Source organism: Budorcas taxicolor, chromosome 4 (assembly GCF_023091745.1).
Source record: "Budorcas taxicolor isolate Tak-1 chromosome 4, Takin1.1, whole genome shotgun sequence".
Lineage (NCBI taxonomy): Eukaryota > Metazoa > Chordata > Mammalia > Artiodactyla > Bovidae > Budorcas > Budorcas taxicolor.
The window spans coordinates 30,362,644-30,506,822 of NC_068913.1; the positions used below are offsets into that span (position 1 = coordinate 30,362,644).

The 144,179-nt window shown below is 39.3% G+C and overlaps 2 protein-coding genes across 2 annotated transcripts; both read right to left on the reverse strand.

Moving 5' to 3' along the window:
• Positions 1–18,970: 18,970 nt before the first annotated feature.
• Positions 18,971–30,631, reverse strand: POLR1F (RNA polymerase I subunit F). Its single transcript, XM_052638829.1, has 4 exons — positions 30,383–30,631; positions 24,758–24,899; positions 22,293–22,501; positions 18,971–20,847 (listed from the first exon to the last, which is right to left on the reverse strand). The coding sequence occupies exons 1-4, from the start codon at positions 30,622–30,624 to the stop codon at positions 20,436–20,438; spliced, it is 1,005 nt and encodes a 334-aa protein (XP_052494789.1). The 5' UTR covers positions 30,625–30,631; the 3' UTR covers positions 18,971–20,435.
• Positions 30,632–47,328: 16,697 nt separating this feature from the next.
• TMEM196 (transmembrane protein 196) lies at positions 47,329–112,895 on the reverse strand. The gene is made up of 4 exons (XM_052639168.1): positions 112,749–112,895; positions 55,708–55,764; positions 51,576–51,830; positions 47,329–47,388 (listed from the first exon to the last, which is right to left on the reverse strand). The coding sequence occupies exons 1-4, from the start codon at positions 112,893–112,895 to the stop codon at positions 47,329–47,331; spliced, it is 519 nt and encodes a 172-aa protein (XP_052495128.1).
• Between the last annotated feature and the right edge of the window lie 31,284 nt (positions 112,896–144,179).

Below are 144,179 nucleotides of genomic sequence, written 5' to 3' on the forward strand. Positions count from 1 at the left end.
GGGTCGCAAAGAGTCAGACACGACTGAGCGACTTCACTCACTTTTCACACTGATGCTCTAGGTTTCTGATAAAGAGTGTATATGTTAATCTCAGCTTCCTCATCTAACTCTTCCTCATGATGTGACCCCTTCTGTAGCCCTAAGTGACTTTTCAAAGTCTGTGAATCTATTTCCTTTTTGGAAATGAGTTCCTTTCTGGCACTTTTTAGATTCCACCCACAGTGACACTATACGGTATATGTCCTCCTCTGTCTGACTTAATTCACCTGCTATGATCATGGCTAGGTCCGTCTTTGTTGCTGCAGATGGCTTTGCTCCCTTCTGTTTGGTGGCTGAGGAACATTCCTTTGCTTATGTGTACCGAACCCACTTTTCCCTTTCATCTCTCCAAGAACTTTCTTGTTGCCTACAAGTTTGGCTTTAAAATGGTGCTGCAGTGAAGGTTGGGGTTCACGTGCCTTCTCCAACTACAGTTTGATCCGGATGTAGCCCTAGTGTGGGACTGCTGGGTCACAGGATAGCTGCATCTTCAGGATTTTAAGGAACCTCCATTCTGTGCTCCTCGGTGTCTGTAGCAATTTCCATTCCCCGCACTGGCAGAGGAGGGTTTCCTTTTCTGAGGCCCTCTCCAGCGTCGACTGTAGACTTTTTGATGATGGTCACTGTGGTGGGTAGAAGGGAATACATCTCATAGATTTCTTTTTCCTGTCTGTAATAATGTATGATATGAGGAAACATGTATGTGCGGTTTTTGTTTTTGAAGAGTGTGAGTAAAATGTACCTGCTAAAAATGTCTTGTTGAAAGCCTGACCTTTTCCAACTCTTATGCAATTACTGCCCCCTCCCCCAGGACATTTCCTGAGGGCAGGAGATTTTACAGTCCACAGGCCTTGTGAGTTTTAAGCGTCCCTGAACCCTCCTAGTTTTATAGTTGTTACACAACATGGCCACAAGGCGGCAGCATTTCTTTGAGCGTCACTGTTTCTTCAGGAACCACAGCGGAGTTTAAGTGCTGTTCCTGGGCTGTAACTGGACATGGGACGTGAGTTTGTTTGCTTTTAGGAAATGAGTTACTTTCTGGCACATTTTAGATTCCACCTATCAGTGCTACTATAAATTTATCTTCCTCTATCTGACTTAATTCAAATGGCATTATTTCATGGTTTTGATGGCTGACTAACCTTCCATTGCATATGTGCGCCACATCTACTTTTTCCTTTCAACTCTCCAAACCATTCTGGTTGCTTCCAAGTCTTGGATCTTGGAAACTGTGCTACAGAAGGTTTGGGTACATGTGTCGTCTCCAGCAGTAGTCTGATCTGGATGTGGCCCTAGTGTGGGAATCCTGGGTCATAGGATATCTGCGTCTTCAGGGTTTTAAGGACCCTCCATGCTGTGCTCCGCAGTGTCTGCAGTAACTTCCGTTCCCAGCACTGCTGGGGGAGGATTCCCTTTTCTGAAGGCCCTCTCCATCCCTGACTGTTTGCAGACTTTTTGATGATGGCCATTGTGATGGGTGGAAGGGCATATGTCTCATTGTAGATTTCATTTTCCTTTCTCTGATAATGTGCGATATGAAGAATTTTCCATGTGCATTATTTGTTTTTAAACAGTGTGTGAAAAATGTACCTGATGAAACGGCTTTCTGAAGGCCTGCTTGTTTTCATATTCTTATTCGATTTTCACCCCAAAATTGTTTCTTGAGGGCAGGAGTCATTTACAGTCCCTAGGGCGTTGTGAAGGCGATGGCACCCACTCTAGTACTCTTGCCTGGAAAATCCCATGGATGGAGGAGCCTGGTGGGCTGCAGTCCATGGGGTCGCTAAGAGTCGGGCACGACTGAGCGACTTCACTTTGACTTTTCACTTTTATGCATTGGAGAAGGAAATGGCAACCCACTCCAGTGTTCTTGCCTAGAGAATCCCAGGGACGAGGGAGCCTGGTGGGCTGCCGTCTATGGGGTCGCACAGGGTCGGACACGACTGAAGCTACTTAGCAGCAGCAGCGTGTTGTGAGTGTAAAGTTCCTTTGAGCCCTAGTTTTAGAGTTGTTACACAAAATGGCCACAAGGCGGCAGCATTTCTGTGTGCCCCACTCTGGCTCTTGGGGCAACAAAACTGAGTGCAAGTCCTGTTCTTGGGTTGTAAATGGTTGTGGAATGTGCCGGAACAGACTCCTGGGGCTTGTGCCTCATTACTTCTTCATCATTCTTCACTTCCCCACCTCAAACAAATCCCAAGCCCTCCAAGTCCTTCCTGGGATGCTGTTATCTGCAAGTGGGGTGACTCTAAGGAAGGAGGGTGAAGGTAAGCGCCCTAGCACCGCGAGATGCGCAAGCCCTATGACTATTCAAAGGCCTTCCAGCCCAGAGTGTCCACCCTCCTTTGTGCACTAGGCCTGCAGTAGCTGGACGGGGACAGCCAGGTTCTCAAGAATGTGGTTTCATCCAGAGGGGACAAACCCTTCAGGTCCAGTGGGGAACCATAAGCTGGCACATCGTTCGCAGCTCACTCATCCCAGGAGACTTCAGCCATGGGCTGGGAGACTGCTCAGGCTCGTTTGCAACAGGAGCTTGGGTCACTGAGAGCAGAGGGTGATATAGCTGTTCTTTCATTTCATTTCAAAAATTAATGTTTATTTTCTCGTGGCATATAGTTGATTTCCAATGTTGAGTTTGTTGCAGGGATCCAGCAACTTGGTTCAGGTATATATAGATGAATAGCCAATCTTTCTCGGGAGCTTTGACCCTGTAAGATTTTACAGTGTTGAGTAGGGTCCCCTGTGCTATACACTGGGTCCTTATTGATGGTGTAGGTTCATATACCAAACAGTGCATATGTTAATCCCAGTGTCCTTACTGAAGCCTTCCTCCTGATATGACCTCTTTTGTAATACAAAGTGGCTTTTCATTGTCTGAGATTGTTTTTGTTTTGGAAATGAGTTCCCTTGTGTCACTACCTGGATTCAGGTTATCAGTGATCCTATATTATTTCTCTTCTTCTGTCTGACTTACTTCCCTTAGTATGATAGTGGCTAGATCCTTTTGTCTAGCTGCAAATGACATCATTTTATGCTTTTTGATGGCTGAGTAACATTCCCTCCAATACGTGTGCCTCGTTTTCCTTTCATCTGTCTGTGGACATCCTGGTTGTTTCCATATCTTGGCTCTTAGAAACAGTGGTTCAGTGAAGGTTGGGGTGCACATGTCTTTATCACTATTGTTTGATCTGGACGTGTGCCCATGAGTGGGATTTCTGGATCACAGGGTAATGCATCTTCAGGTTTTTAAGGAACCTCCATGCTCAACTCCAGCTGGCTGTTAGCAATTCCTTGACCAGCACCTACACGGGACGGTTTCCTTCTCTGTAGCATTGACTGTTTCTATACTTTTTGATTATGACCACTGTGATGGGTGGAGGATGCTATATCTCGTAGATTTCATTCTCCATTCTATAAAATGTACGATAAGAGTATCTTTATAGGAAGGTTCTTGTTTTTAAAGAGTGTGAGTAAAAGGTACCTTCTGAAATGATTTTGTGAACGTCTGTCTGTTTTCAATCTCTTATTCCATTCCCCAGCCCAGGGCTATTTCCTGAGGGCAGAGGTCATTTACAGCTCCCCGGGCCCTGTGAGTGTTAATTTCTTCTGAGCCTGTGTTACAGTTGTTTTTACATGAAACAGCCAGAAAGCAGCAGCATTTCTGTATGCCCCACTCTGGTTCTTTGGGCAACAAAGCTAGGTGCAATTCCTGTTCCTGGGTTGTAGATGGGCATGGTATGTGTCAGAATAGGCCCATAGACTTGTGTCTCAATACTTCTTCCCCATCATCCTTCCCTTTCCCACTGGAAAAAAATCTCAAGCCCTCCATATCTGCCCTAACTAGGGTGCTCTCATCTGCAAGTGTAGTTCAGCCTCTAAGTCATATCCCACTCAATGTGACCTAATGAACTACAGCACACCAGGCTTGCCTGCCCTTCTTTTCTCTCCCAGAGTTTGCTCAAGCTTATGTCCGTTGAGTCAGTGTTGCCATCCAACCGTCTTATCCTCTGTTACCTGCTTCTCCTCCCACCTTCAATCTTTCCCCAGCATCAGGGTCTTTTCCAGTGAGTCAGCTCCTCACATCAGGTGGCCAAACTATCGGACCTTCAGCTTCAGCATCAGTCCTTCCAGTGAACATCCATGGTTGGTTTTCTTTAGGATGAACTGGTTTGATCTCCTTGCAGTCCAAAGGACTCTCAAGAGTCTTCTCCAGCACCACAGTTCAAAGGCATCAGTTCTTCAGCACTCAGCCTTCTTTATGGTCCAAATCTCACAACTATACATGACTACTGGGAAAACCATAGATTTGACTACATGGACATTTGTCTGCAATGTGATGTCTCTGCTTTCTAATATGCCACCTAGGTTAGCCATAGCTTTCCTTCCAAGAAACAAGCATCTTTTAATTTGATGACTGCAGTCACTATAGAGATTTTGGAGCAAAGGAAAGTAAAATCTGTCCCTGCTTCCACTTTTTCCCCTTCTATTTGCCACGAGGTGATGGGATGGATGCCATGATCTTAGTTTTCTGAATGTTGAGTTTTAGGCCAGCTATTTCACTCTCCTCTATCACCCTCATAAAGAGGCTCTTTGCCTTCTGCCATTAGTGTTGCATCAGCTGCATACCTGAGGTTGTTATTTCTCCCAGCAGCCTTGATTATAGCTGGTGAGTCATCCAGCCTGGCATTTTGCATGCTGTTCTCTGCATATAAGTTAAATTAGCAGAGTGACAATATACAGCCTTGATATACTGCTTTCTGAATTTTGAACCAGTACATGTTCTATGTTCGATTCTAACTGTTGCTTCTTATCCTGTATTCAGGTTTCTCAGGAGACAGGTAAGGTGATCTGGTATTGTAATCTCTTTAAGAATTTTCCATAGTTTGTTGCGATCCAAACAGAGGCTTTAGCATAGTCAGTGAAGCAGAAATAGATATATTTTTGGAATTCTCTTGCTTTTCTATGATCCAGCAGATGTTGGCTCTTTGATCTCTGGTTCCTCTGCCTTTTATAAATCAAGCTTAGCTTATATATTTGCAAGTTCTGGGTTCAGTCTTGAGGCTAGCCTGAAATATTTTGAACATTACCTTGTTGGCATGTGAGATGAATGCAATTGTGCAGCAATTTGAGCATTCTTTGGCATTGCCTTTCTTTGGGATTGTAATGAAAACTGACCTTTTCCAGTCTTGTGCCACTGCTGAGTTTTCCAAATTTGCTGGCATATTGAGTGCGACATTTTAACAGCATCATCTTTTAGGATTTTAAATAGATCACCTGGAATTCCATTTCCTGAACTAGCTTTATTCATAGTGATGCTTCCTAAGGCCCAGTTGACTTCGCACTCCAGGATGTCTGGCTCTAGGTGACTGACCACACCGTTGTGGTTATCTGGGATATTAAGACCTTTTTTGTACAGATCTTCTGTGTATTCTTGCCACCTCTTCTTAGTCTCTTCTGCTTCTGTTGGGTTCTTGAACCCTGTTTATCCTTTCTTGTGCATATCTTTATATGGAATGTTCCCTTGGTATCTCTACTTTTCTTGCAGAGGTCTCTAGTCTTTCCAGTTCTATTCTTTTCCTCTCTTTCTCTGCATTGCTCACTTAAGGCTCTCTTGCCTCTCCTTGCTATTCTCAGAAACTCTGCATTAGTTGGGTGTATCCTTCCCTTTCTCCTTTGGCCTTTTGCTTCTCCTCTCTTCTCAACTATTTGTGAGGCCCTCCTCAGACAACCACTTTGCCTTGCATTTGTTTTTCTTGAGGTTTTGGTCACCGCCTCCTGTACAATGTTATGAATGTCTGTCCATTGTTCTTCAAGCACTCTGTCTACCAGATCTAATCCCTTGAGTCTCTTCATCACCTCCACTATATGATCATAAGGGGTTTGATCTAGGTCATATCTGAATGGTCTCATGGTTTTCCCTACTTTCTTCAATTTAAGCCTGAATTTTGCAATAAGGAGATCATGTTTGAGCCACAGTCAGCTCCAAGTCTTATTTTTGTGACTGTATAGAGCTTCTTCACTCTCCTCTTTCACTTTCATCAAGAGGCTTTTGAGTTCCTCTTCACTTTCTGCCATAAGGGTGGTGTCATCTGCATATCTGAGGCTATTCATATTTCTCCCAGCAATCTTGATTCCAGCTTATGCTTTCTCCAGCCCAGCATTTCTCATGATACAGTCTGCATATAAATTAAATAAGCAGGGTGACAATATGCAGCCTTGACGTACTCCTCTTCCTATTTGGAACCAGTCTGTTGTTCCATGTTCAGTTCTAATTGTTGCTTCCTGACCTGCATATAGGTTTCTCAAGAGGCAGGTCAAGTGGTCTGGTATTCCTATCTCCTTCAGAATTTTCCACAGTTTATTGTGATCCACACAGTCAAAGGCTTTGGCATAGTCAACAAGGCAGAAATAGATGTTTTTCTGGAACTCTCTGGGTTGTTTGATCATCTTACGGATGTTGGCAATTTGATCTCTGGTTCTTCTGCCTTTTCTAAAACCAGCTTGAACATCTGGAAGTTCATGGTTCACGTACTGCTGAAGCCTGGCTTGGAGAATTTTGAGCATTACTTTACTAGCATGTGAGACTAAAAAGTTTCTTGATGAAAGTGAAAGAGGAGACTGAAAAAGTTGGCTTAAAGCTCAACATTCATAAAGTGAAGATCATGGCATCCAGCCCCATTACTTCATGGGAAATAGATGGGGAAACAGTGGAAACAGTGTCAGACTTTTGGGCTCCAAAATCACTGTAGATGGTGATTGTAGCCATGAAATTAAAAGATGCTTGCTCCTTGGAAGGAAAGTTACAACCAACCTAGACAGCATATTCAAAAGCAGAGACATTGCTTTGCCAACAAAGGTCCATCTAGTCAAGGCGATGGTTTTTCCAGTGGTCATGTATGGATGTGAGAGTTGAACTGTGAAGAAAGCTAAGTGCCAAAGAATTGATGCTTTTGAATTGTGGTGTTGGAGAAGACTCCTGAGAGTCCCTTGGACTGCAAGGAGATCCAACCAGTCCATTCTAAAGGAGATCAGTCCTGGGTGTTCTTTGGAAGGAATGATGCTAAAGCTGAAACTCCAGTACTTTGGCCACCTCATGCGAAGAGTTGACTCACTGGAAAAGACTCTGATGCTGGGAGGGATTGGGGGCAAGAGGAGAAGGGGACAACAGAGGATGAGATGGCTGGATGGCATTACTGACTTGATGGACATGAGTTTGAGTGAACTCCGGGAGTTGGTGATGGACAGGGAGGCCTGGCGTGCTGCAATTCATGGGGTCGCAAAGAGTCGGACATGACTGAGCAACTGAACTGAACTGAACTGAACTGAGAGGTTCTCCATCTTTGGCTGTAAAGAATATAATCGATCTAATTTTGGTATTGACCATCTGGTTATGTCCATGTGTAGAGTCATCTCTTGTGTTGCTGGAAGAGGGTTTGACTGCTATGACCATTGCGTACACTTGGCAACACTTTGTTAGCCTTTGCCCTGCTTCATTTTGTACTCCAAGGCCAAAGTTGCCTATTACTCCAGGTATTTCTTGACTTCCTACTTTTGCATCCAATCCAAGATGATGAAAAGGACATCTTTTTTTGATGTTAGTTCTAGAAGGTCTTGTAGGTCTTCATAGGATCATTCAACTTCAGCTTCTTCAGCATTCATGGTTGGGGCATTGATCTGGATTACTGTGATACTGAATGATTTGCCCTGGAAACCAATGGAGATCATTCTGTTCTTTTTGAGATTGTACCCAAGTACTGCATAGCAACCCACTCCAATATTCTTGCCTGGAAAATCCCTTGGACAGAGGTGCCTGGCAGGCTATAGTCCATGGGGTTGCAAGAGTTGGACACGACTTAGAGAGTAAACCACCACTGCATTTTAGAGTCTTTTGTTGACCATGAGGGCTATTCCATGTCTTCTAAGGGATTTTTGCCCACAGTAGTAGATATAATGGTCATCTGAATTAAATTCACCCACAGCCACACATTTAAGTTCATTGATTCGTAAAATGTCAATGTTCCCTCTTGCCATCTCTTGCTTGACCACTTCCAATTTACCTTGATTCATGGACCTAACATTCCAGGTTCCTATGCAGTATTGTCCTTTATAACATCGGAGTTTACTTTTACCACCAGATACATCCACAACTGGGCTCCATTTTCGTTTTGGCTCAACCTCTTCACTCCGTCTAGAGCTATTTCTCTGCTCTTCCCCAGTAGCATTTGGACACATGCTGACCTGGGGGGGGGGGTCATCTTTCAGTGTCATATCTTTTTGCCTTTTAATACTGTGCATGGGCTTTTTGAGGCAAGAATACTGAAATGGTTTGTCATTCCCTTCTCCAGTGGATGTTTTGTCAGGTGGGGCAACTCTAAAAATCAGGTCTAGAGGTAAGCACCCCAGCCCTGGGAGACATGCCGATATGATGACTTTTCACAGGTCCTCCAGCCCAAAAGGAACCCCTTTTTGTGAGCACTAGGCTTGCTGGAGCTCTGCAGGGATGCCAGGGTCTAGAGAATGCAGTTGGTCCATAGGGGACAAACACTCCAGGTCCTGTGGGGGCCCACCTGCTGGCACATCTTCTTAGCTCCCTCATCCCCATGACAATCCAGCTATGGGACCCAAGGCTCCAGTTTGCAAGAGGAGTCCCAGTCACTGAGCACGGAAGGGAATAGAGCAGTTATTTCATTTGAAAAATTAATGTTTGTTTTCTGTTAGTGTATAGCAGACTTCCAGTGTTGAGTTTGTTACAGGTGTCCAGCTACTTGATTCAGGCATGTGTAGATGAATATCCAGTCTTTATGGGAGCTTTACCTCTATAGGGTTTTACAGAGTGTTTAGTAGGTTTCCTATGCTATACAGAAGGTCCATTTTGATGCTCTAGTTTTCTGTATTGAAGAATGTATATGTAAATTGCAGCATCCTGAGTTAACCATTTCTCCTGATGTTACCCCTTCTGTAACACTAAGTGGCCCTTCTAAATCTGAGTCTGTTACCATTCGGGAGATGAGTTCCTTTGTGTCCCTTTTATTTTCCACCTAAAATCTGTGTTACTTTTTAGATTCTACTTATCAATGATATTGCATATTTGTCTTCTTCTTTCTGACTTACTTCACCTAATACAATCATGGCTAAGTCCTTCTATGTTCCTGCAAATGGAATCATTTGCTTCTTTTTGATGGCTGAGTTACATTCCCTTCAATATTCCCTTCAGAAAGTGTACCTCGTTTCCTCTCGTCTTTCCCTGGACATTCTGGTTTCTTCCATGTCTTGGCTCTTGGAAACGGTGACACAGGTTTGTGTATGTGTGTCTTCTCCAACAACAGTCTGACTTGGATGTGGCCCTAGTGTGGGACTGCTGGGTCATAGGCTATCTGCATCTTCAGGGCTTTAAGGACCCTCCAGCTGTGCTCCACAGTGTCTGCAGTAACTTCTATTCTCAGTACTGCTGGTGGAGGATTCCCTTTTCTGAATTTCATTGACTGTTTGTTCACCTTTTCATGATGGCCATCGTGATGTGTGAGGGTGATACGCTGTAAATTTTCATTTCTCTAATAACGTGATATGAGGCTCTTTGTATATGTGGTTGTTGTTGTTGTTGTATTTTAAAGACTGTGTATACAATATACCTGCTGAAACTGATGACTGGAAAGCTTGCCTGATTTCAAATCCGTATTAAGTCACCCACTCCAAGGTTATTTCTTGAAGGCAGGAGTCCTTTGCAGGCTGCTGGGCCTTGTGAGTTTGAAGCGCACCTGAACACCAGTCTCACAGCTGCTGTTACATGAACGGCCACAAAACAGTAGCATTTCTGTACGTCCCACTCTGGTTTTGAGGGCAAAAGGCCGACTGAAAGTTGTTTTCTTGGGTTGTAAGTGGGCATGGAATGTGCCAGAACAGACACCTGTAGGCTTGTCTCGATATTTCTTTCCCATCTTTCTTCACTCCTCCGCCCTAGACAAGTCCCAGGCAGCCCTCCACCTCAGTCGTGCCTGGGTTGCTGTCATCTGCAGGTAGGGCAACTCTGAGGAAGGAGACTGGAAGTAAGCACCCCAGCGTTGGGCGGTCTGCAGGATCCCGTGACTTTTCAAGGATCTTCCAGCCGAAAGGGAACGCCCCCTCCTCATGTGCACGACACTTGCAGGAGCTGTGCAGGGGCAGCCAGGCTCTCAAGACTGTGGTTTGATCTAGGGGGGGGACAGATGCTTCAGGTCCAGTGGGGACCATCTGCTGGCGCATCCTTCTCAGCTCATCCCCCAGACGATCCAGACGTGGTCCCTAAGGCTGCTCAGTCTCCAGCTTTGCAACAGGAGCCCTGGCCACCAGGAGCATAGGGAATATAGCAGTTATTTCATTTTAGTTGGAAAATTAATGTTTATTTTCTATTGGTGTATAGTTGAATTTCAGTGCTGAATTTGTTGCAGGTGTTCAGCAACTTGATTCAGGTATATATAGATGAATATCCAGTCTTTTCAAGAGCTTTGCCCCTATAAGCGTTTACAGAGTGTTGAGTAGCTTTCCTTGTGCTTAATGATGCTCTAGGTTTATGTATTAAAGAATGTGTATGTTAATCCCAGCATCCTGATCTAACTTCTCTTGATGTGACCCAGTCTGTAGCCCTAAGTGACTTTTCAAAGTTTGTGAATCTGTTTCCTCTTTGGAAATGAGTTCCTTTCTGGCACTTTTTAGATTCCACCTATCAGTGATACTATACGATATGTGTCTTCCTCTGTCTGACTTAATTCACCTTCTATGAACATGGCTAGGTCCTTCTGCTGCTGCTGCTGCTAAGTTGCTTCAGTCGTGTCCGACTCTGTGTGACCCCATCAACAGCAGCCCACCAGGCTCCTCCATCCCTGGGATTCTCCAGGCAAGAACACTAGAGTGGGGTGCCATTGCCTTCTCCAATGCATGAAAGTGAAAAATGAAAGGGAAGTCGCTCAGTCGTGTCCAACCCTTAGCATGGACTGCGGCCCGCCAGGCTCCCCCGTCCCTGGGATTCTCCAGGTGAGAGTGCTGGAGTGGGGTGCCATCACCTTCTCTGCTAGGTCCTTCTATGCTGCTGCAAAGGGCAATTCCCTTCTGTTTGGCGGCTGAGGAACATTCCCTTCCTTATGTGCGCCTCATCTACTTTTCCCTTTCATCTCTCCAAGAACTTTCTGGTTGCTTCCATGTCTTGACTTGGAAATAGTGCTGCAGTGAAGGTTGGGGTTCACGTGCCTTCTCCAACTACAGTTTGATCCGGATGTAGCCCTAGTGTGGGATCACTGGGTCACAGGATAGCTGCATCTTCAGGATTTTAAGGAACCTCCATTCTGTGCTCCTCAGTGTCTGTAGCAATTTCCATTCCCCGCACTGGCAGAGGAGGGTTCCCTTTTCTCCAGGCCCTCTCCAGCACTGTTTAGACTTTTTGATGATCACTGTGGTGGGTGGAAGGGGATCCATCTCACTGCAGATTTCATTTTCCTTTTTCTAATAATGTGCAATTGAGGAAATGTGTATCCGCACTATTTGTTTTTAGAGTGTGTGTACAATGTACCTGGGAGAAGGCAATGGCCCCCACTCCAGTACTCTTGCCTAGAAAATCCCATGGATGGAGGAGCCTGGTAGGCTGCAGTCCATGGGGTCCCTAAGAGTCAGAGACGACTGAGCAACTTCCCTTTCACTTTTCACTTTCATGCACTGGAGAAGGAAATGGCAACCCACTCCAGTGTTCTTGCCTGGAGAATCCCAGGGACGGGGGAGTCTGGTAGGGTGCCATCTATGGGGTCGCACAGAGTTGGACACGACCGAAGTGACTTAGCAGCAAAATGTACCTGCTGAAATGGCTTCTGGTAGGCCTGCCTGTTTTCAAATTCTTTTTCGATTACTCACCCCAAAGCTATTTCTTGAAGGCAGCAGTGGTTTACATTCCCTAGGGCCTTGTGTATGTAAAATTCCTCTGAAAGTGAAAGTCTCTCAGTTCAGTTCAGTCGCTCAGTCATGTCCGACTCTTTGCGACCCCATGAACCACAACAGGCCAGGCCTCCCTTTCCATCACCAACTCCAGGTGTTTACCCAAACTCATGTCCATTGAGTCAGTGATGCCATCCAACCATCTCATCCTCTGTCATCCCCTTCTCCTCCTGCCCTCAATCTTTCCCAGCATCAAGGTCTTTTCAAATGAGTCAGCTCTTCACATCAGGTGGCCAGAGGATTGGAGTTTCAGCTTCAGCATCAGTCCTTCCAATGAACACCCAGGATTGATCTCCTTTAGAATGGACTGGTTGGATCTCCTTGCAGTCCAAGGCACTCTCAAGAGTCTTCTCCAACACCACAGTTCAAAAGCATCAATTCTTCCACGCTCAGCTTTCTTCACAGTCCAACTCTCACACTCATACATGACTACTGGAAAAACCATAGCCTTGACTAGATGGACTTTGTTGGCAAAGTAATGTTTCTGTTTTTCAATCTGCTATCTAGGTTGGTCATAACTTTCCTTCCAAGGAGTAAGCATCTTTTAATTTCATGGCTGCAGTCACCATCTGCAGTGATTTTGGAGACCAAAGTCAGCCACTCTTTCCCCATGTATTTGCCATGAAGAGGTGGGACCGGATGCCATGATCTTCGTTTTCTGAATGTTGAGCTTTAAGCCAACTTTTTCACTCTCCTTTTTAACTTTCATCAAGAGGCTTCTGAGTTCCTCTTCACTTTCTGCCATAAGGGTGGTGTCATCTGTGTATCTGAGCTTATTGATATCTCTCCCAGCAATCTTGATTCCAGCTTGTGCTTCTTCCAGCCCAGCGTTTCTCATGATGTACTCTGCATATAACTTAAATAAGCAGGGTGACAATATACAGCCTTGACGTACTCCTTTCCCTATTTGGAACCAGTCTGTTGTTCCATGTCCAGTTCTAACTGTTGCTTCCTGACCTGCATATAGGTTTCTCAAGAGGCAGGTTAGGTGGTCTGGTATTCCCATCTCTTTCAGAATTTTCCACAGTTGATTGTAATCCACACAGTCAAAGGCTTTGACATAGTCCATAAAGCAGAAATAGATGTTTTTCTGGAACTCTCTTGCTTTTTTTTGATGATCCGGCAGATGTTGGCAATTTGATCTCTGGTTCTTCTGCCTTTTCAGAAACCAGCTTGAACATCTGGAAGTTCACGGTTCACATATTACTGAAGCCTGGCTTGGAGAATTTTGAGCATTACTTTACTAACATGTGAGATGACTGCAATTGTGCAGTAGTTTGAGTATTCTTTGGCATGGCCTTTCTTTGGGATTGGAATGAAAACTGACCTTTTCCAGTCCTCTCAGCTATGTTCAACTGTTTGTGACCCCACAGACTATACAGTCCATGGAATTCTCCAGGCCAGAATACTGGAGTGGGTAGCCTTTCCCTTCTCCAGGGGATCTTCCCAACCCAGGAATCAAACCCAGGTATCCTGCATTGCAGGAGGATTATTTACCAGCTGAGCCACAAGGAAAGCCCAAGAATACTGGAGTGGGCAATCTATCCCTTCTCTGACCCAGGAATCAAACCAGGGTCTCCTGCATTGCAGGCGGATTCTTGATTCCCTGAGCTATCAGGGAAGCCCGAAGTTCCTCTGAACCCCAGTTGAAGAGTTGTTGTTACACAGAATGACCACCAGGCAGCAGCATTTCTGTATGCCCCACTCTGATTCTTGGGGCGCAAAGCTGAGTGCAAGTCCTGTGCCTGGATTGTAGATGGATATGGAATCTGCCAGAACAGATACCCAGGGCTTGTGTCTCATTATTTCTTCATCATTCTTCACTTCCCCAGCCCAAACAAATCCCAGGTCCTCCAGATCAGCCCTCCCTTGGGAGCGGTCATCTGCACGTGGGTCGAATCTGAGGCAGGCGGCTGGAGGTAAGCACTGCAGCCCTGGGAGGCCTGCAGGATCCCGTGACCCTTCACATGTCTTCCAGCCCGTAGTGTCCACCCTCCTTGTGTGCACTAGACTTGCTGTAGCTGTGCGGGAATGGCCAGGGTCTCGAGAATGCAATTTGACCCAGAGGGGACAAACGCTTCAGGTCCTGTGGGGGCCCATCTGCTGGCACATCCTTCTCAATTCCCTCAAACTCAGGACAATCCAGCTGCAGGCTCCAAGGCTGCTTAGGCTCAGGATTTGCGACAGTAGCCCAGGTCACCAAATGCAAAGGGGAATATAGCAGTTATTTCATTTCATTTGGAAAATTAATGTTTATTTTCTATTGGCGTTTAGTTGACGTCCAGTGTGGAGTTTGTTGCAGGGGTCCAGCAACTTGTTTCAGACATATTTAGGTGAATATCCCGTCTTTTGGGGAGCTTTGCAGCTATAGGATTTTACAGAGTGTTGAGTAGGCTTCCCTGTGCTATACAGTAGGTCCTTGTTGATGCTATAGGTTCGTATATTCAAGACTGCATATGCTCACTTCAGCAGCACATATACTAGGTAAGTGTGCTTATATCAATCTTGGAAAAAGCGTGTGAAAGTGTCAGTTGCTCAGTCATGTCCCATTTTTTGCAACTCCAAGGAAGACAGCCCACGAGGCTGCTCTGTCCATGGAATTCTCCAGGCAAGAATACTGGAGTGGGTTGCCATTTCCTCCTCCAGGGGATCTTCCCTACCCAGGGATTGAACCCAGGTCTCCTGCATTGCAGTTGGATTCTTTACTGTCTGCCCACCAGGGATGTCCATGTTAATCCCAGCATCCTGATTTAATCCTTCTTTACAGTGTGACCCCTTTTGTAAAACCAAGTACCTTTTCAAAGTCTGAGATTCTGTGTCTGTTTTAGAAATGAGTTCCTTTGTATCACTTTTTAGAATTAACTTGTCAGTGATCTCACATATTTGTCTTCCTCTGTCTGACTTACTTTCCCTATCATAATCATGGTTAGTCACTTCTATGTTGCTGTAAATGGCATTATTTCCTAATTTTTGATGGCTGAGTAACAGTCCCTTCAATATGTGTACCATACCTTTTTCATCTCTCAATGAATATTCTGTTTTTTCCATAGTTTGGCTCTTGGAAACAATGCTGCAGTGAAGGCTGGGCTGCGTATGTCTTTCCCAACCACAGTTTAGTCCGGATGCACGCCCAAGTGTGGCATTTCAGATCACGGATCTGCAGCTTCAAGTTTTTAAGGAAACTCCATACTCAAGTTCAGCTGGCTCTCAGCAGTTTCCACTCCCAGCATCAGGGCAGGAGGATTCCCTTTTCTGCAGACCCTCTGCAGCACTGACTGTAGACTTTTTGATGATGGCCATTATGATGGGTGGAGATGATACCCCTCATAGATTTCATTTTCCATATTCTCTAATGTTTGATACCAGGATCTTTGTAGGTATGATTGTCTTTAAAGAGTGTGTATAAAATATACCTGTCCCTTTTTGAATTCTTATTCGATTACCCACTCCAAGGCTATTTCTTGAGGGCAGGAGTCATTTACAGGCCCTGGCATCTTGAGAGCATGAAGTTCTCAGACCGTTTTACAGTTGTTGTTACACAGAATGGCCACTAGGCAGCAGCATTTCTGTGTGCCCGACTCTGGTTCTTAGGGCAACAAAGCTGAGTGCAAGTTCTGTTCCTGGGTTATAAATGGACGTGGAACGTAGCTGTGCACCGGTGGGAATGTGTCTGGGTTTGCGACTGGAGCCCAGATCATAGAGGGCAGAGGGGAATATAGCTGTTAGTTTCACTTATTTGACAATTAACATTTATTTTCTATTGGGATATAGTCGATATCCAGTGTTGAGTTTGTTACAACTGTCCAGCAACTTGATTCAGGTATTCATAGGTGAATATCCAGTCTGTATTAGCTTTGCCCCTATAAGGTGTTATGCAATGTTGAATTAGGGTCCCTGGTGCTATATACTAAGTACTTTTTGATGCTCTAGGTTCATATACTAAAGAGTTAATCTCAGGGTCCTCGTCGACCCCCTCCTCCTGATGTGACCTCTTTTGTAACACAAAGTGGCTTTTTAAAGTCTGAGATTCTGTTGCTTTGGAAATGAGTGCCTTTGTGTCACATTTTAGACTCCACCTAACAGTGATCCCATATATTTCTCTTCCTCTCTTACTTCCCCTAGTATCACCACGGCTAGGTCCTTCTGGGTTGCTGCAAATGGCATTCTTTTTTTTTGGATGGCTGAGTAACATTCCTTTGAATACATGGACCATATCTTCTTTTTCATCTCTCCATGGACATTCTGATTGCTTCCCTGTCTTGGTTCTTGAAAACAGTACTGTAGTGTAGGTTGGGGCGGATGTCTTTTCCAACTATAGTTTGATCTGGATGTACGGCCAAGAGTAAGATTTCTGGATCACACAATATCTGCATCTTCAGATTTTTAGGGAACCTCCATGCGCAATTCCATATGGCTGTTGGCCATTTCCATCCCCACTCTGGCAGAGGATTCCCTTCGCTGCAGGCCCTCTGCAGCACTGACTGTTCGTAGACTTTTTGATGACCATCTGAGGGGTAGAGGGGGATATATCTCCTTGTAGGCTTCCTTTCCCTTTCTCTAATAATGTGTGACAAGGGGATCTTTGGATCTTTTTGGTTAAAGTGTTGTGAGTAAATTCACCTGCTGCAATTGGCTTCTTGAAAGGCTATCCATTTTCCGATTCTTACTCAATTACCCATCCCAAGGCTGTTTCTTAAGGGCAAGAGTCATTTACATTCTCACTTTCACTTTTCACTTACCTGCATTGGAGAAGGAAATGGCAACCCACTCCAGTGTTCTTGCCTGGAGAATCCCAGGGACGGGGGAGCCTGGTGGGCTGCCGTCTATGGAGTCGCACAGAGTCAGACACGACTGAAGCGACTCAGCAGCAGCAGCAGCAGCAGCAGCAGCAGCAGCAGCAGCAGCAGCAGCAGCAGGGCCTTCTGAGTGCAAAGCCCTAGTTTTAGAGTTGTTACACACAATGGCCACAAGGCGGCAGCATTTCTAAATGCCCCCACTCTGCTTCTTGGTGCAGCAAAGTGAAGTGCAAGTCCTGTTCCTGCATTGTAAATAGGTGTGGAATATGTCAGGACACACACCCAGGGCTTGTGTCTCATTACTTCATCATTCTTCACTTCCTCACCCAAGGCAAATCCCAAGCCTGCCACACGTGTTCTGCCTGGAGTGATATCATCTACGAATGAGTGACTAAGATGCTGGGGGTAAGAACCCCAGCACCAGGAGGCATGGCTATCAGATGACTTTCCAAGCTATTCAGCACAATTGCTCTCCCGAGTCCCTGTGTGCTGATTGTTTTAGTCATGGATAACCAGCCCTGGTCTGGAGAGGGCTGTTTCTTCTAGAACGGACAAACACTAGAGGACCTTAGGGGGCCTCATTTCTTCGTCATCGCCCTCAGCTCCCTCAGTCCCAGGAGGGTCCAGCCTTGGCAGGCAAGGCTGTTCAAACTCCAGGAATGTGTCACCATCCCGGGTCACCGAGGCCCGAGGGGACTATTGTAGGCATTTCCTCCAGTTGTCAAATTTATGTGTATTTCGTGTTGGAGTACAGGTGATGTACCATGTTTGTTGGAGGTGCACAACATCTTGATTTAGGTATATGCAGAGGTACATATCCACTCTGATCCTGATGCTTTGGCCATACAGGTTACTACAGTGTGTTGACGAGTAGAGCTCCCTGGGCTGTACAGGAGCTCCTTGCTGGTGACCTAGTTTTATATATGTAAGTGTGTATACGTTAAAGCCAACCTCCTGACATATTCCCTCCCCTGATGCTGTCCCTTCTGTAACACTCAGTGGGTTTCTGAAGTGAGTCTGTTCTTCGTGAGTCCCTGCATCTCAACTGCTGATTCCACCTATCAGTGATACCGTGCGGTCTGTCTTTCTCTGCCTTACTTCACTTAGTTTGATCACTCATAACATTCCCTTGTATATAGGTATAGCAGCTCCTTTACCCACTCACAGAAGTGGATGGACATCTAGGACGCTTCCCCATCTTGGGTATTGTGTATAAGACTGCCCTGAGCATGTTGCCTTTTCGATTTATGGTTTTCTCTGGGTATATGCCCGGTAGCGGGATTCCTGGGTCATACGGTAGTTTCGGTTTTTTAAGGAATCTCCACTGTTCTCCACAGCAGCTGCACCAACTTAAATCCTTACCCACAGTGCAGGGGTTTTCTCTTTTCTCCACACTTTCTCAGCATTTATCATTTCTAGACTTCTTAATGATGACCTCTGTAAAGTGACACCTCACTGTCGTTCTGATTTGTACTTCATCTGTATGCTTTGTTTGGAGAAATGTCTACCAGGTTTTCTGCCCATATTTTGATTGTGTTGTTTGGCTTTTTTTCATATTGAGTTGTATGAAGTGTTTGTATGATGGGGGGTGTGACTGGGGTTGTGGGAAGCATAGCTCTAAATACATTTCAAACTTCTATTTCCAGTGATTATAAGGAACTGAAGTGAGGGTAAGAGGTTTAGGCTAGGCTAGAGGATTTTAATGAGCAAATTCCAAGACAGAAAAGGAAAAACCTAGATTAGTGTAGCATGTAAGAAATGTTTTGAAGGATATGTGGATGATACCATAATCAGAGGTTTCCGTATCAGGTAAAATCTGTCACTGTTAGAGGCAAAAGCAAATGACTGGTTCTGCTCCTATCATTGTGAAAAACCATGGATAAATTTAGTTCCAAGTTCAGCATACTTTTTTCTTAAAAAATGTAAAAATAATATGTGAGAATTTATTTTGGTAAGCCAGGATGTATTTTGCTATGAATAGCATTAATTTAACAGCTTGCTTGGCCATTACCATCAGGAATTTAGAATTGTTTCACTAAACGTTAACTTTTAATATTAAGTCAGACATCATTATAAATCTTTTTCAAATCATCCTTCAAACCAGTGCTCTACAAAACAAAGATAATACAGGCCTCAGATACAATTTTTAAATTAAAAAGGAAAAACAAAACCCAAAAAAGCCAATTGAATATTTTATTTACTCCATCTATACCAAAATATTATAGTCTCACCAATATACAAAACAGAGGTATTCTGCACTCTTTCTTTGTACACCCCCACAGTCTGCTGTGTGTTTTATACTGGCACCTCATCTCAAACCTCATCTCAGTTTGGACTGGCTTCACTGTGAGGACTAAATATCCACATGAGCTTACTGGTAAGGAAGGACACCGGCGCACCCCCTCCCACCGTCTGGCACATGTGTTTGCAGACAAGCGCCATGGGCGACTCTCCCACTCCATCTTCTGTTGGCGCAGGCAGTAAACAGTAAGGGCCGTACTGCGTCTGGCACGAGATAAATGGCAACTGAAAGGGGCCGCCATGCGTCACAGCAGTGGGAAAAGAGAACCTTCTTTCCTTTTAGAGCTTTCCAGAATGAGTCATTCTCTTACTTGAGTTGCATGTGCGCGTCTGCTCCTCCTGTGACACTCCACGAGGGAAGGAGCCACTCCTGCCTTGTGTGCCATCATACCCCCGACCTTAGGGGAACGACGGCCTACTGCGTGTAACACGAGGACACTGGATTTTGCTGAATGAATGGACACAACCTTGCACTGAGCATCAGGCCGAACTCGCCTGTCAGTTCCTTCTTCAGTGTTTTCCAATAGTGAAGACATATTCCACACTTTCTCAGTGAAAGCAGTGTGTAACTGTTCTCCTAATAGTTTCTAGGAGCTTAACTCAGTTATGAAAAATAGGGAAATTCCCCACTAGTCAGAATCACCTTTATCCTGTCTTCATCAGACTCTTCCGCCAACACACAACAAGAGCAGAATGGTTGAGACAGGGAGAAAAGAGAACGCCACACATGCACAGAGAAGGAAAGAACAGTCAGCACTGTTTCCCAACTCATGATCCACAGGGAGGGCTACGGTTCAGAGAGGGCAGTTTCTAAAGAGCTCTGAAAACTGCAGAAATACCTCTGACACACCATCCCAAGGTAAACAACAAAACTACTGCAGTAGCCACGATTAAAGCAAACAAACAAAAAACCTAAAACTGGTAAATGACTTAAATTTTAAACAAAGCCTAAAGACATGGCATGTAACATTATGACTAAATTCAAAACTTGTAACAACCATCCCCCCAAGCTCAAAACTCATTCTTTATGATATACACGCTATCACTGCATTACACAAGTCCTTTTGTTAGTCTCAGGACTGTAGAAACCATTTTACTTAGAATGTATCCACTGGAGGCATGAGAGAATGAAGGCAGTTCTTACCTTTCTATTCTGCATACAAGTGGCACTTTAATAACACTGGTGTTTTCCAAATCAATTTTAGTACCAAAAACTCAACTAATCAAAATGTTCCCGTTATGCAAAATACTGCAATACAAAACATTTCTTAATTTAAACTTTCGGCATCTACTGTGTATAAATCTTTAACAAACCAAATCATATTTAAAACGCACAAAAGAAAATTACTTCTCCCTTTTCTTTTTAGGTGCACGTTCCACAAGTGGCGTAGACTCAGCCTCCTCGCGCTTTCTTTTCTTTCTCTTCTTCGTGTGGTCACTCTGATAACCACTGGAGTCACTGCCTTGGTAGACAGGCTCTTGGTCCTGATCTTCCTGGTGCTGCTGCTGCTTCTTCTTCTTCTTCTTCTTCGGCTCTTCCTCCCAGAGGCCATTCACACTGTTACTAACGTGCAGGTCTGTCTCGTCCTTCATGGCAGCGTCTGCAAGTCCTGCTGGCTCTGTGCTACCGCCCTGCACTTCACATGGCTCTAGGTCTTTCTTCTTTTTCTTTTTCTTCTTTGGAGGTTTTTCGACAGGCTCATCCACGCCAGTTTCTGGTGCTTCTTCAGGAACTGCAGAGCACTTGGTTTGTAAACTGTAAGAATTTAAAAAATTCATAGAGCATCAAGCAAAAATAAAAGAACTAAGTAAGATCAAGAATATTCCAACATGGTAAGGTCTTTCTAAATTATGACAGCAGTACAAAATAACATGACTGTCATAGAACATTGGTAGTCTTAGAAAGGATAAATTTTTTGTTTCCCGAGTATTTTTCCCAGACTGTTTCACACATAAAAATGACATAAAAAGTTTTGTCAAAACAGGGTTTCTGAATTTTAATATGGTTCAGAAAATGCTGAACCCTAAACATCACCACCCAGCCTTTTTAGCCAAACCAGTAACATCTGATAGGGAGAAAACATACTTCTGGTATTTATCAAAATGTTGGAGTTCCCCATCTACTATCCCAATCCTTGTTCCATTGTTTTTCTTAAACTACACTGAAGCAGTATTAGATTCCCAGGTGGCGCTAGTTGTAAAGAATCTGCCTGCCAATGCGGGAGACTGGAAGAGACATAGGTTTGACCCTGGGTCGGGAAGCTCCCCTGGAGGAGGGCATGGCAACCCACTCCAGGATTCTTGCCTGGAGAACCCCATGGACAGAGGAGTTTCGTGGGCCACAGTCTGTGGGGTTGCAAAGAGTCGACATGACTGAGTGAGCACGCACGAAGCAGTATTATGCTACAAAGCTCTGAGTATTTTATATAAGTAAATAAATATCAGTGAAGTAGGTCTCTATAGAACTGCTGTCCCTTGAATTAGCAACAGCCACATAGAACTATTTAAATTTAAGTAACTTCAATAAGGTAACGTTAAAAACCCACTTCCTCAGTGACATACTAGTCACACATTCAATTCCTCAAGAGTGAGGCTACTATACTGCAGGCATACAGCACACTTCTGTCATTACAGAAAGTTCTGTTGGTCAGCTGCTCTAAAGCTTTAGTCCACATTCTCACTTCTTAGCAACTTTTTCTAGATTCTGCCTTGATAACAGAGGAAGTATGACCCCTCAACGAGGCCCTGCCATAAAACCAGGGTCAGGATCAGAGTATTTCCTAAAAGAACTCCAAACAAGAAAAATACAGAAATTAAATGATCTACCTGGTATAATGACAATAATCAAATAATTTTTGTTTTCAACTGTGTAAAAACAAAACACTAATAGTTATGTTACTATAATTAAGCTTCTAGTAGTCTCAAGTTCAAGGATTAACATTTTTTTTTAAAAAAGATTAAGAACATGACAATACTTTGAAAAACTGAATCATTACAATGTAGACCACTTGGATGCAAAGCTTTAGAATATTCAATGCACTGTCATAACACTTAAGATTCGTATTTACATTGACTCTGTGGTTTGGAAGTACAAATAGTCTAATAAATTAACTTTTAAAAGAGGGACTTATGTTTCCTAAATTCAGAATTAAGTAGAAATGATTAAGTATCAAAATGGTAATAATGTGCTTAGGAACTGACCTAGTGATACTTAGTTTTCCCCGAATGCAGAATACTCCAGCAGCATCTGAGTCTAAACGAAATACTTCAAATTCTAGTTCATCACCCACGTTTATCTGCAGCGTCTGCCACTGGTCAGCTGGCATCTGCTCGGGTTTAGGGATGGAGGCATTGAAGCACCTATGGACCAAGCAGCCAATGTGGCTCGAGGACACTTTATTAACTGTTCCCTGAGAAGAGGGAAAAAATGAGTATTACAGCAAGAAGAGCGCCAGGAAGATGAAATGAACCTTATAATCTTTAAACTGATCCTCAGAGAAAATACCAAAATAATGGTATGATGTGATATCAAAAAAGCTGATCTTCATTTAAAGCTTACCACATGTCACACTAAAATATCAATTTAGGAACACGAGAATTTTTTAGAAACCTCACCTTGAGCATGGCTATTTTAACTAAAGCTTAACGTTATTAGAAGCTTTAAAAGTAAAATAACAATACATTCTATATGATTTTAAGGTTAAAATTTCCAAGTTTCCTATTCCCTTAAGAATCAACAAATATAAACTAGATGAATGAAAACCTGAAGCTTTTTTAAAAATCACCTTTTGAATTACAGAACTGTAAATAACATATATATACACACAATGTGGTTTAGTCTCATCAGCACCTCCTTCCACATGTGACAGAGTAAAACCTGTCTGTCATCATAAGGAGTCTGGAGTTCAGAATGGTACCTTCCAGGTGGTCCATACAAACTGGTACATCTATACAAGGGAATATTATTCTGCAACAAAAATAAGCTATCAAGGAAAAGACATGGAAGAACCTTAAACATATAGTGCCAAGTGAAAGAAACCAATCTGGAAAAGTTACATACGCTATGATTCCACTATATGCTATTCTGGAAAAGGCAAAACTATGGAGACAATAAAAAAAAAAAAAAAGTAGTTGCCATGGTTTCCAGGGGAGAGAGGGAGCAATGAATAGGCAGACCACACAAGATTTTTAGAGCAGTGACCAATTATTCCACAGGAATACTATAATGTTGGATACATGTCATTCTACCTTTGTCAAAACCCACAGAAGGTACAATAGAAACAGGGAACTCTACTATAAACCATGGACTGTACTTAATGTATCAATACTGGCTCAACAATTAAAATGCACCACATCTTATCAATAAGAGAAACATTATGTGTGGTTTTTTGGGGGTGGGTAGAGATGTATATGAGAACACTATACTTTCCATTCAATTTTTCTCTAAAACTGCTGTAAAAGACAAAGTTTATCAATTAAATACTCAATGAGGAAATGAAAACCTATCAACATTTTAGAATCGTATAGAATATCTTCACAACCAAGAGGGAGCCAAGCTTCTTTTGTGGGATCTAGAAAGCAGTAAGTATGAGAGTATAATATGATAAATTAGAGAAAAGTACCAATTCAAGATAGCAGCAATGCCTCTGAAATGAAAAGACCAGTAACCTGAAACAGTGTTGCACATACATGGACATACAGATGCCAAAAGGCCCACGAAGACGCTCAACATGGCTGATTCCTAGAAAAATGCACAGACGCCAATGCGACTGTCACTGCACAGATACCAGAAGAGCCTCACCAACAAGTCCACAAACAATAAATGCCGGAGAGGACATGGAGGAAAGGGGGCCCTCCTCCACTGTCGCTGGGAATATAAACTGGTGCAACCACTATGGAGAACAGGAGGGAGGTTCCTTAAAAAATTAAAAACAGAGTCCCATATGATCCAGCAATTCCACTCCTGGGCATATATCTAGAAAGACAAAACTCTACTTGAAAAAGAGACATGCTTCCAATGTTTACAGTAGCACAGTCACCAAGACATGGAAGCAACTGAAGTGCCCATCCACAGACGAATGGATAAGGATGTGTTATACATGCTGAATACACTCAGCCATGAAATGCCATTGACAGCCACATGCCTGGACCTAGAGATGATCATCCTAAGTGAAGTTAGGTGAGACAGAGAAGAGCAGAGAAACTCATGATATCACTTATATGTGGAATTTAAAAACACGACACAAATAAACTTATTTATAGAACAGAAATAGATTCACAAAGGACAAACTTATGGTTACCAAAGGGGAAGGGGAGAGGGGATAAATTAGGAGGTTAGGATTAACAGAATAACAACAGGGATCTACTGTGTGGCACAGGAACTATACTCAGTATCTTCTAATAATCTATAACAGAAAAGAATTTGAAATACATATATACACACACGTACCTAAACTGAATCACTTTCCACTTGAAACAGAACAATGCAAACCAGCTATATTTCAATAAAAATTAAAAGCCTAAACTGAAAAGTTTTCTTTAAAAATGATTCTTAGTTACCTGAAATAACAATCCTTGCAAAATCCCAAAGTGTACAGCCTCTTAAATTTTTCCAAATTACATAATTTAATAATTGTACAAAGAACAATAAGAAAAAAGATACATACCATAAGTTTTTGCCCTGGTTCAGGGCAGAAAATAACAAAATCTGCTTCAATGTTAAGATGAATGTGTCCTTGATCATCATAAATATCTCCTAATTCACCCACTACTTTGATGTTATCATAAGCAATGGGTACACCTAAAAGGCTATTTAAAAAAAAGGAAAGGAAAATGTTATTTATTTACCTTTTTAAACTAGGCCATTATACAGATTCCAAGTCCAGAAAGTATACATCTCCTAATATAATCACACCCATGGTGAAAATATATACATATACAATAATATATGATTAGCCTGTAACAACTTTAGTGGTTCAATTTCACCCAAGGGTTCCAAAATAATGGCTAACTTAAAAATAATTATTCAAAGTAAAAACCCAGAAACAAAATGTCCATTATACAAGAGCAATAAGTTGATCCTTCTTCCCTATTTGCTATCCATTTGAATTCTAGTTATGCTAGAATGGGAGGTAAAAAATGAGACTTAGTAAGAAAAATGTTGTTATGTGACTATTACTGAACCAGGGCAACTTTGGTATTACCCACCATTACTGAATATCTGTGCTAGAGGGCATGCAGCAGGAGTGTTAGGATTCAAATCAAAGCCCTGAACTGTTAAAGCCAATAACTTGATGGAGAAAAATCCCCGAACTGCAACTGTTGCTAGTGTAAAGTGAAGTCCTGTCCGACTCTTTGCGACCCTATGGACTGGAGCCTACCAGGCTCCTCTGTCCATGGGATTTTCCAGGCAAGAGTACTGGAGTGGATTGTCATTTCCTTCTCCAGGGGATCTTCCCGACCCAGGGATCGAACCCAGGTCTCCCGCATTGTAGACAGACGCTTTACCGTCTAAGCCGAGGAAGTAAGAAATAACAATTAGATTAGCTTTCGAGAACTGACTCTGACACTGTAACCCGGAGCTTGACAGTCAGGATTGGGGGCACTACTATTTCCAAAGACAGGGAGGCCTGCTGTGCTGCAGTCCACGGGCTCGCAGGGAGTCTGACACGACTGCGGGACTGGACAACGACTATTTCCAAATGCCATTTCCAAGTTATTTAAAAATTATAACTAGTTAAGGAGGCTGAGCTGGTGGCTTCACTGCCACAGCCATTACCTGTTTCAGCAAGCTTCCCTGGCTCCCCAGGCAAGGCTGAAGCCACGCTGCCTCTACTCCTACAGGACTCTGAGGAAAGCGTGCACACTAAATCACTTCAGTCATGTCGGACTCTGCGGCCCCATGGACAGTAGCCTCCCAGGCCTACAACAGTCTGTCCCTGGGATTCTCCAGGCAAGAATACCGGAGGGGGTTGCCATACACTCCTCCAGGGCATCTGTCCTGACCCAGGGGTCACACCTGCATCTCTGTCTACTGCACTGGCAGGTGGGTTCTTTACCACTAGCGCCACATGGGAACCCTGAGAAAGCTTATCGCTGTTCTTATTTATCTTTGCTGATATGTTTGGATTCTAGAGAGGACTCTTAGGTCTTTGAGAGCAGAAAACATTTTTGGTGAACTCAAACTTCTAGAATGGTTCACACAGAATAAAAGAAAGACTTTATACCTAGGAGCAGTTGTTTTAAAACAGCCAGGAGTCACTAGAATGCAACTTAATTACCCAATTAGGAAATCCATGCTGCTGCTGCTGCTGCTGCTAAGTCGCTTCAGTCGTGTCTGACTCTGTGCGACCCCATAGATGGCAGCCCACCAGGCTCCTCTGTCCCTGAGATTCTCCAGGCAAGAACACTGGAGTGGGTTGCCATTTCCTTCTCCAATGCATGAAAGTGAAAAGTGAAAGTGAAGTCACTCAGTCGTGTCCGACTCTCAGCGACCCCATGGACTGCAGCCTACCAGGCTCCTCCGTCCATGGGATTTCCCAGGCAAGAGTACTGGAGTGGGGTGCCATCGCCTTCTCTGAGGAAATCCGTAAACACTGAAATTTAGTCCAGAAAGGCTTTCTTTGAATTACTAATTTCTGCATGTAGCTTTCCTAAACAGGAACTATACATCACTAAGACAATATTAGAGGCCCAGAAAACAGAGAGCAAGGAGGGGTTAAAAATAACTGCCATATCAGACAAAAAACAAAAACAAGACTTTGTTTCCCCAAATCAGTTTCCAGTGGGGGAATACTGCTGTCCCATTGGTGGCATTTGGGAGTTTGTGGGATAAATCATAGTTGTCACACCTGTGAAGGCCAGGGATGGGAGACATTCTGCCATATAAAAACAGCCCTACACAATGAAAAACTGTCCCTGGGTCTGCATGATTTAAATGAGTGGAGAAGCCTCATTTTATAAATATTTATAAATAATTGATTATAGTACCTAACTTAATGTGTATATGTATGAACATAAAATGATCTTTGCATGGTTTCAATGTCAATTAAAATTTTCAGGAATATAACTAATATATAAATTCAAGAGTAGATTGTTTTGTGTGGCACTTTACTGAGAATTGCACATGATTTCAGAGGAGCATTTTACCACCATAGACACTGTATGTGATGTGAGTTGTCAGCTTAAAACCCCTGCATCACTCTACATTTGCAACTAATACTTTCACATGGATTCAAGGTATTGCTTCAGGAGGCATCTAATTACTTTATTCCTTCTGAGTAGCCATGCTTGAGCGTTATCACACTGAAATACATTTTATTGTATTCGAGTTCTAAATGAAATTTTTTTTTTTCCCAATTGTGTTGGTAGATCATATTGGGTTGACCAGAAGGTCCATTTGGGTTTTTCTGTAATATTTTACATACAGAAAAACCCAAATGAATCTCGTGGCCAATCCAATATTATCTTTAAGTTTAATCTCAGTACAGTAAAGCATGTTTCAAGAGAGTGAATGGAGTTCGGCAGGGTTCAGAACTGCTACCTACGGCTTGTGTGAATTTTGGGCAGCAACTCATTGCATAAAATATAGTAAAAATTATCAGAGAGACAGATGCCTCAACATTACATCTTTTCCTCTTTTGCTTTTCTGAAACCATCCTAAGTGTGTTTCCAGGCAGAGTGGTAGCCTCACGTGAGATATTGAGAGAGCAATCATACCAAGTTTAAGGGATCAGCAGATTGCACGCACACTTAAGACTTTTATATATTATACATGAGAATAAAGGGCCTCTGTACTGAAGATGGAGAAGGAAATGGCAACCCACTCCAGTATTCTTGCCTGGAGAATCCCATGGACAGAGGATCCTGGCAGGCTACAGTCCATGGGGTCACAAGAGTCGGACACAACTTAGCAACTAAACTACCACCTATACTGAAAAAGTTGAGTCAACACTGACTCTTCATGGAAACTGGTAGTTCATTTGTTCTTTGAGACATTTTGAATTAATAAACTGGAACTACTGGGAGGGAACATATTTGCCATTTTCAAATAACTCAAGAGCTGTCATTAATGACCTCTTAAAGATAGAAATTTTAATGTGATTTTTAGAAACTACTTTCTCTAAGCAGATTTTTCAAAACTGAAATGCGATCATCTTTTAAAAAACTGTCACTGGGGAAAAGAAGGTGGACAATCTGTCAAATAGGGCTGCTGCTGAGATGACTAATGTAAGAGCCATTCTCAACTCTTTCCTTTCCTCATTTCTTAAACTGAGAAGCAGGTCCTCTCTGATGGTACAGGATGGCCCCAAAGTCTGGAAACAAACTATATATGATAAATGGTTGATCAGTATTACAATTATTGACATGTTCAAATGTTTTGTCCCTCATTATGAATCTATGGTACCCCTTTGGCATAGGATAAACTGGAGTTTTCAGCACACCCCAAAAATAATGGGGTAAGGTGGGGAGTTCAGATTTGTTCAGAGTGCAATTGAGGCCACAGGGCCACACTATCCCAATTCTGTTACAGAAATTATCATTATCCAATCAGCTCTTCATCTTTCTGGGGGTAATGGCTCCTATTCCCCTAGCCTGTCAAGTGGAACCATTAACTGGTTACAGATCAAAGATTTGTTTATGTTTCCAGATTTTATGACTACTTTCCATATCCTTAAATCTCCCAAATGCAAACTCTCATCAATTTTCTCTACACTTTGTAATAGTCTCTTAATTATAAACATGTTCTCCATGCTTACTGCCTCACCCTCCTTAAACCACCACCAAACTCTATCAAGTGGTTTCTTAAACTACAAATCTGATTATATCCCAGAGATACCACTGTCTCAAGAGTATGTCTAGTGTTTTCTGAATTGGAGGCTACCTAGAGGTAGCGACTGAGCGACTTCCCTTTCACTTTTCACTTTCATGCATTGGAGAAGGAGATGGCAACCCATTCTGGTGTTCCTGCCTGGAGAATCCCAAGGACGGTGGAGCCTGGTGGGCTTCGGTCTCTGGGGTCGCACAGAGTCGGAAAAGACTGAGGCAACTTAGCAGCAGAGGATGAAGCGGTAACCCAGTTTCCGGCTTAAGCAAACAGAAAAACAAGCAAAAAACCCAAAACACCTGGCAAAGGCAGGAAAGAAAGAGCAAAATACATCCTCTGAATTATCCTCCACCCCATCTCTGATCCACTCGACCCCTAACTGCCCAGCTTTTCAGCTGTACCCAATGTTTTTCTCCTGACATATAAACTTTAGTTATAAAGTGCTCACAATTATCTGGTCAAAGTATTCTATTTCACAACCAGTATCCATTTGTTTATGCCACTCTTTTTGCCCAGAATGCTACTATCTCAGAAGTACCCTCCTCCTATCAAGTTGTTCTCAAAGGTCCTAAGATCCAATTCACCACTCTTGACTATAACTTAGATTTGTCAGATTTTAACATTTCATTGGATTTATCTGGACTACATCTCTTTTACTAGCGCTTATAGCTCCTGAAATAAGGGTCTTGTTTGTTTCTTTGGTTTTATTCCCCAATTCTCTAGTATTCAAAATAGACCCACAAGTGAAAGTGTGTGCAGGTGCTTGGAGGAAGCTGTAAATTCTAAATCCTTAATCTGTGTAGGGTTCAGGATCCCTTGAGAAACTGCCCAAGTCATTTCCCAATATCTTACTTTAAATGTACTAGGTTTTTTTTTCAACTTCAAAAGCATCAGGCTTTCCTATTCTTAAAAAGGAAACACGGTTAATAGTATTTCTTCATCCCTGATCAGGTCCAAGAGAAAAAAAACCATGGGAAAGAACCAGGGTCAAAACAAAACCAACCTTCGTGGTTTATAAATAATTAAACGAAGTATTAACGCTTCGCGTATAATTTTCTATATAGTGAGAATGTTTTTAACTACTGCATTCCAAACTTTCATCTTAAAATGAGAAAACATAGAACTAGCCGGTCTCCAGACCCCTGGTCTATTTTTATCTTTACCTGTCTTGCAGCGAGCTTCTTTACCCACTCCGCTGACACAATTCCTGTCACCGTAACGTTTTCTTTCCTGTCTACGAAACGGACTCGGCACAGATCTTGACCAGGGAGGCACAAGTCTCCCGAGGTGGACTGCGACTCCAGAAAGCCCCGCGGCTAAACTCGCGGTAGCTGGTGCGACCTCGTTCTGTTGCCACTAAACGTCCCCCTGCTGCCCCGTCCCGTGCCCCAAAGGAGCGACAGGCAACGTTAAGATTATTAACGTTATGTCCGCTCTGGGAACAAAAAATGTAAGAGACCAGTACCTCTCGGAATAGCGCAGGAGCTCTGCATTGAGCTGTTCTCGAATACCGGTGCGTTTCTTGTTAAGATAGCGCGGCGATAAGGCGATGTGTCTTCGGTGCGGCCCCGCCACCAGGCAGGAGTAGCGGCTATTCACGAGCGCACAAGCAGCCGCGTAGGTAGGCAATTCTAGGCAAGGCAAGACGCCGGCCGGCCCTTCCGGGGCCGCCTTCGGCCGCGGAGCCACTGAGCAACCCTCAGCCATGCGGCTAGCTAGGTTTCCCACGGCGCGCACTAATGACGCAGTCAATAACCGCCTATCCGGACGCCGCCTTTTACGTCATCCACCAGCTACCACGCCCCTAGGAAGTTTCCTCTCCCGGGGCTGCAGTATTCAGTTCTTACCAGCAGGGAGCAACCGTTCCCCCACAACTTGAACCACCGTGAAGCTAGGAACCTGTGGTTAAGGATTGAGCCTTCTTTAACCATCACCTCATCTCCTCAGGGAGCACAGCCTATGTTTTAGCTAACGCCCTCAATAGATTTAGAATGTAGATTTAATAAGGGCTCACACTGATCATATCCAGTAGTGAGGTGGTTTGGTAGATTTACAAGGTTAGACTGTGCAATTATAAATTTAAAAATATTTATGGAATGTATTTCCTGCAGAGAATCCAATCCTAAAAACCAATCCAGATGTCTCAAATGCAACCCTTCTGAAAACGAACCCTCCGTCTCTCTCCAGATCAGTTTCTCTCCTCATTCTGTAATCACTAATTCGGGAAATAATACATACCCCTCTTTCCAAAGGGCTCTGTCCAGCTGTCATCCTTGGGGCCTCTCTGGTACCTTCAAACATCACACAAGCCCAAACACCTGTGGGACCCAAAGCTGAAACGTCCCTCTGTTCGGACATTTCTCTCAGTCCGTGCTTCCAAAACTACAGAGTTGCGTGCGGAAGCTTAGTTTCATGGCCAAGAAGTGCAACCAGATCTCTGAAACACGAATATGACCATGACTTGCCTTGTTTAAAGCCCCACACAGGCGCCTCATTTTCCAGCGGATAACCCAAACTCCTTAATCTGGCTATTAAATTACCAAGCCATTTTATGATTTGCACCCAGCATTTTCATTACCCACTCCTCACTTTACACACTCAGCTAGCCACACCCATGTTCAGTGACCCACTTTCAACCCACCTCTGCCCCTTCCCACACCTCTCTCATCCTTTCCCCTCCTCCCCCTCTTCCTCTCCTGCTCTTCAGTTCTGACGCTGCTCCTTCCATCTGGGAATAGGGTAGCTTCTCTCACTGGGGAAATTTCAGCTTAGATTTTACATTCATTTCCCCTGCATAGTTTGATGTGTTGCTAACCACATGGACTGTAGCCCTTCAGGCTCCTCTGTCCATGGGATTTCCCAGGCAAGAATACTGGAGTGGGGTGCCATTCCCTTCTCCAGGGAATCTTCCCAACTTTCGAACCAGGGATCCAACTGGAGTCGCCAGCATTGGCAGGAGATTCCTTCACCACTGAGCCACCAGGGAAACAGCAACACCCCACCCCACTCCACCCCCGCCCCCCTGCATAGTTTGCTACCACAGTTCTCTTCCCCACCTAAAGATAAGGTAGCTCTACATCTTTGTAAATTACCACCTTCAAGCTCTTGTTTTATGTTAATTTTATGTTAATTGCCTGGCCTTCTTCCCATGCCTTCCATAGACCCCAGCTCACTAAGATTGGGACCCTGATAGTCTAGTTCACCACTGCAGCCCCCTTATGACTCAAAAAAAAAAAAAAAAAAAAAAAAGGAAAGAAAATTCATACTTTATGGCAAGACAAGAAAAATTTAAACATAAGAATTTTCTCTGCTGGTTTGGGCTCCCTCCCTCCCCTTTAGTGTGTATTGCGCATGCCCAGTAACCAGACCTCCTTAAGAGATAACCTTCCACTGTAATCCTGTAAGGGGCCACGATGACTCCTTACTCACTTTGAAAGTGCGTATCTGGACTGTATAAACTGTCAGTGCATCATTTGATGTATAACCCTTTGTCTCAAAAACGTATAGTATATAATTGTGCTTTGCCCTCAACAGGGAGACCACTCCTCATGTTGTGGGATCCAGAGTCGCAAAACACAATGGAGTACAGCTTATTACGCCAGTGAGTCCAAGGGGAATCAGTTCCCAACAAGGACCCTGATGTTTCTGATGGGCCCAGCTTTATACACCCCCCACCCTGCCCACGTGACTGGTTACTTGTTAGCAACCTCTTTGTTGTATATGACTGAGTTTTACAAGTAGGTGCTAGGAGAACACACAATTAAGGTTAAAGAGGGAGGAACAATGACTATACATCAAAGGGGGATGTCTCCATGGTGAATCTAACGAGGGGCAGCCTGACCTCAACTACAATCTCCGTTTGCCATCTGTAGGGAAGGAAGTCTCGAGGAGACCTGGTTTTCACTAGCAACAGTTTCCTCACTCCTGGGCAGGGTTCAGGCCCAGCTCACATCCTGTCTGTAAGATGCATGACAGGCTTCAAGATGGAGTCTCTCCTGCTTTCCTCACACTGGCCCCAACACTCAGAGCTTTCTGAAAGGTGTCTCCCAGGTTTATAAACCTCAAATTGGCCTGAAAAAAAATTTCCATTTCTTCCTTAGATTGACTATTAATTTCTTGTCTACACCATGCATGAATGAATGTATAAATGCATAAACAAATGAATAAAATAACAGGTAATGAAGAGCTTACAGACTAAGTGATGAAACATGCATCTAATACATGTTTATGCCTAGATCCTAAGTGCCAAGAGAAATGTATATCAGTTAGTGATATAACACCCTCCCATGTGCCCTAGGTACTGTGAAAATGTCTAATCTCTCGATACCTGTTTTCCACTTGTAAAATCAGTATACTATAGACATTATATAAGGTTTAAATAAGGTAAATAAAAAGCATTTTCTTTAGTACTTTTTAACTGACTCCAAATTTAGCATGAGATGAGAATGGGATAAAACTGCTCCCAAAGCCTAATGGTAAATATGTTACATTTGCAAATGATTACCTTGCCTTTACCTTGATTTTGTTGCAAAGCCCTGTAGCCTCCCTGCATTAGACTCTGTAGTCCAGTATTCTCCACCTGGCAGAACCTTAAAATCCCCTGATGCCTAGGGGGCATTCCAGAGCAATTTGGTCAAAACCTCTCTTGGAAGTGAAGATGTATCTAGATTGTCTGCTGCTGCTGCTAAGTCACTTCAGTCGTGTCCGACTCTGTGCAACCCCATAGATGGCAGCCCACTAGGCTCCGCCGGCCCTGGGATTCTCCAGGCAAGAACACTGGAGTGGGTTGCCATTTCCTTCTCCATCTGCAGATGATAAAACATGAATAAAAACAATTTTTCCAAACACAATTTACTGAAACAACAATAACAACAACCAAAAAACCCCCCAAAAAACAAACAAAAATAAAACCAGTTGGACATCAGAACAATTAAGTCAAAACAAAACTTACCTGAAATCAACTACTCCGGTAATGATTTTACACAAATGTAAAATATGAAGTAATTTTGTAACTCTTTGGATGTTTAAAGGCAATTTTCTTGTTTGACTTTGAAAATTTTTTTAGTTTTTAGTCTCTTAACTCTGCTTTGACTGTTTATCCACATGTGTCATGATTTCAAGGGATAAAAGCATGTAAATGTTGACCACCATGGAGTGACTTTCCCAAATTAACCTGTTCTACCCACCACCCCAGGAAAGAAAAAAAACAAGTACCATGAGATCCCTCCTGTCGTTGAAGATTTTGGTTATTACACTTCAGTTCAGTCGCTCAGTCCTGTCCGACTCTTTGCGACCCCATGAATCGCAGCACGCCAGGCCTCCCTGTCCATCACCAACCCCCGGAGTTCACTAAGACTCACGTCCATTGAGTCGGTGATGCCATCCAGCCATCTCAACCTCTGTCGTCCCCTTTCCCTCCTGCCTCCAATCCCTCCCAGCATCAGAGTCTTTTCCAATGAGTCAATTCTTCGCATGAGGTGGCCAAAGTTTTGTACTGTAAAGGTACAGAAAGTTGTACGGATTAAAGGAGATAATGACAGTGCCGTACTAAGCACAAAAAGTGTTTATACTAAGTGATTCTTGAGTCCTTGACTGACGCTTCAGTTTAATATGTTTGATTCAGTTTCATTAAGATTGTAAAGTTGAACATGGGAGCAGAAGCTTATATTTTTGAATGAATAGCAATGCAAAGCCCAGCACTAAAGGGGAACTAAAAACTGGAAAATGCCTTGGCTCCACTGCTAGGAATATATACATATATATATAGGTGTTAGCACGATTAATTTCAGCTCCTCTTCAATATACTGCCATTGTAACCAATCTAATTACGTAAACATTTGATTCAAGGTTAGCAATTAAAGATTTAAATATATCCTCATAAAATAAAAAAATCTATTGATAAAATTCACTCTAGATATGAACTATGTATACTGAGATGACAAATTTATAATTTCACTTTGTTAATAGGAAAAATTAAAATAGTTTCAGTATAGACTAGCTATTTGAAATAAATGTGTTCAACTTGGTAAACAGTTTTATTTTAGTTGTTAAATAAGTTGTGAAATACATTACTTAGGGAAAATACATGCATAAAGTCACATATAAAATTTACCTAATGGTTTTTGGAAAGGAAGATACAAAACCCCCAAATCTGAACACAGTGTATACCAACCATGCAGACTACTTGTAATTCACAAATGTGTCAGCAGATGGCAATCATGAGCTTTAAGTTTATAAAGTTTTGCTTTAGCCCAAAGTACTGTCAGTTCAGTTCAGTCGCTCAGTCGTGTCCGACTCTTTGCGACTCCGTGAATCGCAGCACGCCAGGCCTCCCTGTTCATCACCATCTCCCGGAGTTCACTCAGACTCACGTCCATCGAGTCCGTGATGCCATCCAGCCATCTCATCCTCCGTCGTCCCCTTCTCCTCCTGCCCCCAATCCCTCCCAGCATCAGAGTCTTTTCCAATGAGGCAACTCTTCACATGAGGTGGCCAAAGTACTGGAGTTTCAGCTTCAGCATCAGTCCTTCCCATGAATATTCAGGACTGATTTCCTTTAGGATGGACTGGTTGGATCTCCTTGCAGTCCAAGGGACTTTCAAGAGTCTTCTCCAACACCACAGTTCAAAAGCATCAATTCTTCGGCACTCAGCCTTCTTCACAGTCCAACTCTCACATCCATACATGACCACAGGAAAAACCATAGCCTTGACTAGACGGACCTTAGTTGGCAAAGTAATGTCTCTGCTTTTGAATGTGCTATCTAGGTTGGTCATAACTTTTCTTCCAAGGGGTAAGCGTCTTTTAATTTCATGGCTGCAGTCACCATCTGCAGTGATTCTGGAGCCCCAAAAAATAAAGTCTGACACTGTTTCCACTGTTTCCCCATCTATTTCCCATGAAGTGATGGGACTGGATGCCATGATCTTCGTTTTCTGAATGTTGAGCTTTAAGTCAACTTTTCCCTCTCCTCTTTCACTTTCATCAAGAGGCTTCTGAGTTCCTCTTCACTTTCTGCCATAAGGGTGGTGTCATTTGCATATCTGAGGTTATTGATATTTCTCCCGGCAATCTTGATTCCAGCTTGTGTTTCTTCCAGTCCAGTGTTTCTCATGATGTACTCTGCATAGAAGTTAAATAAACAGGGTGACAGTATACAGCCTTGACGTACTCCTTTTCCTATTTGGAACCAGTCTGTTGTTCCCTGTCCAGTTCTAACTGTTGCTTCCTGACCTGCATACAGATTTCTTAAGAGGCAGGTCAGGTGGTCTGGTATTCCCATCTCTTTAAGAATTTTCCACAGTTTATTGTGATCCACACAGTCAAAGGCTTTGGCATAGTCAATAAAGCAGGAATAGATGTTTTTCAGGAACTCTCTTGCTTTTTCCATGATCCAGCGGATGTTGGCAATTTGATCTCTGGTTCCTCTGCCTTTTCTAAAACCAGCTTGAACATCCGGAAGTCCACGGTTCACGTATTGCTGAAGCCTGGCTTGGAGAATTTTGAGCATTACTTTACTAGCATGTGAGATGAGTGCCATTGTGCGGTAGTTTGAGCATTCTTTGGCATTGCCTTTCTTTGGGATTGGAATGAAAACTGACCTTTTCCAGTCCTGTGGCCACTACTGAGTTTTCCAAATTCGCTGGCATATTGAGTGCAGCACTTTCACAGCATCATCTTTCAGGATTTGAAAGAGCTCAATTGGAATTCCATCACCTCCACTAGCTTTGTTCATAGTGATGCTTTCTAAGCCCCACTTGACTTCACATTCCAAGATGTCTGGTTCTAGATTAGTGATCATATCATCATGACTATCTGGGTCGTGAATATCTTTTTTGTACAGTTTTTCCGTGTATTCTTGCCACCTCTTCTTAATATCTTCTGCTTCTGTTAGGTCCAGACCATTTCTGTCCTTTATCGAGCCCATCTTTGCATGAAATGTTCCCTTGGTATCTCTAATTTTCTGGAAGAGATCTCTAGTCTTTCCCAATCTGTGGTTTTCCTCTATTTCTTTGCATTGATCGCTGAAGAAGGCTTTCTTATCTCTTCTTGCTATTCTTTGGAACTCTGCATTTAGATGCCTATATCTTTCCTTTTTTCCTTTGCTTTTCTCCTCTCTTCTCTTCACAGCTATTTGTAAGGCCTCCCCAGACAGCCATTTTGCTTTTTTGCATTTCTTTTCCATGGGGATGATCTTGATCCCTGTCTCCTGCACAATGTCATGAACTTCATTCCATAGTTCATCAGGCACTCTAAGGAGATACCCCTCATCCAAGGTAAGGAGCAGCAGCTGTGCTTTGCTGGAGCAGCTGTGAAGAGATACCCCCACGTCCAAGGTAAGAGAAACCCAAGTAAGATGGTAGGTGTTACAAGACACACTGAAACCATACACACAGAAAACTAGTCAATCTAATCACACTAGAACCACAGCCTTGTCTAACTCAATGAAACCAAGCCATGCCTGCGGGGCAACCCAAGACGGGCAGGTCATGGTGGAGAGGTCTGACAGAACATGGTCCACTGGAGAAGGGAATGGCAAGCCACTTTAGTATTCTTGCCTTGAGAACCCCATGAACAGTATGAAAAGGCAATATGATAGGATACCAAAAGAGGAACTCCCCAGGTCATTAGGTGCCCAATATGCTACTGGAGATCAGAGGAGAAATAACTCCAGAAAGAACGAAGGGATGGAGCCAAAGCAAAAACAATACCCAGTTGCGGATGTGACTGGTGATAGAAGCAAGATCTGATGCTGTAAAGAGCAATATTGCATAGGAACCTGGAATGTCAGGTCCATGAATCAAGGCAAATGGGAAGTGGTCAAACAAGAGATGGCAAGCGTGAATGTTGACATTCTAGGAATCAGTGAACTAAAATGGACTGGAACGGGTGCATTTAACTCAGATGACCATTATAGCTACTACTGCGGGCAGGAATCCCTCAGAAGAAATGGAGTAGCCATCATGGTCAACAAAAGAGTCCGAAATGCAGTACTTGGATGCAGTCTCAAAAACGACAGAATGATCTCTGTTCGTCTCCAAGGCAAACCATTCAGTATCACAGTTATACAAGTCTATGCCCCAACCAGTAATGCTGAAGAAGCTGAAGTTGAACGGTTCTATGAAGACCTACAAGACCTCTTAGAACTAACACCCAAAAAAGATGTCCTTTTTCATTATAGGGGGCTGGAATGCAAAAGTAGGAAGTCAAGAAACACCTGGAGTAACAGGCAAATTTGGCCTTGGAATGTGGAATGAAGCAGGGCAAAGACTAATAGAGTTTTGCCAAGAAAAGGCACTGGTCATAGCAAACACCCTCTTCCAACAACACAAGAGAAGACTCTACACATGGACATCACCAGATGGTCAACACCGAAATCAGATTGATTATATTCTATGCAGCCGAAGTTGGAGAAGCTCTATACAGTCAACAAAAACAAGACCAGGAGCTTACTGTGGCTCAGATCATGAACTCCTTATTACCAAATTCAGACTCAAATTGAAGAAAGTAGGGAAAACCTCTAGACCATTCAGGTATGACCTAAATCAAAGTACTGTAGGAATGGCAAAAAACCAAGGCAACTATTTATTGACAGCTGGTATTTACGTGTAATCCTTCAATAAAGGATGTAAGGTCAAGTTTTGACTCTGAAAGTGCTTCCTACTGGCTTCTTAGATTGTTGAACTAACAAATGTACACTGTGCTTGCAGTGAAGAAAAAGAAATAAAGCACATTTCATTACTTTTTATTGAATATAATAGATTTTATATGTTGCAAGCTATAGCTATTACTGGAATACATAGAAATGCAATGACTCAAATACATCTGCCTAAAAGGTAAGACCTGACTGTTTTAATGAGGTTACATTTTATTGGTGGCCCTCAAAGTCTGGTCCCTGGCCCAGCAACAGCTCCATCCCCTGAGAGGTAAATGTGCAGGTTCTTAGGCCACACCCAGGCCTAAGTAAAATCACAATTCTGGGATGAAGCCCAGGTGATCAAATACCTGCTGGAGTATGAGAACCAAAGCCTCTAAAGCAGCTTGAAATACAGAAGAGAGGCTCTGAATTTATGACTTCTGTTCAGGTGTAACTGATGTAAATAAAGTAATAATCAACCATGTAGTTGATTATTTCCTTCTTATTATTTAGTGCTCAAACACAGTTCTTTCAAATAAAGAACATAACTCAGAAGGTTAGAAGCCATGACTTAATTTCCAAGCACTTCTTACACCAAAAGAATTGCGGTTTATGTTCCCCTTTGCCTTATACTGAAAGGGATAACATTATGGTACATTTTGCATTACACCCTAATGAAACAAATACAAACTAAGTCAAGACAGGATTATTTCCCAGGAGTAGAGAACAATCTTCATGAAGGAAAATAATTTTCTACAAAACATGTATTATTCTTATTTGCATCAATACATGTGTATGTTCTATTTTCTCTAAGGCAAAGCCAAATTTTCCTGCAATTTTGTCCCTGAGATAAGAGTCATTTTAAATTAACAACAAATATACCCAGGCCCAATTTTTTTTTAAAAAGAGAAGATATACAAAATTTTTTATCGATGTGATAATTTTATCCTAAACACTACTATCACTGCTATGTTTCAATTCTCTTACTATTTGAATTATTAATTCAAAATTTATCAAAGAATACATAAACTACCCTTCCATGAAAAATCAGCATTTACTCAACTACTTCAGTACAGAGACAACTTTTTTCTCATCTGTAATATATAAACAGTTTTAATAAATAGACTATTTATAAATCATATTAGGTGCTTATGAGGGTAATAACAAGAGCAAAAATCATAAGGATTCATTGTATTTTCACTGTCTAGAAAATGTAATTATTTGTGTCTGACTTTTGTGGTAACAGATATAATAGTGTTGAAACATCCTGATCTTTATGCTTAGTCTCCTGGCCATAGTTCAGACATTCTGACTATTATCTAGGGACATGTGTGTGAGAATTCCCTCTCTATATACATATGTGTAATATGTATGTGTGTATTTGTTTAAATGTGAACTTTAAAATATGGACTTGTGTAAAATGATAAAATCATATCAATCTTCTAGCTTCACCTACCTGAGGTTGCAAGTATCTATCTAGGTATCTATCAGTCATTACCACGAAGCTAGATGAAACATTCTAGCTGAAAAGGATTGGCTTAATTAATTCGGGGCATGCATTTGTGCATGTGGGTGTACATGTGTAGCTGTGTGCGCTGGTGACCATTAGGAAGAGGTCAAGAAGGTATCAGAAAGGCTGGGTTACCTACTGAGGATTTGGTGCCTTCTTTATATAACTTACTATCCTTTGATGAAAAGGAAAATCAGTATTTCTCTTAAGGCTCTATTTCCTTCTTAATTAAATGTTACTGTGACAGTTTCAACACCCCTCTTTCAAAGTTTTCAAATCTGAGGAATCTGGCCAATAAAATTAATCATGGTGATTGCAAGGGTGTCCATGGAAATTATCTATTTCCATCTGTCTTTAGCTTCCTGCAGAACATAAAGAAAACAGTTTCCCTCTCTGTTTTTCGAGTGGTACCTTAAAGCTGTAGTTTAATAAACCACTTGCTGGCTGCAGAGTCTGTGTAGGTGAGAACTTGCAGATCTTAGACATTAAATATATTCCAAAGAACATAGTGTGGAAGTTTGAGAGTAGAATGTAGATAAAATGAAATTTAAACATGGTGGATTTTAACATAGAATATACCCTCAAGTCATTACACAAAGTGCATACTAACATCATATTCTCCACTTCCTCTTATGACTACAAGATGCTCTTGATACTTTTGTGCTCTGTGCAAATTATTAAAGTAGTAAATTTATCTTTATCCAGTGACAAAGTGGACTTTCCCACTTGTGAAAAAATGCAACAGTGTGCAGAATTTACAAGGGAAGATAGTACATAAAAGCCACATTTGTCACTAAAATAAAACTCTGGAACTCCAAAATTCACGCTGAAATGGGTATTTTTGGGTAAGGAGGATAAAGGACTTACTGAAAGCAACTCTCTCCCCTTGTGTCTCACTTTCCCTTGACATTGCTTGTTGTGATTCCCATTGTCATGCACCATATTGGCTTTAGAATGAAACCTACTGATAGTGTTAGCTCTGCTTGAATAAAACTTCTTTGATATTTTTTGGTACAGATGAGTAGGCCAAACTAGACACTGAAAAAGAAAAAGAAAGTACAAGAAATGAACAGAACTAACATATAAAAGCAGACTTTTGTTTAGTTTCAAATTAGTTTTCTTTATAGACTACTGGTCCAATGCCCTTATGAAGCTTGGGGATGGTGGGGTGGAGCAGAAATGATCTCACCTTGGTTTCTCACTTACAGCTAGCTCCCAGCCTGTCTCCGATGACCACCTAGATTTTTCAACCTTTTTACATTCAAAGTATAGAGAACTCAAGCTTTCCTTTTATTTACGTGAGATCCTTCCTCTGAATTCCTGTCTTCAGTTTGAGCACATGCTTGTTTGCCAGGAACCTAGTTTGTTGAAGTCCTGTTTGCTGAGAGTGAAGTCAAAGCTTGCAACCAGAGAGATAGTCTCAGGGCCTAGTGCAGGAGCCAGAAACTGAAATCACCACAGAGCAGATACTTGGATCGAAATCAGAAGCAGCAGAACAGGTCAAGGGGAGTGGTTCATATGGGGTGGACTTGTGGTTTGGATTTTAGACCTAAGTGTATGTAAGTTGCATGATTTGGTTGAATGACTAAGATTCATGGGTATAGCTAGATATGATCTCACCTTTCACGTGAAATATTGATGCCTTCCCACCTTTTCCTTATTTTAAATAGAATAAATACTACTAGTACGATAGAGGAATATTCACATTTATAGCCAGTGGACAGTATAACAGCCCTTCAGAAATGCTGCGCCACCACAGGTTTTACTCACAGATAGCAAGATGCTAACATCGCCTATTAGGACTTGAAAACTTTCCTGCAATTTGTTGTACTACAAAGGACACAGTGCCTTTCTTTCATTCTTTTCTATTTTTCTCAGATATTTATGTGAAAGTATTAATATACTTAGGACAGAAAAAAGATATGTCCCAATCATAAAATCTTTGGGGATGGTGATGGGGGCAGCGGACCTCTAGCAGCCTGGAGGGAGCACTTCGAGTCTATTGAAGGGAATAAGATTCAGTGTTACCTCTTTCTTTGGCTGACTGACCATTACGGACAGACTGAGGGACAGCGTTGGCTGATCCAGCCACCCATGGAAGAAACTGTGCCTCTTCTTTCCTGGGCAGTAAGCTTGGAGGGCCCAAGGGATTTCTTCCAGCCCCAGCTCCAGATGTTGTTGAAGGACGATTGAGGTCCTGTGTCTTAGTGAGTAGGTGGGGACCAATATCCTAAGAATAAAGTAATCAACAAGAGACAATGCAAATTTGCAAGATTTAGAGTTTTTCTGTGAAGCTCCCAGAGTCTCTCTAGCAATTTTTAGTACCACAATACATTTTGGCTGGGGCGGGGTGGGGGGTGTGCGCCGCAGGGTTTGCTATACCTTGTGTGGGAACAGAAGCAGAGTCTTTGGATGTTAAGGTAGGAAAACCTTTGAAATCACTAAGTCTTCAGCTCATGAAAAGGAAAGTGAAAAATGTTCCTAGTTTTAAAGATTCCTAATTAAATGAATGTGACCTACCTATAATTAGTTGATGCAGATAATTCTAAACTATTAAATAGTGCAACACATTTTTTTAGATCTAGAATTTGACTTTTCACAATATATTTCTTGGGAAATACATCCCTAATAAGAGATTATGTATTCAGTAGATAATTTTCCTGGCAAAAAGAGTTTTAAAAAATACTTTACTAGGTATCCACATTCCCAGCAATTTCTGAATTAGTTTCCTCTGCTATGAGTAACTGACAACCTGTGACTTATGGACTTGGAATAATTGAATTTCTTGGCTGTCAGATACTTTGAGTAAGAAATACTACATATGTTTCCAGAAAAATGATTTAAGGGAGAAAAGAGTGAAGTGATGCCAAGTTCTGAAACTGTATTTGGAAACTGTGTTCTAACCAAATGGTACTTAAGATGCTCTCTCTAAGTTTCTGAAATGTGTTTGCTAAATAATGCTTGAAAATGCAGTTCTAATCATGCTGCTTTCCAGCTAAGTCAATGAAACCAGTGGAGAGCAACTTATTGTTCTCACCTTCTCAAGCCCATGAAATGCAGAATTTGTCAGTGACACATGGTGAGGAGCTGAGTCAATTTCTTCAAGAACAGGAGTTACACAATATCTTATTTTATCTGTCAAATATAAAATATTGACTGATTTAGTGGAATCATTGCAGGAACAGATTTTTTTAAAACGTTACATCTCTACCACAACTTCTCAACTTTACTGTGTGTTTGACGTACACTGGATTTTGGCTAGTTTCGTCCAGTCTTTGACTTTAACCAGTTCATCAACTTCAAATTTCATGGAGTGTTTACCAACCCTTGTCACATTCTATTATAATGATAATTGGCTGACTAGGGAAGAAATTTTTAGGTACTGAGGGTGAGGACCAGTTCTCTGAGTGCTTTTGACTAACTCAGTCCAATAGGAATTTCTGAGATGATGGAAATATTCTGTAACTGTGGTCCATATGTAGCTGTTCAGCACTTGGACCATGACTAGCTCAACTGAGAAACTGAGTATTTGATTTTGTTTTAACTAATTTATATTTATATTTAAATACTCATGTGGACAGGATTGTGGCTACTGTATCAGATAATACAGTAGACCTTAGAACAGTGCATTTATGACGCTGGGCAATTCAAGTCTACACTTGTGGGTAGCACTAACATTGGTTGCTTGGGATCATATTCATGGGTGTTCCTCAGTGGTTCTAAATTAGGGGGTAATACTTCCCTAATTTGGGGCTTCCCTGGTGGCTCAGAGGGTAAAGCGTCTGCCCGCAATGCAGGAGACCCGGGTTCGATCCCTGGGCCGGGAAGACCCCCTGGAGAAGGAAATGGCAACCCTCTCCAGTATTCTTGCCTGGAGAATCCCATGGACGGAGGAGCCTGGTAGGTTACAGACCATTGGGTCACAAAGAGTGGAACACGACTGAGCGACTTCACTTTCATTTCCCTAATTTAGAGAGGTGTAAATTTGTTAGGATATTTGTTATTGTTACAACTGAAGTGTCCTCCTGGCGTTTAGTGGGTGGTGGTCCGAGATGCTTAATGCCTTGAAATGTATAATACAGTCTGCACCATGAATTACTGCTGCTGCTGCTGCTAATTCGCTTCAGTCATGTCCAACTCTGTGCAACTCCATAGACGGCAGCCCACCACGCTCCCCCATCCCTGGGATTTTCCATGCAAGAACACTGGAGTGGGTTGCCATTGCCTTCTCCAACAATGAATTACTGTCCACCCCAAATGCCAGTAGGAACCAATGTGACAAATCCAAATAGGTCAGCCAAGCTCTCTAAATATTTCAGCTGAAGGATTCATTTGTGAGATCTACAATCTCAGTGCTGCTGCTGCTGCTAAGTCACTTCAGTTGTGTCCGACTCTGTGCGACCCCATGGACGGCAGCCCACCAGGCTCCTCCGTCCATGGGATTTTCCAGGCAAGAGTACTGGAGTGGGGTGCCACTGCCTTCTCCAAATCTCAGTGCTATCTATAGTTAATTCTATCTCCTATGATCTGTATCATATTTCCTCCTGCCTCCTCAAGGTTCTTTTATCATGCTAATTTTGTTCTGTATCCTCAACCACTTCCTGTCTATATTTGAACATGCTTTAATCTTTCCAAATTATGTCAACTAGGAAAAACTAAATAAATACCATTTCTTAATTTCACGTCCTCTAGCTGCGACTGTCTCTGCCTCATTCACAGCATCCTGTCTCCTGCCAGTCTGAGAACTATACATTTACTCATCTAGCTGTAGGGAGAGGAGAAGGCAATGGCACCCCACTCCAGTACTCTTGCCTGGAAAATCCCATGGATGGAGGAGCCTGGTGGGCTGCTGTCTGTGGGGTCGCACAGAGTTGGATATGACTGAGCGACGTAGCAGCAGCAGCAGCATCAGCAGCTATAGGGAGAAGGGACTATTTCTTGTATTGTGATGGAAAGAATGTTCACACCATATGTAAGTTTCAAAACACACCATTTATTACACAGACAAATCAATAGAGTTATCATACCATGTTCCACTTCTAAACAACTGTATATATGTATGTGTAGGGACACACACACATATGTTGAAAATTTTTAAACAGAGTTCACTTCTTTTATGCTTATAATTACTGGACCTTTTAGTATCTAGTCTCTATGGCACACTACCATATTAGTGTCATATTTTATTTTTCTAATTTAGTATCACATTACTTTTTCCCAAGGGCAGGCTCATACTAAAACTGTAGTCACTTAAAATATTCTAGTTCAAAGTTTTTTGAAAATTTAATTTTCAAATACTTGACAAATGTCTTCCTAACTTCCCCTACTTACCTCAAAAAGAATCACTGCACATCCCAAATAAATGATTCTAAATAACTGAGTCCTGAAAATGTTGGACTAAATATTAAAATAATTAAAGATCTATCTATACTTGGCTAAATACATTGTAGACTACTTGGATAACTGTGATGATGGCATCTCTTCTTAACTCTATGTCAAAGCAGTCATGTGCCTGCTTTTGTCCTTTATGGGTGATTTCTTTATTATTTCAAAAGGCATTAAAACATCTTACTGATATATTATAACTCTGTACTGTGCAAACATGTCTACAAAGAAATGCCACCTAAAATGAAAGTTGGTAGTTATTCAGTACAAAACCACATCCTTGCATAAATTCAGTAGAACCGTATTTACACAAATACCTGTATTATATAATTCAGATTTTCAGTGTTTAAAAATCATTCATAATTATGGCATCAAATAAACAGAAGTGAATTGCCACAAGTTATAGTCTCATAAATATTTTCAAAGACCATGCTGTTTTCTCTCCAATATATAGTATCATAGGTTAATATTTTAACATTCCTTTATGGAAGTGAAGGACTGAGTCTAGCTATTTAAACATAAGCCTATCTTTTAGCTTTCTTCTACAGAGATATCTTTCAGGTTCTTTGGGTATAGGCATTCTTAAGAATGATCTGTCTGTATTTTTCCATGTGAATTGTAAAACAAAACAAAAATCCTAAATTAAATTCTAACAAAGCTAACTGTAACTTCATCTTTTGGGCATACATCATTTGTCCTTTTATATAATTTTAACTGGGCTATAATGTATTTGAAATATAAGTGTCATGAATAATTGCAAGTAATTCTATCTATATTTATAAACATGGAAGTATCTGAATTAAAGCTGTTATGTTTATAAATCAATAATAATTGTTCTTACATAAATACCAAAATAATAGATTGCCAAATAATTAAGCAGTTTGTCTTGATACTATTCAGACCACTTCACCCCATAAATTTCAGCCACAGTGGTATTTACACATAACAGACATAATAAAAGAAATAAAACTAAGAAAATTTAGTTGAAATTAAATGTGACTCTGTGGGCACAGAAAAGTCTAAAAAACCACTTTTCCATTTCTATGGGAATAGAATCTTGATAATACTCCCACAGCATCACAATTTCTTTTCCACTACATATTTACATCCATGAATGTTATAAATATGCGCTATATATATTTTCTATATTTACAAATATACACATACACACAAACATACTTTATTCTTAGGCTCATTCACAAACATGCATGTCAATCTGCACAGTATAATCAAAAGATACTTCTTTCCTTAAGTGATATTCATTTATAACTCTTTGCTCTTTTGTGCAAAAATATCATACAGATTAATATTTTCTCTCTCTAAAAAAACCCTCTTTTTTATGTTTTATGTTTTGTTAATTTACAAGAAAATTATGAAACATAGTTCATTCACAAATTGAAAATAATTACAATGTTTTTACAACAAGGCATTGCTGAGGTTTTAAATTGTGGCATTCTTTGAAGCCATCGTCTTTCAGAACAAAGACATTGGTAAGTTATTGTTATTTCTTGATATTTGCACTTTTTAATTACTTATATGAAATATGTCATTACAAGTCTAACATTCATGCTAGTCAAATAGTGTTTGTGTAGAATATGAATCTTTCTATTTTATCTATTTTTTTTTTCCTGGAAAGTCTTTTATAGAATGGTTGGGAAAGTTGATTGAAATTACTGTTTTAGAATATTTCTGGAAAGTTTTTCACCAGTAAGAAAAAAAAAAAAAGCTGAAGAAATAAAGTGAGGCAAAATTGAAGAAGAAGAATTTCAGCAAGTACTCAGGAGAGATAACAGCAAATGCAAGAGCTATTTTAACTTATCTCCTAGTCCTTTGGTATTTCTTTGCCTCATGAAAAATGTTCAATCCTTTAAAATATTGATTATACTCTTCCATTAAATATCAGCTGTGGTCCTCCATTGCTCATGTTGTCTGTCATTTCCTGTTAGGAAAATAAAATTAATTAAAATTCACTTTCAGAATAAGACATTAATTTGGTTAATTTGTTTACAAAACAGAAATTTCAAGCCGTTGAAAAACTTTCTGAGTTTGGGGGAAGGACAAGGATTAATATTGCTGATTTTGAGAAAATGAAATTTCAAGCCATCTTGGAACCCACGAAAATGCTGAAGTGACAGTCTCTTAGACCAAAATCTTCTACCCACCAGAGTTTACTCTCTCCTCAGTCCCCTCAGTTTCCCCTACCATTCCTCATCTCTGTTTTGGAAAGACCTCGCTAGATAAAAGATGCTTAAATACCCAAGTTTTTCCACTGTATAGGTTTGTCTGTTGAGCATATCAACAAAATGCCAACAGATGCTAAGGGGTTACCTTTACTGTGTAGAAAACTCTGTGGCCTTTTCTGAAGAACTGAAAAAGGCAACAGAAGGACTGCCTGTCTGTAACTGAGCAACACTAATAATTCACAGTGGGACATACTGCTTTTCACGGCATTGTCACTCATACACTGAAACAACAAACTGTAAAAGCTCTTACACATGTTTTTTAAGAGATCAATTACTCAATAGTTAAAAAGGAAAGCTACATGAGAAGGCAACAGGAATTTTAGTAAAAACGATGAACTTACTCAAGTTTCATTTGTAATTTTAGAAAATATATTAATTTAAGAAAAATTCAGATGCTTTGAATTCATATGTTTTGTTGAACATTAAACTCTTCCCTATACAATGAAAGGTAATAAGGAGCTGCGAGGCCCAGTCACACTTATAATGGTTAGTGGATCATATTATAAATAGTATTTAGGCAGAACTATCTAAAAATAGATGAAAATATTCCACGCTTGAACAAGCCTATTTGCAAAAGTGCTGTAACAAAGACTCCAGTAGAAAGAGGTTTTCTCAATGATCTCAAGCCTATCAGGTATGTCTAATGTCTGTGTCTGGGTTAAAAAAAAAAAAAGAAAGTAATGTGTTTGCTTTTGTAAACTTTAGAAATTCTTCCAAATCTTTATTTCAAAAATGAAAAGATATCTATGCCTCATTTTTATTCTCTTTTTAAAAATTCAGTACAGGAGAGAGAAAGTAAAATAAAGATGTTTACTTCTTACGTCTTTGGTGGTTCTGGAAGTAGCTCAGGAGAGTCAGGGAGGGACTGGAAGGTAGGAATGGGTTTGGTTTTGGAACTATGCTTTTGAAAACTTTGGTGTCTTTTAGAACATCAGGTAGAGTATCATCCAAAAAAATTCTGAGAAAGAAGACAATATACAAAGAAGACCCTTCCTCTTCTCACATCAAGACCCATCCCCGTGTAAAGTGCCCGGCCCCTTACAGGCCATAGGGGTTGTCTTATAAGTGGGTATCCATTATATGTACCCTGATTAAGTGCTGAGGAATTGCCTGAAGCCTAAAAACTTAAACCAGTTTAGGGTTAAGTCTCCGATAGAAAGTGAAGTTCTTTAGGTGCCAACAGTCTGCCTTTATGTCTGGCAGGGGCTCAGTCTCACTGAGAGGCCGGCTTTTGCTAGAGCTATGCTCACAGAAGTAGGTCTACAAAAACACTGGGGTTACTGGGATGAGGTTTAGTTTATTGATGAGATACATGATTTGAAGTTCATTTTAGAACTCGCTATTGGTGGCAAGAAAAATGGAACTGTCTCTCCAAAATGATCTTTAACAAATCTACTCATCCACCTGTAGCTCTTCCTTCTAGTAGGACAAAAACTATTTTCTAAGGAATTTATAGAAGTAGGATTCTTAGATGCCTTTTCCTCTCCTAAAATAGGTTTGCATTCAGAAAGTGTCTTAAAAATAATAAAAACTTAATCTAAGGTATAATCATTTATTGCAGGATTAAGGGAAAAAAATCAGTTTTTAAAAATCTTACAGAAAGAATTTTCTTAACTAAATTCACCCTAATATGGACACAGTGAAATCACTGATAGGAAAAACAGTTAAAATTGGTTTTTAAATGGACGAGTATCTTCCGTTTATTTGCAAATAGGCATGTCCACTTTGGCAAAAGATTATATTTTAAATCTGGCAGGATTAAATGACGGTTGGCAAATGGATATACTTTCTGCAGTTGGGCCATATTATCTGTGTAACTTCTTATATTTCTTATTATAGTATTTAACCAAAGTAAGAATGGTAACTATTTTAAGAAATCTGAAATATATGAAATAAATATGAGCTGTCTTATACCAAGTAAGTTCACAGGAAGAAAGCTTCTACACATAAGGTTAATTGTGTTAGTGTCAAACTTAGGTTATCTACCCATGCGGCTTTGGCATGAGAGCGATACAAAGTTTGCCTTTATCAGACACATCTATCATTAAAAGCAAAACTCTAGTCTGTGAACGATGATACGGAGTCAGTCATGACGTGGCAGAGAATAAAGAAGTCATGAATCATCCAAGCAGAAATGTGTTTGGATGCTTACAGGCAGGCTGAATATTTTAAATACTCAGCCAACTTGCACGTTGCAAGACTCTGCCATGTTGGTTTATGTCAGGCCCTCAAAGTAGCTCTCACAGAAGCAGTACTTTGAGGAGCAATATCACAGCATCAGTTCAGACTGATCTGCTGGCATCATGGCTTCCTTGAAGAGGCAGTGCTTCCTGCAGTGACATTACAACATGGTAACTCCCTAGAAATCAGCGTACCTTGTAGGTAACTCTGGTGTCGGGGGCACCACCGGGCAGCTGGGCAAGTCGGTTATTTCAATAGCCCTCAATCTCTAATGTAAATATAACAATCATACAATAAATATTGCACAAACATACATACAAAAACCGAAATCACACTAGTATAAAAATAGACACACAAAAGAACCATTATCCAAATATATAATGATCACCTCTTTTCAACAATCCATTAAATTACCAGTCCTGCTCTTTGGACTATGAACTCTTTTTGATGGACACGTGTAGAGCTGTTGAAAACTGCCTTCTTGGAACATTTCAAGAGCATCTACCCTCCTTATTTGAGTGTATAGATTGTATATGAAAGGGAAACACATAAACTACAGGGTATTTTTCTCCTCTAAAATCACACTATAATTGTATAGTGTGTAATATACAAGCAGTAGTAGCATGCAAGCAGTTGTATACTACCTGTAACTCTTGCTACTCTTCCTTCTAGTCTGTTGTTATGCAGTTTTATTTCCATGATATCCAGTGAAATACGACGTGGCCATTAGCTTAGTGAGTTTATTCTACAGTTGTTCTATCCTTTCTTTAACAGATCCCATAAGCAGGAACTGAATTAAGAAATATGGGCCAAATGTAGAAGAAATACAGCGTGTGTGCATACTCAGTCGTGTCGGACTCTCTGTGACCTCATGGGCTGTAGCCCACCAGGCTCCTTTTTCCATGTGATTTCCCAGGCAAGAATACTGGAGTGGGCTGTCATTTCCTACTCCAGGGAATCTCCCTGATGCAGGGATCAAACCTGTGTCTCCTGCATTGGCAGGTGGGTTCTTTACCACTGAGCCCCCTGGAAAGCCTCAGAAGAAACACACACAGCTCATCGTATCATTTGTCCTTTGATGCAATAATTATAACTCCTTGTTTGAATGAGTTTCATGAAACAGTTATGCGGGGGATACAACAGTTATAAAACAGTTATTTAAATGTTCATATACAGGCAAAGCTACCCAAATATGCATGAAATTTAGACGAGAATTAAATGAAGCTTTATGTGTGTTATAATATCTGCACTGATAGGCAGGGCTTTTTGTTGCCTTATTACAAGATCCCTTTATGCTTGCAAACCTAATTTACATAATCAAATGCATCTACTTACAGGCACAAGGGGTAAGTTAGAAAGGGAAACTCATTGGATTTCGAAATCTGGCATTATTCAGAGTGGTTTTAGTTTATGTTTTTCCTCAGTATAATACATAAAAATCCATATCTATAAGACATTCAATACTTCATGAGTTCTATTTCAGGAGCTTGTTTTTACCTAGAGGCTACAAAATTATGTTGAAAACAGGTGTACCCAGAATTACAGGGAAAAAATAATAAACTCCTATTCTTGATCCAACAGGGCCAAACTTTTACAAAATCCAATACCTCAAGTTCTCATCTAAAGCTGCAAGTTGATCACCTAGATGTGACTGCAGTCTTCATCACGTGCTAGCAGTGAGAGGAAAAAGTACAAAACTCACTTTCTCAGCCATTTCATGAGAGTGATGCAGAGAATGCTCCCTTTCTGAGAACATCCTCCTCTGTTCATAGCTGGCTAGTCGACACGTGAGCCACGAAGAGAGGGTGCAGCCTCCGATCCCAATGCACGCGAGAGACATGGAGGCGAGATGCAGGGGGTAGAGGGAAGAGGTCTTCTTCGTCACTGCCCGGAGGAACTGAAAATTCAGGATGCCCCCAATGAGCCCGCAGATGCAGCAGGCGGAAAAGAGGATCATCTGGTGAGAAAAAGAGGGGCCGGGGGGTTAAAGTGGAGGAGGTGAAGCTGATGAGCACACACTGCACATCAGGGATGGCTGAGCTACGAGGAAGAGAAGGCGCTCTCGATGCTTCTTGGAGCACAGAGGCCATCTTTTTGCCCGGCTTCTCTGCACTCTGACTCAGTGGAGAGGGCCTGCCCTGCAGTGTCTCAGGAATTCAGAGCCAACTATATAAAGGCCAGGGATACAGCTTATGAACATTCTGAAGTAAGTGAAGTTTATCTGATAGTAGATTCAGATTAAAAGAATATTTGATATCTATAGTGTGCCGCTATGCCAGGAGTGTGAATAGGTAGAATCTCAATTAACCTACCCACTAATCCTGAGAGGTAACGTACATTTGGAAAACGAGTGGTAAGCAGTTAACACTGTAGTTCAGGGACTGAAAATCCATATTTTCAGACTCAAAATCCAAACGTCTTCTCACTGAATTGTTATTAGTTCCACTTAGCTTCAAAACTTTGTACTCCTCTAACTGTGTGAGCTTAGGGAAGTTAGTTAACTCCTTTTTTTTTTTTTTTCATTTATAAGAATTTGATTGGTTTAGTATCTGTTTTCTCAACAGGCAATTAGGGAGCCCCCACCTCTGAACTGGCTCTTTATTTTTCAAATCTTGTTACTCTGTGACACCACCCAGAAGATATAACAAAATACTGTTTGGTGGATTGCTATGGAGAAACGCAGGATGTGGCTTTGCTTTTGATCCTACTCTCGGTTTGCTCTGGGTCTCTATTAATAGAGCTTGGGGGATTTTATTCAACTTAAATATCGCAGGATCCCTGGCAGAATCAAGCAAAATGCCTTCTGTGTAGTAAATGTTCTGGGCATATTTAATAAATTCAATTGAATATTTTAATAGCTTTAATGGCTTTATTATGTAATTTTTATCTGGGTTCAATCCTCCTATGGGCTTTCATGATACTTTTCAGTGTGATGCTAATTTAACAACCAACCTTATTTCCATCTTTCTCTGGGATACAGTCTCTATTCTGGTCACCTCCCTGGTCCCTCAATAGAGCTTGTTCATTCCTGACTCAGTGATATTTTCATTTCCTGGAAACTATTTTGCTTCTTGCTTGGCTCCTTAAATGGAAGACTAACTCTTACTTCCTCAGAAAACATTCCTGGACATCTCCTCTGGCATAAGTCCACAGGGCAAACAGCTATATAACTTTAGTATTTAATTTGAGATCATTATAGATTATTTTCTGTCGATAGTTAGTTGAATTTAGCAGTTACTGAGCACCTAGCGTCTATTAGGCCATGAGTGAGGCAGCAGCTGTCATTACAAGAAAGAACAGCTCATAGTTGTTCCTCTTGAGTACGCTGCCGTCCAGGCTAAGAGAAGATCCAACATTACAACATGGTATGTCAAATAGTAAGAAAGAAGGATGAAAGGCTGCCCTTGGAGCAGGGAGGAGGGGAATTCAGCCCAGTCGGGGGTTTCAGACAAAGCTTCCTTGACAACTTATCATCTAGGCTAAGTGCATGTAGTTCCCAGCAAAGGGTAAGTAAGACTGGATGTGTGATATAGCACGGTGGGCAGAAAGAACTACTAGTTTGTTTTGTTTCTCTAACTTAATTCAGCATTTCTGATTGTGTCAGTCTTATATTACTTATCACCAAAACTGAAAACCTAGTGATGGATGAGTATAATCTTTTAATAATTGATTAAATACAACACTAAACGTCAATTACCAAACAAACGAATCATCCTCAGTGGGAAACTGTAGCTCACAATTTCAAATAGAATCAATCAGTTCTATTTCCTTTTAAAGTATATTCAAATGGCATGCTGTTACCTGGGAATATATTTTGGTGTTTACTCATTCTCCGAAAATATGGAAAGATATTACATCCTAGCCTTTTAATAATTACTGTTAATTAATAAAACAAACAACAAACGTAAAGGATTATTACAGGAAAACACTATCTCTCCTGTTATTGCCATTAATTCCTTAAGGACATGATACTTCATTAACAAATACAGATAAAACATTTTTACTCAAGAATTAAAATGTTAAAATCTGTACCAAGTTTTTAACCATCTACTATTTTCAATCTGAGATATGTCAAGTGAAGAAAGTCTCACATAATTTGATTAAAGTGTGGGGAATCTTTGACAGTTAATGTCTTCTATGGAAACCCCAGATGGTACAGGAAGATAAAGTAGATGGTAATTTCTAAAAAACTCAGATCTTATAATTTTTTTTATAACTTAGAATTAGAAAAACAGAAGATCTGTTTAAAAAAAAAGACACACCTGTTTTTCAAAAAACAAACAAACAAAATAAAACAATTTCCGTTTTCTTCTACTATGAATTGAGTGCTTGTGTCCCTCCAGAATTTACTATGCTGAAGCCCAATCCCTAGTATTAAACAGTATTTGGAGGCAGGACCTTTGGGAGATAATTAAGTCAAGACAGTGGAGCTTCAGGAACCAGGTCCATGTTTTTCTAAGAGATTCTAGAGAGCTCTATTCCAGGAGAACACAGCCAGAAATGTGTAGCACAGAAGAGAGTCTTATTAGAACCCAACTGTGCTGGCACCTTTACCTGAGACTTCCAGCCTCCAGAACTGTGAGAAATGAATTTCTGTTCTTGGTGAGCCTCCCAATCCATGGTGCTTTGTCCGAGCAGGCCAGGCTGACCTCCATGTCTCTCCCCCGTGCTTCCCACCCCTACCACTTTAAAGGGCTTCCCTTTCCTTCCCCCACTTTCTTTCCTTCTTTCTTTTGTACCTTCTCTCCTTCCTTCCTTTCTTTCATTTTGTTTTATCCATGTTCCAAGAAATCGTTAGTATACAGCCATAGAGAGACTTGATAGAGAAAAAATGTAGAAAGTAAGAAAACCATGGGAAAGAGTGATGGGGGAATCACAAATGCAAATTACAAGCCTCCAAAAAATGTCTATCTAAACATTTCCTTAAAATAATTTTTAAAAATCACACCTCACATTTTTGAAGCAATGGGGGCTTCATCCTTTTTGTTGCAATAGGTACCCTCACTAAGAGAACTATGATTAGAAAAAGGAGTTAAATAAAGGACTGCATAGTCCCCCTTCCCTGGCCTTCTCCTTTTTTTAGTCTCAAAGACCACTTTCTAGGGTCCATGTACAATAGTAATGTTGCCAACTTATAAAGGCCTATGTTATTTCCTATTGTCCTCAGTAAAATAAACATGACTTTTTTTCTACTTTCTAATTCTAAAAAAAATGTCAAGAAAGACAGGGGGATCCATACTTCAGCATGCTGGAATCCTTCTCTAGTCTACATCAGAGTTAACTGGGAGCACCCCTCAAGACACAAGACAGTACCATAAAACTTCTGAGAATGCTGACATTCACATTCATAGTCATAAGATAAAATTAAATTTAAAAAATCTTTGGGAATTAACTGCAACTATAACAACACAGCTGTTTTGCTGCTTTGCACAATGAACTTCACAGTCAAAGCCAGCAATCTTTAGGCTCACTTCCATATCTAAACAGTTAAATTTCCCATGAATTCAAGCTCTGTCTTTTTTAGCTCGATGAAGGATTCCTGTGTCTGGAAGTCTACAAATGAAAAGTGGAGACTTCCATCCACAGAGGTCATTAAGGGTTGCAGATTCATGTATTTAAGTGTATCAAAGCTTTTCTTTCTCTTTTGTCACAGTCTGTAATAATCTTAATGGTTTTCTTTGAAAAGAAAAAAAGTCAGAATTTATTTGTCAGTCTTCTTTTTATCTTAAGTGAGTAACATTCAGGATATGAAAGTTGGCTAGCCATCATTTCCCTTTCTGAGTTCTTACATTTCAAACAGTTCAGTGCACAATACAAACATGGCAAAAACTTACGACAAGTCCAGATTTTTTTTTGGCGCACAATATTCCACATATGCCACAAAGAAGAAACTGAAAAGGAAAAGAAGAACAATTATTTCACATCCCAAGACAAGAGGACTTCCAGTTTTCAGCTTATAGTTCTCTCATTCACTTGTTTCAAGGAAGCTTGAAAATTTTACATTCCCATCAAAAGCTGAAAGGAAAAATACCTCATTCTAGAATAGTAATGGATAAAAATGCAAACGCTAATGGAAGTTTTGTGCAAAGTTGATATAGGTGATTGTGGAATTTAAGAAAAACCAGAATCTGCTTTACCCCCAGGCAAAATGATGAAGTAGGTGAGTTTAGAGTTTCATTCCTCTTGTCTGCTTTCACTGTCTTCTTATCCCTTTCTGTTTTCTCAGGGAAAAGGTGAGATGGTACATTCATTCATACTAAGTTATGAGAAATCAGTGGGCTGTGCTATAGGAAGCAAATGTATCACACATAAAAGGACAAGGCCCCGGACAGGAGATATTTTTCTATAGAAATATTCTTTGTACATCTTAAACTATGTCCGGTAAAATAGCTGCCTCCTCATTCTAACAGAAATACTGTCCTTGTGGATATGTCAGAAGAACACAGGGGATGAAGCTGTCAGTGGGATGTAATTTCTTGTAAATAAGCACATTGATGACATAATTGCTTTGCAAAAGCAGCTGCATCAAATAGTCTGCCAGTGACACACTAGTATACATTTGGGTTATCAGAAAGTGGTAAACTGCCTAGTTTGTAGAGGAACGTTTAGGGCCATTTGTGCATACTTTTGCTGGAAGTCAACCATAGAAGTAAAACAATACATTCATTAATAAACAATAAGGGCTTTCAGATTAGCAAAGGGAACAATGAATATGGTTACACTTGTCTTCATTTGATTTTTCTTTTAAATGTTATTATTTCAAGTCGGAACTAATAATATAAGTGGTTTTAACTGAGTTTAAACGGTTAAACTCTGAGCATATTTTAAAATATATACATCAAAATACTCTAAGGATTATCTGAAATATGTAATATGTTAAACACCAACAAAATTTGATGAAAAATAATTGGTAAGAAAAATTTACCTTTGCAGAGAAATTTCCATGCAAGAGAACAAAATGATTATAAAGCAGGCAAAGATGCAGCAAAATAGTTAGATCAGGTAACACAAGGATATATAAGAATTTGGTATATAACTAAACACAGCAGCAAAGTCACAGACCAAAATAGAAAATACAAATACTAGTACATAAAATTATAATTTTGATAGTAAAAGATACTTTATTCTGTGCCTTTGCTCTCAAAGGCACAAAATAAACTGGGATTATATTCAGAAAGCATATAATAGGCAAAGGGTCATCATACTATATAAATAAAGCTAATAAAATAATTTTAATTCCATTAAACCATGAACCGAAAGAAACTCACAACTTTATAAACACTGCATACTTGCAGAATTTTCAGAAGCCTTATAAAGCAAATTCTGAGTAACAATTTCTAACCTCCTCTACGTTCTAGGTCTTGATGATCTTGTCCTCACATGGACCCTTTCTTACTGATCTCATCTCTGACCTTTAAAGGTTATGCTCAAGTCATTCCAGTTTGGACCAATTCTGTTCCTCTTAGTGGTTCCAAGCTTCCAGTCAGAGCTTCAGATGTCCTACGTCTGCTCCCCTGACTAACCCATTATTACCCTGAAAGTCCATCAAGGAGAACTCATTCTTGAAATAATTTGAAAGCAGTGCAGTTTTGTGTTCCTTTGATCTTTTTGAAATCTATAAACATTGCCATGATTTATCCACAGCAAAGCCCAAGGGGACCTCGGGACCCTAAGCAGAGCTCAACCTAACTCTCCATTCACTGGGTTGGGACAATTTAAGTGCAATAAAATTGCTTCTTCCTAGTGTACCTCTAAGAAACAGAAGGTCAGATTTGGGAGGGAGAAGATAGAGAAGGAAGGGAATCCAGAAACGTTTCTCCACTCTCTTGCAGGCCTGCAGCATAAATACTGCTGGTAGAGAATCCAAAATCCACTCTCTTTAGAGGAAACTGTAACCTGAGCTGAAACTCCAGTACTTTGGCCACCTCATGCGAAGAGTTGACTCATTGGAAAAGACTCTGATGCTGGGAGGGACTGGGGGCAGGAGAAGAAGGGGACAACAGAGGATGAGATGGCTGGATGGCATCACTGACTCGATGGACTTGAGTCTGAGTGAACTCCGGGAGTTGGTGATGGACAGGGAGGCCTGGCGTGCTGCGATTCATGGGGTCGCAAAGAGTTGGACACGACTGAGTGGCTAAACTGAACTGAATGGGAAGGAAAATAGATCATGCAATTCTGAGGCGGGTTTAAGGGACCCTGGCTTAGGTTTAGCCATCACAGGTTATAGAAAAGAGTTAAAGAACAAAAAGCAGTGAATAATCTTTTCTTTTATTGGCTAGCTTTATTCCAAGTCATAGCACCAGAAAGGATCTTAAAAGATGACTTAATTGAGCCCTTGCAGTCTGCACATAAGAAATGAGAGGTCCAGACAGGTTTAGTCATTTACTTAGGGTCATACATCAAGGTCACAAATCGCACATAAAATCAAAGGCTTAAGTGCCTGAAGTGAAGTGACGTGAAGTGAAGTGACGTGAAGTGAAGTGACGTGAAGTGAAGTCGCTCAGTCGTGTCAGCTCTTTGCGACCCCATGGACTGTAGCCTACTATGGTCCTCCATCCATGGGATGTTGAGGCAAGAGTACTGGAGTGGGTTGCCATTTCCTTCTCCAGAGGATCTTCATGACCCAGGGATCGAACCCAGGTCTCCTGCACTGTAGGCAGACGGTTTACCATCTGAGCCACCAGGGAAGTCCTGATTAAGTGTCTAAGTTAACTTATTTCTAATAATGCAACGGGAAGTGAAAGTGAGTCACTCAGTCATGTCCGACTCTTTGCAACACCATGGACTATAGCCCACCAGGCTTCTCTGTCCATGGAATTCTCCAGGCAAGAATACTGGAGTGGGTAGTCAGTTCCTTCTCCAAGGGATCTTCTTGATCCAGGACATAACCCAGGTCTCCTGCATTGCAGACGGATTCTTTGCATCTGAGCCACCAGGGAAGCCATGTAATGTAAAGGGAATGCTTTTCAAAAGGACTTTTCAGTGTTAGTGAGACTACATTACACTAGAAGATCTAACCAGAAGCATTCAATGACACCTCACCGTCTATAACTGCACTCTTTACCCTTGCCGTTTGTTAATTTTTATTGTAATAAAAATAATTATAAGATTAGCTGATTGTACTACAGTCTAAAATTAAGTCTACCTTACTATATAAAGAGTCTAATATTTTAAGGTACTATTTTTAGTCCACATAACTTTATCCAGGATGCAAAACATTGACCTATATTGTAGAAATTATAAAACAAGTGAAAAACTGATTAGTTTTTTAAAAAAGAAAAACTGATGGTTGGATATTTATGCCTATATCATATCTACATCCTGAATTAGATATATAATTTTACATGAGAATATATAATTTTATTTCTGAGAAGTTAGGCTATTTAAATCCAGGGAGAATTATTTGCTTCGTTCTTACTAGGAAGTTATGTAAATGAAGCAATCTAATTGTAGGACATCAAGGGCAACTATGTAATAAAACTTGTTGTCCTCCAAGTGAAATTTGTTTGATTTCAATTAAGATTAAATTCAGTAGATAACTAAGGCTGTGAATCATTGTAGGATGAAATGGAGCTGTTATGCAATAACATTCTATATTTTGAGTGATTTTCTTAATGAAGGTCCATGGAGCCTTCTGCTATTGCTTAGGATGTAGAAACGCTAAAGAAATACTGGTTTAACAGTAAGAAAAAGTGAATAAACTGCAGACTGAGAACTTTTCGGTAAGTGAGCAGGAATGATGGAAAGCTGAGGGTGAGGCACTGACAAGGGTGAGAAGTTCAGGTGACCACACCCCTCTATTAATGGAATCTGAAAACATGCACCAAAGACAATCATTGTAACAGTGAAATCAGTTCCTCATCAGAATGGCTCCACTTTTCACAGTAACATCCTAAAAGAAGATATTAAGATAAAATACAAGATTTTGAAAGAGTATCTTTTGAAATTGTACTGAACATTCAGCCAATCTCTCATTTACAAAAGAGATAACAAAAAAGATATGCTCATTAGGGCAAAAGAACACCAGGATCCGTACATCCTAATCTCCACCATCCATAATGTTTCCTTATAGGCACAAAAGCCTTGTGCAGATGTGATTAAACTAAAAGAATCTAAAGATGAGAGGATTATTGTGGATTATTCAAGTAGGTGTTAGATATAATCACAAGGTCCCTTAAGAGGAACACAAGAAGGTCCAAAGAAAATTATCTGAAGATGCAGAGACACAGATACTTGAAGAGGCTACACTGCTGCCTTTGAAGGTGATGGAAGAGAGCCATGAGGCAAAGGATGTGGATGGACTCGGTGATGGAAAGGGTAAGGAAATGGGATTCTCTCCTGGAACCTATAGAAAGAGTGTAGCTCTGTAGGCCCATTTTAGACTTCTACCCTCCAGCATTGTGAGAAAGTAAAGTTCTGTTATTTTAAGTCACTAAGTTTATGGTAATTTGTTCTAGCAGCAAGAGAAAACTAATATAGGCTCCAAAGCATTATTTCAGAACACATGTAAGAATTAAAGATTTTAAAATTAAAAAAATAAATAAAATAAAAATAAAACTTAAAAAAAAAAAAAGAAAGAACTAGAAGCTGTTCTTAGGGAAAACAAACAGAGAAAGACATGAGTTAAGAGAGAAATACAGAGCAAGAGCACAAAATAAAGCAAAACAGTAAAATTTTAAAATAGAAACTATTGATTAGAAATGGAAACAGTGAGAAACTTCATTTGTGGGGGCTCCAAAATCACTGCAGATGGTGACTGCAGCCATGAATTTAAAAGACGCTTCCTCCTTGGAAGAAAAACTATGACCAACCTAGACAGTATATTAAAAAGCAGAGACATTACTTTGCTGACAAAGGTCCATCTAGTCAAGCTATGGTTTTTCCAGTAGTCATATATGGATGTGAGAATTGGACCATAAGGAAAGCTGAGCACCAAAGAATTTATCCTTCTGAATTGTGGTGTTGGAGAAGACTCTTGCGAGTCCCTTGGACTGCAAGGAGATTAAACCAGTCCATCCTAAAGGAAATCAGTCCTGAATATTCATTGGAAGGATTGATGCTGAAGCTGAACCTCCAATACTTTGGCCATCTGATGCAAAGAACTGATTCATTGAAAAAGACCCTGATGCTGGGAAAGATTGAAGGCAGGAGGAAAGGGGACGACAGAGGATAAGATGGTTGGATGGCGTCACCGACTTGATGGGTATGAGTTTGAGTAAACTCCGGGAGTTGGTGATGGACAGGGAAGCCTGGTATGTTGCAAGTCCATGGGGTCGCAAAGAGTTGGACATGACTGAGTGACTGACCTGAACTAATTGATTAGAAAAATTAATATCTCTTTAGAATGAATATGCCAGATGATGCTGGCATGAGAGATGGCAGGTTGGAGACAAAGAGGATGTATGTAAAATATTCTAAGATTCTTGTATCATTTAGCAGAATAATAGAAGAGCTAATGTGCTAGATATTAATGAAAAAGTTCAAGTTTAAATGTGTGCATTAAAAAATCAAAGACTAGAAAATAAAAATAAACAGAAAAAATACAGCAACAACAATAAAGATTGAACCAACAGATGTCAGGGAAGTTTGAAAAAGGCAAGGAAATAAAGTGAAGCTAGGTAAAGAAGAGATATGTTAAAACTTCACTAAAATGAATGAAAACCTCTTTCCTTACTGGTTTTCTCTCTCTCTCTCAGCCTTGACCTAGATACTGGTTAATGACTTCCTTATTACTATTTCTTTTTGTCCAAGAAAGATTATTTTGATGAAGGACTAAGAGTTAAAAAGGCTACTGTCGAATTTCTATTTAAATTATGTAATAGAACATTGGGAACCACAGTTGTCATGGAAACACATAAAGCAGTGGTTCTATCGGCTGGCTAGGAGAAGAAGCAAGTGCTGGGCAGATGGGATTACAAAAGACAGTGGGCCAATCGTAGTTAAAGACTGTTTTTAAAATTTTTTTCTCATGTAACATTTAACCCGTCAAGTGAATTAATTTTCACTGAAATTCACTAACCATTAACGAAGATACATTCAAAAATAGAAATAGTTACTTTTTTTCTGCTTCAAGATAATGAGATGAACCATAAATTGAACTTAATGGTTTGGTAACAGTCAATGATTTATACAGTTTCATCAAAATTAGGTTCTTTAAAACATGCAGAAAAACAGAACACACACAAAAATGTTGAGAAATTGATTCAAAGAAATCTATCTCTAATAAAAAGGGTATATTTCTCCTTGTATCTGGGTTAAAAAATGGATGATTTGTTACCTCCAGTTCTTGAATATTTTCACTCTACTTCAATCATCTGTTAAAGAATAATAACTGAAGTTTCTAAAAGGATTATTTTGTAGTTTAGCTCACAAAATGCTAGTAAGCCACAGTGGTTCATATTCTTCTTGATACTGTGCCAATATGATTTTGACCTTCTTATATGACACCAGGCTAGACTCCTAAGGATGTCCTCTCTGTCACGGGCTTCTTTTCCTTTGGGATCATCCCATTTCTTTAGTGAGTCCAATACCAATTACGTGTTGAATGAAGAAAGTTTATCAGGTTGGAAAGCCTGTCTGAAAGCAGAGACTCCCAAACCTGGCTATGTATTAACTTTTACAATTCCTGCTACCTTGACTAAGTAAGAACCAGACTGGGCTGGGACTCGGGCATCAGCATTTCAAATCTTCCCAGATAACTCTGAAGTGCTTTCATGGTCTGGAACTGCATGTGAGGTGTGCACCTGTGCTTTGCCGGTAGGCCTACTCATCTTAGAGCTTTTCAGTGGAGCACTGATATTCTTCTTAATCACTCTCCGTGAAATACCAACAAATATGAGGCCAAGAAAATGCTCTTCAAGGGAGAAAGGCAAAGTCATCGTTTGTAACGTAAGTTCAGAGTGTCAGAGCTGTTTGCTCTCCCGTGGTTCTTAGAAACAGAGACATTATTTCATGATGTTTAAGCTTATTCTCCTCAGCGCCTTCATCATTGCTAAAAGATGTTTCTCTTAGGCTCCTAATCGTCCCTACATTTTCTGTGTTTTGTTTTAGTTAACTAGATCTAGAATTGCGCCTGATAACACTATTATCTGGAAGAATCTGACTAATTTTGTGTCAGGAATTAAGAAAATAGGCATCATAAAGACTTTGATACAAATAATGATCATTTTTAATGATCATTGTAAAAAATATTGGGAGGAAATATGTTGAAATAAGAATATGATAAACAATAAAAACAAACAAGCAACTGAATTAACACTTGGGCAAAATATCTGAACAGACATCTGTCCAAAGAAGATCTAAGGACGGTATGTATGAAAGATATTCAGTGTCATTTGTCATTAAAAAAATCATGAATTTAAACAGCAATGAAATACCACTATGTAGCTATTAGAATAGCTAAACAAACAAGCAGAAACAAAACTGGAAATACTAGTTGTTGGTAGTGTGGAAAACCAGAAATTTTCATTCATTGCTTAATAAGTATGGAAAATGATACAGCTACTTTGAAAGATCTAATGGCAGCTCTTACAAAGCTAAACATAGTCTTTACATGTGATCCAGCAATTGTACTTTAGGTATTTAATCATCTAATTTGCAACTTTATAGCAGTTGTTCATCAATTATAAAAACTGGAAGCACCCAAGATGTCCTTCAATAGGTGAATGGATAAGCCAGATACATCCATGCAATGAAATACTATTCAGTGATAAAAATAGATGAGGGATCAACATACTCAAAGACATGTATGAAATTTAAATGTATATTGCTAAATGAAAAACCCAATCTAAAAAGACTGCATACTGTATGATTCCAATTATATGAAATTCTTAAAAAAGTAAATAAAAGAGATACTGAAAAGTTCAGTAGTTTCCAGGGTCTGGGAGAAGGTAGAGGAAGTTGAATCAGTAACTAGAGGATATTTTTAAGGCAACATTGTGATTATGGTTACAAGACACTACACATTTGTCAAAACACATAGAACTGCATAGCACAAAGAATAAACCTTAATGTATGCAATTAAAAAATCACTTAGAGGCTCATGAAATCACAAGATGGAATGCAGAATATGACAAAGCAATCTACTATGTAACACATTTATGAAATCGTTTCACTGAAGGAAGTGAAAAGATACTGACATGAGTAACTTTGGAAATGAATGGAGTCTATAACCTAAAGGCAAAATAAACTGTATGTAAGCATCATGATCTGTTTGACAAAGTGGCTTCCTATAAGGTTACTGGTTAATAATTCTGATGCTACTAAAATGGAACAGTGGATTAAATGGATGAGGGATGGTGGGAGGTAGGTTTCTTAGTATTGGAGTGAGAGTTTACTTATAACCATGGGGAACAGCCTAGAATGATCTATATGGTAATGGATTAGAGTTGTAGATATTTAGCTTAATATATATAAAGATGGTTGCATAAAAGAACTATTTATAGCTCTGTTTATATACACATTAGTATTAGCTCTCTTGCTCTGTCAATTGAGAGGGCCTAGATGCAATGATACTAGTAGCAAGAAACGCAATCACTCAGCTCTTGGTTTCTAAAACTGTTCTCCAGTAAAAGGAATCATAAATCCTTAGAGATATGTCTGTACTTGGAATGCGACAGGGAAAATATGATACCAGCCATGAGCATGCTATTGTGTCGGAAAGTATGGAAGTGCTCAAAAAACAAACAAAAACCCACATTAACTGAGGTCCGTCAGAGGGATGCAGAAGCCAGCTGAAAGAGCACCCAGTGGTTAAAGCTGGAACAATCTGAGCTGCACAATAAAGTAATATTGGAATGTGAACAGTGAGTAGAATAAATACTCATGGGGCCATATTGATGGACATAAATGATGGATAAATAAGTAAATACATAAATAACTATGTAGAAGAGGCAAATTCATGCAGACCAAATATTTTATGTAGCTACTTAACTCTCAGAGAGGTGTGGTCTACATATAAAGACTTCCTTCCAAAGAGGGTCATATGGAAAAGGGGTTAGAGGAGTCACTTAGAGGAGAGATTTTACAAATACTTTGGCCACCTGATGCGAAGAGTTGACTCATTTGAAAAGAGCCTTATGCTGGGAAAGATTGAAGGCAGGAGAAGGGGACAACAGAGGATGAGATGGTTGGATGGCATCACTGACTCAATGGACATGGGTTTGGGTGGACTCTGGCAGTTGGTGATGGACAGGGAGGCCTGGCGTGCTGTGATTCATGGGGTCGCAAACAGTTGGATATGACTGAACTGACTGACTGACTGACCTCAGCCAGGTGACCATGGTCGACACCAGAAGCAATAAATCATGTAGAGAGTATGTGTCACTGATATGATGTGATGAAAACAGCAAGAATACCTAGTGTCACTTTTCTTGAAGATTGGAATGGAGCTACTATACAACATAATTAGTTAATAGAAAGGGATTTAAGGTATTACAATTGGAAAAAAGGAGATAAAACTATCATTGTTTGCAGACAGTATGATTAACACATGAAATTTTCAAGAGAATTAGCTCTAACATTAATTACAAAAAAGATGATTTAGTAAAGTAGTAAGGCACAAATCAATATATTGAAACTATACACATGTTATTTCATGTATACAAATAATATCCTACTGGAATCTGTAAGGGAAGAAATCCCATTTTCAATAAGAAACAGTAAAATTCTTAAAAATACATTTATAATCAAGTATTAACTGATAAAGATAATCCCTAAGAACATTAATAAATAAGATAATAGAATATTTTTATAAATGGAAAAATACATGATCTTGGATAAAAAGTTTTAACCTAAAAATTATGCTTATACTTCATAATATAATTAGTAAATTTAACATAATTCAATAAAAACAACAAAAATATCCATTTTTAATTGGAAACATGATGTTAAAATTAATGTAAAAGAATAAATACCTAAATTTTGTCAGTAAAACTCTGGCAAAGATGAGAAATGAGGGCACATGTTGACATCAAATATCAAAACATATTATAAAGCCTCAATAATTAATACCAAATGACACTGACACATGAGTAGAAAAATTGAACAGTAGAATTATAAAGCCAAGAGACATACTATGTAATAAAATGGTATCTCTAAACATTTATGAGAAACAGACATCTGTGTATCCATCTGGAAAAATAAATGAAACTAGATATATACTTTATATCACATAACAGGGTAGTTGCCTAATGTCACTTCAGTTGAGTCACTCAGTCATGTTTGACTCTTTGCAACCCCGTGGACTGCAGCACGCCTAATGTACTTAAACTAACAGCCTAATGTACTTAAATTTAAAACAAAATCATAAAAAAGTAGAAGTAAGTATAATCTTTTATTATTTTGAAGTTACAAAGGTCTTTTAATTATGATTTAAGTTCCTGAAATGAAAGACTGATTTGTTCAAAAATTAAAGCAAGAAAATAAGCAAAAAAATCGCTCCATGGCAGAAAATTGTCATGAACAAGTTCAGAATGACAAACTGGGGAAAATATTTGCAATTTATAAACAAAAGACTAATCTCCCTAAAATAAAATGAACTCCTGGAAATCAGCAAGGAAAAGGCTAGCAATCTGACAGAAAAATAGGCAAAGGATATGAACAGATAATTCCCTGAAATACAAATGACGGCTAAACTTGAAAATGCTCAACTTCATCAATAGTGAGACAAATGTAATTTCAAATGAAATCAGATACATTTTTTTCATCTATCAGATTGGCAGGAATCCTAAAACTTGATAACCATGGCAAGGATATGGGGAACCAAATTGTCATATATTGCTTGTGGAAATATAAGTTGATATAGCCTCCACTAAGAGGAATTTAGCAAAGATTATTAAAATTACATACCTATGCATACACATATTCACACACACATACACATATACCAGGGCTTCCCTGGTAGTACAGCTGGTAAAAAATCCACCAGGAGACCCCTGGTTCAATTCCTGGGTTGGGAAGATCCCATGCAGAAGGGATAGGCTACCCACTGCAGTATTCTTGGGCTTCCATGGTGGCTCAGACGGTAAAGAATCCACCTGCAATGTGAGAGACCTGGGTTTGATCCCTGGGTTGGAAAGATCCCCTGGAGGAGGGCATGGCAACCCACTCCAATATTCTTGCCTGGAGAATCCTCATGGACAGAGGAGCTTGGCAGGTTATAGTCCATGGAGTCACAAAGAATCGGACATGACTGAGTAACTAAGCACACATATATACATGTACACATACAGACATGCATATAAAACACTTGCATTAGGGCATGTTAAGTTGCTTCAGTCATGCCCTACTCTGTGTGAACCCTATGGACTGTAGTCTGCCAGGCTCTTCTGTCCATGGGGTTCTCTAGGCAAGTATACTGGAGTGGGTTAACATGCCCTTGTCCAATATAATACACATACATACACACACACACACACACACACACACACATACACATACGTGCATGTAGTATACACATAGACACACATGTATACATGCATATATATATATATATATACACACACACACACACATAATTTGCCCCGTAACCTGCATTTAAGAATTTATCCAGCTGTTATGGCTGCAAGTCTACAAAACAATCTAATTATTTATTCTATAAGTGTTAGTAATGATACAAGAGGAGCAATCTCAACTGTTAGTAGAGAACTGATTAAATTCACTTGGAATGACTCAAAGTTCCAGGCTCCTTATGAGTATTAAAAAAAAAAAAACTAACAAAACTCCCCAGTCTATGTGTTTTCAGAAAGTATATTGGAAAGGAGGATGGCAGCACATATTCTGAAGTCAAGGAGCTGTGCTAGTATCTCTTCAGTCACAACACTAAGGCCATCATCTTGCCTGCTTTTACACAAGGATGCTTTTGCATGTTGAACTGAGTTTGGAACCTGCCACAGTCAGAGCTTTCCGGCACAGATCCAGAAATGCCACAGAGCAGTTTACAAGGATTGAGTTCAGTCCTTTTGAAATAAATGAAACCTATCATGGAGAACTGTGATTGAAGGCTAGATGTAGTTTTATTCTCAGTTAAATATGATGAATCAAACCACTGTGTATTAAAGTAAATACAGCTTCACCCTCAATGACCACCATATCTCATCTTTATTTAGGGAAAGGTTTTGTAGTTCTACTTAATCATAATAGTAGATGAAATAATATTTGTATTTTTAAAAGCATTTTGATATCTCTTAATCCTCTAGAAAAATAGTGGGTTGAAAAAGGGAATTTTGCTCCATAATGGGCAAGTCAATGAAGAAAAGAAATGACAGAGCAGAAAAACAGCTTTGAACCTCATATTACTACAAAAATGGAATTGGATGTATTATTTCATTTGCCATTATGGGTACTCTTAGAGTGAGTGAGTGAAAGTCACTCAGTTGTACCTGACTCTTTGCAACCCAATGGTCTCTGCAGTCCATGGAATCCTCTAGGCCACAGTACTGGAGTGGGTAGCCTTTCCCTTCTCCAGGGGATCTTCCCAACTCGGAGATTGAACCCAGGTCTCCCACACTGCAGGCAGATTCTTTACCAGCTGAGCCATCAGGGAAGCAAAAAAATACTAGAGTGGGTTGCCATCCCGTCCTCCAGGGGATCTTCTCAACCCAGGATCATCTATTTTTATATTTGTACCAGCTCCTCAGACAAAGCTGTGCTATTGAAATAAAGTTTCTAGATGACATAATGGAATTTCAAACTGAATGAATGAATTAGTATGGATACATGAATGTATTTACAGTATGCTGAGGAGGGGCAAAAATTTAGCCAGTTCCAAGATGTAGAATCCTATAAAAAGTATGAAAAGGCAAAAAGATATGGAACTGAAAGATGAACTCCCCACGTCAGTAGGTGTCCAATATGCTACTGGCGAAAAGCAGAGAAATAACTCCAGAAGGAATGAAGAGGCTGAGCCAAAGTGGAAACACCCAGTTGTGGATGTATCTGGTGGTGAAAGTAAAGTCTGATGCTGTAAAGAACAATACTGCATAGGAACTTGGAATGTTAGGTCCTTGAATCAGGATAAACAGGCAGTATTCAAACAGGAGATGGCAAGAGTGAGCATCACATTTTATGAATCACTGGACTAAAATGGACTGGAATGGGTGAATTTAATTCAGATGATCTATATATCTACTACTGTGTGGGTAGTACATTTCTCCCTTGGGAAAAATGGATTAGTGGGCATAGTCAAGGAAAGAGTCCAAAATGCAGTTCTTGGGTGCAATCTCAAAAATGACAATGATCTCGGTTCATTTCCAAGGCTAACCATTCGGTATCACAGTAATCCAAGTCAATGCCCCAACCACTAATGCCTAAGAATTTGAACGGTTCTATGAAGACCTACAAGACCTTCTAGAACTAACACCCCAAAAAGACGTCCTTTTCATCACAGGGGACTGGAATGCAAAAGTAACAAAAGATATCTGGAGTAACAGGCAAGTTTGGGTTTAGTGTACAAAATGAAGAAGGACAAAGGCGAACAGTTTTGCCAATAGCACATACTGGTCATAGCAAACACCCTTTTCTGATAACACAAGAGACTACTCTACACATGGACATCACCAGATGGTCAGTACTGAAATCAGATTGATTATATTTGCAGCTGAAGATGGAGAAACTTTATACAGCCAGCAAAAACAAGACCGGGAGCTGACTGTGGCTCAGATCATGAACTACTTATTGCAAAATTCAGACTTAAATTGAAGAACATAGGGAAAACCATTAGGCCTTTTCATATGACCTTAATCAAATCCTTTGTGATTATATAGTGGAAGTGAAAAATAGACTCAAGGGATTAGATCTGAGACAGAGTACATGAAAACTATGGATAGAGGTTCTTGACACTGTACAGGAGACAGTGATCAAAACCATCCCTAGGAAAAATAAATGCAAAAAGGAAAAATGGTTGTCTGAGAGGCCTTAAAATAGCTGAGAAAAGGAGAGAAACTAAAGGCAAAGGAGAAAAGGAAAGATAAACCCATTTGAATACAGAGTTCCAAAGAAGAGCTAGGAGAGATAAGAAAGCCTTCCTAAGTGAACAATGCATAAAAATATAGGAAAATAATAGAATGGGAGAGACTAGAGATCTCTTCAAGAAAATTAGACATACCAAGGGAACATTTCATGCAAGGGTGGGCACAGTAAAGGACAGAAATGGTATGGACCTAATAGAAGCAGAAGATACTAAGAAGAGGTGGCAAGAATACACAGAAGAACTATGCAAAAAAGATCTTAATCACCCAGATAACCATGATGGTGTGATTACTCACCAAGACCCTGACATCTCAGAGTGTGAAGTCAAGTGGGCTTTATGAAGAATCACTATGAACAAAGCTAGTGGAGGTGATGGAATTCTAGTTGAGCTATTTTAAGTCCTAAAAGCTGATGCTGTTAAAGTGTTGCACTCAATATGCCAGCGAATGTGGAAAACTGGGCAGTGGCCACAAGACGGGAAAAGATCAGTTTTCATTCCAATCCCAAAGAAGGGCAGTGCCAAAGAATGTTCAAATTACTACACAGTTGCACTCATTTCACATGCTAGCAAAGTAATGCTCAATATCTCCAGGCCAGGCTTCAACAGTACATGAACTGAGAATTTCTAGATGTTCAAGCTAGATTTAGAAAAGGCAGAGGAACCAGAGATCAAATTGCCAACATCTGCTGGATCATTGAAAAAGCAAGAGAATTCCAGAAAAACATCAACTTCTGTTTCACTGACTACACAAAAGCCTTTGACTGTGTGGATCACAATAAACTGTGGAAAATTCTTAAAGAGATGGGAATACCAGATTACCTTACCTGCCTACTGAGAAATCTGTATGCAGGTCAAGAAGCAACAGTTAGAACTGGACATGGAACAACAGACTGGTTCCAAATTGGGAAAGGAGCATGCCAAGCTGTATATTGTCACCCTACTTATTTAACTTATATGCAGAGCACATCATGCAAAATGCCAGGCTGGATGAAGCACAAGCTGAAATCAAGATTGCTGGGAGAAATATCAATAACCTCAGATATGCAGATGGCACCAGCCTTATGGCAGAAAGTGAAGAGGAACTAAGACCTCTTGATGAAGGTGAAAGAGGAGAGTGAAAAAGCTGGTTTAAAACTCATCATTCAAAATACACACACTGTGGCATCTGGTTCCATCACTTCATGGCATATAGATGGGGATAAAATGGAAATAGTGATAAACTTTATTTTCTTGGGCTGGAAAATCACTGCAGATGGCTACTGCAGCCATGAAATTAAAATATGCTTGCTCCTTGGAAGAAAAGCTATGACAAACCTAGACAGTGTACTTAAATGCAGACATTACTTTGCTGACCATCATCTGTCTAGTCAAAGTTATGGCTTTTCCAGTGGTCATGTATGGATGGGGAGGTTGGACTAAAGAAAACTGAGCAAGAAGAATTGATGCTTTAGAACTGTGGTGTTGGAGAAGACTCTTGGGAATCTCTTCAACTGCAAGGAGATTAAACCAGTACGTCCTAAAGGAAATCAGTCCTGAATATTCATTGGAAGGACTGAAGCTGAAGCTGAAACTCCAGTACTTTGGCCATTTGATGCGAAGAATTGACTAATTAGAAAAGACCCTGATGCTGGGAAAGATTGAAGGTAGGAGGAGAAGGGGATGACAGAGGATGAGATGGTTGGATGGCATCACCAAGTCAATGGACATGAATTTGAAGAAGCTCCAGGAGATGGTGAAAGACAGGGATGCCTGGTGTGCTGCAGTCCATGGGGTCACAAAGAGTCAGACACAAGGGAGCAACAGAACAACATCAACAACTGCAAGATGTATAACTGGGTGCAATTAGTTTTTTACTGAATAAATTCCAATTAAACTTATAATTTATTTCCAATTAAATTTATTTCAAAATACTCATGTTTGCTATCATGTATACTATCATGTAAGAATTGAATCGCTAGTCTATGTCTGACGCAGGATACAGCATGCTTGGGGCTGGTGCATGGGGATGACCCACAGAGATGTTATGGGGAGGGAGGTGGGAGGGGGGTTCATGTTTGGGAACACATGTAAGAATTAAAGATTTTAAAATTAAAAAAAAAATGAAAAAAAATATATATTAAAAAAAATACTCATGTTTGATCAGATTAGGTTAATTCTCTAAAAAATAATTTAGATGTGTGGACTTTTTAAATGTCACAGCTTAGCTTTGTGGGTTTCAAAAATTTCCTTATCAAGCCTCAGATGGTCTAGAGATGTCAGTATAAGTAGACCTTTCTACAAAAATAAAAATAAGAAACTAAACAACAAAATACCTTGGAACTGAGTGATAATTACCAGAAGATTCTTTTTAAAGATGATAAGGTGCTTCTGGAATGAAAAAATGTTGTGTTCTTTAAAAATGTTTGATTAATTTTTAATTGCATGATAATTTATGTATAACATTACATGAATTTGTACTTTTGGTTCTGTAAAAGAGAAATAGATTTAGGAAAGTTATCAAGGAGTGTATATCCTAGCTGTTGATTCATTTTCTCTCAGAACACCAAGCTTGGCTTCAGTATAGACCCAGAACAGTTTTTTCCCCTTTGGTGAATTTAGAATCTGGACAGTGCCTCAGTACTTTCACGTGAATGCTACTATCCATATCCACTGATCTGATCAATAGTAAACTATTCTGAGTGATGATGGTCTAATCTCAACTTTCAGTTCAGTTCAGTTGCTCAGTCATGTCCGACTCTTTGAGACCCCATGAATCACAGCACGCCAGTCCTCCCTGTCCATGATCAACTCTGGGAGTTCACCCAAACTCGTGCATCGAGTCGGTGATGCCATCCAGCCATCTCATCCTCGGTCGTCCCCTTCTTCTCCTGTCCCCAATCCTTCCCAGCATCAGAGTCTTTTCCAATGAGTCAACTCTTCGCATGAGGTGGCCAAAGTACTGGAGTTTTAGCTTCAGCATCAGTCCTTCCAATGCACACCCAGGACAGATCTCCTTTAGGATGGGCTGGTTGAATCTCCTTGAAGTCAAGGGACTCTCAAGAGTCTTCTCCAATACCACAGTTCAAAAGCATCAATTTTTCGTTGTTCGGCTTTCTTCACAGTCCAACTCTCACATCCATACATGACTACTGAAAAAACCATAGCCTTGACTAGACGGACCTTTGTTGGCAAAGTAATATCTCTGCTTTTTAATATGCTATCTAGGTTGGTCATAACTTTCCTTCCAAGGAGTAAGTGTCTTTTAATTTCATGGCTACAATCACCATCTTCAGTGATTTTGGAGCCCAAAAATAAAGTCTGACACTGTTTCCACTGTTTCCCCATCCATTTTCCATGAAGTGATGGGACTAGATGCCATGATCTTCATTTTCTGAATGTTGAGCTTTAAGCCAACTTTTTCACTCTCCTCTTTCACTTTCATCAAGAGGTTTTTTAGTTCCTCTTCACTTTCTGCCATAAGGGTGGTGTCATCTGCATATCTGAGATTATTGATATTTCTCCTGGCAATCTTGATTCCAGCTTGTGCTTCTTCCAGCCCAGCGTTTCTCATGAGGTACTCTGCATATAAGTTAAATAAGCAGGGTGACAATATACAGCCTTGACGTACTCCTTTTCCTATTTGGAACCGGTCAGTTATTCCATGTCCAGCTCTAACTGTTGCTTCCTGACCTGCATACAGGTTTCTCAAGAGGCAGGTCAGGGTTCTGGTATTCCTATCTCTTTCAGAATTTTCCACAGTTTATTGTGATCCACACAGTCAAAGGCTTTGGCATAGTCAATAAAGCAGAAATAGATGTTTTTCTGGAACTCTCTTGCTTTTTTGATGATCCAACAGATGTTGGCAATTTGACCTCTGGTTCCTCTGCCTTTTCTAAAACCAACTTGAACATCTGGAAGTTCACAGTTCACGTATTGCTAAAGCCTGGCTTGGAGAATTTTGAGCATTACTTTACTAGCGTGTGAGATGAGTGCAATTGTGTGGTAGTTTGAGTGTTCTTTGGCATTGCCTTTCTTTGGGATTGGAATGAAAACTGACCTTCTCCAGTCCTGTGGCCACTGCTGACTTTTCCAAATTTGCTGGCATATTGAGTGCTGCACTTTCACAGAAGCAGGATATTAAGAAGAGGTGGCAAGAATACACAGAAGAACTGTACAAAAAAGATGTTCACAACCAAGATAATCACAATGGTGTGATCACTCACCTAGAGCCAGACATCTAGAATGGGAAGTCAAGCGGCCCTTAGAAATCACCACCACAAACAAAGCTAGTGGATGTGATGAAATTCCAGTTGAGCTATTTAAATCTCCCCTTTAACTATCCTTTAATCTTAATGGACTCTATCTCAATCCCATTCAGAAATTTTCTCCTAGAAGAAGTACAGACACTTTTCAGTCAGTCAAGATCAAATAATGAAAAACAATGAAAGGACATCACAGAAAGCTTCAGGACTTCAAATGATAAGAACACAATTTTTTAAACCATCATCAGGTCAATTGCTCTGTTATTCTGTGGTTAAGCCATCAGGTACTATACCAGGCAAGCCAAGCATGTCTGAAAGCAGAGATTCTTAAGCTTAAAGAGTATCTCACTTTCCGATTAGAAGCAATAGGCCGTCTTGAAATGCCTATGACTAAAGGTATGTAATTATCAAGACTATCTTTTTGTGTTTCTTTTGGGGAAAAAGAGAATACAATGGCAGGCAGAGTAGGACCCCTAAAATCAGTTTCATCCAACCTTAGGGCTTATCATATTCAAAATAATCTTGACTTTATGTACTCTACTACAAAAGGTCTTTGTAAAGATCTCACTCAAAGTAAAGGGAGCACTCCCCAGTTAAGGACCTATGTTTCACATAAAAGTCCCATCTGAAAATGTATCTATCTAGCTTTAAGTAACAAGTTTTCCCCAAACACTGTTTGGATTTAGGCACTATATAAAGCTGCTCACACCACACCCTTTTTCTTCTCCAAGGACAGTCTTTGAGAATATGCTTTTGGCTGTCTTAACAACTGGACACCCTTTAGCCCAAATGACCTGAGTTACAAAGCACTGGCAAGAATTATCCCAAGAATAAGAACCATAAACCATTTTTATCATAATACCATGGATATACTTGTTATAAATGCAGTCATGAGCCCCTCTTGCATTAAATTTTGGTGGTATAGGATTTAAAAAATCCATATCTTGGGTAAATTCCAAGGTAACTGTTAACCCTTCCTATAATTTGAGAACCTTAGCTGTAAAATCAAAAGAATGGTTTAACTCCCTAGTTTGGCTTAGATGAGCAGACCCAACCAGGAACTGGCCAGCTGTGGAACCTAGCACTGGAGTGACAGTCCTGAGGGGAGCAGGAATGGATGTCTAATAGCAGACTCTGAAGACTCCCTAGGCTTATAAGGTAGAGCAAGCTGCTTCCAGTTGACAGAAGAATTCTGGCGGGGGTAAGAGCGTCTTGTCCATACATATCATCAGCCCCTGGGAGAGGAAGGTGATGTTGCTTTCTCTAGAGCCTACTGTAGATACTTTATGCCTTTGCATGAAAAGCTTGAAGTGGTTTATCTTTGCAAGATTCATTTTTCCCATCAAGAAATGGTGGTATATTTGGGCTTGTAAGGTCTTTTAAGCTTTTTCCCCCCTGTGTTGCCCTTAAAGATGAATCATTTCTAGTGATCAGAACACTTAGACTGAAGCGAAGGTGGGGCTATCAGTATTCCACAAAGAGCCTCAAAGAAATGACAGAATTGCTTCTCTACAGGGCATTAACAAAAGGGAAGTTTTTCTTGCCCAACTTCCTCTGTTCACCTGTTTGTCTGTTTCCCTCTCTCTTTTAAGAGAGTCTGGAGCAGTTGATTAATCTTGCGCAATAACCACAGAGAATGTTATTCCACTCTGTGGTTCAGTATTATAGTTTATATTACTCAGCCAGGCATTCTGTTCGCCACAGTTCTCATAATGAATATTTTGGATCAATTAGGAAATTACAATTTTATTCCTCAATATATTTATGCCAGAATGTTTCAGTATACATAAAAGGACTATGGACTTTGCAAGCCTGGAAAGAGTGAACTAAAATAAGGTGTTTTCATAAACCATGGGTAACCAATGAGTTGCAAAGCACTATCAATAAGTTGCTATTAATGAGTTCAGAAGGTGAAGTGTCCCTTCTCTCCACACACCTATTTAGTTAACTTCAAACAGGTTTTAAATGATGGCAATCATGCATTACATCTTTCCTATACCTGGTTCAGTTTGATTCCCAGAGAGCCCTAAAACCTTGACAAGGTAAATAGGGAGACTTGTACATCAATTGTACAGCAATTCTCAAAAAAGGTCATTAGGAAACTTATAAAATTGATAAAATTATACATTTTTCATTGCCTTAAAAATTTTAAGTACAAGATCACATAAGAACATGATTCAGGTTGTTCAGGGATTCTGGGAAATGAATCTGGAGAGTGAGGTTTTTGAAGACCAAAATTTGGAAGGAATCATTGTAATTGAAGTGTAATATGGTAGAGAAGATTTATTAACTTAAGCTAATAGAAAACTCAGGGAAGATGCCGAGTTTCTGAATGGTTTCTGAATAGTTCTGAACTGTGGTTTCTGAGCTTCATTGATTTATGCTATAAATGGGATGGCTTTCAGCTTTCTCTGGATAAAGAAGACCATCATTAAATAATTTTGAATTATTTTAATTCAAGTCATCCACTGATTCATTTCTTTATTACTCAGCAAGTTTATTATGCCAGCAGAGGCAGGGACACTTACATGTCTTTGTGGTATTATGATACCACTGTGAATAAAAATATAACCTAAACTCTCAATACAGCCAGACAACCAGGTAATGGCTCTTCAAGTAGCAGAAAAGCTAAGCCTGATAGATTTGCTATTTCCTGGAGTTAAGGTATGCTTTTACTGAAAACACCACAAAGATTACAGGAAGAAATAATAATGTGGCAAAAGAAATAATTTTGGAGCACTAAAAAAAATGGGTTATAGGCTTTGGAGAAGATACTAAATGCTGCACTGCCCATCAATAGCCTTCAGCTGAAAGACCGAGCCTTACTGGAAGACAGTTTCCAAGCAGATGAACCTTTACCCTCATCATCCAGTCTCTTTATTTTGATTCCTGTTAGAGAACCCCAAATGGAAACAGTTTCTTAAGTATTTTGTTGGTATAAATCCTCAAATTTCCACAGTTTACTTTTTCAGAAGTTTGCAACACTTACTATTTGGGTTCTCTCTCCCAGTATTTCTGGGAAGGCTGAAAAAACTCCTAATATTTCCATTTTGTGGATAGAGGAATAAGATGCCAAAAAAAAAATTATACAGGAAGTCAGTGGCAGAAGTTCAATGAAAACTGAAAATTGGGGTACCCAAATCATCTCTTCTTGTACACTCCACCCCATTTCACATTTGCTTCGAGTATATTAGAAACACCTTGTCAAAACAGACAAGTCATAAAATGTTCCCAGGGGAAAGTTTTTAAAGAGAAATCTCCATGATAGGGAGAACAGCTATACAAATATGATTACCACTTCAGCTTTACCCCTCTCCTTGAAATTTCTTCTCTTTCCCTCAAAGGCACTATCATCCTTAGCTTGAGGTTTCCAGCTGTATCTCCAGCCCAGTTGTAAACAAACCCTAGCATAAAACAAATTCCTTTGTATTTTATCCCAACACAACTAAAATAAGCTGATGTTTTCAAAGGAACTTGATAAAAAAAAAAAAAGAAAACAAAGGGATACAAGAGCAAAATTAGCAAAGAAATTATAAGATGCATGGAAACGGCCCACTTGTTTGTACATAACTCATTTAATATGTAGGCTGGGTTCCATCCCACATCCTGTTTGAAGGACCCCATACTGATGATTCCAAAAGCAGATCCAGTCTTAGGAGACAAAGGGCCAGAGGCCACTTCTGCGGTCATCTGCTCCCAATTGAAATCATCCTTTGGATTACTCTGTGAATTGATTTAATAAAAATGATGACTCTTTTGCATTTCATTTGATTCTAGTCAGAGTTTTTACAAATCAGATAACTCAGAGGATCTTAATTTTTTATTTCTTTTAAACTGCTGAGACCATTAAAATCCCCATCCATGACATTGCATGGTTGTTGAAAGGTAAGTTACACAGAACAGGTACCTTCTTACTGTAGGATATGCATATTTATATGGTGAAGCTAGTACTATTCAAAATTCTGACCTTTAGCCTCTCTGGGAGATGACCATAGCCTAAAATGTTGCCTATTATTTTTAGATTTCAATTCTAGAGCCAGGAATAATGGATATGAGTTAATATGAATGGAGATTTCCATGCATTACCAGGAAATATTTTCTAATGAACAGACCTGTCCACAGAGTAAGCTTAGGCTTCCTCATAACATTAATGAGGTCCCTCTAGAAATGTTCGCTGGAGTGACTGTACGACCACCTCTTGGGTTGCAGAGAACTGACAAGAGTTTGAAGTAGGATTCTAAGAAACGTAGTGACATTTTAGGTGAGAGAAATATACTGCATGACTAGATGGTCAATGTTTAAAGAACTGGAGCTCAGTGACAAACATGTGACACCATACTGTCTTTAAGGAAAGAGAAGACATTTTAGGCTCCTCAGTGCCTTGACCTATTTATTGTCATAAGTTACTGAAGACAATGTATAAACTGACTGATTACTTGAGGTTACTGAATACAGAATGCCAGACAACCATTTACTGTAACTGGAAAAATAGCCATGCTATTTTTACCATTTTATTTAAGCTTAATAATAGAGGACTATGGTTTCTAGTGTATAAAATTATAATTGGCATCAAATAGGGATTTTGTATCTTAGGCCACTTTCTTAAACATTACTAAAACCTCCTATCCATTAATATCTGTCCAAAAATGTAATAGAACCTCAGCAGGAAGGACAAACCACCAGATCTAGACTGAATGAATATTTCTGCATTCCTGTATTTTCACCCTTGTTCTCTTTTAAAGTGTTAGTCAGGCAGTCAAGTCCGACTCTTTGTGATCCCATGGAGTGTAGCCCACCAGGCACCTCTGTCCATGGGATTTTCCAGGTAAGAATACTGGAGTGGGTTGTCATTTCCTTCTCCAGGGGATCTTCCAAACTGACCCAGGGATAGAACCCACATCCCTTATGTCTCCTGCATTGGCAGGTGAGTTCCTTACTACTAGTACCATCTGGGAAACCCTTTATCTTAACCGAAAACTTTTTAGGGCTGGGTTGAATTATATTATTACTAGCTGTCATGACAATAAATATTTATTTAGGATTAGGGAAAGGAGATAGTACAGGATAATACTATCCTACAATGTAGTGTAGTGTGGTGTTAGTTGCTCGGTTGTGTCCGACTCTTTGGGATCCCATGGACTGTAGCCCCCCAGGCTTTTCTGTCCATGGAATTTTCCACGCAACAATAACTGGAGTGGGTTGCCATTCCCTTCTCCAGGGGATCTTCCCAACCAAGGGCTCAAAGTCAGGACTCCTGCATTGCAGGAAAATTTTTTTACCATCTGAGCTGCCAGGGAAGCCCATAAATGTTGTATATAGTCATACAATTATAATGTACTATAACAGTCATAGTAATAAAAAGAACTGGTCATCATTTATTGAGCACTGGAGGAGGATATCAGTCTCTAGGCTAAACATTTCACATATATATCATGTAATCGAATCCTCATGGTCAATTAAGAAAACAGATCCTATGACCAATTTTTTTTTCACATCATGTATCTGGTAAGTGGCAAAGCTCAAGTATCCATCTTTCTGAACTACAGTAGGATTTTTCCATCATGATTTTATCCCAACTCTCAGTGTTCATTGTATTTATATTTCTTTTTTCTTTCTGTATTGGAGAAAGCTCCTGGGACAGACAGCAAAATAAGCCTTAAGTTTTCTCTTTGAACAGAAAGATACTTTGGTAGTGTGGTAATATAAATCAAAGACAGATGAGCATCTAATGAAGAGCAGATTCTGGGTGGTTATTATGCAATAGGAAGGGATGAAATAAATTCAGGTCCACGGTTAATTACTAAATTGTGATAAGGAAGCTTTTCCCCCTGAAGGCTATTGGAGCCTTATCTTTGAACAAATATTTTCCTACCACTTGGTGGCAGCAGCTACCAATTAATTTACAGGATTGTTTTTCAATTTACAACAGAAATACTGATCTTTAGCTGGGAGTGACCTTTTTTTTTTTTTTTTAACGTTCTCCCTTCAATTAATTAACCTTCTCATGGAATGAATTTATTTCTATCAGTTATTCTCCGATGTAGCTTTACGATAATTATAATGGTATCTTGGACATTATTTGGATGTCCTTCTGCCTTCCTAAAAGTCCTTTGATTTCCCTTTAGAATAAAGACTATACATAATTACTACATAGAGAAATTTCCTCTGTTCAGCCTTATAGTTTTCAAGGTACTTATTGTGTAGCTGACCAAAACAGGATGATGACAGAGCTAGGTAAGAATAGATAGGAGGTTTCATCAAAACATAAGTGGAAGGAAACTTATTAATACAAACATTGACTTATTAACTTATTCACATTGGTTTAGAGTAATAAAGAAATATTAAACATGTTTTAGTTCACAAAACCAGTCTATTTTACATAGAAGAACCTGAAGTTGAGAAAAATATGTGATCTTTTCCAAGCTATGTTTGGATGGTATATAAAGGTAACGAATGGCAGAAATATATAAAATGTATGTGCCGTGCTTAGTCACTCAGTCGTGTCTGACTCTTTGTGACCCCTGAACTGCAGCCCGCCAGGCTCCTCTGACCATGGAATTCTCCAGGCAAGAATACTGGAGTGGGTTGCCATGCCCTCCTCCAGGGGATCTTTCTGACCTAGAATTGAACCCAGGTCTCCTGCGTTGCCAGATCAGGATTCAAATACAGAACCGGGAGCTGCTATGTCATGTACACTCTCCACTGTCTCATGCTGACTCTGGTAACAGTACAAGCATGTCTAAGGAAAGAAGCAGTTATGAAAGGCTTTTAGGTTTCAAGATTAAAAAGAAAAGTCAAAATTCTAAGGATGCTTAATTCTCTGATGTAGAGACAAGAAGATATCAGTTTATTTGTTAAAGAAGACATTTTGAAGTCAGGTAGAAAGTTGGAATGCTCTACTAAGATCTCCAAAGAAGGCTTCAGCAATACATGAACCGTGAACTTCCTGATGTTCAAGCTGGTTTTAGAAAAGGCAGAGGAACCAGAGATCAAATTGCTAACATCCATTGGATCATCAAAAAAAGCAAGAGAGTTCCAGAAAAACATCTATTTCTGCTTTATTGACTATGCCAAAGCCTTTGATTGTGTGGATTACAATAAACTGTCGAAAATTCTGAAAGAGATGGGAATACCAGACCACCTAACATGCCTCTTGAGAAATCTGTATGCAGGTCAGGAAGCAACAGTTAGAACTGGACATGGAACAACAGACTGGTTCCAAATCGGGAAAGAAGTATGTCAAAGCTGTATATTGTAACCCTGCTTATTTAACTTCTATGCAGAGTGCATCATGAGAAATGTTGGGCTGGATGAAGCACAAGCTAGAATCAAGGTTGCTGGGAGAAATATCAATAACCTCAGATATGCAGATGACACCACCCTTATGGCAGAAAGCGAAGATTCGTGATGAAAGTGAAAGAGGAGAGTGAAAAAGTTGGCTTAACGTTCAACATTCAAAAACCTAAGATCAGTCCCATCACTTCATGGCAAATAGATGGGGAAACAGTTGAAATAGTGATGGACTTTATTTTTTGGGGGGCTCCAAAATCACTGCAGATGGTGACTGCAACGATGAAATTAAAAGATTCTTACTCCTTGGAGGAAAAGTTATGACCAACCTAGACAGTATATTAAAAAGCAGAGACATTACTTTGCCAACAGATGTCTGTCTAGTCAAGGCTATGGTTTTTCCAGTAGTCATGTATGGATGTGATGGGTGGACTATAAAGAAAGCTGAGCACGGATGAATTAATGCTTTTAAACTGTGGTGTTGGAGAAGACTCTTGGGAGTCCCTTGGACTGCGAGGAGATCTATCAGTCCATCCTAAAGGAAATCAGTCCTGAATATTCATTACAAGGATTGATGCTGAAGCTGAAACTCCAATCCTTTGGAGTCCCACCCATCAACAGAAAATTGGATTAAAGGTTTATTGAGCATGGCTGTGCCCACCAGAGCAAGAAGACCCTGGTTTCCCCTAAGCCTTTGACTCATTTGAAAAGACCCAGATGCTGGTTAAGATTGAGGGAAGGGGGAGAAGGGGACAACAGAGGATGAGATGGTTGGTTGGCATCACTGACTCAATGGACATGAGTCTGAGTAAACTCTGGGAGTTGGTGATGGACAGGGAGGCCTGGCATGCTCCAGTCCATGGGGTCACAAAGAGTCGGACATGACTAAGGGACTGAACTGAACTGAAAGCAAATATATTTTAGGAGGTATAGATAATATTAGTCTTAGGTAAGTGTATGAAACCATCTGGAAGCAGAACACTGGACCAAAGAACTGAACTTTAGTCTTTAAAACTGTGTTTACTTTGCATAGGTTATAACATTATTTTAAGTTTAACAAACAGTGGAAAGCAAAAAATTTATGCACATTGCTTATATTACAAACATTATTATTTTCATACGAAGGTAAGGCAATATGTCACAATACAAGCAGTGAATAATCTCTGAGGGGGCTTCCCTTGTCACTTAGTTGGTAAAGAATCTGCCTACAATGCAGGATATATGGATTCAATTCCGGGGTTGGGAAGATCCCCTGGAGAAGGAAATGGCAACCCACTCCAGTATTCTTGCCTGGAGAATCCCATGGACTTTAGCCTGCCAGGCTCCTCTGTCCATGGGGTTGCAAGAGTGGGATAAGACTTAGCCGCTAAACCACTACCACCGATCTCTGAGTGGTGGAATCTTTGGTGATTTCAGTGTTAGTTTTCCTCTTCTGCATTTTCCCGATTCTCTACAGCGTGTGTGTGCTCAGTCGTGTCCAACTCTGCAACCCCCTGGACTGTAGCCTGCCAGGCTCCTCTGTCCATGGGATTTCCCAGGCAAGGATACTGGAATGGGTTGCCATTTCCTTCTCCAGGGGATCTTCCTGACCCAGAAATTGAACCTGTGTCTCCTGCATCTCTTGCATTGGCTGGCAGATTCTTTACAACGGCACCACCTGGGAAGCCCCTCTGTACAGTAAAGTCATACAAAATAGTATAATACTTTAGCATTTAGAGGAATTAATGAACAGGAAAAAGATGGAAAATAAGATGGGAGAGCTTCTTAAAGACAGAGAAAGATCTACTGATAAAGTGTAATACAGCTCAGTTCAGTCACTCAGTTGTGTCCGACTCTTGTGACCCCACAGACTGCAGCACTCCAGGCCTCCCTGTCCATCACCAACTCCCAGAGTTTACTCAAACTCATGTCCATCAAGTCGGTGATGCCCATCCAGTCATCTCATCCTCTGTTGTCCCCTTCTCCTCCCACCTTCAATCTTTCCCAGCATCCGGGTCTTTTCAAATAAGTCAGTTCTTCGCATCAGGTGGCCAAAGTATCAGAGCTTCAGCTTCAGCATCAGTCCTTGCAGTGAATATTCAGGACTGATTTCCTTTAGGATGGACTGGTTATGGAAGGAAGTAGTCAAAGCATTTCCGTCCTTGACTTTAAGTCCCCACCAACTGAATGATATATTTGAATTAGGTCACAAAATCCTGAAGGGCATCAATTTAAATTCCCAGTTACAACTTGGGTGGGTTTTACATGCAAAAAGAAAAAAAAAATTAGAACCCATATAGGAAAACACCATTTTCTTGTTTTATATATATATATTAGAACCCTTGGTGATAATCCAGAACAGTACTCAGCGTCCTGGAGAGCTCTGTTTCTGGTGAAAGAGGAGGTCATGGCGTTTTGTGAGCCTTGTGTTCCTGAACAGCTACTCCAGATCTTCTCTTGTTTATCTTCCTGCTTCCAAGTAAACAATGCTCACAAACAGTCCTCCTATTTACTGGGTCTAAACTCAATCTGTTGCTCTGAAACCTAGGATGTTAGTGAATCATTCAGACATAACATGCCCAACCAACATAATTCTAGTATTTGCATCCCTTGCTTGACAAAAGTGTTTACAGTTTTGGATCAATCTGTTCCATCAAGAATCAGCCTTTTTCATCATTAAGTGACTCAACTTGTCAGAGAGTTCTTTCTTTCAGTAAGCCTGAGGGCTTTATCTCTGTGGTATCTTTCCACTATCCACATTTGAAGACAAAGACCCCATTAACTCTGTTTCCTCTAGGGGCAAACAAGCTCTGGCTCCTCAGCCCTGCTCCTGGTCACTCTCTCCTGAATGTTCTGAACACTCTCTCCAGAATGTTCCTTCTCTGATAGCAATGGAACTGCCTAAGAAACAATGTATATTGGCAGGTCTTATTTTATCCAGGAGAGGATTTCTTTCCAGCAGATTTTCAGATCACTGGTGTCTCTCATTATTATTAGATGGTACTGCTGGCATAAGTACTTTTTAAGGAGGCTGCCATTACCACCATTACCCCTATCATTGTTTGGCCTGGGGCCAAAGTACAGGGAGGGAACACAGTCCTACCCATCAACAGAAAATTGGATTAAAGATTTATTGAGCATGGCCATGCCCACCAGAGCAAGAAGACCCTGGTTTCCCCTAAGCCAGGCCCTCGCATCAGGAAGCTTCCACAAGCCTCTTCTCATCCATCAGAGGGCAGAAAGAATGAAAACCACAATCACAGAAAACTAACCAAACTGATAACATGGATCACAGCCTTGTCTAACTCAGTGAAACTATGAGCCACGCTGCATAGGGCCCCCCAAGATGGACGGGACACGGTAGAGAGTTCTGACAAAACATGGTCCACTGAAGAAGGGAATGGCAAACCACTTCAGTATTCTTGCCTTGAGAATGCCAAGACCAGGATGAAAAGGCAAAAAGATATGACACAGAAATATGAACTCCCCAGGTCGGTAGGTGCCCAATATGCTACTGAATAAGAGTGGAGAAACAGCTACGGAAGGAATGAAGAAGCCGAGCCAAAGTAAAAGCAACACCCAGTTGTGGATGTGTCTGGTGACAGAAGTAAAGTCCACTGCTGTAAAGAACAATATTGCGTAGGAACCTGGAATGTTAGGTGCATGAATCACCGTAAATTGGAAGCGGTCAACCAGGAGATGGTGAGTGAATATCGACATTTTAGGAATCAGTGAACTAAAATGGAGTAGAATAGGCGAATTTAATTCAGATGACAATTATATCTGCTATTGTGGGCAAAAATCTCTTACAAGAAATGGAGTAACCCTTGTAGTCAACAAAAGCATCTGAAATGCAGTACTTGGGTGGAATCTCAAAAACAACAGAATGATCTCCGTCTGTTTCCAGAATGATCTGTTTGTTTCCATTCAATATCACAGTAATCCAAGTCTATGCCCCAACCACTAACGTCAAAGAAGCTGAAGTTGAATGGGTTCTATGAAAACCTACAAGACCTTCTAGAACTAAGAGCAAAGAAAGATGTTCTTTCATCACAGGGGACTGAAATGCAATAGCAAGTCAAGAGCTACCTGGAGTAACAGGCAGGTTTGGCCTTGGAGTAAAACATGAACCAGGGCAAAGGCTAACAAGAGTTTTGCCAAGAGAATGTACTGGTCATAGAAAACACCCTCTTCCAACAACACAAGAGACAACTTACACATGGACATCACCAGATGGTCAACACTGAAATCAGATTGATTATATTCTTTGCGGTCAAAGATGGAGAAGCTCTATACAGTCAGCAAAAACAAGACCGGGAGCTGACTGCGGCTCACATCATGAACTCCTTATCACCAAATTCAGACTTAAGTTGAGGAAAGTAGCGAAAACCACTAGGTCATTTGGGTATGACCTAAATCAAATCCCTTATGATTATACAGTGGAAGTGGCAAATAGATTCAAGGAATCAGATGTGATAGATTGCCTGAAGAACTATGGATGGAGGTTTGTAACACTGTACAGGTGATGGTGATCAAAACCATCCTTAAGAAAAAGAAATGCTAAAAGGCAAAATGGTTGTCTGAGGAGGCTTTACAAATAGATGAGAAAAAAAGAGAAGTGAAAGGCAAAGGAAAAAACGAAAAATAAACCCATTTGAATGTAGAGTTACAAAGAAGAGCTTGGAGAGATAAGAAAGCCTTCCTCAGTGCACAATGCAAAGAAATAGAGGAAAACAATAGAATGGGAAAGACTAGAGATCTCTTCAAGAAAATTAGAGATACCAAGGGACATTTCATGCAAGGATGGACACAGTAAAGGACAGAAATGGTATGGACGTAACAGAAGCAGAAGATATTGAGAAGAGGTGGCAAGAATACATAGAAGGACTATACGAAGCAGATCTTAATGACTCAGATAATCACAATGGTGTGATCACTCACCTAGAGCCAGACATCTTTTGAGTGCAAAGTCAAGTGGGCCTTAGGAAGCATCGCTACAAACAAAGCTAGTGGAGGTGATGGAATTCCATTTGAGCTATTTTAAATCTTAAAAGATGATGCTGTGAAAATGCTGCACTCAATATGCCAGCAAATGTGGAAAACTGGGCAGTGGCCACAGGATTGGAGAAGGTCAGTTTTCGTTCCAGTCCCAAAGAAGAGCAATGCCAAAGGATGTTCAAACTACTGCACAGGTGCATGCTTTCACATGTTAGCAAGGTAATACTCACTATTCTCCAAGCCAGGCACATGCCTTTCACATGTTAGCAAAGTAATACTATTCTCCAAGCCAGGCTTCAACAATACTGAATGGATAACTTCCAAATGTTCAAGCTGGATTTAGAAAAGGCAGAGGAACCAGATATCAAATTGCCAACATCTATTGGATCACAGAAAAAGGAAGAGAATTCCAGAAAAAACATCTACTTCTGCTTCATTGACTACACAAAAGCCTTTGACAGTGTGGATCACATCACATTTTGGAAAACTCTTAGAGAGATGGGAATACAATATTACTTTGGCCTCCTAAGAAACCTACATGCAGATCAACAGTTAGCACTGGACATGGAACAACAGACTGGTTCCAAATTGGGAAAGGAGTACATCAAGGCTGTAAATTCTCACTCTGCTTATTTAACTTACATGCAGAGTACATCATGCAATATGCTAGGCTGTAGGAAGTATAAGCTGGAATCAAGATTGCCAGGAGAAATATCAATAGCTTTCGATATGCAAATATCACCAGCTTTATGGCAGAAATGGAAGAGGAACTAAGACCTCTTGATGAAGATGAAAGAGGAGAGTAAAAAAGCTGGCTGAAAACTCAATATTCAAAAACCAAAGATCATGACATCCAGTCCCATTACTTCATGGCAAATAGATGGGAAAACAATGGAAACAGTGACAGACTTTATTTTCTTGGGCTTCAAAATCACTGCAGATTATGACTGCAAACATGAAATTAAAGGCTGCTCTTGGAAGGAAAGCTCTGACAAATCTAGACAACATATTGAAAAGCAGGGCATTATTTTGCCAACAAAGGTGCGTCTAGTCAAAGCTACAGCTTTTCCAGTAGTCATGTACGGATGTGAGAGTTGGGCCAAAAAGAAAGAAAACTGAGCACCAAAGAATTAATGCTTTTGAACTGTTTTGTTAGAGAAGATTCTTGAGAGTGCCTTGAACTGCAAGGGGATCAAACCAATCAATTCTAAAGGAAGTCAATCCTGAATATTCATTGGAAGGACTGATGCTGAAGCTGAAGCTCTGATACTTTGGCCACCTGATGCGAAGTGTTGACTCATTAGAAAAGACCCCGATGCTGGGAAAGATTGAAGGTGGGAGGAGAAGGGGATGACAGAGGACAAGATAGTTGCATGGTATCACTAACTCAATGGACATGAATTTAAGCAAACTCCTGGAGATGGTGAAGCATGGGGAAGCCTGGAATGCTGCAGTCCATGGGGTCACAAAGAGCCAGGTAGGACCGAGTGGCTGAACAACAACAGCAAAGGTGTCGCTAGTCGTAAGGAACCTGCCTGCCAATGTAGGAGATGCAAGAGATGAGGGTTCGATCCCTGGGTTGGGGAGATCCCCTGGAGGAGGGCATGGCAACCCATTCCAGTATTTTTGTCTGGAAGATCCTCATAGACAGAGGAGCCTGGGGGGCTTCTGTCTGGTCCATAAATTTATCTTACCTATTGTTATTTGTATTGCAGAATAATTAACATTTAGCAATCTTAAATGGATGGAAATTTGCTGTTGGGTGATAGATACTTCCGGCCTTCTTTGTCTATTCCAGGCCATTCTGCACGCAAACAGGGTAACAGATGAAAACGTATGGGGTCTTCAATGCTTGTCTGTGCTCAGTCTGTCTGCCTCTCTGCGACTGCATGGAATGCAGTCCACCAGGCTTCTCTGTCCATGGAATTTTCCTGGCAAGAATACTGGAGTGGGCTGCCATTTCCTTCTCCTGGGAATACTCTTGACCCAGGGATCAAACCCACGTCTCCAGTGTCTCCTGCTTTGGCAGGCAGATTCTTTACCTCTGAGCTACCTGGGAATCCTTACAATGTTTTGAAGTTTTTAAACAAACACTACCCATAATCCAATAATTTTAAAGTTTTATACTTTACACAGCTCAATAAAAGTAACATTAATCTCTCAGAAGTAAAGTGGGGCTTCCACAATTTATCACCAAGATACAGCTTCAGAAGCTCTGAGGGAGAAATGTGTTTTATGCTCTTTTTAAATATTTGTTGTAGAGGTTATAATTTCCCAATGCTCATTTCCTTGAATAGTGTTTTGTTTCCAAAAGTGTCTGTGAGAACTAACTGTAATACTTGGGAGAAATGAGGGGAATTGTGAAAAATGGAATGCAATTTTAAGTTTGATTTCTGGAGGAAAAAAATAAGAACATCTAATTTGAGGAAAAAGATATCATGGTTATTATTTTTATTTTTAATGTGAAGAATGAGGGAAATGCAGGTTTCATTGTTTCTCTGTTAAATGACATGAAGAAGAAACACAAATATCGGAAGAAAAAATAATCTAGTTCTCTTGACAAGACAGCATAATGGCTGTGTGTCAGCTCACAGAAGAGAATTACAAGTGGAAGAAAGGTATCCGCAATGCCTTTTCAAGCTGAACTGCCAGCCACCCTGAGGAACTGTTGGAGCTGTGTTTATGTTTCAGGACATTCCTCATTCTAGGGAATGATTAACCAATGGGTGCTCTTCACTAAGGTCTGGGGTATAGAACCAGTGCTGCTTTATATAGCCAGAGCTTGGAAAAAATGGATGGAGTATAGTGTTAAGGGTACAGACTTTGGAGTCAGGAAAACATGGGTTTTAAACCTGGTTATGCCACATGTTAGTGAGACTTATAGCAACTACCTTAACTCTGAATCTCAATTCCCCATCTGTAAAATTGATGGGCTTCCCAGGTGGCATAGCAGTAAAGAAACCACCTGCAATGTCAGAGACACAGGAGATCTGGGTTCAATCCCTGGGTTGGGAAGATTCCCCTGTAGGAAGAATTGGCAACACACTCCAGTATTCTTGCCTGGAGAACCCCATGGACAGAGGAGCCTAATGGGCTACAATCCACGTGGTCACAAAGAGTTGGACATGACTGAGTGACTAAGCATGCACACACATTAATAAAATGGATACACTACTACAGATATCCTCATCTTGCTGCTGCTAAGTCACTTCAGTCATGTCCGACTCTGTGTGACCCCACAGACAGCCACCCACGAGGCTCCCCCGTCCCTGGGATTCTCCAGGCAAGAACACTGGAGTGGGTTCCCACTTCCTTCTCCAATGCAGAAAAGTGAAAAGTGAGAGTGAAGTTGCTCAGTCGTGTCCGACTCTTAGTGACCCCATGGACTGCAGCCCACCAGGCTCCTCCATCCATGGGATTTTCCAGGCAAGAGTACTGGAGTAGGTTGCCATTGCCTTCTTCAATCCTCATCTTACAGTGGTTTTAAAATAATTAATGACATAATGCTTATGGTGTGTTTGATGCTTAGCATAATTTCTAATACCCAATAAACCATAAGCAATTGGAGGTACTCATAATTGTTAAAATAATAATACTTCTGAGTATTATAATTGATGAGTATAGTCCAGTGTCTGAATTCCTGATAGGAACTATAAAAAAATTATACATCCATTCTTTGATATTATTTTATCATAAAATCTTGTCTTATGCCAAAACTGTATGTATATTTGCCCCTTTATGGATGTGGGTTCAGTTCAGTGCAGTTGTTCAGTCGTGTCTGACTCTGCAATCCCACGGACTACAGCACCCCAGGCTTCCCTGTCCATCACCAACTCCCAGAGTTTACTCAAACTCATGTCCATTGAGTCAGTGATGCCATCCAGCCATCTCTGTTGTCTCCTTCTCCTCCCACCTTCAATCTTTCCCAGCATCCGGATCTTTTTCAATGAGTCAGTTCTTTGCAGCAGGTGGCCAAAGTATTGGAGCTTCAGCTTCAGCATCAGTCCTTCCAATGAATATTCAGGACTGGTCTCCTTTAGGATTGACTGGTTGGATCTCCTTGCAGTCCAAGGGACTCCCAAGAGTCTTCCCCAACACCACAGTTCAAAAGCATCAATTTTTTGGTGCTCAGCTTTCTTTATAGTCCAACTCTCACATCCATACATGACTACTGGAAAAACCATAGCTTTAACTAGATGGACCTTTGTTGGCAAAGTAATATCTCTGCTTTTTAATATACTGTCTAGGTTGGTCATAACTTTTCTTCCAAGGAGCAAGCATCTTTTAATTTCATCGTTGGAGTCACCATCTGCAGTGATTTTGGAGCTCAAAAAAATAAAGTCTGTCAGTGTTTCCATTGTTTCCTCATCTATTTGCCATGAAGTGATGGGACCAGATGCCATGATCTTAGTTTTCTGAATGTTGAGTTTCAGCCAACTTTTTCACTTTCATCAAGAGGCTCTTTAGTTCTTTGCTTTCTGCCATAAGGGTGGTGTCATCCGCATATCTGAGGTTATTGATATTTTTCTTGGCAATCTTGATTTCAGCTTGTGCTTCCTCCAACCCAGCCTTTCTCATGATGCCCTCTGCATATAAGTTAAATAAACACAGTGACAATATACAGCTTTGACATACTCCTTTCCCGATTTGGAACCAGTCTGTTGTTCCATGTCCAGTTCTAACTACTGCTTCCTGACCTGCATACAGATTTCTCAAGAGATAGGTCAGGTGGTCTGTTATTCCCATCTTTTTAAGAATTTTCCACAGTTTGTTGTGGGCCACCCAGTAGAAGACTTTGGCATAGTCAATAAAACAGAAGTAGATGTTTTTCTGGAACTTTCTTGCTTTTTCAATGATCCAAAGGATGTTGGCCATCCTCTGCCTTTTATAAATCCAGCTTGAACATGTGCAAGTTCATGGTTCACGTACTGTTGAAGCCTGGCTTGGAGAATTTTGAGCATTACTTTGCTAGCGTGTGAGATGAGTGCAATTGTGTGGTAGTTTGAGCATTCTTAGGCATTGCCTTTCTTTGGGATTGGAATGAAAACACACATCAAATCAGTATGTACTCAGGGCACTATTATTCTCTCAGAGTTCTAGTCCTGATATACTGAGCTGCAATGAACAACACTTCAGAGTTTGTCAGTGGACTACATTCTAGTAAGTAATTATCAAAAGTACTAATTTCTATTTGATGCAAGGGCAGTATTCTAAGTGTTGCCAACAATATTCCCTTCTGAACATGATGTTTTGAAATAAAATATCATGCGTAAAGTGGGCTCATGTTCCAAGAGACCAGAGAATAACTTATGATGTTGGTCATCATGAAAGCTTCATCTGTTTTTCACTCAGCTTACAATCATTGTGCAATTCAGTGTGCTCACAACCAGATACATGGACATCAATGAAAGAGATTCAGCAGAGATACTCACAAAATGAGTCTTCAGTCTGCTTTCATTCATCACTTTACTATTTCTATCACTCTTAATACTATTCTTTAAAACTCAGAGGCACTTCTGATTTTTCCTCCTTCCCCTATCACTTTTATCAAATCAATGACCATGTGCTATTAATTCTACATTCACAATGAACCTCTGATTTTGTTCAGGCCCTTCCCATCCTCCCCTGGATTATCTAAGAGCTTTCCGGAGAGTCCCTTTGCCTTCTGTTTCTCCGGTGTCAACTGAAGTTCTTTCTAAGCATGATTTTTAGTACCTAACACTTTTTTTTTTTTTCCTTTCCACTGGAGGAAGCCACTCTCCACAAAATTCTCACCCTGTCATGAGGGCCCAGATGGATAGTTCTAACCTAATTTGTGAGCTGATCTCCTACTGATATCCTAACAACCAACGCAAACTTTATAATCCCTGGGAACTCTCAGTTTATTGTTTTTGCCTGTATTTACTCCTCTGCTAACAAAATTTTCTCATTCTTACCTATACTCCAGGGTCCATCTCTAATCACAGCAGTTGTGATTCCATCTTCTTTCCCCGTGAATTCTCATAGTTACTTTATGCACCTCTTTTCATGGTCCTTATTATATTTCTCTTGTATTATACGTTTGTTATCTATATCACTAGACAGTAAGCTCTTCAAGGAAGAGACTATTTTTTATTCTGGTTTATAACTACCACCAGCACCTTACTAGAAAAGACCCTGATGCTGGGAAAGATTGAAGGAAGGAGGAGAAGGGGGCGACAGAGGATAAGATGGTTGGAGGAAATCATCAATTCAATGGACATGAGTTTGAGCAAACTCTGGGATATAGGGAAGGCCAGGGAAGCCTAGCGTGCTGCAGTCCATGGGGTCACAACTGAACATCAACAAAGTACCTTACTCCCACCAGAAACCTGGCATGGGACCTGGTTTCTATTACACACATACTAAATTTTTGGAATGGAAGAGCAAGGTGCTTGACCATAGTGCTTAACAATCAGTGTGTGCTCGGTCATTTCAGCCAGGTCCGACTCTTTTTAAGACCCCATAGGCCACAGCCTCAAAGATCCCTCTGTCCATGGGATTCTCCAGGCAAAAATACTGGAGTGGGTTGCCATGTCTCCTTGAGGGGATTTTCCTGAGACAGGGATAGAAACTGTACCTCCTGCATTGCAGGTGGATTCTTTACCACTGAGCCATTGGGGAAGCCCACCAGTCAGTAAGTTCTTAGTAATTATGTGTTGTATAAATAAAGTAGTCCTTATAGCTTTTACTCCCACATGTCACTAAAATTGCCCATTCAAAGATTATCAGTGCCACTTAACTGGTCATTCCTTCATTTTTAAATGGTCTCTCCTCACTGGGTTCCATGACATTTAATTCACCAGCTGTCCTCTTACTTTTAAGCACCTCTTTTTAATGCTCCTTAGGGGCCTCGTAGGCTGCAGTCCATGGGGTCGCTAAGAGTAGGACACGACTGAGTGACTTCACTTTGACTTTTCACTTTCATGCATTGGAGAAGGAAATGACAACCCACTCCAGTGTTCTTGCCTGGGGAATCCCAGGGACAGGGGAGCCTGGCGGGCTGCTGTCTATGGGGTCGCACAGAGTCAGACACGACTGATGTGACTTAGCAGCAGCAGCAGCAGAAGCAGCAGCAGCAACACGGCATTGCTTATTATGTGTGGTGGTAGAAAGCTTCTGTTTTGCTCTTCAGAATGTATTTATCCACCTTCCGGCAATTACACTTCATTTTTCTGTGAGAATACCATCCATCCCTCACTGTTAGGCATATGCTTCTCATCCCCTACAGACCTGTTATCCAGGTTTAATAAATTAGCAGGTTCTGTCCTCTTGTCACAGTGATTGCTTAGATGTGACCACAAGATACAAGTAAGGTCAACTGAGAAAAAGAGAATGAAGTTAGACATTTTGTTTCATCAGCCAGGAAGCAGACCATCTTTTCTACTGGCCTACATCTGATGATATGACCTGAGAACTACTGGGGGCCACAATGTGAAAAACTAAGAATGATGACAACTAGAAGAACTAGGTGCTAAGGTGTCTCATGAAAATGCTTTACACTCAGAATGTCCTAATCATCTTCCCCTGAAAATACTGTGAGACCGTGAGCATATTCTCCTGAAAGCTTCACCCTGTCATCTTCACCCTGAAAATGTTTTTCTCTTCCAATATTTCTCACTTCTGGAAATAGCACAGACATGCACTCAGCTCTCATTCTTGACATCTGGGAAGGCCTTACTGACACCTCCTTCCTACCTTCATGTCAGTGAGCCACGCATTTTTTTTTTGTGTCTCCAGAATATACTTCTACTCTCTTTCAAACCACTATCATCTCTCGTCAGTATTACAGCAAAAACTTTTAAATTCTCTTTTTCACCTTGCCTTCATAAATCCACTCTTGTCTGAACTTGTTTCTTTCACATATCACATCGGTTAATGCTATCACATTGCCTTTTTAAGAAAAAGTAAAAAAAAAAATTCTTTATATAGTTTACAAAGTGTTTCATGATCTGCCTTCTTCTACAGTGTCAACCATCACTGGTATCTCTCTTAACTTCTGGGAATTTATCAGATCCCTTCCCACTCAAGGAAACGGCTTGAAATACTCTGTTTCCTTAGCCTGAAATCAGGCCATTCTTCTCAGACTGGCTGAAGACTATTCCTGATTTAAATATTACCTAACTGCTTAAATTAGTACTTCATGGAAGGATTCCTGAATTTTCTGGATTCAGTTCCCATGAAGGTCTGATGGCATCCTTCCTTTGTAGCCCTGTAATTAAATACTTATTTCTATATTTGTTTGTTTACTGTCTGTCTCCCTACTGTAGACTGTAGGTGTCCTCTAGGCAGGGACCTTATCTTCTTGTTCTTTACTGTATTTCGAGGATATAACACAAAGTCTATTGTAAACTGATGCATGCGTATTTCATGAATAAATGACTTAACAAAGCACAACTTGTCTAAACTTAATTTTGTTTTCTTGCCTTCCACATATGCCTCCATTTTTGTTTTCCAGATCTCAGGGAAACTCTCTCATTCTCTTCAACTCAGGCAGAAAAGAAGCCTTAATTTCCAATCTCTTCTACCCTCATTTTTTTATAACCTGCTTCCCACCAAGTTTTGTTATCATTTAACTCCATAAAGCTCACATATGCCCTTTTAATTTCCATTCCTACTGGTATTATCTTCATTTTGATTCCAAATTTTAACACAAAAGATTGTCATAATCCCCAGGCTTTAATTCTTCAAACTGCTTCTAAGGTGATTATTCCTAAAATACATCAATTCTTGTTGCTTCCTTCCTCAAAACCTTTAAAACGTTTTTAGTACCTGTCCATTTCTTTAAAACTGTGAGTTCACATCCTATAGTATAATACTGAGGTTTCTAACAGCTCAAGCCAACCTCTTTAGACTCTCTTCTTTCTGAACATTCTGGGCTCTGAAACCAACATCCTCTACCACCCTCAAGCTCTCCACAGACCATGTCTCCACCAACCTGAAATGCTTTTCTCTCCTCACCTCCCATCAAGCTCTCCCTACTTTATTTTTTCCCAGACTTTGCCACCAAAACACATCCTCCTTGAGGTCATCTGTCTCCCAGTTCACTGTTGTATTCACAGAATATTCATACTCTGCATTCTTTATTTACTTGGATGAGTAGGAGTCAGTTAGTTTAGAGATTAAGAATGACGGCTTTAGAATCAAGTTGGCTGGGTTTGCATCATGGCTCCTTCATTTTCCAGCAGTGAGACTTTGAGAAAGTTATTTAAATAATTTGCCACAGTTTTCCCTTTAATTAGATACATAAGAGAATATACTTCATAGAATTGCTATAAATATTAGATAATATAATAGGGGTAATGCACTCAGATGAATATGTATTCAATATCTGTTATTATTAATATTTACCTACATTTTCCCACCAGCTATAAAGCCCCTGAATCCAGAGTCCAGATAATTATCTATCTTCAGATTCTCAGCAAAGCACTTCATTTAAAGTAAGACCAGTGATTATGTCAAGCTGATTTCCTGGGAAGCTCAAGGTCCTGTGTATATCTTAAGGCCCTATATTAGTATTAGCACAACTATCTCAGTAAGACCAGTTCTGTTCTTCTGTTAAAGGAACAAGTATTCAGCAAAGCAAGGAAAGAGGAGAGAAAATCATCAGGATTTCAAAATTGGAGAAATTAGTGAAAAAATTATCAATATTGTAACTGTGACTCTAAACAGTAGAATACAGAAAGGAATTGAGTACAAACAAGCTGAAAAATTGCAGTGAACAATGAGCAGTAAATGATGCATTGTTATCAAAGCTTGCTCCTGAGGAAATTGTTTTCTGTAGTCATGGGTTTAACAAGCTGTGAAAGTGTTAGTTGCTCAGTTGTTGTCCTACTCTTTGTGACCCCATGGACTATAGCCCGCCAGACTCCTCTCTCCACAGAATTCTCCAGGCAAGCATACTAGAGTGAGTAGCCATTCCTTTCTCCAGGTGATCTTCCTGACGCAGAGATCAAACCCAGGTCTCCTGCATTTCATGAGGGTTCTTTATCACTGAGCCAGCAGGGAAGCTGTGGCCATCCACTATAGGGGGTCAGGGAAGCAGGGAAGGTGTGCACTTCAGAACAGAAGCCCTAGGCTCTCATTCAATCTTCCTTTGTCATTTAATTATATTAGGTGAGTCAACTGAATTCTCTGGGCTTCATCTTTAAAAGGAAAGAGTTTAATTGGATGGGCTTTGTGCTGTTCTCCCTGCTCAGACATTCTCTGATCAGTAATCTCGGCAACCTTGCTTTTCCTCCACTCATTTAAAGCAGACACTTCTCCAGTACTGACCATATGTACCAGCTGTTTCTCCAGCATCTACCCTGACACATATCACAGCTCTCTGACACTGAAAATACCATTTATAATAAACTTTCATTTATAATAAAAAGACATTCTCCATTCCTTCTATAAGAATGAGGAGACTAATATAACATGAATTAAGAACATGTGGACTTAAGAGACAACCCACATGATAGTGCTTAGTCTTGACTGTGGCACATGGTAAGCGCCAATAAATATTTTCTCCTTTCGGAAAATTATTTTTTTTTTAATATAAAGATCCATTATTTGTGAAGCCTTTCAATCCATCTATGTACTCCTAGCTAGGATCTAATAAAAATATTATATTCATGTCTGTTATAACACTGATGCATTGATCGTATTTTATGGTAATTATCCACTCTATATCTGTCATTCTAAAAGTTCTTGAACTCCTTGAGCTCAAATGTTATGTTTTAAACTTTAAAACTTTAGCACTAAAACAGGGCCTCACACATGCAAAAAATTCACTGAATATTTGTTGAATAGATAAATGAAGAAATGGATTTCAGGTTATTACAGGAAGTGGGAAAAGCCTCTCCTCTCCAAAAACATATTTAAAATCCCTTTAACAAAAAGTCACACAGAGTCTGATTTCACCATTTAAAAACCCGAGGCCAAAAGGCTTGTGTCATAGGAGCAGGCAATTTAAGTGTCCATTTTGGCTGTTTCTAGTATCTCTACCAGACAACTCAGCCAACTCAGCCAACTCAGCCTTCCCAATTCACTAATAACTCAAATTATCTTAAAGACTTTCCTCATCTATAGTTCATGTTTTAGGCAGACAAAGCATGAGCTTCTCTTGACCAGCTAATGACCTTTTTTTTTAAATTAGAAAAATGTATCTAGATGAGAGCTGTTTAATAGAAATCTAATGTAAGCCACAGATGTGGGTCGATACATAATTGCATTTTCTAATAGTAACATTCCCTGGAGTAGGAAATGGCAACCCACTCCTGTATTCTTGCCTGGAGAATTCCAAGGACAGAGAAGCCTGGTGGGCTACAGTCCATGGGGTCACAAAGAGTCAGACAGGACTGAGCACAATAGTCACATTAAAAAGGTGAAAATTTTAATGATTTAATTCAATATATTCATGCTATTATTTCTCTGTGAAATCAAACTTCTAAGAAACTTGAGATACTTCATGTTCTTTCATATACAGTCCTTGAAATCCAGTGTGTACCTTATACTTATTAATATATCTAAAGTCAGGCTGGCTACATTTAAAGTTCTCAGTAGCAGCATGCGGCTAGTAGCTGCTCTCTAAATCTAGAGAACACCTAATTCTTGCTATGGTCCCGAGTAAAAGAAAAACAAGTCCCCCCGCCCCCCGCCCTGCCCCACCCCAAATATCACCCAGGCGATACAATAATTTCCTAAATTAGTTCATTTCCATATGTGAGAGCTCTCGAGACTCTTTGCTCTCTATTGGGCCACTTTTCCTGGTAACCCGTTGCATGATGTCTGCCAAACTTGAATCTTCAATGCAGTAGATACTTTCAATTTATTATTTCATAAACTCCTAAGTAGCCCTCTAAGACACTATTTAGCTGAAAAGACATCAGCAAAAAATCACCAGTTAAAGTTACACCTCTTTCTTCAAAAAATCTGTTCCTTTGAGAAAATTTTTTCTTCAACTACTAGTAATGGGGGTATAAAGGTGACAAAAATTGCTAATATTTCATAATATTTTAATTTCTTAATGTCACACTAGAAAACACAGCTTATCCTATCACTAGTAAGTACACTGTACTATATTCACGGCCAAGGATATATTTACAAAAAAGAGCCCCCTTTTGTGTGTGTGTGTGTGTCCCTTTAAATGAATTTATCATTACAAAATACTTTGACAATTCTTACGACAGTGTTAGATCAAGACATTATATGTGTGTGCACACACACATATTGTTTCTAGCCGCTTCAGGCAAACTGTGTACTAAATCTCGATTTCGATTTCTAGATGTTTGAATTAAAAAGAAAAGCCTCAGACAGAAAATATTAGAACTATAGGAGTTTGGCATTCCCTTTCCAAGCTCTTCAAATGTGTAAAGCTTGAAAAATGAGCAAATGAGTTTTGGATTTTGTTTTTAAAGTCTTCTTAAGGGCACTCTGCTTACTTACCTAAATTGATCACTAGCTTTTGTGGGTTTGGAAATGCTAGTAACTTCTAAAAATTAGCTTTGATTAATTTCCCAGTTACTTTGGAAAAGCACCAGGGAGAACACATTGCAATTTCTATGGAAAGCTGTTTCCTTGAAACTCCAAACTGGGAGGGAACTCCTGAAATCTGGTAAAGTAATTATTACATCTCCATGATAGTTAGCAGTGCCAGTGATTTGAGATCATTCCTGTTCAGTTTGGGGCAGTAGCCAGATAACTTTATTATCCTTTTGGCTGAACACTTATTTTAAGGAAACTTGATGCCTTGAGGTGTCTGTGGAAACAGTGTTAGACCAAGAATTAGATGACCCAACTCTTGTCCTGGTTCTACAGCTACCACCAGTGCTAACTCTGTGGGCTTCAGTTTAGTTACCTGTAAAAACATACGTTTGGGATAAATTATGTCCCTTTTCTGTTCATATCGTGACTTAATTATGATTCTCAACCAAGAGAAAGGCATTTTAATCATGTTCTCAGAGTCAACCAGACTTTTGTTTATTCTTTACCTTTAGCTATTGACAGGTCTCAAATTAGAAAACACAGAAGCCATCAGAGAATCCTTTCTCCATTTGCCATTAGGTGTGACAAACTCTGAATCTTCACTCATATGATCTTGCCTTATTACAAGAAACAAAGATAAAACTTACCAACATGAAGCATCCATTTTAGCTCTTAGTTCTATCACCCTTCATTTACTCAAAGTCTTTTTCTCTCCCTTTATATCTCTCTCATTCTACTCCCTTATTCACATCAGCTTGCCAAAGTGTCCCAAAATCTTCCTTAAAAAATGAAAACCTCCTTCACTCCACATCTTTTTACATTGATTGCTGTATCTCTCTACTCTATTTTCCCTTTACTGCCAAGTTTCTACACTTAACTCTTTCCATGTTCTTACTTCCTTTTCTCTCTCGGACTCCAGACTGGCTTCTAAACCCTCTGTTTCGACTTCATCAACTCTTGCTAAAATAAGTAACGACTTCCACATTTCAGTCCTCATCCTACAAGGAACCCCTCTCCTTTGGGCTTCTCTGATACCACACTCTCCTGGACTTCGACTTATTTTTTCTCATCACAGCTTCTCAGTCTCTTTTTTCTACTCCTGAATATTATGGTTAATTCTGAATGTCCAGCTTCTGAATATAATAGTAATTAAAGGCATTGTTTTGGATGTTTCAACAAGTCATGTGGCTTTAAATACCTTTAAATGTATTTAATACATTTTTAGATTTCCAGCATTGATCTCTAGACCCATCTAATAGCCCACAGCATCTCCATTTAGATAACTCACAGGCCCCTCCAACATCACAGATCACAAATAAATCCTTGATCTCTTCCCATGCTACACCCGTTGCTCCCTACACACACACACACACACACACGCACACGCACGCGCATGCGCACACGCACACGCACACACACACACACGTTTTCCTCCTCTAATCCTCTAGTCTCAAAGAGTAAATAGGATCCTCTTAGATGCTCAGTTCTGAAATGTGAAACTCATTCTTAATATTTTACAGTGGCATCTCATGAAACAAAATCTTGTTAACTCTGTATCTCAAGTATCTGTTCTTCTTCTGTTTTTATTTTATTCCTTAACTCTCATCCATGTAACCACTGTATCATACAGCCCAGTAGCCTCCTAAATAGACCTGTAACTTAATTTGTGACAAGAACTTGTCTGACTCCAAAATACTTTTTAAACTGCAGCCCCAAATGAGCTTCTTTAAATGCAAATATAATCTTGTCATTGTCCCACTTAAAATCTTTTGGTGGCTATTATAATTAGGAGAAAGTAAAACCATTGTATCATGTCTATAAAGCCTTAAGTGATTTTTACACTGTTTCTTCACCTCACCCGGAGCTTTCTATCTCCTTCTGGCCATTGGTCATCCTCCAGTCACCTGGCCTTCTTTCAGTTGCTCAAGCATATGAAATATTTTCTATCTCAGAGTCTTTACACAAGATGTTCCCCCTGGTTGGGACAATGCTTTTTTCCTCTTCATCTGGGAAATACCTCATCATCCTTCAGAAATGTTGCTTCCTTAGAGATGCATTTTCTGATTCTCCCATTATTGATAACTGTTATAATCTGCATAAGCCTATATTTCCCCTATTTACCAGGTACAGACTTCAATTGTTAATTTGTGCCTTATTTGTTTATTATCTATATTCCTTTTTATTTTTTTAAATTATTTGTAATTGAAGGATAATTGCTTTACAATACTGTGTTGGTTTCTTCATACATCAACATGAATCAGCTACCGGTATGCATATGTCCTCTCCATCTTGAACCTCCTTCCTTCCTCCCACCCTTTCCCACCTCTCTAGGTTGTTACAGAGCCCCAATTTGAGTTCCTTGAGTCATACAGTAAATTCCCATTGGCTTTCTATTTTATATAGGGAAGTGTATATATTTTCACGCTACTTTCTCCATTCATCCCACCGTCTCCTTCTTCATATTCCTTTTTAAATTAAGCTTCAGAAGATCAGGGACCGTTATAGTTTTATTAACTGCTAAGTTCTCAGAACCTAACTCAGAACATAGAATGTTGTAACTGTGGAATCAATAGTTATTAACTAAATCTAATGGGGAAGCGAACTGAGGAAAATAAGCATCTGGCTTATGAGAACAGGAACAGGAACTCGACTCTCCTGATTTTCCACAGCTCATTCCTATTCTTGACTCATCCAAACCCAGTGTAAACCTTGCAGCTCTCTGTCATTTACCTCAACATTGATTTGGCCCCATTTTCATAAGCCTAACCCCTGGGAGTCCTAGGACCTGACTGTGCTATCTGACAATTCGGTTTCCTGGACTTTTTCAGCCTTTATTAGATTTATAGATCTCATCAATGGCCTCTCTTTCCCCTTTCCCAGTTCTTTTGCGTTTTTAGCAAAGTGTTCATTTTAAAAATAAATCACTTTTATACTTTCCTGTTTATATTTCTTTTTTTTTCCTTAGTCAATGGAAAACCCTGCTAATTATGCAGTGTTCTTTTTTCCCCTTAAGCTAGATCTAATTTCTTATTTTCCATCCCAAAACAGAACACTGAAATAAAGCAAGGCATTTTATATATATTGATCCATATACTATGCTTCTTCCAGGAAAATTTGAAACCTAAAAAAAAATTACAATTTAACTGAGAAAGGATAAATGTACATATTTTTTTCAATAGAATCATGAGCTCTCATAATTATAATCAACTTTATAGGAAATATCTAGAGGATAAAATGTACCAGAGATGTGTTGATGTGATGAGCAAGCAGTCCTCCATTAGCACAGGCCATCTTGGTAGCTTAACAGATGGCATGGAATAAGAGGTAACCATAGCAAATAAAGAAATTAAACCAAAGCACTCAAGGGGGAAACGGAAGGAAAACCCTACAGTGGCAAATGCAGATGCACAAGCAGTGAAAGAAGCCTTTGCAGAGACTGTAACTGAATGAAACCAACATCACACAAGCGTGAATTTCAGAAGAAAGCATGAAACATAGCATGCCACTGACTGGGAAGTCAGGCTCCTCTAAACGAACCAAAGTCCAGAAATCTCAGAAACTTTCCAATGGCCTGGGACCCAGATCCTTCAGGGTGGAATTCTTTTCTTCAGAAAGAATCAGCCTGGATTCTCAGAATGCCATTCATCCCTTCACTCCCCCACTCAGTTCCTGTGATTTAACCAATTATGCGCTGTATTCTGTTACAATTATGCTTTGTGATAGTTTTTCTTTTCAAAAAATAATCTGTTGAATATTTTGAGTATGCTAAGTAAATAAGGCTTTTTGATGTTTAAGCCATTTCTGCTCCCTAAGTAGCAAGGAACATTTTAACTAAACTTGTAAATTTTCATCAAGAAGAACTCTGAATCTGCAGTATATTTAAGTGACAATTGTCCAGCTAAATCTTAGGTACAGGGACTCCAGAGGAATAAAGAGTAGAAGTTATGCTCTTCCTAAGAATTGTCAACACATGCACAAATATCCATCCAACGTGCCTGGCTGTTTTCAAAAGCCAGCCAGTTATGGAAATAAGAGGCAGCTGACAGAGGGCTCACAACATTTTGAATTGCCCCCAAATCAGGGCAAAAGCAGCCTGAATGTAGCTTATATTGTGTATCAGCAACAGTTATCAACTTCCTTCTAGGAATTACTTATTTTTTCATCTCCACTGCACATGTATGAGCCCCTGCATGGGTGCACATGCGTGCACACACACACACACACACACACACATTCTTTCTTCAAGTGATTTAGGTTTCTATCTTGCTCCTGTAACTGATTTCACTTTCTGATCTTAAGTCACTAAATCCTAAATCCTTTAGGTTCTTATACCTTAGGTGAAGAAACTCACCTGCCAATATAAGTGGATAACAAAAGCAGGTGGAATTCTTAGGCAACATAGAATATTGTAAATATAAACTGCTATTGCCATTATTTATGTCATCATTATTATCATTAATTATTTTAATTCCTCAGAGTTATCCATGTAGGAAATTAACTCGCAGAAAAAAGTCATGAAAGAACTAAAAATTCCAATAACCCAGCAAAAATAATGAGAAAATCAAGAACACATCTGTATTTGGTAGAACAAACAAAAAACACACCTCTTTATCCCATTGTTGACCTAGATATTATTCCTGTGATCCTGGAATAAACACACTAAATCACAACTGTTACTATACCTAAAACTAGGTATGAAAAGCACATGTTTTCTAAGACCGGGTATATGACCTAAATGTTACTTCGTTTTGAGTCCAAGGTCAATTTCATCAACAGTCTTACAATAAACCTCCCCTTTAGGAATGTGTAAAAACAGAATGTCTGTAATACACAACAGAAGCCACATACAGGAAATGAATTTTCCAGAAATATAGCAAAAGCATATGGTCATTATTGTGGGACAGTCACAGTTACTGAATACCTAACATTTATCAAGCCCTTTATATAAATACTATATTTAATTTTTAGAAAACTCCATGAAATAGTTAGTAGAATTGCTGTTTTATGGATGAGTTAGCTGACTGCCCAGTGAGATAATTTAACTCATTCAAACTTAAACAACTAGAAACTGCTAGAGCTAGAATTTGACCCCAAGTCTCAATACTTCTAAAACCTGTTTTCATTTATTTGTATCATGCCAATACTACCAATTATACAAATGAACTCATATGTCAGGCAGCTGTAAGAATAATTGAGCATAAGGAACTTATGATCTTACAAATCTACCATCAACAATAGGAAAGTCATTTGAAGTTGGAGTTCGGTTTGTGATGTAAGATTTTCACTTCCCTCAAGTCTCAAAGAGGCTTTCCAGGTGGTGCTAGTGGTAAAGAACCAGCCTGCCAATGTAGGTAGATAAGAGGTAGATTCGATCCCTGGGTCTGGAAGATTCCCTAGAGAAGGAAATGGCCATCCATTCCAGTATTTTTGCCTGGAAGATTCCATGGACAGAGGAGGCTGGTGAGCAATAGTCCATGGGGTTGCAAAGAGTCAGACACAACTGAGTGACTAACACACACACACACATCTCAAGATTCCTCTCAAGTCTTTCTTTTGATCCCACGTACACATCTGGGAACCAAGGGCTGGTGTTTTGCCTTGAAATTGAGCAGGAATACATTGGCCTCAAGCCCATCACATTCTAAAAAGTAGAACTTACAAAGTTTAGCTGGGAATCAAGAGCAGACAAATCTTGCGATTCTTCCAGGACCCTTTTGAAGCTGGCCACATCCTATTCAGGTGAGGTAGAGCTTCACTTACCAGTTTTTCTTTGAACATATCTTTGCTCTCACAAGTTTGGTCTCCTCAATCCCCGCCCCCCCCCCCCCCCCCCCCCCCCCCCCCGCCAACTCTCCATTTTACTGTTCCTTCCATGACTTGACACATGTTAATAACTTTGCTTAGCACATCATCTTCTTCCCTCTGCTGCTGGAAATCTGCCTGATCTACAAGGCCTGGGTAAAGTTCCTCCTCTGTGAGGATGGATATCCTTGATTACTGATACCTCTCACTTTGAGTGTATTTAAACAAATATGTCATTTTGTGTCTTCCTGATTGGCCTTATAATATTTAATGATTATTTGAGATGCATTACTTAGCTTTATTTTTCAATGCTAAAGCTTAAGATTTATGGGTAGGAACAATTTAATCTAGTATCTCACACTCTTTTGAGAACATGGAGTTGCACGGTTGATCAGGTGACTTTATCAGTCTCTTCTGGAAAACAAACAGTGATCAGGACTTGGCCTTTATGCCATCCTGCCTGGCTCATAGATTGAAGTTGGGAGCAAATAATGAGGTCAGGCCTCAGTGAATGACTTTTTCACTTCATGAAAATTTCCCATGTTTCACACAAAGAAATTTTCTCTATTGATTATGAAATAAGACTGCCCTGGCTTTAAATACTAACTCAGCTAATTAAATAATGGTGTACTCTAGTTAAGTTCTTTTTCCTATATAAATTTTACAAAACAAAACATTGTTCATGAAGTTGTTATTATTAGAAATAAAATATATATGAAAGCATATGGACCATAGTTAACTATTAATAAATCATGCCTAGTATTATTTCTACAGGACAAGTAGCTCTGTCCTCCACAGTAATATGCTTAACCACTAATTTTATTTCTGTCTTATTTTTTCCCAGTATTTAATAACAGATCAAGAACTCATGGAAGTTTCAATTGCTTTTTGAGTTGCATTACTGCTAAAAATCATGGTCACTAAATAACATGAGAGTTAGTTATGTTTTAAAGGCTATTTGGGTAGTTCAGGCAAAACCATACAAATTTCCAGGTTATTGAGTATCTTTGTCAGAAGTGTTACTCTGCATTTTTATTCTGACTTTATAACAATAACTTCTATTGTTTTACATATGTGTTTTGAGGACTTCATGGTACTAAAGGAGTTATCATATCCCCCCTGTTTGACTTGCCTAATTTAGATAACTGTCTAATTTATCTGATTATCAAATATTTTCATCATAGAGCTTCCACTAACCTCTCCACCTCCAACAGAAAAACAGACAGAGACAAGTGTCTTACAATGGCAGCTGTTCTCCCATTCAGTTTTAAGCTGCATATCTACATGACTTTTCCAATGTAAATATTTTGGTATATTTTTGTAGTTGCTAATGTATAATGTATATCAGTTCAGTTCAGTTCAGTCGCTCAGTCGTGTCCGACTCTTTGCGACCCCATGAATCGCAGCACGCCAGGCCTCCCTGTCCATCACCAACTCCCGGAGTTCACTCAGACTCACGTCCATCGAGTCAGTGATGCCATCCAGCCATCTCATCCTCTGTCGTCCCCTTCTCCTCCTGCCCCCAATCCCTCCCAGCATCAGAGTCTTTTCCAATGAGTCAGCTCTTCGCATGAGGTGGCCAAAGTACTGGAGTTTCAGCTTTAGCATCATTCCTTCCAAAGAAATCCCAGGGCTGATCTCCTTCAGAATGGACTGGTTGGATCTCCTTGCAGTCCAAGGGACTCTCAAGAGTCTTCTCCAACACCACAGTTCAAACGCATCAATTCTTTGGCACTCAGCCTTCTTCACAGTCCAACTCTCACATCCATACATGACCACAGGAAAAACCATAGCCTTGACTAGACGGACCTTAGTCGGCAAAGTAATGTCTCTGCTTTTGAATATGCTATCTAGGTTGGTCATAACTTTCTTCCAAGGAGTAAGCACCTTTTAATTTAATGTATATAATGTAAGTCAAAAACTAACTAGATGCTATACATGAAAATGCAGGGTCCGTACCTCAGTTGGTAAAGAATCTGCCTGTTATGTAGGAGACCAGGTTCAATCCCTGAGTCAGGAAGATCTCCTGGAGAAGGAAATGGCAACCCAGTCCAGTATTCTTGCCTGGAAAGTCCTGTGGACAAGAGGAGCCTAGCAGGCTACAGTCCATGGGGTCACAAGAGTCAGACACAACTTAGTGACTAAACCAACCAACCAACAATACATGAAAAGAAAACCAAAAGCAAAAATGATGAGTCAAACTAGAGCTGGTTAAGGATGTTGGAGACATATTGAGAACCAGTGTATCACTAGTAGGTTATAGGTCCTGGTTGTCATGGAGCTGAATAGGGCAGTAGAAGTAAGGAGCAGCTAATGTTCACTGTGCAGTTACTTCTGGCCAGGCTCAGTATTGACAGCTTTATAAGCATTGCCTTAGCTTCACAATAACTTCACAGTAACCCAATAATAGGTACTGTTATTTCTCTCCCTGACTTAGTGAAGAAGCATAAGTTATCCAGAGCCACAGTAATATCGAGTGAGATGTATGAATCCCATGTACCATTTATAATAAGTACAGTATACATACAGATTAGATCTGCATTCATGAGAAGGATTGCAAGGCTTTATACATCACAGAGCAAAGTAGTAGCATAACTTCTTTTTTCCTCTTTCTCTTTTTCTGCTAGAAAGATGCTCAATGAGTCTCTCTATACTATTACCTATTTATTCTTCCATTGTCCATGTACTTCAACAACTCTGTCCAACTCTTTGCAACCCTATGGACTGTAGCCCACTAGGCTCCTCTGTCCATGGTGTGTACACACACACCAAAATCTATTCTAGTTTTTACTGAATTTTAAAGACAGGCATTTCAGTTTGGATGGCTGGGTTATATCTCCCAACTACTAATATAATTAAGTATGATCTGAGGGCTGAGTGAATATTCAGGAAGGTTAAATTGCTTAGCTATATTCAAAGCACATAATGTATGACCTGGCCAACAAGCCAATATAGAGATCTAACTTGAACATTTTATGCAAAAACATCCAAATTAAAGATATGACTATGTCTAGATCATGTTTGTATGAAGCAAACTGTCAACAAATAGGTGATTGATGCCATTATTATAATGTTTCCCCTAATATGTCTATGGCAAATTCTTCAAGACCACTTTTACCCTTGAATAAGGGCCAAAATCCTGAAACAGACTTTGTCATGTGTTCTGGATAGAAATTTCAATGCATGACACTTTCAATATGGGTGAAATATTGACTAAAACAAACAAACAAAAACTATTGTCAGATAATGACAAAATTCACTGTTTTCCTCCCATCATGTCATTATCAATCAACACCAGAAATAGGCATTTTACTTTTTTTTTTTTGACAGAGTATGGTTCCTTGAAAAATAACTACATATTCCAACTGTTTAGCTTGTCTAACTTATCTAATTGCCACTTCTTTAATTGCCCTGATTCCAGTAGATAACAAGTAGCACTTGAGAATAAGAGTATGACTCAGATAAAGAAAATATTCTTTACCTGGGCTCTAGATAGCCATGAAGGGGCTTTATTATACCCAGAGACTTGATATAAAAATTAGTCTGTATGTTCAAAAAATAATATGTATGCATGGAGAAATATCTGTGAGGTTGTACACTAAATTTATAATGTTGGCTAATTTTGATGATGTGGTAGGGAAGAGAACTTCAGTTTTGATTTTTTTAACCCTTTGCAACAGGAATTATAAATTACTTATATAATTAAAATTAATTTTAAAATTGGATATAAATGTACAGTTGTTTTTTTCTGAGGATAGGGCACTGTTTTCATCTCGTGATAAATAATATGAGTCCTTTATGTTATATATTCTAACTTTGGAAAAAATGATGCATTATCTAGCCAGAGACATACTAGCTTCAAATTTTGTACATTTGAAGTAACTGTTTGAGGGGTTTCTTTCACTTTGTCTTATTTTTTTTCCTTAAATGAACTGAATAGACTTAAATATTAGAAATAACATTTTGGAGCAACTATCATTTAAATACAGCACTTCATTTCTTTTGCTCTGGTATGGATTAGGATGTACAGTAGGTGAATTTCAACACAATCTTACAGTTGGCTGAGTTGTTGCCATGGTGAATCAGGAATCCACAATCAGAAATCCACATACTAAGTATGTGACTTGACTAGGCTATAAGTTTCATTAAAATATCAGATTTTTGAAGCAGATAAAGTTATGGTGTACAAATTAAGAATGCTCCAGAAGAAATAAAATCACTCAAACTTTATGATTTTGTTAAGAAAATTGTGAATAGTTTAAAAGATTATTTTATATGCGGGGTAAAGGAGCTTAAGGAAAGTTCTTTTAGTACATCTATAGAATGAATATCAGATATACATGGATGGAATTTAGCATGGTATGTATAAAATAAAACTCTATCAGATGTTTTTCTGGACACCACCATTTGAATCTTTAGATTTCAAAATGCCAATTTAGAGCAACAAAATAAAATTTCCTTGGATCTGTGTACCACTGAATACGATCCATTCACATTATAGATGATGTACTGGAGACTGAGAAAAATGGTGATCCTACAGCCGCTTGGAGACACAGTCCTGCCTAACTCCCTGTCAATGTATCTCACACATCGATTATATTTCACATGCCTATGTCTTCTCCAAAGCAGTTTATTCAATAGTTCATTTATTGTTATCTAGTAGTAATGTGTTATTTCATGTTTTCAGTGAGGTATCTATGTAAACTACAACAAAGAATCAAGAAGAGGCCAAAATCCTATAAGGCACTTATAGCTTTCTTTTGCTATGAAATTATAGTTTAAATTTTTTTTCCTTCTAATTGCCCACATCTTTTAGACTGGTCCCAGGTGCCATAACAACCATTTACCTTATTATGAAATAGTGACTGGATATAATTGTATAAACATCCATCTTATGGATTTTAAGCCCCTTTTCTTCGTACTGTTTTATTTTCAAGCCACTTAAAATTTTGGCCCAGTAATTTTTACAATAATCCAAAAATATCCAATAATAATTTAAGTCCAAATAATCAAAATAGTTGCCTAAATTATTAGTGCATTTGATCTAGATTAAAAGCTTATGATGTTGAGGTCCATACATAATAAGCAATCCCTTCATAGTACAGTTTTTATTTCTATTGGCTTCTAAAATTGAAAGCAAAATCTGGTAATAATGATATTTATGTACTGAAAAAAACTTCATGGCACCAATCAAAATACACTCTGATTATGGATTATGACCTGAAAAGTTAATAATTATACAATCCCATCTAGTGTTTCTAAATAACATCAGATTTTTAATTCATATAAAACCAAAGAGATGAGTAGTTATCAGTCTAGTTTTCTACTGCATATTCCTGGGGTCTCTTTGGAAATTAAGAATTGTTACTATTATTATTATATTAAAACTATGAGGAAATAATCTGAGACTGGCACACAGCCTCTCATGGTCTGGTCCCTACCATTCTTTCCATCCTTATCTATCCCTCACACACCTAAGCCTCAGAAATCCTGAAACACAACCCATACTGTCCGTTTTTTGTTTTCAACCTTGCTGCCTAGAAGGTTTTCTTTCTCAGGCATTCACTGCCATTCTGTGCACCCAAAACTAGCTATGTGCATTTATTCAGTGCGTACTACATATCATACATTTTACTAAGAACATGATTGTACTTGTGCCGTCTAACAACCCTACTTGACAGAGCATGAGGAAACTTTGGCTAGTCAACCAGATAATAAATGGCTAAAAGCTGACCTGAAATCTACACCCAGGCAGACTCCAGATTTCATACTATGATACATTCCTTCCAAGTTTCAATAAACTTTGAAGATCAAGAGAAAAATAATACTTCTTCCAAGGTTATTTCTTCTCTCCCCTGTATCTGTAACTCCTTGAAGTCAAACTCTAATTTCTCACCACTGGTAAAGGAAATGACATATCCATCTTACTTCCTCAGCTTGGCATTCTGATTCATCTTAATAGTCTTTGTGTTAAACAGTAAAATGCTTTGCATGCGGCAAGCCCTCTATAAATATTGGTTACATGAATTCATCGTCAGAATTGTGATAATCCAGACTGTATCACAAATGACCTCTGAAAAATTATTTTAAAAATCAAGTTAGCAAGACTATAATTTGATAATCAATGGTCAAATTTAGACATTTGTTTCTTTGCAAATATGATGTATTGAATTTCTAAAAGTTACCAACTCTTTTGGCACTCAAATTTCAAATCGGTTCATTCAATCACATGGATTTATTTTTAAACTTCTTTTTTTTTTACTGAATCAGACAACAGAATTTGAACCTATTATTTCAGAATCATAAGTGAATCTGGTTACTCTGCAAAGCAAAATGTTTAAAAAAGAAAGAAATATTTATGATAATGACTGTGCTTTACTATTTTGCTTTTCACTGAGCTGCTTCAATTTTTTTTTGTACATACACATGTCAACTCATCTAGATAATTGGTAAATAGCCAAGAAAGAGAGAAAAAAAATTAAAAAAATTTTTTCTTAAATGACACCAAGCAAATGCAACCATCTTTTTATTCATGAAGGTAAACTGGATACTTAAATGGTATTTTGAGACAACCTACATTCACTTACTCAATTTTCTGAACTTCAGAGGGAAATTAATTTGAAGACTATTTAAGTGTTTTTCCTCACAAGCCACCAAAAGATCACATTTTCTCCCGCTTGATTTCAATGTTGACATTACATTTCATTTTGAAAACTGTTTGGTAGAAGTTTTCAAGTTTATTTATGTTTAATCAAATAATAATACGAACTACAACTCTCAAAATAATCACTACTACATATAAGATGTAAAATAACTAGCTTTAAGATTTGCCTTTTATTTAGTCTTTCATACTTATATTTAAAATAATACAGCAAAAGGTAATTATTTATGATTGCTGGGACTTACTGAATTTAAAACAAGGATTCTTAGAAGAATCCAGCGTTAGAACTGAATACCATTTTTCTTTTAATATCTGCAATTTAAAAACATTCTCCTCACTTAGAAAAGTAAAAGTATAAAAACTAATTTTCTAAAGCATAATTATGCCAGTTTAAAGAATGCTAGAACTTCACTTAAAAATGAATTGCTTCAGAATTACTCTTGAACTCATACATTATCATTTTTTTCCTCAGACACCTAAAGCACAAATAACTAAGCCATGATTGTTAATTATACTAATTATCAGTGACAGAATAACATCTTATTAAATTATCTTACAAAATAGAATCAAGCTAAAGATCCAGAAGGATATGGATGGAAGAGCTATATAACTTAAAGGAGAAGAAAAACTGATTTTCACAAGTAGGTCCACACTAGGAATAGTGCTGAGCTATTTTATTGATCCTGGGTGGAAGGAATGGGTCTTTAAGGTTTTCCTGGAGATTCACCTACAGTAAATAAACTCGAAGCTTCCTGGGTCTGCTGTCTGACCTAAAGAAAATTATGACATTTTCTCTGACCATTAGTTACTCTTTAAGCTGAGTTATTCTTGAATCAGAATGTTGCTACATATCATTTGTTGTTTACCTTATTCCCTAGAACTTACGAAAGAGTTTTATAAAGGGAAAATTAAGAGCAGTGTTTTCTGGGATGAAATCCTCCTTTCATACTCACATCATATTTCTCTTTATGACATCTGTGTTGTCTTTAGCGTACTTTGGGCACTGTTACCGAGAAATAAATGCCTAACTCTACCCTTGCTTGTTGGTGGTGTAAGAAAATGATGTAACACTTTCATTTTGATTTTCCTTGTAAAAGTATGGAGGCTGAGCCTGCCCTTGACAGGTGTGACCCCCGCCCCCACCCCCCCAATCAGCCCCACTGGGCAAGCTTTTGCAGATTCAGCCAGTGGAAACTGCCCTCCCCCAACTTTAAACAAAGCCATTTAATTTGGTGTGAAGTCAAGGTAAGCAAAAAAAATTTACTAATAATTAAAGGACAACATACAGAGGCATAGCCTGCGACATGAACCTACACCCAAGCCAGAGGAGATTCATGATTTTCAACCCCAGGGAGGGAGTGACTAACGCGCGCGCACACTGACCATCATCGTAAAGAGGTAAAGAGAGAGTGAAATGGCTCAACGTACACACACCCCGCTCCATACCGGGGACGAGTCTCCAAGCTGCGGCTTGTGCTCTCGGAGGGCCAGGCTGAAGCTGACCGCCCCCACTGCCACGCTGGACGCCCCCAGCCCTATCTCCAGCACGGAGAGCACCAGGAGGCTCCCAATAATCTGGCCGCTGGTGCACATCCTTCTTCGGTCATCATTCCTTCCAGGTCAGAGAGGGAAGCCGACCATCCACCTTCTTCCTTCCACTCTCCTCCTTATCCCCTCTGCCCGCTATCAGACCCCAAAACTTTTCTTTCTTCACCAGAGAAGCATTATCCACAAGGATTGGATTTCCTGAACCGGAGACCCTCTTCCCTGACCGGGTCAGAAGCAGAGTTGCTCCACCCCTGGCACGTTCAGACAGGGATCATAGAAGGATTTTTCCCGGTCGGTGGTCGGAGTCCAGGAGAGGAGAGCACACTGGCAGAAAGGGCTTTCAATAAGGAGCCAGAAGCCTGGGGGAGCCAGGGAGCTGGGAGCCCTGCTCCGGAGTCAGGCGCTGTCCAGAGTTCTGCCGCGTCCCAAGTCTCCGCAGGGAAATCCCGTTCTCTCCTCTGCTTCCGAGACCCTTTCAGGCTCTCTTTTCTTTCCCCGCAAGTACATGAGCTTTGCTTCCCCAGATCCTAAGCGGGACTGCTCAGAGCATCTCTCGTCCTTTCGCTGGGTCTCCTTTCCTTTGTTTTCGTGGTAACACGAAGTGCTTCTATGAGTCCCTCGGTCCCCAGGCTGAGCGGGCGGATGATATTCAGCACCACGCTCCGCACAGTTGCTGTGTCGCCAGAAAAAGCGACCTTGTCTGATGGCCTTTTCCTGTCTGGATTTCTTCTCCCTCGTCGTCGTCCTCTTTCTCTCCCCCTCTCTGGATCTGATTCTCTCTCATTGCAGTGACCTCATTGGGATTTAAGAGGTTGATGGAGGAGGGAAAAGCTTGATGTATTTGTGGGTGCAGGACCAATACTCTTGACTGACCCTTGCTCGGCCCCACTTGGGGACCCTTACCACAGAGATCCAAGCGATACCTTCCTTCGCACTCTCCCACCCACCCCCACCCCGCCCCGTTTGCTCCCTCCTGGGCTTCTGTCCAGATGGGAGGGGAGGTGATGCCGGCGTCAACACGGGGCTCATTCTGTGTGAAACTTTCTTTTGTGTGTACACGGGGTGATGTGGGAGCGCAGTGAGTGAAGAAAGGCAGAGAGAGCAAAGGGGACGGAGAAGGCACAGACTCCTAAATTCAACAGGACTTCCAAAGGACCTTCACGGAGGAACTCCCCTCTCAAGAAGAGTTACTCCCCAGCATGTTTTAAGGAGCTGCCATGACCTGTCATCCTCCCTGTTGAACGTGGGGAAGATGCAGTTGGCTGGGGCCACACTTCTCCAGGGCAGTGGCCGTGGTTCCTCCTCAGCTGGCAGACCCAACTCTCTCTGAGCACGTTCTGGGTTGCATCACCAGACCACACGCCTGGGACCAGGCGTTCTCACTCAAATTCAAGAGATGTGGACATTTAAGAACTAAATAGAAACAACATTGATTTTTTTAGAAAACAAAAACAAAAATCTGCCTCATTGCACACTTTATGATAGTTGGCATTCATCAGAATCCTTAGGGCAAGGGCCAGCCATGGTTCAGGTATTTTGGGTTTGCAATCGGATGCACATGGGACTCTAGAAGTCTGGGAATCACTGAGGCTGGGCTCAGTTTCACGTTCCTGATTTGATTTCATGAAAAATCCCAAGGTATTCTATCAGGAAGATGCAAAGAGTGGGGAGTGGGGGATGATAAGTGTTTGTGGGTCATCTTTCTCAAAAACTGGTTTCTGGGGAATTTGGAAACGGCGTGAAGGAAAACAGAAGAAAAGAGGACTGAGAACACACTGCTCAAGATCAGGGAATCTCTGAATGCATGTAGACTAGAGCGGTAGTTACTTCTGATTAGAAGTTTTTTCCTCTTTTTTTTTTTTTTTTTTTTTAACCCTAGTGCTGGGAACATTAAAGTTGAGTGATATACAACCTATATGATAAGTGCCAGTTCTACATTTCTTAAATTTCAGAACTTGTTTCATTGTTTACATTCGACTGTACAGTATAATTTACTTTCCTTATGATATATTTATATTCCATTTTTTTAAAATGAAATCTTCTTCCCTTAAAAAAAGCAAGGAAGGAAGAATTATAAAGTATTAGAAACTTAATAAGTCTCAAAGAGTCTTCAGTTATTGTGGTATTTGGAAAAGAACTCAAGTATTTTCAATAACTGGTGAATTTACTTTCCACCCCTTAAAACACTCAGTCCACTAACAATCATTCATGGAGCTTTTTATTTTAGGGAAGAATAATTTATTTTATTTAAATCTTACAAAAGTCATTTAATGATCCAATTCATATATAGAAATAATGGAACATCTAGGTTCTCTTACTTTTTGTGTATCTTTAGTCATTGCTTTCCTTTTTTCATTCTTCTCCGTCAAAAAGAGAAATTTATAGTCATTGCTAAAATAGATTGGTTAATGCAGCCATATAAAAAGAAGTGTAACTTACAGGAAGGGAAATTAATTTTTAGAGGTAATGTTAGCAATGGGTGAATTTCCCAGAGAGAAAGAAAGGGATGTTATGTATTATGATTGAATTTTCATCTTTGAATGTAATAGGTAGAAATGTGTTTTCTTATAACCCCAAAGCCTAATCATATGTTTGAATATAACCAGTTTTCATTTTTTGAAAGTCAAATATACATATATAATATCACTTATACATAGAATCTTTTTTTAAAAAGAGGTACAAATGAACTTATCTACAAAACAGAAATAGAGTCACAGATGTAGAAAATAAACATGCTTGTCAGTAGGTAAGAGGTGAGAGGAATAAATTGGAAGATTGGGATTGACATATACATACTACTCTATATAAAATAGATAACTAATAAGGATCTACTGTATAACACAGGGAACTCGACTCAGTACTCTGTAATGGCCAATATGGGGAAACAAATCTAAAAAAGAGTGGATATACGTATAGCTGATTCTCTTTGCTGTATACCTGAAACTGACACAACTGTAAATCAACTATATTCCAATAAAAATAAAGAAATAAATTAAATCCATCCTCACTTACATATGAGTAACAAAAAGCCACTCCAAAACAGAAATATTTATAGAAATAAAATAAAAACAATCATCACCACAAATTACTGTTTTATATTTAAAAACATGAAGATCAATGTTATTAGCATTTAAAAAAAATCTTATATTACTTATTCTGGGAGACAAAATGTATTTTGCATGCCCTTTTAAATGTTGGAAAGATCTCCACCTCCAAGTAAACGCAGGACCATTACATTTTGCTCTTATTTGTGGAAATCATAGCAAAAAATGGGTTCAGTCGGCATCCTCTCTCAAAATTATTTATCAGGGAAAGAATTATAGGAAAAACAATAAATCTAGAGAAAAACAAAAAGACAAAAAATACATTGGTATCCTAACACCAGTGGCTCTACAATTGGAGATTTTAATTTTTCTTATGCTATGGTACACCAAAAAAGCTATTCATAAGGTCCACTGATACACATATGAAAGAAAGTGAAAGTGAAGTCACTCAGTCTTGTCCGACTCTTTGCGACCCCATGGACTGTAGCCTACCAGGTTGCTCCGTCCATGGGATTTTCCAGACAAGAATACTGGAGTGGGTTGCCATTTCCTTCTCCAGATCTCCCCAACCCAGGGATTGAACCCAGGTCTCCTGCATTGTAGGCAGATGCTTTACCATCTGAGCCACCAGAGACGTCTACATATATGGTATAGTATAGATATATATATAGTTCATTCAGTACTTATACTTCCTCAATAGGAGCAATAGTACAAAAACTCTCAAGTTTGCCACCTTCTGGTTCATATAGGACACAATGAATATGAATTTTGCAACTTAGATAATTCTTATTAAATTTATTAGCTAATCAGAAAAAATCCTCCATAATTGCTTTCTTTAAGGACCTAAGTCTGCCAATAAGTATTTAAGTATTCTGAGATGTTCACAGACCCATCTACCCAAATTAGATTTATCTGTTAGTTCAGTTGCTCAGTCATGTCCGACTCTTTGTGACCCCATGGACTGCAGTACTCCAGGCTTCCCTGTCTATCACCAACTCCCAGAGTTCACTTAAACTCATGTCCATTGAGTCAGTGATGTCATCCAACCATCTCATCCTCTGTCATCCCCTTCTCCTCTTGCCTTCAATCTTTCCCAGTATCAGGGTTTTTCCAGTGAGTCAGTTCTTCACATCAGGTGGCCAGAGAATAGGAGTTTCAGTTTCAGCATCAGTCCTTGGAATGAATATTCAGGACTGATTTCCTCTAGGGTGGACTGGTTGGATCTCCTTGCTGTCCAAGGGACTTTCAAATGTCTTCTCCAACACCACAGCTCAAAAGCATCAATTATTCGGCACTCATCTTTCTTTATAGTCCAACTCACATCCATACACGACTACTGGAAAAACCATACCTTTGACTAGATGGACCTTTGTTGGCAAAGTAATGTCTCTGCTTTTTAATAAGCTGTCTAGGTTTATAAATAAGTTAGATTTATAGAATTGTTTTATTAAATTATAGTTAACATACAACATTATATTAGATTCAGGCAGACTACATAGTGACTTGACATTTATCTATATTATGAGTTGACTACCACAAATCTAGTAATCATCTTTCACCATACAAAGGTATTATAATATTATTGACTATATTCCCTGTGCCATATATAGAAATTTTAATACATGGATAAAGGAAAGTCCAGGAGCTGGGAAATAAATTCCACCTGTCTTAATATGGTCTAGTAAGTTGCTGAAATAATCAGTCTAGTCTTAATACAAGGTTAGTAAATTAAAAGGTCAAAATTTAAACTGATTAATTTTGAAAATTGGTTTAAAGTGTTCAAGCTACTATAAATTTTTCAGTTTTGTGATCTAAGGTCACAAAAGTTACAAGATCTTTGACCTAAAGATTAAAGATCTAAAAACTATAGTTTGTACTACTGTGATCTTAGACCTGTACTGAATGACCAAAGCAGTACACACGATTAAGAAAAATAAAAAATCAAAAATCAAAAAATTATTACAAACCATTTAGCAGTTCTTAAAGTGCTACAAGCATACATAATATTTCAATACTCTAGTCAGTGTGGCTAAAAGTAAAGACTTAGTTAGGATTTTATAGAGTAATTCTGCTTTAAAAGGGGAAAAAACTGGTGAGGATTTTTTCCTTATTTAAAGCTCAAGAAGAAGAGGTAATTAAACCTGAATTTATCTTCTGCCTTTTGTCTTCTAGTGTTAATATCTACTAGTAACTTCAGTGTTTATGAAAATTAGAGAAATTATAGTACTTAGCATTATATTTATCACAATTTTCCATTTATGTCTGAAATATCTTTTGATTATTACTGATTTTAAGCATGTATAAAACCTCAATTGTGTATTTTATACTGATACCGACTTTTTAATAAAGAATGTGAGTATTTATACTCCTAACCTGTATGGAGTACTTGGTCCTGGGTTTACTCTCCTACCACATACATTTAAATAAACAGTGCACAAGAGACAGTGCAGAACTGTAATCCCTGTGAGAAGACAAGCAAGGTTTTCTCTTGTGGTCTGTTTCTCTACAGGCATCTAACAAGCTGTTTCACAAGAAGAGTATGAAGCAGAGCACAGTAATCTTAACAGAATTCATGGGACAAACAGCAGAGTTCTTGGAGGCTGAGGTCGCCAGTATTTTCAGGACAGAGTACTAGAGAAGAGGATGTTTCATAAAGAGATCCATAAATCTCCAAAAAGTGTTATATGGACATAAGTTGTAGAAGAATAGGTATGTAAAAATGAATTTAAGTAAAAATGACCAATTATTTTCTATATTTGATGTAAATGACAAACACATATATCCAAGAGGCTCAATAAACTGTAAATAGAATAAATACAACAAGGCATACCACAATCAAATTTCTGGAAAATAGTGGTAAGAATTAAAAATTAAAAGCAGGAAAAAGGATGGAAAAAGGATGCACTATATATAGAGAAAAAGAGGCAAGGATGCCAGGCTTCTCATCTAAAGTTTTCCAATCCAGATGACAAGTGAATGATAATTTAAAGTACTGAAACTTAAAAACAATAAAAAACCTATTAATCTAGAATCATATTCCCAGCAAAAATACCATAAAAAGTGAAAGAGAAACAGATTGTCAGAGCAACAAAAACTGAGACAATTTGCTTAGTAAATTTACTCAGTGAAGACATGAGATCTTCACTTTAATAGGTATTAAAAGAAATATTCTTCAAACAGAATTAAAATATATTAGAAGGAAACAGACCTACACAAACAAATGCTGAGCATCATAATGCAACACAGAAGAGTAACCACGAACAGTATTTTTTCTCAGTTTTAGTCTCAAATAGAGTAAGAAATATGTACTGAAAACAGAGCTGCCATGCAAGAAACAGAGTCTGCAGTTCCAGCACAGCCAAAAGAAATTAACAGCGGAAACAAAGGATATAATGTTTACAGAAGAAAAACCACAGAATCTAGAATCTTTACAACTTAATATTCTTCTCCTAGATATGATAAAAACATTATCCAAAATATGATGGACCCCCAAATAAATTTCTTTCTCTCAACAGAGAGAGGAAAAAACAAGTCTGACCAGAAAATGAAGCAGATGTTGAAACTAACAGATAAGGATTTTAACACAGTGCTTACAATTATCTGCAATGAACTAAGAGAAAACATTTTTAACCAATGAATATTTCAGTAGAGAAACAGGAAATCTTAGCAAAGGTAATATAAATTTAAATAAGGAAATTCTAGAAGTAAAAACTACAATATTTGAAATAAAACAGGAAGGACTAAGCTCAATGAACATGACAGAGAAGAGTAAGTTAGTTTGAATAAGGATAAATAAATATTAATAATTATAATAAATGATGTAGTAATAGTTATGGTAATTATAGTGATTAATAATTACAGTATTTAATACAATAGTTATAGTAATGATTATAGTAAATAATACTTAAAGCAAATAATGATAATTATATAAATAATACATTACAGTAAGTAAGACTTCCCTGGTAACTCAGCCAGTAAAGAATCTGCCTGCAATGTGGGAGACCTGGGTTGGGAAGGTCCCCTGGAAAAAGGAATGGCTATCCATTCCAGTATTCTTGCCTGGAGAATTCCATGGACAGAGGAAGCTGACAGGCTACAGTTCATGGAGTCGTGGAGTGTCAGACACAACTAAGCAACTTTCATTTTCATAAGTAATAGAAACTTTTAAAAATAAATGGTGGTAATCAACTTGCCTGACTTCAGGCTCTACTACAAAGCCACAGTCATCAAGACAGTGTGGTACTGGCACAAAGACAGAAATATAGATCAATGGAACAAAATAGAAAGCCCAGAGAGAAATCCACACACCTATGGACACCTTATCTTTGACAAAGGAGGCAAAAATATGCAGTGGAGTAAAGACAATCTCTTTAACAAGTGGTGCTGGGAAAACTGGTCAACCACTTGTAAAAGAATGAAACTGGATCACTTTCTAACACCATACACAAAAATAAACTCAAAATGGATTAGAGATTTAAACATGAGACCAGAAACTATGAGACTCCTAGAGGAGAACATAGACAAAACACTCTTCGACATAAAATCACAGCAGGATCCTCTATGATCCACCTCCCAGAATACTGGAAATAAAAGCAAAAATAAACAAATGGGATCTAATTAAAATTAAAAGCTTCTGCACAACAAAGGAAAATACAAGCAAGGTGAAAAGACAGCCTTCTGAATAGGAGAAAATAATAGCAAACGAAGCAACTGACAAACAACTAATCTCAAAAATATACAAGCAACTCCTGCAGCTCAATTCCAGAAAAACAAACGACCCAGTCAAAAAATGGGCCAAAGAACTAAATAGACATTTCTCCAAAGAAGACATATGGATGGCTCACAAACAGATGAAAAGATGCTCAACATCACTCATTATCAGATAAATGCAAATCAAGACCACAATGAGGTACCACTTCACACCAGTCAGAATGGCTGCGATCCAAAAGTCTGCAAGCAATGGATGCTGGAGAGGGTGTGGAGAAAGGGGAACCCTCTTGCACTGTTGGTGGGAATGCAAACTAGTACAGCCACTATGGAGAACAGTGTGGAGATTCCTTAAAAAATTGCAAACAGAACTGCCTCATGACACAGCAATTCCACTGCTGGGCATACACACTGAGGAAACCAGAATAGAAAGAGACATGTGTACCCCAATGTTCATCACAGCACTGTTTATAATAGCCAGGACATGGAAACAACCTAGATGTCCATCAGCAGATGAATGGATAAGAAAGCTGTGGTACATATACACAATGGAGTATTACTCAGCTATTAAAAAGAATATATTTGAATCAGTTCTAATGAGATGGATGAAACTGGAGCTGATTATACAGAGTGAAGTAAGCCAGAAAGAAAAACATCAATACAGTATACCGACACATATGTATGGAATTTAGAAAGATGATAATGATGACCCTGTAGGCAAGACAGCAAAAGAGACACAGATGTGTAGAGCGGACTTTTGGACTCTGTGGGAGAGGGAGAGGGTGGGATGATTTGGGAGAATGGCATTGAAACATATATACTATCATGTAAGAAACGAATCGCCAGTCTATGTTCGATGCAGGATGCAGGATGCTTGGGGCTGGTGCACGGGGATGATCCGGAGGGATGATATGGGGTGGGAGGTGGGAGGGGAGGGTTCATGTTTGGGAGCTCATGTACACCTGTGGCGGATTCATGTCAATGTATGCCAACACCAATACAGTATTGTAAAGTAAAATAAAGTAAAAATAAAAATTTAAATAAAAAATAAATAAATAAATGGTGGTGCAGGACCTTGCAAAATGATAGCAAATGATAGCAAATGGTCAAAAACAGGTATAGCTGGACTAGAAGAAGGGGTAAGAGGATTGAACAGAAAAATCTTTCAAAACACAATGGCTAAAATTTTACAGTTATGAGAGGGAGAAAATCATATATTTGAGATGCTAAATCAATATGCAGAGAAAACATAAAAACGTTACCAACAAAGCACAACAAGGCAAAGTCAAATAGCTGAAATCCAAACATAAAGAGCATTTTAAAAGTGATAAGAAAAAAGTTATATGTATCAGAATCAGGAATAGACATAATAAAAGAATAAAACAATTACATCAACAAATAGATTGTGGTAGTTAGCTTCTGACAATGATTCTCACAATGATTTCTGCTTACTAGTATTCCAATGCTTGTATATTCCACTCCCCTTGAATGTATACTCCCCTTCCCTAGACCTAGTGACTTACTTCTAACGAATAGAATTTGATAAAATGATGGGATGTCACCTCTGTGACAAGGTTTTAAAAGACTCTGACTACCACTTTATGATAATCTCTATTGCCTTCTCTGATTATATATTTTTAAGAAAGCATACTGATACGTTGGGAGGCCCACAAGACGAGGAATTGAGGGCAGCCTCAGAGCAATGGTCAATGAGGAATTAACACTTTCAGTCCAACAACAGGAGGAGGGAATGAACCCTGCCAACAAAGTGAGTGATCTTGGAAGCTGATCCTTGACCACATAAGTCTTGAGATGACCGCATACCTAGCCAATACCATGACCTCAAGAGAGGAACCACCTAAGATGTGTGCACATTTCTAATTTCCAGAACTGTGAGATAATAAGGCTGTTTCAAGCCATTGAGTTTTGGCATTATTTTGTTTTTACAGAACAATAGACTAATACAAAGGTATAACAATCATAAAAGTAAAAACTCCCAACAAGAGACTGCCAAATCATGTAAGACAAATGGATGGAATTTAAAAGATAAATGGAAAATTCTACCATATTTGGAGATTTTAAATACCCAGTTGATAGAACAATTTGAGGAAAAACTCAGCAAATATGCAGAAGAAATAAACAAAACTATCAATTGACTGTCCTAATCAATAAACCAGGGATAATAATGTCTGCTGAGATTTGTTCTACCATATAAAGAACCAGCTGCTTCACTATTGAAGTTCAATGAAATGCAGTTCTCCCCAAGTTTTGCTGCCAGAATACAGTTTTCACACCTATTTCTGACTTTTGTTACTCTCTTAAACAACTTCTGAGTGTTCAGATATCTAATAATCATTTTGTTATGCATTCATTAACTGAGCAACTATCTACATAATTATTTCAGAGACAAACTGATGACAGCAAGCTATTAGGTTACATTAAAAAATACAAAAAGTAGGCTAGGACTTTCCTGGTGGCTCAGTGGTATAGAATCCACCTGCCAATGCAGGAGACTCCTTGGTCCAGGAAGATTGCACTTGCCACAGAGCAACTAAGCCGATGGGCCACAAGTATTGAGCCTGCACTGGAGAGACTGGGAACCACAACTGAGCACACGTGCTCCAACTACTGAAGCCTGCAAGCCCTTGAGCATGTTCTCTGTATGTAACAATACAAGCCAGCAGCAATGAGAAGCCTGCACACCCCAGCTGGAGGGTAGCCCCGGTTCACTGCAACTAGAGACAAGCCCGTGCAGCAATGAAGACCCAACACAGCCAGAAATTAAAAAATAGAATTATTTTTATTTTATTGTCTGTGCTATTTTATTATTATTTTTTATCTGTGCTAGCACAGAATGATAGGTTTGATAGGACCATAAGAATCCCTCTTGTTAGATTACATCTATATTTAAATCCTTTCTACCACATTTCTGACCTCTTCTTAATTCTTCTGGTGACTAGGAACACACTGCATTAAAAAGTCTAAGTATTTTTTTCTATTTATATTTTTGTGAATTCCATCCATGGCACTCAGTTCCATCTTTTGGAAAACAGAGAACATGTAAAAACTATTTTTGTTATCACAGGTGTTCAAATAGTTTACAATTTTCATGCCTTGTGAAAATTTGTTCAACATTTACAGGAGAAATTTCTAAGTTCCTTAAAGATCATAGGAAGTGGTCCAGATCACTGATACTGAGTCCTTTATTAAGTTGATTTTAATTGGAGGATAATTGCTTTATATGTTGTGTGAGTGTCTGCTTTACAGCAATATGAATTAGCTTTCAGTATTCATATATCCCCTCCCCTTTGAGCCTCCCTCCTTCTCCATCTGTCCCACCTGTGTGGGTCATTGCAGAGCACCAAACTGAGCTCCCTATGCTCTACAGCGGCGTCCCACTAGCTATCTGTTTTGAACATGGCAGTGTATAATACATACAGCAATACTTCTTTCTCGATGCATCGCTGCCTCCTTCCTTCAGTGTGTCTACAACTCCGTTCTCTACCTATACTCGTGAGTCTTAACTTGTCCCTGTTTCTCTAGAGTAAAAACACTTATATCTATGTTAAAAAAAAAAACAGAAAAGAAAAGAAAAAACACAGGTGTGTTATAAGGGCTAAGTACTGAAGGATAATTATCTCTGTGATTCTGTATTTTTGTAAATGTGCCCTACAATGATTGTGGCCACTTTCTGATTGCATTCTGAATGATCAGTTCATACTTAATTTTCAAAGAATGAAAATCCCGGAATATTTTTCCTGTAGACTCTCCTGTTTCCCTAATCTTACACTTGTACAGTTGATTTTTTTTAACCTAAGGACAGGTTGATTTGTTTATCACTATCTAATTTCATCCTGTTAGCTCTGGCCCTTTATTTTTTTCCTGTAGAGATCATTTTGAACCCTCTGTCATCCCATGCATTAGCTGTCCCTTCTAGTATTACGTATGTCATATCCCCAAGCAATGGGCCTATTGTGGCCTCATTTTTCTTGTTCTGAACATTCCTAAAGATGTAATTTTTATTGTCTCTGGCATTTTTAACAAGGCTCCGCTCATTTATGTCTCTTGCTTCTGCTTCTGTATTTCCAGATTCCTGTCACTCGATTTATCATCATGTGTAAGATCCTTCTTTTAGCTTTTTGCAATTCCCTCAAAATACATGCCTATCTGAGTAGTTCCTGGGAAGACACAAGACTTAATAGTTTTTAATCTTTTTATTTTCCCCCAAATGAGGAATTTATAGTTATAATCACAATGTTGGTTTTAAGAGAATCCTGTCCAGTTCGGCCATCTTACAACCAGAGTATCTGACAAGTGCCTCATCTTATGTATTCTAGCGATTTGGGTGTATATTTTACTATATCAATGCTTGTTTGCTGTATTTTGAGTTGATACTAACTTGTAAACATACTGAACAAATAAATAATAAATACCTGTTTAACAAATATGTGATAACTTAAAATAAAGAATTGATGAAGAACTGAGATAAAATGTTATTTTTCCAAGATTATCTACTTCAACTTCTTCAACTACTTATAGTTAGTTATAAAAAAAAAATCTGATCATCATGGTGACTGCTGCCTCTCCTTGCTTCCTTCACTGATTCATTTAGGATAAAATAAAATAATTACTTGGGGAAAAAAGTGAAACATTTATGATAAAGTCTTCATCTTCACATATAAATACCCATTTCAAATAGAAAAGAAAACAACCTGATTGAAAAGATCACAGTGTATGAACAGGCACTTTTCACACTAAAATGAAATACCACAAGTGGCTAGTTAACATCTTTACAAATGTTCAGACTCAATAGTAAACAAAATGTGCAAGTGGTCATTAATTCTCCTGTTAGACTGACAAAAATGTCTTTTAAAATAGTAATTAATGTTCCTGGGGTAAAGTTAAATGGTTAGTCTCATAAATACTATGGAGATAAAAATGGATACAATATTTTGAAAAGACATTTAATAATACATATTGAGTACTGGAAATGCTTATAAACTTTACCTCAGTGATAACTTTGCATTTTTACTCTAATAAAAAACTCATTGATGATCAAAAAGATTTACATATAAGAATGTTAACAACAATATTGTAGAAAAAAGATAAATTAGCTTAATCTTTCAATTAAAAACTAATAATGAAATAAAGAATCATAAAATTATAAGAGAATAATTCATAGTGATTAAGATCATATATTAAAATCATACATTATCTATTAAATAGCTATTAATATGATTTGAAGTATACTTTAAAATCATATAAGTAAACAAACCTAATTTTCTTTAAAAATATGAATATGAAAAACACTATAAGGATTTACACAATAATTTTATTAGTTCAGTTCAGTTGCTCAATCGTGTCCAACACTTTGCAACCCCATGGACTGGCGCATGCCAGGCCTCCCTGTCCATCACAACTGCCGGAGTTTACTTAAACTCATGTCCATTGAGTCGGTGATGTCATCCAGCCATCTCATCCTCCGTTGTCCCCTTCTCCTCCTGCCTTCAATTTTTCCCAGTATCAGGGTCTTTTCTTTTGTAAGCTTTCTTTTCTTTTTTTTTTCCTTCTTTCTTTCTTTTCTTTTCTTTTATTTTACTTTACAAATAAATGAGTCAGTTCTTCACATCAGGTGGTCGAAGTACTGCAGTTTCAGCTTCAGCATCAGTCCTTCCAATGAATATTCAAGACTGATTTCCTTTAGGATGGACTCATCAGATCTCTTTGCAATCCAGGGGACTCTCAACAGTCTTCTCCAGCACTACAGGTCAAAAGCATCAATTCTTTGGTGCTCAGCTTCCTTTATAGTCCAACTCTCACATCCATACATGACTACTGGAAAAACCATAGCTTTGACTAGATGGATCTTTGTTGGAAAAATAATGTCTCTGTTTTTTTTTATTAGTTTTATTAATTTTATTAGTACTCTAATGTTTTAGATGTTATGCTTTTCTCCTTTATGCTTTCTGTACTTTTCAGTTTGGGAACAAAAACTTGCATTAATTTTTAATCAGGAAAGCTATACAAATAAGAAATAGGAACTAAAAAGTACAGGAGCCTGTGATCACTTAACATGGGTAGGAAAATGCATGTGAATCTCAAAACCTCCAGAAGACATCATTTTGTGAAACTTCCACTTAGAAACTGAAGTTAAAAATGACAGTGTTTGGAAACTGAAGTCATGTTAAAAATTCCCAGCTTATGAAGCCAGGTGAATGAATTACAGATTTTAAAAAGATCTTTTTTTTAATCAGAAAATTTAAAGCTTGACAAAATGTATTCCTCAACCCTTAAGGGATTATAAGGGAAAATGGAAAATCCAATAATATGGAAGAGTTTATTCCTCCAGTGATAGACTTTAACTGTAGTAGATTATAGCTGCTGGCGTTGAATAAGGATAAAGTTTCTGAGATTGCAAAGGAAACTCTTTCTGCTCCATCAACACTATCTTTTCTCAGCAAAGATGCCAATTATTAGAGTAAACAAGGAAACACTGAAAGTTCTGTTCATTTCTCAGGCCATTTTGACCTGAATAAAATTAATATTTTATTTCCTGTATCTTCATTAAAAAAAATTGAGGAATAAAGGTAGCCTTTACATTTTCTTGCTAACTTAGGAATGGTTCTTAGTTCGGAACTCTGTACATAGCCAACAGTAACTAAACATTTGAGTGTTACTGATTGGTGAGATAGTGACATTGGCATTGTTCATAACAAAAGAAAGTTTAAAGAAGTAGGTCAAACTTTATTTTGAGGGCCCTGAATTAGAAATATATTACACATTATTTTTCAAGGTTTGATTAATTTTTATTCTGAATTTTTCTAATTAGTTTACCATCACCCACACCCACATCAGATCTTGACTTGGGGTTCTATGTATGGGCTGAGATTCCAGAAACACTTTCTGAGCAAAAGGACAGGGTAATACTTACTGATCCATGAGTTAATAGTTAAAGATGAACAATAGCTGATATTATGGAGTGCTGGGGGCAGGAGAAGAAGGGGACGACCGAGGATGAGATGGCTGGATGGCGTCACTGACTCGATGGACGTGAGTCTGAGTGAAATCCGGGAGTTGGTGATGGACAGGGAGGCCTGGCATGCTGCAATTCATGGGGTCGCAAAGAGTCGGACACGACTGAGAGACTGAACTGAACTGAACTGACCATGTACCAGGCACTATTTTGGCCACTGAGGGAATCCCATAAATAATACAGAAACATCTACCCTAAAACAGTTTACATTCTGTGTGGGACTTAACCAACCAAATCAACACATAATTATATAATTTCAGATAGTGAAAAATAAATTTAATTTCAGATAAATTAAGTCAAGTTATGGGAATGAAATGATAAATGGGTAATTTAGATAGTCTTCACAAGGTCACACATGATCAGAGATATAAAGTGAGCATGTGAACTCAAGGAAGAACTGGAGAAAAAGTAGAGTAGACAAAGGGGAGAAAGGAGCATTAAGCATGAGAACAGCCAACACCTAGTGAGTTAGGGGGGAAAGTGGCTGGAAACGAAGTCGGAAAGATAGCCAGGGACTAGATTATTTAAGCCTGCCTGGCTGTGTGATATTTGCATTTCATTCTAAGTGGATGGATTGAGCATTCTTGGGAAAAGAAGTGACATAATATGATTTATATTTTAATAAAATCAGCTTCTTAATCTGCTGATTAGATACAATTCACTGAGGGATGGGGCAGAGATGGAAGCAACTGGAATCTATTGAAATTATAAATAAAACCTTGAACTAGAAAGGTGGTGTTGGAGGTGGTGAGAAGTACATTTTGACAATGTAATACAAAGAAGAAATCTGAAATTTTTTTTAAAGTAGAGCATTCAGCTGCAATCTTATTTTATAGTGCTGGTCTGAGAAACTGAAACCAGGCCAAGGAATAAAAGAGGAGACAGTTAGGAAGAGTGACTCTTGTAAAACTGCCTAAGGCAGAGGTTGGTACTGGTATTTCACCACTTTGCAGCATGGTAAATGTATTATCTATGTGCCAGGAAGTATCTGTCTTCTCAGTCTTTAGAGCGCTTGTTAGGGTGGGGTGTTGGATAGAAATCCTTCCTCCGTTCGCTCATCACCTTCCATACCCACTGCTGGATACTTCCCACTGCTGAGGGAGTCTGCATTTGCTGCCGTAGCAGAATATTCAGTAACTCCAGTACTTGCTGGTATGGCATGTGATAGTGAGCTTTGCAAAGGAGGAGCTCTGTCTTTTGGACATCTATTTAATTGGCCAGGTGCAAACATATTCCCTAGGAACCCTTACTCTAGGTACTAAGGATCAGTGAAATACTAGAAGGTGACAGTCAGGGAAAAGGAACGGCAGCCAAGCGGAAGCTTTGAACGGTGCAGTTTTAGGTCATAGTGTGTTCATGTTTATTGGAAAACTCCTTTGGTGGCACTTGTGCCCTTGTAGTGCCATATAAGCCAGTTGAAAGCAGTTTTACAATTACAGATAATTATTAGGAAATACTTGACATAAAAAAATCTACTTGAATTTGAGAAGCAGTCACATTACTGTAAGAAATTTCAAAAGTACACTTGCAAATTATAGAAATCAATGCAGAATTTTTACATTACAAATGTTATCATTTATGATCATTTATAGTAATGATTTAAAATTATCTCTTTTGTTTTATATCTAATAGTTTATGCTTCTTAATCCCCTTCCCCTACTTTTCCTCCTGCCACCCCTCTCCCATCTGATAACTGCTAGTATGTTCTCTATGTCTGTGAATCTCATTCTATTCTGTTATATTCATTTGTTTTACTTTTTGGATTTTACAAATAAGTTAAAACAAACAGTATTTATTTTTCTCTGTCTGACTTATTTCACTAAGCATAATACCCTCTTAGTACTATCCCTCTTACAAATAGCAAAATTTCATTCTTTTCTGGGGGGGAGGTGTAATATTGCATTGTGTGTGTGTGTGTGTGTACACACAAATACATACATACCACATCTTCTTTATTCATTCATCTACTGATGAACACTTAGGTTGCTTCCATATATTGACTATCATAAATAATGCTGCTATAAACATTGGGGTGCATATATATTTTCAATATATAAGATATAAAGATATATAGTATAGGGTTTATAGCCAATATTTTAAGATAACTTTATATGGACTATTATCTGTAAAAATGCAGATCACTACGTTGTACACCTGAAACTAATATAATATTGTAAATCAACTTTACTTCAATAAAAATTAGAAGCACATAAAAATAAAACATACAATTATTATTAACTGCAGATGGTTACTGCAGCTATGAAATTAAGACGCTTATTCCTTGGAAGGAAAGTTATGACCAACCAAGATAGCATATTAAAAAAGCAGACATTACGTTGCCAACAAAGGTCCATCTCGTCAAGGCTATGGTTTTTCCAGGAGTCATGAATGGATGTGAGAGTTGGGCTATAAAGAAAGCTGAGCGCTGAAGAATTGATGCTTTTGAACTGTGGTGGTGGAGAAGACTCTTGAGAGTCCCTTGGACTGCAAGGAGATACAACTAGTTCATCCTAAAGGAGATCAGTCCTGAGTGTTCATTGGAAGGACTGATGTTGAAGCTGAAACTCCAATTCTTTGGCTACTTGATGTGAAGAGCTGACTCATTTGAAAAGACCCTGATGCTGGGAAAGATAGAAGGCAAGAGAAGAAGGGGATGACAGAGGATGAAATGGTTGGATGGCATCACCGACTCAATGGACATGAGTTTGAGTTAAGTCCAGGAGTTGGTGACGGACAGGGAGGCCTGGCTGTGGTCCATGGGGTCGTGAAGAGTTGGACACAACTGAGCGACTGAACTGAACTGATCCAAATAAAGTTGTTGGTCAAGAAATTGAATTTTAGCAAAATTTTAATCAGGGATTATGCATACATGTCATGGAAAAAAAATTGGTACAATAGTATTTTCCATAAAATTTTTGTCAGATATCTAGAAATTTTATAAAAATTCAAAATGTAATATTTTCTCGAACACTTTAAATGGTTTTTAATCATAATTAAGCCATATAATAAGCATTCCATGGGGTTGCAAAGAGCTGGACATGACTGAACGACTGAACTGAAGCCATATAAATGAAATGCAATGAGTTTTTAAATAAATCCTATAGAGATGTCCCCAAATTCTCTAATTTTCTTCCAATGGGCCATACATCTTCCATAAATTTCTCTATGTGCCATGACTTGAAGAAGGTCTTGAAACTTAAGAATACTGGAAGGAATAGTTAGGAGCATGAAGCCAGTTCAGATATTCATATCTATTCAGAGTAACTGAGAAATAATCTTGCCCTGTTGCTCCTTAGGTATGTCAAGAAAGAATGAGAGGCAACTTCTATTTCTTCTCGCAAAAGAGCCAATTGATCTTAAGACTCCCTTTGCTCCAACAGAGCCAAGAGGCTTTGTTTTGATAGTGAGAACTGGAGAACCCATGAAAGGGTTGAAAAAAGACAGCAGAAGACTGGATTTGCCAAGGTGAATAAAGGAGGAGTGATTTCTGAGTTAGGAAACCTGGGCCTTATGCTCATTAATGGGCCTGAGAGGTCGAAAGAGGCAGATCTGATGGAACTGTTATATACAATTGCTGGTACTGAGGCCTTGGAAATGTTGAAAAGTCCCTGCGGCTGAGAGAGGACTGGATGCTGTAAGTAGTCAAGGAATAGGCTTAAAACAGACCACATGGATTCAGACCACTTTTTCCCCAGCCAAGGCTCAACAAGAAAGTTATGCTTAACAAGACATGAATATTTTGTCAGTCCTCCCAGGGATGAATTATAGGTAGTCCTATTCTTGGAGCAAAGAAAAAAGTTAAATCATTACATACAATGAAATATTAATATTTAGGGCTTTGGACATAACATTTATGAAACCCTTGGTTGGGAAGTGTTGATCTGGATAATGACCTTCTCAGGGTGGAAGATGATGAATGAAGGACAAAATGATTTTTCAGTTTTCGGAATTGTGTATGGTCTCTTGAACTCTTACACAACAATTTTTGGAAAAAACAAAAATCTCTCCCTAGCCATCCACCATAATGAGTGTTATTAGAAACTCTGGCAATAGTGATTAAAGTCAAAGTGTATGAATTAAAGTACATTGTGATATTTCTTATATATAAGTTTTGAGGAGAATGATCATACCTATTTATAAATCAGAAGGCAGCGAAAGAGTAAACTAAAGCTTCTTTTATGAGAATTTAATTGTCGCATAAGGTATCAATTGGTCTTAGAGTGTTACCATGATACTTGCATTATACATATCTAATGCAAATGCATTATAAGCATTTGCTTACAGAAGGAGATTCAGAAAAATCCTGGCAAAACAGATTTCCTTCATGAGGTATCCCAGCAAAAATAATAACTTGTCTATTTTACCTAGCATGGTTTTGTTTATACATTTATGTAAACAATAATATTCACAAAAAGGTTTGGTAAGTAGAGCTTGGTAGAAACAGAAATTCTTGTTATTTTTAAATTTCTAAATAGGAAATCTAATACGGTACTACTCTTTGACCTTAAGGAGATTTAAGGGAAAAAAAAGACTAAATAATTGATTTCCAAATATATAAGGATTAAACTTATTCTATGGCACTTAAATACCCTAACAGAATCTAGGATTCAATATGGTGTGAAAAATTGAATTTGGCACGGCCTAATAATTTGTCCATTTTCTATTTAAATACTGAACATAATTTAGGTATATGTATTACCTTCTACGTTCAATCTTTTCATCATTTATCTAAAAAATATTTACTGCCTTCCTACAATGCACTGTTTTATGAGCTGAGAATAGAACAGAAAGACCTATGCTTCCCCCCGCCACCGCCAAACTTTAAAAAAAATCATTAGTTTTAATGCCACAACAGAGATACATTAACATATTCCATAATACAGATATTTTATCTTTCTTATCTTCCCACTGAGAGACAAATAACTGGAAACAAGACAAATTAAAGGCAAAATAAATATATCCAAACTCTGGCATCTCTTAGTATATGTTTAAATTAGGCCAATTTCAGTATTTAAGATGTCAGACCCAAACTTATGGTTACTGGGGGTGGGGTTGGGGGGCAAACTGGGAGATTGGGATTGACATATACATACTACTGTATATAAAATAGACAACTAATGTATAGCACAGGGAACTTGTCTTAATACTCTGTAATGACATATACAGGAAATAAGAATGGATATATGTGCATGTATAACTGATTTACTTTGCTACCCAGCAGAAATTAGCATAACATTTTACATCAACTATACTCCAGTATAATTGTTTAAAAATATAAAAAATGATCTACACTCTATAAATATTTTCATAAATAATCATTTGATAAGGAAAAAAAAAAAACAACTATGCTAGACCAAACTAAGTTCTTGTCAGGAAATTACTCCCCATAACACCCTCTGTCTGCTTAGGCTGCTTCTGTTGGGACTGTCTTGAGAAACGGGGCTCACATTTCTCTCTTAAATGTATGTTCAGCTGAATTGCTGTTGCTCTAAGAAGACTTTTGTGTTAAACCTAAATTGTTCTTTAAAAAAATTATATCCTACTACTCAAAGATAGGGGCCTTCCCAGGTGGCATTAGTAATAAAGAACCCACCTGCCAATGCAGAAGGCATGAGGGACTCGGGTTCAGTCCCTGGGTCAGCAAGATCCCCTGGAGGAGGGAATGGCAAGCCGGGCGGGCTACAGTCCATAGGGTTGCAAAGAATCAGACGTGACTGAAGCGACTTAGCATGCACTCATAGAAAGAATTTGTACACTTGATTTTAATCATTTATCCTTATCTTGGTGGTGATTTAGTTGCTAAGTCGTGTATGACTCTTGCGACCCCATGGACTGTAGCCTGCCAGGTTCCTCTGCCCATGGGATTCTCCAGGCAAGAATACTGGAGTGGGTTGCCATTTACTTCTCCAGGGGATCTTTCCAACCCAGGAACTGAACCCAGATTTCCTGCACTGAAGGCAGATTCTTTACCAACTGAGCTACAAGGGAAGCCCTTATCCTAATTTTACCTTATCTTTTAGAATTTATACCTTTCCCATATTTATGAGCTACTATGTTCATTCTCACCGAAAAAGCATAACTCTATGCATTTTAATTTATCATCTTTTTTTCTTTTTCTTACAGACATGGAACTTCATAGTTCCTAGGCTTCCTACCACTTGCTCTACTTCTAGAGGCTCCTGAGGTACAAAAAGAAAAAAAAAATAGTTTTCAGGTGCAATCTTGACACAGTCATGTTGAAAGTGATAATAATCCTCTCACCATGACACAGTGCCCAAAATAGTACTGGCATTCTTTGACACCATGAGAAAGCATATTTTATTTTATTTCATTTTGTGACCACTTGGCAGTCATGCCAAGTGACACAAACTCATAAAAATGGAACTTTCTTGATTACTGAGCTTGAGATAATCATTATCTGGATAAAGACTACAGGAAGTAATTGAAAGCGAGCAATATACTACTCATTTTGCCACCACATCACTCATACTGACAGTTCAGCAGTCTGAAGCCTGTTACAAAGGTAGCCATGGTTAACACTGATAACTTTCTTTGTGATACTTTTGTATATTTCACTTACTCTTTATAATAACCTTGTAATATATTGTAAATGGGTGTATTCCCTTTCAGAACTCAAGTAGCTCAGGTTTTTATAGCTAGATACTGGAAGCTTCCATATATGCAATGACCTTTATATGACTTCATAGTTTCGTTTGTGTTTTTAACATTTTTTGTAGCATAATATACAAAGAGAAAAGCGCACTTAAATGTACAGACCAATAGGGTTTTGCCAATTGAACACCCAGACCAGGAGCCTCAGAGCCCCTCCATGCCCGTTTCTAGTAACAACTCAAAGTAACCAGAACCCTGATTTCTACCAATACACATTTTTGCCTACTGTTGTACTTCACATCAGCAGAATCATATATTCTACTCTTTTATATTTGACTTCTTGAACTTAGCATTATATTCATGAAATTCATCCATACTGTTACATGTAGTTCTATATCATTATTCCAATGGCTATATGCTGTTCCATAAATTGTAAATCCATCACAATTTATTTACCCACTCCCTCTTGATGGGTATTTGGGAATTTCTAGTTTGGGGCTATAACAAATAGCACTATTATGAACATTTTAGTATATGCCATTTGCTGAAATATGAACCGATTTCAGAGATACACCCATGTATACACATACAGATGTCTTCTGGAATGGGATTAATGAGGGATAGCTTGTACAAATATTCATCTGTGAAAGATACTGCCCAACAGGTTGCCAAAATGTTCTATACTGCCTAACTTTTGTTGTTATTAAATAATTACTGTTACTGATCGTGTGCTCAATTATGATTCCCATCATCACCACTATCATTCTCTGAGTAATGATTATCAGCCAGGCACCATGCTAAGCATTATCTATTAAAAGTTATAAACATATTGCTGCTAAGTTGCTTCAGTCATGTCCGACCCTGTGAGACCCCAGAGATGGCAGCCTACCAGGCTCCACCGTCCCTGGTATTCTCCAGGCAAGAACACTGGAGTGGGTTGCCATTTCCTTCTCCAGTGCAGGAAAGAGAAAAGTGAAAGAAGTCGCTTAGTCGTGTCCGACTCTTTGCAACCCCATGGACTGCAGCCTACCAGGCTCCTCCATCCATGGGATTTTCCAGGCAAGAGTACTGGAGTGGGGTGCCATTGCCTTCTCCAATAAACATATTACATGTAAGTATATATAATATTTACATAATATTCTCATTACACATTGTTACATATTAATTTTTCTTAAAGAACCTTTAAGATTTACTGTCTAGGGAAAACCGCTAGGTCATTTAGGAAGGACCTAAATCAAATCCCTTATGATTATACAGTGGAGGTAACAGATTCAGGGGATTAGACCTGGTAGACAGAGTGCCCAAAGAACTGTGGACGGAGGTTCATAACCCTGTACAGCAGGCAGTGACCAAAACCATCTCAAAGGAAAAGAAACAAAAGTAGGCAAAGTGGATGTCTGAGGAGGCTTTACAAATAGCTGAGGAAAGAAGACAAGCAAAAGAAGGGAGAAAGGGAAAGATAAATCCAACTGAATGCAAAGTTCTAGAGACTAGCAAGGAGAGATAAGTCCTTCTTAAATGAACAATGCAAACAATAGAGGAAGACAACAGAATGGGAAAGACTAGAGATCTCTTCAAGAAAACTGGCGATATTAAGAGAACATTTCATGCAGGGATGGGTACAATAAAGGACAGAGACAGTAAGGACTTAATAAAAGCCAAAGAGATTAAGAAGAGGTGGCAAGAATACACAGAAGAACTATTCAAGAAAGGTCTTAATGACTTGGATAACCATGATGGCATGGTCACTCACTGTGCTAGACATCCTGGAGTGTGAAGTCAAGTGGGCTTCAGGAAGCATTGCTATAAACAAAGCTAGTGGAAGTGATGGAAGTCCAACTGAGTTATTTCAAATCCTAAAAGATGATGCTTTAAAGTGCTGCACTCAATATGCCAGCAAGTTTGGAAATTTCAGCAGTGGCCACAGGACTGGAAGACGTCAGTTTTTATTCCAAGCCCAAAGAAGGGCAATGCCAAAGAATGTTCCAACTCTCTTCCTGGCATGGTTATGCTAAAAATACTTCAAGCAAGGCTTCAACAGTACATGAACCATGAACTTCCAGATGTCCAAGCAGGGTCTTGAAAAGGCAGAAGAACCAAAGATCAAATTGCCAGCATTCATGGGATAATGGAAAAAGCAAGGGAATTCCAGAAAAACATCTGCTTCATTGACTACACTAAAACCTTTGACTGTGTGGATCACAGCAAACTGTGGAAAATTCTTCATGAGCTGGGAATACCAGACCACCTTACCTGTCTCCTGAGAAGTCTGTATGCAGGTCAAGAAGCAACAGTTACAACCAGACATGGAACAATGGATAGGTTCAAAATTGGGAAAGGAGTATGGCAAAGCTGTATATTGTCACCCTGCTTATTTAACTTCTATGCAAAGCACATCAAGTGAAATCCTGGGCTGGATGAATCACAAACTGGGATCAGGATTGCTGGGGGAAATAACAACTCCAGATACATAAGTATCACTCTAATGGCAGAAAACAAAGTGGAACTAAAGAGCCTCTTGATGAAGGTCAAAGAGGAGAGTGAAAAAGCTGGCTTAAAACTCACCATTAAAAAACTGTGATGATGGCATTTAGTCCCACCACTTCATGGCAAACAGAAGTGGGGAAAGTGAAAGCAGTGACAGATTTTCTTTTCTTGGGCTCCAAAATCACTGTGGATGGTGACTGCAGCCATGAATTCAAAAGACCCTTGCTCCTTGAAAGGAAACCTATGACAAACTTTCCGAGGTTTAATATGCTTTATAATCAGCATATGAAAACGTAGAGATATCACTTTGCCAACAAAGGTCCATTTTGTTAAAGCTATGGTTTTGCCAGTAGTCATGTATGGATGTGAGAATCGGATCATAAAGAAGGCTGAGTGCCAAAGAATTGATGTTTTTGAATTGTGAACGTGGAGAAGACTCTTGAAAGTCCCTTGGACTGCAAGGAGATTTCCTTCAGTTAACCCTAAAGGAAATCAACCCTGAATATCCTTTCGAAAGACTGATGCTGAAGCCAAAAGCTCTAATACTCTGGCCACCTGATACGAAGAGCTGACTCATTGGAAAAGACCCTGGTGCTTGGAAAGACTGAAAGTGAAAGGAGAAGCAGGGAGCAGAGGATGCGATGGTTGATAGCATTACTGACTCAATGGTTATGAATTTGAGCAAACTCTGGGAGACAGTGGAAGACAGAGGAGCCTGGTATGCTACAGTCCATGTGACCAGAAAGAGTCAGACATGACTAAGTAACTGAACAGCAATAGCAGTTGTTAACTACAATCGCCATGCTGTGCATACTACCCCAGGACTTGTTTATCTTATAACTGGAAGTTTATATATTTTGACCATCTTCACTCATTTTGCCCACCCCCTTTCCACGGCCTCTGCCTCTGGCAACTACTAACCTGTTTTCTGTATCTACGAGTTTAAGATTCCACATGTGAAAACATACAGTATGTGTCTTGCTATGTCTGACACATTTCACTATGCATGTTTTTTCAAACAAGTTTTACGTAAGCTATTTCTCTTTGGAGGAAGCGCAGATGAGCATATTATCTCCTTAATAAGCAATTACAAGTAAAGTTTCTAAGTGTAGTAGAGGAAAGAGTAGTGGACGAATAGCTAATCAAAGTAGTCTTACTACATATCAAGGGAGCAGATATGGATGAATCAGAACTACTCTATGAAATGAATGAGCAAGTTCATTTTAGAAATATCAACACAGATGTTTTCTGTTTGTGGCAAACTCCCTTGAACATAGGCAAAGTCAATAAAGGAAGGCACACATTTAAAAATGGCTCTCATAAAATGTGAATTAGAGAAGAGAAGAAATATCACATTATTTGTTGAGCTGAAGTTGGCACGGTAAACATTTCATCACTCATTCTATTCCCTTCACTCTCACTAAGCTCCTGCAGCACCCTCAGGAGGGAAAGCGCACTGAACGTACTATTTTTGTCACAGTCCAGAAAGCAATAAGCAGGTTACAGAAGAGTTTACAAATCAGCAGTGATCCGAAATGGAACACACATTTTTTTTTTTCCTTCAGCATTATTTCAACTCTTTGTCCTTACTGATATCTCATATTTTAAAACACAAGAATAATATATCCTGTCAGGTGCAAAGAATGGAGAAGTAATTCTTTTATCTCATTAGTTATTCTTCCCTGGAGCCAGACGTGAGCCTTATGCTTGGACAAATAACAGTGCTGCCCTGTTGCGACCACAAACAAAGCAGGTTTTTTTTCCGTTGTCTGGGAAGCCGTGTGTCTAGCAGGCTGTTATTGTGGGATCTACAGAGGTCATGGCTTGCTCTCAGCTGCTTGATGACTATGATGCCTTTCTACCACAGGGTAGAAGGCCCATTAAAAATAACCCAGTCAGGGATGTGTTGGAATATTGAGAGGGAGTATTTCACTCTTTCTGAAACCAGGTGGTGATTCAAGGCATATTTCAGCTCACTCTCCTTGACTTTTGCTCCATGAAATATTAAACCCTTGGATCACCCCATTCATGGATGCTTCAAATTATAGCAGAATGGACTATTGATAACTGATATTTACTTTTAAATGCTTGAAGTGGAAAATTTGTGTATGTGTATCTCAAGGGAGATTATTTATCATATCTGGTCATTTTTTTTCACTTCAGAATTCATTCCATCTCACTATTTTAATTCAGTAAATATTTCTTAATCATGGACTAGATCACGGACACTCTCCTGAGGTGTACAAGGTTCCTTTACTTATGATCTGCAGGGGGAAAGACACATACATGGCAAACTACAATGAAAGGCAGAATAGAGTACTGCACAATTTTTATCTGTTTGTCTAGTTTGAGCTGCATAAAAGTCATAAAGCAAGCAAAAATGGCTAAAAACAGATCCTTTGGGAATGACTGTTTAAGGATTGTGAATTACAAGGAAAGGTCCTTCAAGAGAATTCCTCTGCAAGCTAAATTTTATAGGACATAATATCCTGAACCATTGTCTAAAGAAATTTTAACCCATTTTTTTCTCAAGGTTTTACATACATAAGCATGATGAAAATCAGCCACAATTATAAATTTGAGAGTAAAAAAAAAAAGAACTTAGAATAAGGTTAATAAAAAAGAATTACAGAGAAAATATATTGCTCATCTGTTTATTTTTAAACAAATTTCCCCTGCTTTGGACAATCTCTCTAGATCAGTCCATTGAAGAAGTATATCCTGGAGAAACAGGGAGAAGACAACCAACACAGGGACCACGAGGAGTAAAGAATAGCATCCAGGATTGTGCCTCTGTGCCCGCAGTTGTGAGTCTCTAGGCATACGTTAATTCATCCTTATAAACACCTAAAGAGCAGGTGTTGTGATCTCTGCTTCCACAGGAGGCACCTATGAGAGCTGAGGGGTTACCTGAGGACTTGTAGCTCTAAGCAGAGAGCATGAAGTATAGGTCTCTCCAAAGTCCCTCCACTACTAACTGAATGCATCTTTCAAGATTCAAAATTTGTTATGGCAATTCAGTATAATTGTATACACTCAGTTGGGAATTTGGATGGAAGTACGGTTTATAAATTCTAGTGGAATACTGACAAGAGATTTGTTTCAGCTGGTCTGTATCAGAGCTGCCATTATGTTAGTTTATGTCTGAGCCTGATTGTTCAGTGGTCTTTTCTGACTGCTGCCATGCCATATCAGTGTGTATTTTGAACGTTTCCTCTAGGAATCAGGAATATCATACAAGGTCCTGAGTCTGGAGTGATGGATCTTCATAAAAGATCCATGTTACCTGTAGAGATCAAAGAAATTTTGTCTGAGATCTCTATTATGGAAATTCAAATGACAACTGATTGGATGATGCACTCCAGACTAATAAAATTGCATGAAAGAAAAACTGGAGGTTGAATTTACTGCATTTTCAATCACTGTCAGAGTGGATAGACTATGCTTATTTTGGAGTCAGAGTACCCTGTGTTCAAATCTTATCTTTCTTAACATGTTAGTTTTAAGACAGAGAAACACTGATTTCATGTCTCAGATCCTTGGTTTCATTATGTGTAAAATAATTACAATAATACCATGCTTGTAGGAGACTTGTTATAAGAAATAAATGAAATGATATATGATAGTAGCCTAGTAATTGTTTCTGAGATATTACAGACAATGAATCATGCTTTTTGTAATATTATTAATAGTTGAAATTACTTTTTTGATAGCAGATATTTGGCATGAGCACGTAAACAAATTCCTACAAGAGAAGAAATGTCAAATAATTGAAGGCGATACATTCTTCTTTTAGTAAACTAAGATAAATAGGAAGTGAGTGAAGTGAAAGTCACTCAGTCGTGTTCAACTCTTTGCAACTGCATGGACTATACAGTCCATGGGATTCTCCAGGCCACAATACTGGAGAGGGTAGCCTTTCCCTTCTCCAGGGGATCTGCCCAACTCAGGGATTGGACCCAGGTCTCCTGCATTGCAGGTGGGTTCTCTACCACCTGAGCCACAGGGAAGCCCAAGAATGCTGGAGTGGGTAGCCTATCTCTTCTCTAGCAGATCTTTCTGACCCAGGAATTGAACCTGGGTCTCATGCACTGCAGGATTAATAGGAAATGAGAATAAAGATAGTGCAAATATTCCTTACCCTTTCTAATGCTGGCTTGAGAAGCATTCATCTTTGACACTCCTCTGAAGAGGACTGCTACATATTTAAAACAGAACAGTACATATACTGATGTACTCTTTAGGGTAGTTGAGTACATGCTCAGTTGTGTCCAATCTGCCACTCCATGGACTGTAGCCCGTCAGGTTCCTCTGTCCATGGGATTCTCCAGGCAAGAATACTGGAGCAGGTTGCCATTTCCTACTCCAGAGGATCTTTCTGACCCAGGATAGAACCCAGGTCTCCTGCACTGTAGGCAGATTCTTTACCACTGAGCTATCTGGGAAGTCCATTCTTTAGGGTAGCTCTCAATAAAATTTCTTATATGATTCTTATTTTAGTCACTGTTCCTGAATTACAGAACTAGACTTTCAATGCTACTCAAGGTCCTCTAAAGACTGGACCCAATACCTATTTCCAAATATTATCTACCATTGCGTTTCAATCATGCTATGCTCTAAATTAACTGAAGCGTTTGCTCTTTTCTCTCTACACCCACACTTGCCCACTTTTATTCCTCTTCCTTTGCTCAAGTTGTTTCTTTCCTCTAATATAATTTTATCATAACCCATACTTAAAGGCCTTGCTCAGGATTCCTGATCTACAAAGACTTCCTGTAAGCAGAAGTAATCCTCCCTGCTCTAAATTAATCTAATACTTTCCCTTTATCCCTCCGATGACGTTTGCCACGTCCTTTAATTAGATTACATTTTAGTATTTTTTAGCTTCTCTGTGAGACATTATTAGTACCTAGACAGGAAGGATTGTAGCTGATTCACTTTTGCACTCCTCCAATGTTTACCACAGTGCCTGGATGCAAGAGAGAAAATAGAATCTTTTTTAAAAGATGGAAGAAATAATTTATCTAGGTTTCATTTTATATGTTGTATCCATTACCATTTGAACTTTATTTCTAGGACTTTGAGGTTACCTGTCGCTCTTAGCACATGCAACAAATGCTGACTCCGTTTTTGGAGAATGTATGCAATTTTTAAGCTTATGGAATCTTAAAGAGGCATATTGACTTTTCAGCTATCACTTCAGTTATACCGATATTGAGGAATTTTCAAGTCCTTGATTACACTGGCTGAAATCTAGTTTCGCTTTTGTAATATTGGGAGTAAGAACTTTCTCAGTATTATAAGAAATAACTTACAATTTTGAAAATTCTAAGTTTTCTTTAACAATTTTTCTTTCAAAATGTGTTAATATTTCCTGTTTTTTTCTTTTTCCCACATTTTCAGTATTGTCTGATAAAAAAACCCAATGTTTGAATATGTTATGGATGTATTTTAAAATACAGTCCTATGTGTTTCAAGTGGACTAGTGGTTCATTATCCCTCTAATGCAATCAAATCACACTTTTATATCTGATGTTTCCATCTGAAATATAAAAATAGAGTACTACACTGATATGGTGGAGTAAAAGGACATGCACTCACCTTCTCCTGTGAGAACTCCAAAATTGCAACTCGCTGCTGAACATCCGTCAACAGGAGAATGTTGGATCACACCAAAAAAAGATATCCCAAGTCCAAGGGCAAAGAAGAAATCCCAACAAGATAGAAGGAGGGGTGAAATCTCATTTAGAATCAAACCCCATACCCACCCCAGAGACTCCACAGAAACTGAGCCAGACCTGCCTTTGAGTATTTGGGTGTCTCCTACAGAGGCGCGAGCCAGCAGCAGCCTGCATGGGGACAGGGGCTCTGGCTGCAGCATACTTGGAACAGACAGCATGTGGCATTAAATCCTTGTAGAGGAGGTCGCCATTAGCCCCACCAGAAAGCCACAGAGCAGATGACCCACAAATTGGAGAACAATTATATGAAAGAAATTCTCACATTGTTAAGACAGTTCTAGGACCCACAATAGATTTCCCAACCTGGGGATTGGGCAAAGCCACTGAGAACCCCTGAGGAATTTGACTTTGGAGGCTAGTGGGATTTGATTACAGAACTTCCAACAGGACTCGGGAAACAGACTCTTGGAGGCACAAACAAAACTTTGTATACACCAGGACCGAGAAATGAGCAGTGACCCCACAAGAGACTGAGCCAGACTTGCCTGTGAGTGTCAAGGAGTCTCTGGTGGTGTCGTGAGTCAACAGTGGCCTGCCACGAGGTCAGGGGCACTGAATACAAGAGTGCTGGCATAAATGCTTTTGAAGGAGGTCACCATAACTACAATTAAAACTATCATAGTTTGGCCACAGGCCAAACAACAGGGAGGGAGCACAGCCCTACCCATCAGAACAAAACCCAGATTCCCCATAGCCAGTCCCTCCTATCAGGAATCTTCCACAAGCTTCTTATCCTTATATGTGAGAGGGCAGACAGAATGAACACCATAATCCCAGAAAACTAACCAAACTGATCACATGGTTCCCAGCCCTGTCAATGAAACTATGAGTCATGCCTGTGTAAGACCACCCAAGATGGACGGGTCATGGTGGAGAGTTCCGACAAAATGTGGTCCACTGGAGAAGGGAATGGCAAACCACTTCAGTATTCTTGCTTTGAGAACCCAAGGAACAGTATGAAAAGGCAAAAAGATATGATACTAAAAGATGAACTCCCCAGGCTGGTAGGTGCCCAATAATGCTACTTAGGAAGAATGAAGAAATAACTCCAGAAAGAATGAAGAGACAGAGCCAAAGCAAAAACGATGCCCAGTTGTGGACATATTTGGTGGTGAAACTAAAGTCTGATGCTATAAAGAACAATATTGCATAGAAACCTGGAATATTAGGTCTAGGAATCAAGGTAAATTGGAAGTGGTCAATGGCAAGATTGAACATCAACATTTTAGGAATCAGTGAATTAAAATGGAACGGAACGGGTGAATTTAATCCAGATGACCATTATATCCACTACTGTGGGCAAGAATCCCTTGGAAGAAATGGAGTAGCCCTTATAATCAACAAAAGAGTCCGATGAAGTACTTGGGTGCAATCTCAAAACTGACAGAATGATCTCAGTTCATTTCCAAGGCAAACCATTCAATATCACAGTAACCTAAGTATATGCCCCAACCACTAATGTCAAAGAAGCTAAACAGTTCTATGAAGACCTACAAAACCTTCTAGAACTAACACCAAAAGAAAAAAAATTCCCTTTTCATCATAGGGGGCTGGAAGGCAAAAGGAGGAAGTCAAGAGCTATCTGGAGTAACAGGCAAGTTTGGCCCTGGAGTACACGATGAAGCAGGGGGAAGGCTAACAGAGTTTTGCCAAGAGAACACACTGGTCATAGCAAACACCTTTTTCAACAACACAACAGAAGACT

Coding starts and splice junctions, on each gene's coding strand:
- POLR1F (XM_052638829.1), bottom strand. CDS start 30,624: ATGGCTGAGGGTTGCTCAGTGGCTCCGCGGCCGAAGGCGGCCCCGGAA. Junction 24,900..30,382: donor CTCCTGCGCTATTCCGAGAG/GTACTGGTCTCT, acceptor TTTTTTAAATAG/CCTTTTAGGTGTACCCATTG. Junction 22,502..24,757: donor AACCAGGGCAAAAACTTATG/GTATGTATCTTT, acceptor CCCTCTTCTCAG/GGAACAGTTAATAAAGTGTC.
- TMEM196 (XM_052639168.1), bottom strand. CDS start 112,895: ATGTGCACCAGCGGCCAGATTATTGGGAGCCTCCTGGTGCTCTCCGTG. Junction 51,831..55,707: donor AAAAAAAATCTGGACTTGTC/GTAAGTTTTTGC, acceptor TTTTCTCACCAG/ATGATCCTCTTTTCCGCCTG. Junction 47,389..51,575: donor CTCATGAAATGGCTGAGAAA/GTGAGTTTTGTA, acceptor TTTTCCTAACAG/GAAATGACAGACAACATGAG.